Consider the following 144,179-nt stretch of genomic DNA (forward strand, 5'->3'; position numbering starts at 1 on the left):
TGATTTGGGCATTTCACATTTAAATACCGATACCATGTACTCATGAATCAGTCTTTGTGTGGTTGACTTGGAATTGGTTTCTTACTTCTATAGAAACTCACTGAAGAAGAAATGGCAACAATAGACAAAGTTTGTAAGGAGGAAGCAAATTCATTTGTTCTTTTTGATCCTGACATTGTAAGGGGTCTTCACCGTCGAGGATTGATCTACTTTGATGTCCCGGTGTATCCGGATGATCGTTTTAAAGGTAATCTATATACGTTCACATCTGTTATGTTGAGTGGTTTCCCCTTGTAAGGTTCTTAACTCAAAATGTTATGTGCAATCAAAAAGTGGATTCTTGGTATATCTTTGTCTTTCAACCCTTCACCAAGGTCACCAACTTAACGAAGCTCTGTATTTGTTGATGTGTGGGATGTTACATTGAAGTATGGCAGTATCTACACAGAAAAAGGGACTATAAAAAATTTCCATTTTTTTGCCCTTCCCATTTTTACCATCATCATTTTTCGAATGCTATGAGTTGAGGGTGGTATAATGCATATGAATATGGCCTCTAATAAGCGAATGGCGAAAAAATGGAAAATTTTAGTTAATTGATTGATAAATGATAATCATCATTCCATTTCTTTAAGCTAAACTCAACTACCTACTAAAAAGGGTTCTGGAATTGAAGCAACTCCTTACGTGACCTTAGATTTTTGTTATCTTGTTTACTCTTTACCCTTTCTGTAAGTTCTAGTTGGAATGGTTAATAATTATGCCAATTCAGTTTCCAGGCTGGAAGGGTTTGTTTCCAACAGAGAGCAGTCCTATGAAGATCCTATTGAAGAGTAAGTTTCATTTTTCAACTTTTTATTTTTATTCTTTTATTGAAGAATTAGTTCCTTAACATCAATGTAGAGTTGCTGATAAAATTAACTAAACTTTCCTCCCTTTTCCCTGTGACAGATTATGTCATGCTTGCAGAGAAATCCTAATATTTTGAAGTCCTTTCTTCAGGTTACTATATGCTGTTTTTGTCGTTTCAAGTGAGAATGCAACTGTTGCTGAACTGGCTGCAACATTACAGGCTGACCTTTCTCAGCTACAGGCTGCTGCATCTTTTGCTTGTCGCCTGGGTTGGGCTGTAAAACTAATTGATCCAGCTTCGGTTCTTCAAGATTCGAGCATTCCTGATCCTCCTAATATACTTCTTAGTGATGATGAAGATGGTTCTCATGGTAGTACAAGCTCAGCAAACATGCTCACGGATGGCAATGCTGTTCCACAAGATGGTTCAGGAGTGGAAAACCACAGGGCAGCCCAAGGCCTTGCTCATGTTGCTTTTGTTGTTGATGCTAATATAACATCCTATCTCATGATGGGTTCTGTTTCACCAGGTTTGCTTCTCTTCTGGAGGATTTTGTGATCATCAAAGTTATATGTTTCGTTACTTGACACAATCTGAACTAAATGTCTCACCTGGCCTGGTCCTTGATCATTGCAGTATGGGAATGACTTTTGGTAGAGACATATATATATATCAAAAGATATGACCTCAAATAAGTTGAGGGTGGCATATGGATTTTTTGAGTAGATAAAAAAATCCACAAAAGCCCATCCAAATTTATTTGTTCTCTCTTTCCTGATTATCTTTTTTAAATCAGTCCGGAGAATTTTTTTCGCAGCTTTCTTTATCTAGCCCATTTTTTCCCTTGGTAAATTATGATATCTTTAAAGTGTTAGAGATATACAAAGATGAAAAATTATTCCTAAGAACAAGTGAACATGAAAAAAAAAAAAATGTACAACTATTTCAGGGAGTACTGTTCCCATCTTCCTTTTATCTATTCTTCCACTTAAAAAATGGACTCCTTAAAATGAAAACTGACACTTACTTCCATTCATTTTCAATATTCAACAAATCGTAAACTTCGATAACAAAATAATGTTGCCTGACAATGGGTTCTCAGTTTTATTTTGTGATCACAAAGTAAGAAATTGTTGCTTTCCTATGAAATGCCCAGATAGAGGGACCTTATTGCTATTAACTTCAGCTTGCATATTAGTCTCATGCTGGTGTATGGCCTTCATTATGGGGTTCAATGAATGACCCAAGAATACTATTTGTTGTGAAGTGCTTCACTGAGGAAGATTGAGCTAAATTTTGAAGTGCATTTATAAGGATGATTCGATGTCAGTCATGGAAATCTTGATAATGTGGTCTTCTGTTGGGGAAAGTGAAATATAAGATGAATTCTGACTTGCATTTGTAATGGAGATTCATTGTTCGTCATAACAAGTGTAACAATGTTTGGAAAAATGCAACATAGATGTGCTGCTTAAGATTTTCTTTGTTCATGTTGAGAGGTGGACTCAAGTGATTCGAGATCAAAGCCACGAGGGTTCAAGGACAATTTTTGACCTTTTAAAGGTCGAAGGTGACTCACTGAATGCTATTAATTGAAAAGGAGGAGGTCGGAAATTTTGGCAGAGATTGTTATAATTAATCTGCTAGATGTTGAACCATTGTGTTATCTCATATGCTAAAGATGCGATGGCTTAGATCATTCTCTTGCTAAGAACGGCTTGAATAGAGGTTCATGTATGTGGAACTTTCTTCTTTGATCGCCTTATAGATCATTATATTATAGCACTCTCGCTACTTACCCAAAATAGGGGAAATCTTCTATGGTATTTAGTGATGGGTCTTGGGTGTTGGATATTTTCATGAAGAAAATTATGGGAAACAGGCATCGCATATTCAATTGCAGAATCAGAGAATGCTAATAGTCCAAGGAAGCATTTGATTTCCATGCCTAGGAAAGATAGATGTTCGGTTTAATTACTTTTAGCTTATTGATTTATACAATTGTTTGGAGGAGAGGTTTTCAATACAAAGTGCGAGTGATCTACATTTTTCAATCATGAATGAACTCAAAAAGGTGGTTCACTGGTATAACTCTAGAAAATTAATTTGCTGAGTTCCACATTATTTTCTCATCACTTTGATTGGCTGGAAAGACCCAGCAAATATATTTGTAATTGACGAAGTAGAACAAACAGAGGTTTCTTATGGTTATGATAACATTATCATTATTTCCTTGCCCCAATTATTTTTTTTGCTATTGGATTTAAGTAAATCATCATAATGATGCTAACTTGGCTCATTTATTACCCTTTTCAGGTTTGAAATCTCATGCTGTGACACTATACGAAGCAGGTAAACTGGGTGATGCTAGCATTGCAGAACTTTGCAAGGATCTTACTACATTAGAGGGAACAAAATTCGAGGGAGAACTGCAGGAATTTGCCAATCATGCATTCAGCCTTAGGTGTGTTTTAGAGTGTCTACAATCAGGTGGAGTTAGTGATGCAATTGTCGAAGAAGTTAGTGATAAAGTGGAACTGCAATCCTCAACCTCTGATGTGGCTATTTCTCTCGTAACTGATGTCAATATAACCGACGAATCCAGCAAAACTGTTACAAATGAATCTGGGCCAGATGGTGATGAGGATCATCTCAATTTGAGAAGCACTAATGATGCGTTAGATTCGACGACTTTATTGGAAGATAGTGGTGGCTTTAGGGAGGACTCCAAACTGAACCCCAATTACGAGAAAGATGAGAATTCTATGCCAACTGAGGATTTAAACGCAGCTAGAGGAATTTTGAAGAAAATTCGGAAATATCGTGTGGATATCCTTCGGTGTGAAAGCTTAGCTTCTCTTACACCGGCAACATTAGATAGGTTATTTCATCGTGACTATGATATTGTTGTATCTATGGTTCCTCTTCCTTCTTCATCAGTTTTACCCGGACCTACGGGCCCCATTCACTTTGGTCCACCCTCTTATTCATCTATGACACCATGGATGAAATTGGTACTCTATTCATCCATGGCTAGCGGACCTTTATCTGTTGTTCTTATGAAAGGACAATGTTTGAGATTGCTTCCTGCACCATTGGCAGGTTGTGAAAAAGCCCTAATATGGTCATGGGATGGGTCTACAATTGGAGGATTAGGAGGCAACTTTGATGGGAATTTGGTAAATGGAAATATACTTTTGCATTGTTTAAACTCCCTTCTCAAGTACTCTGCTGTGCTGGTACAGCCCCTAAGCAAGTATGATCTTGATAAATCTGGAAGGACGATTACGATGGACATTCCTTTGCCCTTGAAGAACTTTGACGGTTCAATTGCTCCTATAGGGAAGGAGATGGGACTATACACAGAGGAAAGTTCCGAGTTAAATTCTTTGTTGACTGATTTAACAAATAAGATAGATTTATGGACTGTAGGCTATGTTCGCCTGTTAAAGCTTTACAAAGAAAGAGAACAAGATCACTTTTCTCCTGATGATGAAAAGTATGAATGGGTTCCACTAAGCGTGGAATTTGGGATTCCACTTTTCAGTCCAAAATTATGTAGTGCTATTTGTAGAAGGGTTGTCTCGTCACGATTACTTCAATCAGATTCACTTAATGAACATCACGATGCGATGGAAGTTATAAGAAAACGGTTGCGTGATGTTTGTGCAGAGTACCAAGCAATGGGCCCTACTGCGAAACTTCTATATCAGAGAGAACAAGCAAAGGAACCATCTCGTCACCTTATAAACTATGCGAGTGGAAGGTGGAATCCACTTTTGGATCCGTCCTCTCCAATCTCTGGAGCCTCGAGTGAACATCAGAGATTAAAACTTGCTAATCGGCAACGCTGCCGTACTGAAGTTTTAAGTTTTGATGGTAGCATTCTCAGGTGAACCTTATTCTTTTCTATTAGATATTTATTTCTTTTGTTTTATTAATACTTCCTAGAATCAGAATATTCATTGCAGAGTTATCTTGAAAAGATGGAGTAGGTATCTAAAAAATCAATCCACAACTATTGAATATTAATATTGGTCATATTGAAATATTATCTATAAGATTAAGAGTATTTGCTTGACACCGTAGTAGCTAGAGTTCAAGAAATTTTCATGAGTGCTTACCTCCATTCCTTGCACCTACCTGTTTTTGAGTTTATTTGGAGAGCTGCTATTGGCACCCTAACTTTTACTTATTACACCTCAATTTCTTAAATTATTTATCACCCCCCAATTAAAGATTAAAATACACTCTTCAAACATTACAAAGGTTTGGCTCATAATATTATTATCTCACCATTACAAAACATTATAGGATTTTGTTAACGTGTGCCCTTAGGGCACATGTTAAAGTACAATATATACACTTTGAAAATTAGAATATGAGGGTGTTTTGGTTATATAAAAAAAATATTCAAGGTCATTTCGGTACAAAATCCAATTTCCAAAGTGTATTTATTGCACTTTAATCATGGTTTTTAAACTCGTCCGATACCAGGACGTATCGCCCAAGTTAACTCGGTATCAGAGCTGAATGAGACCAACTCACAAAGTCAGTTTTTGACCGAGATTTATGAGTCACAGTTCAATTTATTGATTTGTCTCACGAGACATCTCAAACGTATCGGAAAACTCATCCGAATCGACTCGGAATCGAAGCTGAACGAGATGAGACGAAATACCGAGTTTAAAAACCATGACTTTAATGTGTGTCCTTAGGGCACACGTTAAGAAGACCTAACATTATAACACTTGTTCTAACAGTATCAGTAGTTGTCTACAATTCTAATTAGTCTCATATAAAATCCTAAACCCAAAAAATAGAAATCTAACCTAAAAAATAAAATGATAGAATTTCTATAGGCATCCCAACTTCTACTAATTCTTGACCATTCACTTATTTTTAATTGGGGTGTAATAAGTAAAAATTGGGGTGCCAATAGCAGTTCTCTTTATTTTAGGAGTCCTTTTGTTAATGTCCCGTTTTTTTTTCTATCCCGTGAATAAAGATTAATGACTTTACTCCATGGGATTGTGGGCATAATTTGTTATTAGTTGTAACTAAACAAAATGCTACAATAAACAAGAGTAACTTGCATGCCCACTTTCTTTTTTGTTTGTATGCTTTTATTGCTGCAATGTAGGTTTGTGGTTGATTGAATAAATACAGAATCAACTCATCAAACCAATTTTCATATGAAATCATCGTCAAATTATGAGGTTTTTGAAATAATGGCTGCAGGTCATATGCTCTCACTCCTGTTTATGAGGCGGCCACAAGGACCATTGACGAATCACCTGCAGTGAATAATACAATAAAAGGTGAATCCGATGACGCTAACAGCAAGGAAGTAGTTCTTCCCGGCGTTAATCTACTTTTCGATGGGTCTCAATTGCTCCCATTCGACATTGGTGCTTGCTTGCAGGCTCGGCAACCAGTCTCATTAATAGCCGAAGCTTCATCCGCATCTGCATCTCTGCAGACAAGTAGGGCTTTATGATTCAATCTTATTTTTTTTGTGAGGGTAGTGTAGTGTTATATAAGCAACGATGTTCTCGCCTAAATGTCAAGTAACAATCATTGTTTGCTTATTTGTATCTTCTACTTCATCCATGAGGTTCGGTTGTTGTAAATGGGCAGGTACAAACAGTTACGTCAAAGATTAAGCTCTTTCTTCCAAGGTGGTCCGTCATAATGGAAGGCAAATGATTTGTTTTCTTCAATTTAATGACAATTTACCCTTTCAAGGGCATCTTTTAAATTTTTTATTCATGCTTGATTATTATAAGCCAAAATTGCTTCTATTTTTAAATGTGCAGGATACAGATACAATAATTCATGGGGCACTATTATATTATAGGTCTCATCTTGGTTCAGAACACTAAGGATTGTGTTACTCATGTTGAAACCTGAGTTCATTATAATAAATAGGCTTGTTTTTTATTTTTATTTTTTATGTTTCCACAATTTTAAAATATGATGTTTATTATATTTATGGGGTCCATCCAATCGAGTCTCTTGGGTGATTATTATGTACATTTAGAGAAGGCATGATGATAAGTTTTGCTTTTTCTCGACGAACAAAAAATATTTTGTTACTGGCACCAACTGGAGGGATCTCTCTTTTTAAACAATCTCACTTTTCTTTTCTTCATTTCTCAGTCCATTTACCTTTTCAATTCTCTTTTATCAAGTTGGTTTGAATTAAGAAGATGAACCCAACCAACTTTATGTCTCTTTGGTTTGATTTCTGATACCTATTCCTTGTGTTAACGAAGGTGGTGTTGGGGGGCGTTCAGCTTTGGTAAACTAGGTTTGTATATTACAAAAAGAAAAACTGTTGGTGAATAAATTTTGCTTTTGTGATTTAAATTATGCCCAGTCATGGTGATTCAATACAAACCCATTATTTTGCAAATAATTTTTGTTACTTTGAATTGCATTCTTAAATTTCACATTGTTGTTTTAGTAATACATGCATGTAGAGAAAAATCATTCATGTTTTGTTTCTATACTTTCTTTTTCAGTATGCAAGGCACTTATGCAGAGTCATGTGGTTTGAATCAGAATTTATGGGTTCCAATTTTTTTAATCATTTATACCTTCACCCAAGTTCTAGGGTTGGCAACATGAATCTTATTATCTTTCATCAATGGTTGTCATCATACATTTTCTTACTATTTCTATCTACGTCATTTTGACTTTTCTCGTCTTTTCAGAACCTTTTACTTATACTGAAATGCGCCTCATTGGTGCCATTAATTTTTGTTATATAAACCTATGTTGTCTTGATAAATTTTTTTGCTTAGTGGCACAAGATTATATGATATAGAAGACATTAAATTATTAATTACGACCAATATTTACAAACTTTGCATCTTCAAAAAGCGAACCGAAATCAAGATAATCCTTGATTTAAATGCCCCACAAGTACCAAGGACAACATTATCATATAATTGCCTCCCTTAACCAAACTATCTCAATTGACATTTTCCTAATTTATTCCCTAAAACGACTACCTATATAATTGGGTTTGGTTAAATGTTTTTGATTGGGCAACCTTATCACACTATATTTCACGATTATGTTGATACATCAAAAGAATATTTTCCATATTCTTTTACTGTGTTTATATCCAAAAGAGCAAGTGAGGGCTTCTCTCTGTCCTTTTTATCAAGCAATACATGTTTCTATAATATTTTAGCATATAAGGGGTACCCTTATTAGGTAATTATTTTTTTTAATCAAACAGGGTACTTTCTTTACTTTCATTTTACTTAAATTTACTTTACCCTTTGCATGGGTATTTACTTCAAAGTTGAAAAAAAAAAAAAATTAATACACGTAAAATAGCTATCCTATTTCGTAAACAAAATAAAAAATTACATTAGTATATAGGAGGACGCATGGTACAATATCCTATTTTGTACTTTCGCCTCTCTCTTCTTCATGAACCTTTCTTTTATTTGAATCTTTCCTTTAAGAATTATTCATCAAATAATATTCTGTCTTGATATATGATTGTTAAACCATAGCAAATCACTCCATCTAAGTTTCTCATTTTTAAGACAAAATAGTTTATTTACATAATTTGTGCATCATTTTGAGGATCAATTGCATATTTATTAATGAGGACGACCAACTTATTACAGCACTCTAAACATCTTAATCACAGCTAAACATGATCTTGATATTTCCCAATGGCCTCCCAATTGAAGAGTCTTTTTTTTTTTTTGCCAAAAAGATATTTTAAAAATTAAACATTACAAGACTCAGTAATTCAACTAAGGTTAATCCCTTACAATAAAACACACTTGTTTAATTGTATATATCTACATAAGGGTTTAGGCTCTTTCATCTAAAATATCCTTAATTTTAACCTACCATGTTTCTTCGTTTCTTTATTTCTAATAAGAGAAGATGGATTTGGGAGATAGGAAACCTATAGAAAGGCAAGCCGACTGAGCTAATTGAAAACAAAACTACACACGCCTTTCAACATGAACTACACAACAACCCTTTATAGAACTAAGTGACTTGGATCCATTTAAGCTAACATGAGGCCTTAATCCTTACAACATAGGAGCCTAAACCTTGGCTTAAATAGGTTTGTAGGACTTTGGTCTGGTGGGTACATGAACTTGCAATTAGGGCATGCAGGTGATGACATACATAGCATAACTAATATGTGACATCGCGTGCACACCGTCGCAACCATCTCTTGGTTGTCCGCTTCGATGGACAATATCGATGATGATCGATGCATCGACCCATTAAAATTCTCCATTTGTCGGTCAAAATTCTTAGACGGATTGCTTGAATTATACGACGAAGGGCTATCGAGGTCAAATTTTGTCCAATTGTCATCCACATGCGTCCCAAGTGATTTGCATGGTAGGTTGAGCTCCAAGTCTAAGCTAATAGGACTTGGACTTGATTTCTCTGTAGTTAGCCTTGGATCTTTGGAGGTTCTTCTTTGGGTCATGGTGTTGTAAAAGTGCACTTGGCCTGACTGCATTAAAAACAAATAAGACAAACATATATTTTTTTATAAGTAATATTCTTGTGAAGGTTTGATCACACAAACTCTTTTATTAGAAAATAAATACGAATTAAAATTTTCTTTTCTATTTAGACTGAGTGAGTGAGATATCACTTGGAAAGAGCTAGAAATCGAAAAAGAGAATTCAAGAAATGATAGTTTTCCGTACTTTTTAAAAAATAGTTATGTTAGTGACAAGGTTTTAACACACAACCTCTTTTATTAAAAGAGAAATAAGAATTAAAAGAATTTTTTCTATTTCAACCAAACCATCGATGAGATACCACTCTAGATGCGTTAGAAATTAAAAAATAAAAAAGAGATTTCAAGAAAGGATACTTTTCCATATTTTTTTAATTTATTTTTTTGAAAATATGTTCTTGACAAGGTTTTAACACACTACCTCCTTTATTAAAAGAGAACTACGAATTAAAAGAACTTTTTCTATTTCGGCCGAGCTATCAATGAGATATCACTCTGAAGAACTAGAAATTGAAAAAGAGATTTCAAGAACTGACTGTTTTCCGTACTTTTATTTGATAAGTTATATTCTTGATAAGGTTTCAACACAACTCCTTTTATTAAAAGTGAAATACGAACTAAATTAAATTTTTTTGGACGGAGCCATTAGTGAGATACCACTTGGAAGAGCTAGAAATGGAAAAAGAGATTTCAAGAAATGACAGTTTCTTGTACTTTTTTTTATTTATTATTGTTTTAAAAAATAATTTTTGTTTGACTTCGTTTTTGCTTGTACTAATTGAAGTATTTTAAAATGATTTTATATATAATATTTGCTATAATTTGAAATTAATTACCCGGATGTCGAGGCATCGTTGCCACTCCAAGGGTAGAGGCTTTTCGAGGTGGAATTCGATATCATAGAGTGACTTTGTTTTCTCGATTATCATCGATGGTTTCGATCGCTTCTTGAATATTTCCTCAGTTTCTCTTTCTTCCCAATTTCTTCTCTTTGATGAATTCTCCAACTCAAGGATCATCTTTCTTTGATTTGAAGTGTTGGGTGTTTGAAGAGAAACCATGGGTTCAATTAAAAGTACTCTCTCTCTCTCTCTCAAAATAGTGTTTGATGAGATGGTGAGTACATGGTGGTTATATAGGCTAAATTTGAACCATATTTGCAGGCAGAGGAAGGAGAGCTAGTGAGAATCTAATGGAGCAAATTTAAGATGGCATTAAAAGGGCCCACCTCTCCATGACGTGTTTCTTTAACTCAGCTCCTACTTCTGCTTCAGCTTTGGCTTCGGCTTCAAGCCGTTCTTGAAACCAAGTTGGCTTGTTAGTTGTTGCCACGTCAGATTTAGATATTTTCTAAGATATAAAAAAAAAAAAAAAACCAAAACTTGATGTTTAATATCTTATGAAACAGTGTAAGTGTCTTACTAAACTGTGTCCTAAGGGCACATGTTAAAGTGCAATAAATGCACTAGGGAAAAAGGTTTTTTTTTTTTTTTTGTTTGGGGGGTGGGGGGGTGTTCTGTTTATTTTGGATATAAAATTCAATTTCCTAGGTTCATTTAATGCATTTTAACGTGATTTTGACATATCTCTCCACCAATCTACCTTTCGGTGAATATTTGGGGAATACTCCCCCTAAGCTTTTAAATTGATGACATTGATGCACGCCACTTGGACCTTGGTCTTTCATTATAAGTTAACGAAAAATAACCTAAATGACTTCATCTTCAAATTATATCAACCTTTATGATAATTTTTTTTTAATATAATTAACTTCATTCTCAATACATCATTTGCAACCTCAATTTAATTCTTATTAAAAAACTCATAATTTTTCTATTGAAAATTCCATCATTTACTACTTTCCCCAAAATCTTGTTCGTGACACCTAAAAAATGAATTAGATGGAATCTTAAAGTTGAAGATGAGGTTAAATTTTTTTTTAGCAACTAGATTGAGGATGATTGGATTGTATAGGAAGAAAAATCAAGGGGTTTCGACTAGAAATTGAAGATAGGGGTTTTAAGTCATTTTTCATTAGCATAATAGAGAAGACTAAGGTCAAGAGAATCATGTCGTCAATTTTAAAAATATAACGGGTCTCTAAAATATTCAACAAAACGTTAAGGGGCATATCTATATCGCCCCATAATTTGTGTGCCAACTAAACTTATAGGTAGATCTTGTGGTGAGTGTTGAGATACCAATCCAAGAACAATAAAGCAAAAATTAAATCAAGATACAATAACACACAAAGAATACATTATGAAGAGTAATATATATCTCAAGAAAGTGAACTGAGGTCTTATATACAAGTAAACTTATGAAAATACCCTTAGAAAAATTGTGGAACGATGAACAAAACTCCTTACCGACTAGTACCATCAGGCTCTACAAATAGTAATAGTGAGCCTACGGACGAATTCAACGTGATTGATGATTTTAAATCATTAGATTTGATAATTTTTCAAGGTTAATTTCTAATCATAGATTCAATTATTTCAAATCTAACGACATGTCTTTCGTACACCCTATGTATAGTTTTCTTATGGGAAGAGCTCGCATCGAACTTGTTTTCTATAATAAATACCCTAATTTTATTTTATTTTCATTTTTAATAAAAGGGTAATTAGGTGTCATTGTGGCTTTAAGATCAAGTTTTTGGACTTAATTTCGCTTGAATCAATCAATTTAACTTTTCTGTGTGATGATTTGATATGTACTGGTTTTTTTTTTTTGGTCAGCGTAAAGGTGGGACGCTTCTCGTGCCATGCCAACTTAGCCAAATTGGCACCTTAATGACACCTACTAATATAAATTTATTTAAATTTAAAAAATAATAGAATTTTTATATTCAAATTTGAATTAACAATTTAGTATATATTATAATAAAAATATCATTTTTTTTTTCATACTTGGCTATGAATTTATTATTCTAGCTGAAGTCATTATGGATATCTTTTATGGATTGCCATTTCAAGTATCGTCCTTGTTGGACTTCTTAATTACATAAATAAAATACTTGTTAGACAAGCAGCCCAGCTCCACAAACTCAAGCCAAGCTAGCCTTTTGAAGAGGAGTAATTAATAAAGGATGTGATGTTAGAGAGAGAGAGAGAGAATTAAATAATTAATTAAATGTGGGAGTCGGTAAACAGTTGAAAAGGGTTGAATGCATACGGGTTCTTCAATTACTCCAACATCCACATTTTGGTCCCCAAATAACTAAAACTTTAAAAGCTCTCAACACCTAAATCCTAAGCTATTAAAACAATCACATCTCATGACCCATTAGTTAAATACAAATCTCTCTCTCTCTCTCTCTCTCATCTATAACAAAACCTCATGTTCAAAAACATATTCATCTTCTTTGACCACCAAGCCACACCTTCTCCATTACTAAGTACCTCAAACAATATTGTTTATAATCATGTCAAATATAATTTAAATACCTTTCATGAATTTAAATTATTATTGGACAATCCTACACTTCATTTACATGGGTTACATTAGATTGATGGTCGGTACAAAAAAATTATCATTCAATCAATTCATATTTATGATATCATCACTTATAGACTTTATCAACTAAATTAATTGGTATAGAAATTTGATTCTTGCCATAATTCAATTCTAGAATCCAATGTTTGATTTATGAAAGTGATTATTCCATAATTAAAATAATAATAATAATTAAAATTAAAAATGAGAAATAATTTATTTCTTATTATTATTATTTTTTTTTAATATCTCAACTGTGGAAAATAATATCATTAGGAGTTTTTTATTCTAGAATTTAAAATCAAACCATAAACATTGTCTCCAAACTAGATTTTGGATTCTGAAAACCAATTTTTATAATTTGATTTTGACAATCTAAATCCATAATCGGAAATTAAACAAATCAAATCAAAGGATTCCTCAGGGTTATACATCATTTTTCCCTAACCATAACTCAACTACCAAATAAATTTGTAAGGGACCATCCAATAAGATAAAGAGTGACAATTCTACCATCCCATGCTTACTACTTATAAAGAGTTGGGACACTTTTCTGTCAAGTTTTTCCAATGGAAGGGTAGTTTTGGAAGTTAGACCCTAAAAGTAAAAAAATGGAGTGAGGCAAGAAAAAAGAAAAAAAAAAAAAAAGAGGATTTAAAGAGGAGAAGGTCATTGAACTTAGGTTCAGCTCTACCTGCCTTCATTAACTCAAACCTGAATCCTATTAAATGCCGAATTCAAGGATGAACATTAACACTCCTCGCTTTCTACACCACCTTTCTTTGGTTTATGTTAAATGCTCCCAGCCTACCCTTTTGTTGGAAACCCATTTTTATTTAATTGAGTGTAAAATAGGAAAAAATTAATTAAATATTTAACATAGTTGAAGTTGGAAATAAAAAGAGATCATGGTCTTCTTCATTATGAAAAATTCTTAAATCCAAAAGTTAAAAGCAAGAGAATTATTTCTTATCAAAATAGAAGAGACCATTGTCACAAAATTCTCCATTTTTTTAAAAAAATGGAAAAAATTTGACGATAAGGGATTGTCCGATTAATTCATTGAATCAATTATCAATTTGAGGTATTAATTGGCAATTTTCCAAATTAATCGACATATTATTAAATCGAATGCTCTTTTATGATCGACTGAATCAACCCTAACCTCCGCCTTTCCCATCTCTCGAATCCTATGCTTGAATCCGTTACTTAAAAATCCTTTTATTTTTTTGTCTAAATCTTTCTTCAACGTCGAAATCCAAATCTAATGGCACCACCTCCAAAATCAATCTAACAAATACTCTTCCAATATCATTTCGACCCCGAATGATGCCGAATTGATTCGACAAGAAGACATTAAAACCCCCCACCATCCAAAACTACCCTGCATTTATAATTCGATCTTCTTCTCATAAAATTTGTTGTGCCTGTTGTAAAACAAATAGACATTACATTACAAGTACACAGTCAAAGAGTGAGTTAATGTGGAAATTTCTATAAGAAAAAGAGAAATAATAGAAGATTGGAGTGTGCCTTTCTCTTGTTTAAGCTTAAGAGGTGAAGTCGAAGTGTTGACATTCAAATGGGCTTCAGCAGCCCATTAATTGCATCCACCTCACTTTACAATGGCCAAATTTTTTTTTGAAAAATAAAATAAAATAGAGGATAGAACTGAATTAAAAGGATCCAACTTTAAAAAGTTCAATTATGACAAATTATAGTGTATTTCATGATTGTTCCTTGTCAAGACTTTATTATGTTAGATAGATTTCCGTTCATATTAATCTTTTAAATCTTTAAATTCTTTATTGCCTATGAACGACTTCCTTAATTAAAATTAAAAATCAGATATATACTTGTAGAGTCTATTTCAACAACTACATTTAAATCTATTTAATAACCATCTGAGATGGGTTCCACTCCTTTAAAATACAAACTTCTAAGATATTTAGGAATCCATATATTTATATTGGCAGAATGGACAATACACTTGGGAGAGATTAATTTCGTAAATCCATTCTGCCAATATAATGAATTTATGGGTTTCTCTCAATTTGATAGACTTTTCCCTGGGGGTAATTTCGTCTTTAACAAAAATTATAAATTCATAGCCAACTCATTTAAGGGTTTTATTGAGATCGAAAGATTATAACCTTGATGTTCGAACAAGGTAACCCTCACCTTATGACCATGGTTTTGAGGTTAAGTTAGGCCCATGGACGTTAATATGGTTTCAGAGCTGGGTTCGTCTGTTTTTGGATGTGTGAAACCCTTTCCCTGACTCTGCATGTGGTGTCCCACGTCACTTGTGGGAGTCCAATCAGTACAGTTTATAAGGAGAAGGCAACCCTCACCTTATGACTATGGTTTTGCGATTGAGTTAGGCCCATGAACCTTAATAGAAGGATCTCATCATTTGTTTGTGGACGTATACGATTTTGCTGAACCACTTAAATTACGTGTCATATGCTTCGCTCTTCTCTTCATTGATTTTTATTGTTGCTTCTCTAGCTCATTTTTCTACATTCTTTGTATCAATTTGAAAGAGGCCATCAACAAATGTGATGTTGTGCATAGTATGCGCCATGATCCACATTAGAATCGATACAACTAACGAACATCAAACCTTTTTAATAATTCTTTCTTCTTATATTCAATAAATGGAATCTTAATATACTTTTCTCATAATTTTATACAGTAACTTCTCATGCTAAAACCATGATTTGTTGAACCGAAATCTTTAACTTCTATACTTGATTTTTGATACAAATTGAAGGTCAAGAATCATCCATGAAAAATGCTTAAAATTTAATTGCTAAGACTTTTCATTTAAGCTGATTGTTTTTATATAAGTCTACTAAACAATATTGTCCACTAAGATTAAGATGGTGGGCCTAAGAATATTGAACATTTTCGCATTGAAGTATAAATATAGAAATTCTTCAATTAATGACGTGGTAGTTTTTTCACGCTTCATAGACGTTTTTTTATACGAGATGCTCACATCGAACTTGGTCTCACCCGCTGCAACATTGGCTCTGCAAACAAAGCAAAGAGAAATACATTACAAAGAAGCCTATAGATTTTGTGATAAATTTAGGGAATGCTAATGTCTAAGGCTTCATAGGGGCGTTAGCATCACCCACAACTTTGATCTTATGAAAGAATAATGTTGAAGTGTCCTCAGACTGGAATCTCATATCGCACTTCGTGACGTGAAAGTGGATGGGAGCCATGGATACTTTTCATCGATGAAAAGTATCCATGGTTCCCATCCACTTTCACGTTAAGAAGTGCGATATGAGGTTCCAGCTTGAAGTCACTCTAATATGTCTTTGAAATATATTTGTTTTTTAATTTTTTGGGTGCAAAAGTAAAGTTGTTTTGATAGTTGTACAATGACATTTTTGTAAAACTATTTATGGTACAATGATCCAAAACCATTACTTTCTACATTAAAAGGAAAAATATAAAGCATTTCAAAGGCATTTAGGAAAAGAAAAAAAAAATCTAAGTTGTGAAAGATACTAGCATCTTGGGGAAGATTTTGGCAATGAATATCTTTCCCATGTATATATATTATCAAATTTTTTGGTGTTGCCGCAACTAGGAAAACCTGTTTTTAATGAGATTCATGACACAGTAAGGGGAGGAACTGAACCCAAGCCTACTATATCATCATCCATTGAATTTACCATCTAAGCAAACCTAGCATTATTGGCGTTCACCTTCTTATTGACCTACACTTTGTTCCATAAACACAATTAAATTTTATGAAGTCCACCATGGTCCGTGCATACCAACAACAAAACCTTACCTTGAAGATTTTGGGTCAGCTAAATGAATCCTGTTCCTCCATTCCACTTTATTTAGAGCCCACATCTTTTATTATTGAAAGTGAAGGAGTTCGGGAACAAAAGATCATCTATTTGGCTAATTTCTTGATATTTACCTTGAGGAAATTTACGCCAATACCAATGCCGCTCCCAAACAGTATGCATAGACTCGAGAGGGATCCCTTTTGTCTCGGGCAAGAATAAAGCAACAAAGATAGTCATGATCATGATCCATCCGGCATAGAACAAGAACGCGGCATACTTGAAGTGGCATAGCATGGTCAAGAATGTCTGAGCTAGCACAAACGTCGTTGCAAAGTTGACGGCAATGCTTATACTTTGGCCAGTCGGCCGGATTTTCATGGGGAAAATTTCACTTGGTATTAGCCAGCTAAGCGGACCCCATGACCAACCAAATGCAGCTGCGAAGATACACATCAGTACTAGTACTAAAATTGCATAGCCCTGGGTCAATGGTTGGTCCCCGGAAACACCTAGCTTAGCTCCTAACACTGTGGCCACCGCCACCTTCATCAAAGATAATAATTAAAAAAAATCAATCAATCACCATATGAAGAAACAACCTGATACAAGTCATATTTTCTTGAACAAATCAAATTATTTATATTTATTTACTAAGTATGTACTTATATTTAAATGATTATTATTCTATTATAGGGTGGATTGGTAGATGCACAGTTGCAAAATCTTATTTTTTATATAAATTAAATACATTTAATAATTATTAAAAAATTAATTATTTTATATCAAATACACCAAATCCAGTTGTCCTAGGCCCATATTTTCATTAAGGTGGACGAGTAAATTTTGGATTAGGATCCGGCCCATTTATCCCCTATATCCATCAAAGCATTAAAATTAGGGCTGATCTGATGAATTAAGGTCCACATCAATGACTTGGATTTTGATAAGTATATAATTATAGAATATAATTATATACTTTATCGGTTCGATTTAAGATCAACTATGTTCTAACCATAATATATGAGAATAGGAAAATTCTTTTCATAAGAATCTAATTATATAATTTATCGGGCTCTATAACATTTTAAGAAGTAAACTCAAGCCTAATGTTCTAACTATAATGGACCAAGATCTATCCCCTTAGAATGGGTTGTCACAGACTAGGATGGGCTCGGGCTTAACTAGCCCAGCTCTTTATCAGTTCCTCCCTAGTGGGAGTTAGTTCGGACTGAGTCGTCTACTCGACCGAGTTTCAGCTCAAACACTGCAAGTTTGGGTGCATAGAGCCTTAACAAATGGAGCATAATTTGAAAACTCAACTCCAATGTCCATCAAGTAAAGTCAAGCTTGAATTGACTCAGATGAGTCAAATGAATGTATATTAGTTAATAAATATTTAAAAATAAATAATAAAATTTAATATTTATTCTAAGCAAAAATATTTAGGAAAACTATATTCTGATTATGTAAGTCCCTAGCCCTAATATAGCACCATTATCAAGTGTTAAATATAGCACCATTATCAAGTGTTTTAATCCAATTCACGGCATTTTCAAGCTTAATCGGTCAATTTAATGAGTTGACTTGATATTTAACAAGTTGACTAGATGAATTGGTTACATCCAACCATACTTCAAAATACCTCAAAATCCAATTGAGTCTACTCGCCTTAAAACTATGGTAAGAAGTTAGGGAGAACATTTTTGTATTAAGGGCTTTCCTAATATGAGTATTTTTGTAAAGGAAAATGCTAGAATGACACAAACGCAAACACAAAGGTGAAAAAAAATGATGTAGTGGCATGCACATAACCGTAGATGCCTTTTACTCGTATCTCACAGAAAAACATCTTTAGTAATATGCATGATACTATGAGTTTTTGTCACCCTTGTGTCTCTCTTTGTGTCACAGCACGACTCATTTGTAAACTGAGGAAGCCCTCAATTCAATGCACGCTAAGACTGTCAATAGATTGGATCAAACCCAAAATCTAGTTCGATAACTTCAAGTTTGGATTCCGATAAGGTTTATATATTTGTTGAGATATATAAAATTTACTAAATTGTTCCAATCCCATTGTTAATGAATTGAATCTCGATCTTAATATTGAGATCCATTAAAACCTGATCTGTTAAGTGTCCAATCCAATACTTATTGAATCAGCCTTGGATTCGATCCTTATTGAATCGGTACCAAATCAATCCATGTCCAATCCGGATTCGATCCATTGACAACTCCAACCAGTGATTGGTGGATCCGAATTCTGTGAAATCTTTAATTGACTTTTCTGTTTAGAAATATTTTTTTGTCATGAGTGATGCTAACCTGAAAGATGATCATTTGAGTTCCACCCTCCACGAACAGAACTCGCCGACCAAAACGATCAACTACAAACATAGATACAATGATTGAACCCAGATTAACTACACCCAGTATAACGGCTGAAATCAGAGCCGAGTCACTGCCCGAGCCGATCGATTGAAAGAGAACCGGCGCATAGAAAGCGATCACATTAATCCCAGTGAGCTGTTGAAAGAAAGGAATCGCTACCGACATGACTAAATGAGGACGATACTGTCTCTCAAATATGGTGCTAAAAGGCTCCTTGTTCACTTCATTTGCGGCTTCGCTCGACTTGACAAGCTCATTCAGCTCACCTTCAATGTCTGAGCCGGCTCCTCTGGCTCGAAGGAGAGATTCCCTAGCCTGCGCTAGCTTGCCACGCTGGACTAGGCTGCTTGGTGTATCTGAAACAAGGAGGGCGCCAAGTGTCATGAGAGCTGCGGGTACGGCTGCAAGTCCTAAGGATAGGCGCCAGCCCCAATTGCCAAGCCGAACTGTGCGGAAGTTTATGATATTGGCTGCAACTACGCCAATACCGATAAAAAACTGGAAGCCGGTGTTGAATGCGCCACGCCATTTTGCTGGCGCCATTTCGGATAAGTAGAGTGGTGTAGCCTTTAATGAAATACAGAAGGACTAAAATTAGTAAAATAAAATATAATAAAAAATTAATTTGTCGGAAAAACTAATTGTGAATTTGATCATGGTCACTTGGTGATTAAGATTGTGGTGTATTAGAGCTGTCTACGGAACGGGTCCGGATCGGATTGGGTCAAGAAGGAACCAATCATATAAGAATTAAACCTGGAACCAATTTGATAGAGAATGGATTGGAACCTTGTTGAATGGGGTTTTTTGGATCTCAATATTCCTATCCGAATTCGTTTTGATAACAATTGGGCTGGGTCAGGATTGAACAGTATGAGGAACCAGCCTCAACCCATACACAATCAATCCAAAAATACTATTCTTAAACCTATAATGTATCAGATCAGATCCAAAATCTGGCCATTCTGATCCAATAACTTCAGATCTAGATTGGGGATTTGGATTCTTTATTGGATTTGTTCCGGATCAACCATGTCACGGTCACATAAAATGCAAGAAAGCACGTAAATTTTATTATTTATTTTGTTCAAGTATGTGAAGTTTATTTATAATTTATATGCCAAATCGAATTTGATCCTATACAGACCCAATCCAAGTTTTATTGTATTCAAAACCCTATCCAATAAGGGTCAATACCATTTGTATTGGATCGGGTTCCAAGTCCAAACCAGAACCGATCCATTGGCAGCCTATCTTCTAGCAATCTAGCTAATGGAATCCATTTTCAAACCACCATTTAAGAATTGAGAGGTAATACTCACTTGGTTTGTGAAACCAACACCAAATCCAAGCAGGATCCGGCCCAAGATGAGCATAGCAACATTGATGGCCGCACCGTTCATGGTGGCACCAACAAAGAAGATGCAACCACCGAGCACCATAGTGGCCTTGCGGCCCATAGATCTCGTAATGCGGCTAGCCACGAGGGATGAGGCTAACCCAGCTAGGTACAATGAAGAAGTGAAGTATGTAAGTATCTGGCTATCGTACACACAATAGGTATTATGTGTCGAATCTTCCATCTTCCTTAGCACTGATGGGAAGAACTTCTTCAAAAATGGTTCCATTGTCGTCACACCTCCTATTATGCAGAACAATGATTAGTGAGTGAACGTAATCTTATCGGATGGCTAATATTGTCCCATTAGAATAAGCAATCAACTTCTTATATTTTGTTGATCCAATCAAATGACCTTGATGTGAGCGATAGTCCCACATCATGACCTTGGATTATACATAGACCTAGGGTAATCCTCACCTTAAAAGTCGATTTTGTTTGGATAAGTTAGGCCCATGGGACTTTATATGATATCAGAGTGTGCAACCACGGGGGATGGCGGGGAATAGAGAGAAATTTAAGACTCATATTTCTAATTATACAAATATATAATTTTTATTTATTAAATAATTAACTTTTTGTTTATCAATATCAAATAATTTACGTACTTTTTCCAAACATCATAATCCATTATGAGACCCAAAATTTATATACCAACCATTATCGAAATGACCCCCAAAAATGAGGTTTCATCGAGGCTTTCATCAAATGAAGGATGGGAGGATATTTCTAACTTCAAATGTCAATTGAGGTTAGAAAAGTTCAAAAACTTATTATGATAATAAAATATTATTTTATTATTATTATTATTTTTTTAAATTTATTTATTTGTTTTCAACACATAACATACTTTCAATAACAAAAGATGTAGTCCATATAATCTATTAGAAGAAATAGATTTGTTTAGTCAATCCCAAAACCTTGGGATAACACACTTTGATGATGATAATGATGATGATGTTTTCTTCACATCAAATTAAAATTATCACAACCAATGGATTGGATGTGAACCTTTTCTATCCAATTTTATTTTTGACTCGAGGAGTCCGAAAACTATATTGACCAGCTTGTCAAGAAAGCAATGACTTGATGACTATATAGTCTATGAATTGAAGCACATCGTTAATTTTAGAATCTGCAACATGTTTCCAAGGATTCTATCTGGATTATCTTCAAAACAACATGCAGCCGACGCATTCTCAAATTAAGCATGTAAAAAATTAAAACGTCTCAGTAAATCCAATGTCACCCCCAACACCAAACACGACTCATTAAAGAATTTTTATACTATGTTAAAATTTTTACTAACTAAATTATATTATAAAAGTAAAAAATTAGGCAATTATTGATAAGGTGGTTGAAAATATATGACACCAGATTAATATTGGATCAATCTTGGATCAACATTCATTCAAGTGAGGTAAGCTGTCATCTACAAAGGTAGGATTGTTACTTTTTGACTAATATATAAGGGTTGGAATCCATCGCCTATGACGAATGACTCATGAAAAGAAACACATGATCCCAACCCTTTAAATAAAAATTCCAATGATTGAGATTTATAGTATCTTGGTAACATAAATGTCAAAGATACTTATTTCGAAGATAAATCTTAATTATTGAATTTTGCTTTCAAAGATTTGGGATCATGTGTTTTTTTTTGATATTATCTTAGTAGTCAAAGGTATCTTGACCCAAAATATATAAAGGGACAAGGACTTGAGATTTAAGTGGGATAGTGGTTCCAAGAGTTCATAAGTAGGACAAAGGTGAGTAAGGTCTGAGGTGGAACTTACCTCTTAGACTACATTGCGTAAAGGCTCGACCAAAGCATTCGAAAGTGTGCAGGTGACTCTGTTTGCTCTTGTTATTATTATTATTATTATTTTTTGTTAGTATTCAAAATGATGTAGTAATTCGGGTAGTAGTATATTAAAATACACCAAGAAAACTGGATCTATAGAAGGTACTCTGAGAATGATTATCTGGGCCAAATGCATACCATGAAATTTTAAAAGTTTAATCCACAATTTTTTTATAGTTTCGATTCTATTACTTTGAGAATTAGAATTAGGATAAAAAAAAATCAAAATCGAGAAAATTTAACGATTCCAGTTCTTTCGACCCAGTGACACCGTCTCCATTTTGTGACATTTTGCACACTATTTTGGATCCACTAATCATATGATTATACTAGGTCAATTCTTTGATAGATTTATAGTCGAAATAATAATCAATCTGATTACCCATATTGAAAAATGTCTGAATGTGAAGATCACTAATAAAAAATGATGCATAATCTTATATAAGTGGATGGTCGACTTAGTGGGCCCATTTGAAATATTTTATTTTCCATCAAAATCAACTTTATTCGATGCTTTTGAATAGCCGACATTTACACTTTTCTATAGGCCTCCAACAATAATACAATTTATTGGTGGCTTGAGACATTAAAAGTAAGCCACGTTGCACAAAAATGAAGACTACCTAGGATTTTAATCCAATTTCAGTATCTGATATCCATTTAGTTCAGACTTCAGATTATAAAAACGATTCTCGTTATAATCATATTGCACAATATGCCAAAATTCAGAAATGCTTAATGCGTAATCCTTTCTTGCAATTTTAGAATCCATTTCTAATTATTTATTTATTTTTTACTAAAGTGACCTTTCTTCTATTTATGTGTATAATATTCCAAGTTACAATTATAGAAAATGACTAACAAAAGGAATTTGTTTTAATTTATTCTTTTGATTTCTTTTTTGTTTGAAATATTTTCGTTATACCTTGCCTTTAATTTTGAAAATCCCTATAAATCACTAACCGTTGATCTGTGTTATCGAATGATCATTCAATAATTAGATGTTCACTCATGTTTTTTGAAGAAAAAAAAAATTGCACACAAAAGTTAATTTAAGATTTTATAGAATTTTGGATCAACCAATCACATGAACCCAAGTGCTCAGAGGGCATCCCCAATTTACAAAACTACTCTTGTAAGATTTCGTGGGATTAGTCATCTGAGATTCAGCGAAATTCCTAATTTACATTTTTGTGAGCAAAAAAATCTCTCATTTTTTAAGAATCCAGTAGCTAAAAACTATTTTTATCTAACAATAATTCCCGACTTCAAAACACACACAACAACATTTTTCTAATATATAGTTCTCAATCTAGTTTAACATGTTTCTCAGCTTCTTTAAAGAATATTTGAATCTGAGAAGTCAACAAACAAGGCCTATCTATGTAACCAAACGAGATTTTTGTTTACTTTTTTAGACTGAAAATTAAAAAACAGATTCTTGAATCAGAATCTAATAATTTGACGAATAATTGTAGTTCGACTATCAGGCCAGGACAATTTGGTAAGCTGACCCATCCATCCTCAGTTCATAACTCCCATCCATAAGAACACTCCATCCATAATATATTGGACGGTCCAGATTAATTGGGCATGTACAAACCTTTTGCATTATTATTATTATTAGGATAATTTCCTCGAGATACGTGCTTTTATGAAAAATTTTACGGTGATGGATTACTAGATACACTTGTCTTCATATGAAACAGGGGGGGAGGGGGGAAGAAGAAAAACTCACCTGATATTCCAATGTCATACCCAAAGATCAGACCACCAGAAGCTGCAACGATGCAGGTTATGATAACTGACGCCGTCAACTTGCCGTTAAATCCGTTGACAACGTTACCGTCATCGACGAACCCTCCACCTGCCATACTCTCTCACTCTCTCTCTAACATAAAAAATGAGTAGTTACAGTACAGGTGCAAGGATCGAATGGTAGTTGTTCTGTTCATAAGGTGGTTGTGCCCTCCATTCTCTCGACTAAGAGAGACACACAATTTTTTTTCGGTTGGTGAATAATACTGACTTGCATTAAATAAGAATCGCAATAATATGGTGCTCCCCTTTGACAACGCCCCACCGCATAGCCATAGATCAAATGCCTTGGGATACACAAGAAAAAGACTTATGATTATGTGTATCTCGAGGCAAATGATTTATTATTTTATAACAGATGGCCTAAGGGCATTTATCAAAGGGGAACATCATATTATCACGACTCATTAAATAATTTCGGGTGAATTGGGGTTCGTTTGACCACACAAAAATAGAGCCCAATTACTTGGAACTGGTTTTATTTTCCTTAGGATAATTCTAAAATCATTTCCTATTTTTCTCTCTTGGTTTTTTTTCTTCTTCCAAATCAAATCATATTGATCTCAATGAAATTCTATTAAATAGAGAAACATTATTAACGTAGTTGCATAAATGACTAACTACCCTAACTCCATAGTCTGATCTTAATGAACAAATATGATTTGATGCATCTACGTATATTCACCTTAACATAATACATAAACTAATACTCTTTAACATTTTTCAAGTCAAATGGCACAAAAATCATCAATCGAGTTGATTTTAGAAGCATTGGTCCACCAATGCTTAATGATCCCAAAAGAGTGTGTTACTCATCATTTTTTAGATGGCCACATTAGGGATGAGAATGAGTTGGACGCGAACATGTCACATAAAACTCTTATAAAAAGCTTACATAAACACCATGTCGCTAGTAGATAATTAATTCCCAAGGAGTTGGCCTAGTGGCAAATCGAACTTTGATAAACTGCTTAAGAAGAGTAGGTCAAGAGTTCGAAACCCCACAGAGCAATGAATTCCATGGGACTACCTTACAGGGTCAAGTTGACCCTTGACTCAACCAGTTGCATGTAGGACTTTCCGAGGGAACAGTGCGTGTGACTAGTCTCACCTGAAGGGTGGGGTTACCCAAATTTAAAATTAAAATTTAACGGTAAATTTTTTTTTTATTTTGAAGTACATAAAATTTTGTCTTGTACAACCCCACGGTGTCGGATCATGTTTTTGGATGTCACAAAGTAAGCGACCTTAATAAGAGTTGAAATCTTTCTAAGTTAGTAAGACTAGTCGTTTTATATTCTTTCTATAAGGTACAACTTGAGTGACTTTTTATGCATAATGAGAGAGACTTTTTATGTCATTTTCTACTTTTTCCTTGTTCCACTCTTTTCTTATTCTTTTATCTTTTTAATGTCTTTTTAGAAAAATTTAGATGTTTTATGTTTATCTTTGTTTAATATCTTATATATATAATTATCTTCATTGAAATGTCATATATATAAAAAAAAAATGGCATGCACCAGAAATTGGTGGCCCAATTGGATCTGCCACAAGACAAGTACGGGTGGCAATCTTAATATGATACGAAGTTAGTGGGTTTAGGTTGAGCCAATTTGAGTTTGAGTCATAATCGTGTCAACCCGTCCAATTAATCTAATTATTAAATGAGTCATGTCCAGGTTAGGGACATCAACCTGTCTAACCTATTTTGACCTGTTTAATTATCGTGTCATTAACATGTATTAACCCACAAAAAACCTGACTTGTATATAACTCATTTAAGTTGTGAAACACAGGGAGTATCTCAAATATCCATAATTATCTAATGATTTTTAAAATTACTCATTTTATGCCATAATTTCGTAAGACTTTTTTTTTCATATATTTTCATAATAATTTTTTTTTCTTATTTTTTAAAATATATATAAAAGGTGTCTAAGATATTTATCAAATAATTAAGTATTAAGCTTTTAGTTTAGAAAACTCTCTCTAAAAGATTAATCCAATATTCAAAACCCCTAAATCCGATCCTTATTTTCTTGATCGCAATTCTCTCTCATCTTTGCAATTTAATTAAAAAGAAAAAAGAACACAGGTGACAAGTACCTCTCCCACTTTGGGCAACCTCATTCTTGGATACACATGGCTTCTTCTTCCCTCTTGGGTTAGTTTTAGTTTTACCACAAATATATGTTTTGACTTAAAGTCACAGTACCAATCCTCCTTGCAATCTAGTTGGTTGATAAGTTGCGTTGGCAACCCTCAGTCTCAAATCAATTAGGGTTTGAGGTTCGATGAGCAATTCAAAAACTTAAATTTACAACACTAATTATAGTGATGGAAATGGAACTTACTCTTTCTACTTAATATTAGAATTTTATTGATTTAGGACCTAGTGTCAATAAATTAAGTAACAACGTCCAAAAGTTTTTTATTTATGAAAAAAATGTAAGTTGGTTATTTAATGGTTTGATAGAATTATGTTATGTTAGTGACTCGCATCAAATTCATTTTCTTCCATTGAAGATTTTATTAATTCAGTTAGATTTGGACAAATTTTGTGAGAATTGTGAGAAGTTTGATAAAATTTTGGAGATTATACAAAATATTTTATTGGATTTCTTATCAAAACTTATCATCTTCAATCTCTCAATAAATCCCGTCCTCTCTTCTTGATGTTTGAATGTTTGAAAAATTAAAAATTTAGAGGTGAAAGAGAAAAATGTTATCATATTTCACAAGGATTGAGAAATCAGTTAACCCTTAATTCGGAGAATTTTATGATTTTTTTTTTTTTAAATTCAAAATTTTTTGTTATTAAGGTCTTTACAATGTCAGTCGAATTAAAAGAGGATTACTCCGTAAATTATATGGTGCATCTCAGGTGCACAATACAATGATGTATAGACAACCGTAGGCCTAGCCTGCCTTGATTGCCAAATGTGCCTATTAACATTACCCAAACTCAATCCACAGTGGGCCCGGCTGAAGCTACTCATTGACGTTAAAATCAATTGGTAGGGAATGCCATTGCGGAGAACCCACATTCCATTGATCCTGTGTATCGAAGGTTTTTTCTTCGAGTTGAATTTTTCTATAAATTCAGGATGCCCTTTGATACACATGGACCAATTGAAATATACAGTCTATGGGGTCTCCAAAATATGGGGAATACTGGTCTCCACTCACTAATGAGTGGTATGTGCATTTACACATGTTGGAATTGTCTATATAATCAAAACAATTTATTTTATTTTATAATTTCAAATAGATAGTCTAGTTTTATATGGTGTCTGTTACGTTCTCTTTATTATTATAATAAGAGAAGGTAGAGTAGAAGTGGTTGGACACCAAAAATACCTCCATCTTAACATTTAAACTTGATATAATCAAAGGTCATTTTGGTCAAAATATAAAAAATTGCAATCGTCTCTCAAGTCACGTTGGTTAGTATCTTAACATTTAAACTTAATATAATCAAAGTCATTTTGATCAAAATTTAGAAAATTGCAATCGTCTCTCAAGTCACATTGGTTAGTGAAATTACAAAAATATTCATGTAATCTTTAAAATCATCTTTTAATTTGTTTTAATTACAAATACACCCTTTTGATTTATGTGCATTTTTACCTCCTTTAATTTTTAAAATTATAAAAATACATTTTTATTATAACATCTTTAAAAATCCTTTAATTAATACTTTAAATTATAAATAAACCCTTCTGAATCATGTGCAAATTGCCCATGGGTCCTTTAATTTTCAAAATTACAAAATACCCTCTTGACGATATAAGCTTAAAAATCCTTTAATTAGTAATTTAAATTACAAATAAACCCTTCTGATTCATGTGTATTTGCACTTGCCACCTCGTAGTTAAATGTAATGCAAGAGCACTTTAAAAAGGAAATTAATATCAATTGATATTAAAAATAACCAGAATAAACTCCAAAAAAAAAAAAAAAAAGGTATCAAGTAACAGCTTGACATGACAATAAAAATGGGGGGAAAAAAAAAAGAATGAATCAACGACAAAGGGTAGAACTGCTTCATAATAACCAAACAAAAAAAAAAGGAAAATGCTGAAGTAACACTCAAATTGACATCGTTTGAGACATTGCTGACATGGATGTATCTATAAAACCATAGATGATTTTCATTGAGATACGAGTGAGAAACAGCTATGGTTCTGTGCACACCAATGTCCCAAACGATGTTAATTTCAATGTTACTCCAACACGACTCAAAAAAATATTAAAGCAGCATCAAGGATAATTTCAACCACCCGAAGCTGCAACCAACTGCAAGAAAATCGATCAGACCCGTTTCTTCAAATCCTCAGATCTGCGCGAATCGCAATCTTACTTCAAGATTTACTACTCTCATAATTCTCCTATATAAATATTTCCTAATAAAGTATTGGTTGAATCAAAATTTTGCAATTCTTTTAATCTTTCTACATGTGTCTCTAGCATGAACAGCCTCCTCCTTGCTGCTCTGCTTGGGATGAATTCACAGTGGGCTTCAAGTTCACGTCAACCATATCTTCTTGTTTCGCAGAGGAGAGCGTCTCCATTCCTGGTAAGGCAGCGGCGATCTTACGGAACAATGGCTGCATTGTTTATTCAAAATTGAAAACCAACAGTGAGAGTTATGTATAATGTGATTGAAACATAATGGAGAAATTTTGAATACTTGCATGACGACAGTTTATATTGGCTCTCACCAAGTTGACCTTTTTGGTCAAAAAACTTGACTTGGTCGGATTATTTTAGTAATCCATTCGCTTTTTTTTTTTGGACAATCAGGAACATTTGGATTGGGAGATCTCATAAATGAGACCTATATGTATGCCTCGTGATGACACTGCAAGGAAATACTCCTAATCCTTGAGCCCTGATGCAAGTATTCCACTGAAGTGGAACTTTGAAAGAGTACAGAACTACAGATGAGTTTTTTTATCCACCTTGATATTAAATCCTGCTTTAGCGCTGGTTTCTATGAACATAACACCATGATCGCGAGACATGGCATCTCCTTCCTCTACTGAAACTTGCCTGTTTGGTCAACAATAATATATGCTCGTGAATGAAAAATGAAATAAATAGAAATAATTTCCAACCTACAGTTAGACATGAAGTTGTGATCAGGTTAATAAATTATGTACTTTTTTTTTCTTTCTGATTGTGATAATTCCATCGATGTCAATAACTTCAAATTAAGACAATAGATCTAAAGAAAAGAGCATATTCTAATGGTTACATGGGGGAGAAGTTCAAAGAAGGAGAAATGCCAATTACACAAATGAGGAGATCGGTCCTTGTCAGTATTAGAGTATAATTATAAGATGTATTGAGATGCATGATTAGATTATGTAGTTAGATTGCATTGCATTAAGGTGTATTGAGGAAGGATTCTCTCTTATCCCGCCAATCCTTCACTCTGGCTTGTACCCCCGTGTAACGGAGTCCCCTTTCTTTGTTTAGCCTAATTAAAAAGGGATTCTTAATTTTCACATAGGCATGGGTGGTAGATTATCCTCAGGTGTTACCAATGGAAGATGGCGTCCAATGTGCACGTGCCAAGTGGACACCACCTAGGGGCTCTATAGACACCGTCTACAAACACAACTAGGCAAGGACTAAACTAACAGTGCTTGCTAATAAGAAATGAAAATTAAAAGAAGATAAGAGTAATAATACATAATTAAAAAAATGAATACCATTAACCTACCTTTTGTCAACAAGATCAGTTTTGTTGCCAACAAGGACAATGATGACATCACTTCCTCGTTCTGTGTGTACTTCTTCAATCCACTTGGAAGTGTTTAAGAATGAGTTTCGATCTGTATCATGTTAAATAAAGAGCGTCAACTTCAGTAAAAATATTTGCATGTTTTCGTTGAGATGAACCTACATGGATATTAGATGGTTTGTAAAATATTTAAATTGTATTTATGGGTGTCACAGATATGAGCTTGTAGGTTCCACACCAATCTTTACATATGATCTTTGTATTCCAGGTGCTCTTTCCTTTTACTCGCACAACATATTCAAACTTGATATAAAGGTCTGGAAAACTAAATTAAAGAACTTTGAAGAAACCCAAATCTTTGTAGTTGAACTACTACTCACTAGCTACATCATAGACAATCACTGCAACTGAAGAATCTCTAATGTAGCTCGGAATGAGACTTCTAAATCTCTCCTGTCCAGCCGTGTCCCTGTAAATTATAATTTCAAAGTTTAAATAAATATAATAGTAAACATGCCAACATAAAATGGACAAAATGATACAAATCATGTAAACTGAAAAGCATAAAGGGAGTAAAATAATATTGCCCTTATGTAATATGCAAAGATAATTATTAAGGTTCAGTAGCATTGCACAAGAATATTGAAGCAATGAATTTTCCCGAACCTGGCTCCTGCGGCAAGTAAGTGGAAATGTTGTTTATAGACAGTTGCTAAGGTTTTTAAGATTAGGACAGTGGATCTCCCTATACATGTAAACGTTTCACACACAATTATTTCCCGCTAATAAAAATCAAGATGAACTTTATCTATAAAAGTCGTCTCATCCTAATCAATATCATCACCTTCGAAGCCTTAACCCAAATATTTGGGGTTGGCTGAACAAATACGGTTCCTCCATTCAATTCTGTGGAGTCACGTCTGCTTATTGAAAGTATGTTAATATTCGCCTTACTATCTCAATGTATGTTGTTTGTGCCTATCTCTTGCTTATTTAGAACCTTCAACTTGTACGTTCCTTCTAATCGGGGATGTACTCAGCCTTCATTAAATATGCCCAATCCATCTCAATTGACTTCCTATTATGTATGCCTATATGCCTAGAGCGACTAAAATGTTTTATTGCAAGAAAACAAAAATAGAAATCCTATTTAAGAATCATTTAAATACAGGCAAAGTTGTGAAGAATCAAATATTCTGTATTTTATAACTTATAGTATATCATTACCTCCTTTCCTACAATGGACCCTAGTTGATATGTTCGGATTTGATAAAAATTCAGGATGGGAGAAGTTTGAGTGAAATTCGTTTTTTCATAAAAAAAAAATGGCAAAGTAATAATAAATAAATAACTTAAAGCTTTCAACCATTTTAGATTATAAAATATATTTGGGACAAGCCTTAGCACCAAAAAAAAAAATTGATATTTTATAATACGTCATAATCACATATATATATATATATATATATATGAGGGGAGTTCAATGGCCAACTTTTTGGCAAAACATTTTTCAAAACATGAGTTAGAGGTTTTGGAATGGGCTGATTTTTGGTGAGGACGATCTCTACGGTGAGGAGATCATCCTCACCAAAAATCAGCCCATTCCAAAGCTTCTAACCCATGTTTACAAGCTGAAAAATCGTGGACCGTCCATTGTAAACTGTTTTTTATGGGGTTAGAAGTTTTGGATTGGGCTGATTTTTGGTGAGGATGATCTCCTCACCGTAGAGATCATCCTCACCAAAAATCAGCCCATTCCAAAACCTCTAACCTATGTTTTGAAAAATGTTTTGCCAAAAAGTTTGCTAAAAAGTTTGCCCTTGAACGCTACCCTATATATATATATATATATATATATATATATATATATATATATATTATCATCGAAGGCTTTCAACCATTTTGGACTATAAAATATATTTGGGATAAGCCTTCGATGATGATAATTTTATTATTATTTTTTTTTTTGCTAAGCCCTTCGATGATAATTATGACGTATTATAAAATATCAATTTTGTCAGTAGTATGTAAATAATACACAAATTATTTGGCCAGCTGAACAAATCCTGTTCCTCCATGCCCTCCTAAGAAACTAAAGTGGAAACTGTACTAGAGAGGGAAAAGGTTGAAATAGAAGTATACTATTAACCATGAAAGAAAGATATCTCACCAAAGTTGTAAACGAATTGTTCGGTCTTCAAGATACATTGTCTTTGATAGAAAATCAATGCCAATCGTAGCCTGTAATTCATATAACAAACAAACCAAAAACAATTATTTGATATTCATATAAGCACATAACTTGAAGAAATAAAATATAGAATCAGGATCAAGTAAGATGTATGGTTCCTATTCTATAGGAACGATGTCTACATGGCAAGTGTCGGTAGGAGTTTAAAACACATTGGGCTCCTAACCAAACCATTTTCTACATTGCACGCAGTCCAATGTGTTTAATTTCCAATCAAAATGTGCCACGTAGACACCTTATGTTGTTATAGGAACGGGACTCCACTCTCGATCACGACTTTAATATATAGTTAATCTCTTTGATAAAGCTGTCAACAGGAGAATAAAGGGAACAACGGGATCAAAGAAGGAATGTGTGCTGAATATTGGTAAGGAAACTGCTGAAGTAACATTAAAATTGACATTGATTCTCACATTACTGATGTGGATGTATGAATGGAATCATAGATGCTTTTCATCAAGATACGCGTGAAAAGCATCTATGGTTATGTGTGAACCTCCACATCAGCAATGTTTTAATGTTACTCCAGCACGACTGTATTGGTAATATTGTAACAAAAATTATGTCTTTGTAGTTAGTTTTGCATATAATTCACTGTTTGACCAAAATCATCTACATGGAATGATTTTAACTATCTGATAAAAGGGTAGCGATCAAGGGCAAACTTTTTAGCAAACTTTTTGGCAAAACATTTTTCAAAACATAGGATAGAGGTTTTGGAATGGGCTGATTTTTGGTGAGGATGATCTCTACAGTGAGGAGATCATCCTCACCAAAAATCAGGCCATTCCAAAACTTCTAACCCCATCAAAAACAGTTTACAAAAAATGGACGGTCCACGATTTTTTAGCTTGTAAATATGGGTTAGAAGTTTTGAAATGGGCTGATTTTTGGTGAGGATGATCTCCTCACCGTAGAGATCATCCTCACCAAAAATCAGCCCATTCCAAAACCTCTAACTCATGTTTTGAAAAATGTTTTGCCAAAAAGTTGGCCATTGAACTCCCCCCCTGATAAAAATATATAATTCTACATACTTCTACACTTGTATTTCTAGCATGGTTTTAAATCTCGTCCGAGAGGTCTCGGTATCATCCACTAAGGAGACGAGTTGACAAGTTATCTCAAAGACATGATTTGTTCTAATTCTAAGGCATTTTTTAAAATCTCGTCCGAGACAAATCGGTCTCATTCACGGACGAGACGAGACGTCCAAACGAGTTTCAAAACCATGATTTCAATCCGTAAAAAATTCTACAATCGGTATGAATTAAAATCCATAAAAAAATTCCAGAGTACAAGAGGTTTGCATGCATTTGAACGAAATCAAATTAAATAACAGTGATCAAATTCAAACCAAAATCAACCAAAAAAATAAATCTAAAAACTAATGCCTAGGGAATTGTAAATTATTCAAAATTCAATCTCTTACCATCAAAATTCCAGAAGTAGAAGAGGTTTGCATGCATTTTAGTGAAATCAAATTAAATAACAATGATCAAATTCAAAACAGAATCAACCAAAAAAAAAAATATCTAAAAACTCAAATGCCTAGGGAATTGTCAATTATTCAAAATTCAACCTCTTGCAATCAAAATTCCAGAAGAACAAGAGGTTTACATGCATACGAGCTAAATCATATTAAATTACAACAATCTCATCAAATTCAAAGAAGAATCAACCAAAAAAATAAATCTAAAAACTCAACTGCCAAGGGAATTGTAAATTGTTCAAAATTCAATCTCTTACAATCAAGAATTGCATTCAAAGATCATAAATCCAATCAAATCTAACAGGAAAACCGAATCACCAAATCAAATGCAATTACATCAGATCTTCACAAAATTCAAATAAAAATTGGGAAAATCGAAAGACCTTACCTGATAAGTATTATCGAATTTGTCGTACATGAAACGAGTGATGATGCTGGTTTTCCCAACCGATTGATCGCCCAAGAAAACGAGCTTGTATTTGGCGAGAGGAGAGACAATCGCCATTGATCCTCTTCTTTTCTCTTCCCTTCTCTTCTCTCTAAAAAGTGAAAGAGAAGAATAGATCTGAATCTGGAACGAAAAGGAGACGTGAGAAATGATTTTTTTTTTATGTTAAGGACAGATTGGAGAAACGAGTAACCGCCAACATGAACAAGTCAATTTCTCGTACGTCATAACCGTCACAAATTTAATTTTCATTTGAAATATAAGTACCACTTCTTTATAAGAAATGACATACGTGTCCTAACGATTGCTTAAGAGATCGCTGTTTCGATGTACAGAGCACAATACCGAAACCGGTCCATGTCGAGTCAGTTAGGAATTTAGATTAGAAGAGACATGAGGTAAAAAAAATGAAGATTAATTGAGGTGACTTGTATTAAATAATTCTGGAGAATATTTTTCGAGCAAGCGACACGTGGCAGTCTCGAGGATTTTTAGTTGAAGAACTGAACTATTAGTAGTAATTGAAGAGATCCTATGATCAAAAAGTGAGAAAGAGGACGTTCAAGGTTCGAGATATGGTACTATGAAAGGTATTATCCAACACACAAGAGTTCAACAACGAAAAGTTCAGAGCAAATTTAAAAAGATCATACATTGTACACCGAATAGGGGAAGCTAGAGTTTATTACTTAAAAACTAGAACAGGAGATGTAATCACGATACCATGAAATGCTTACAATCTTAAAAAATATTATCAATAAAGATTCTTTTCCTCTTAAATCTATTGCAATCAATTATTTGTTAAAGTCTTGGATTATTCTAGGATCCAAATCCGATTTAAAATTTTAATCAATTTATCTATTATTTATCAAAGTCTTTAGCCCTTCATGGGAGCCGAATCTGATATGGGATTTCAATCGATTATTCTAATGATCTAAAACTAGGATTATTCTGAGATCTAAACCTGATCTAGGATTTCAGTCGGTTTATCTTATATGTAACTCCCTCTTTAAAAATACTCTACATTACTTGTGTTAGAAATTTTGACTTGGACGTCAGAATGATTTTGTAGCAGGCTCTCCCAGAGCACAGAAAAAAAAAAAAAAAAAAGAGTTTATCGGTGAGGGTCACGAGTTAGAGAAAATTTTTACATTTACAATAACCTTAGACATGACTTTTATTCTGATTTACTTTAATTGTTTTAACATTTTTATAGACAAATATTTTTACAAATAAATTTAAATAATGAGATTTTTTTTAAATAATAAATTTAATAGTGTGATTTTTCAGATGAGATGTCTTAATTTTGTTAAGAATAAGCTTTATAAGTTTGGATCTAATAAAATTAAAGTAAAAAAAAAATTATTAATTTATACATACAAACATTTTGATCACTTAGAGCGATTCCACTAGCCATCCCCTCTCTAACTGTTATTTTTGAAGGGTTAAATCGAAAATGTACCTCCAACACAGTAGAGAGTGAGATTTTCACTACCCATTTTGATTAGAAATTTGGATTCTCCCTCCCCCAACGGCTATTTTAGAGTTATTTAGAATTTCAAGGGTCTCCGAAGCACTAGTCATCACCATCCCAATTAAATAATATTAAAATATTTATAGATAATTATTTAAATAGCTCGGCCGGAGTGTGTGCCCTTGAATATCCAAAATGACTATTAATAATGGAATGACTAGTCATTTTGGATATTCCCCTTGGAATTGCTCTTAATGAGAATTACAGCAAATTAGAAGGCAATTTTAGTGATCTTAAAACATAAGTTAAATCATTCTAAACAATTCAATTTTATTTTATTAATATATTTTATACTTAAATCAGGAATTCTAACATAAAAAATCCACCAAGTATTAGTTAATCACAAACATGGGTCATTAAAAAGATAAATTTGTATACGAACGAAGACAGACCAAAAAAAAAAAAACGTAACTGATTACTTTAGGAGCTCCTACCATTTACTTTTTAATGGTTCTCTCCAGTGCCTTCTTGAGCATTTCCCCCAGGACCCATCTGACTTAATGGAAGACCTCAAGTCCCCCACTCGATCATCATCGCATGCTGAATCACAAAGGGACCTCATACATCTTTATAAATAAATAAATAAATAAAACAGAAGCTAATCCAGCTGACTTACAGCAGTAGTTTCCAACCAGTGTTCAGATCTGTTGCTACAGCCACTCATCAAAGTTTCCACCATCTGTAGCAGGGTCGGAAGGTGGTTCACATCTGCTGAACTTAAAAACAACGCTAATATAAAAAATACAATTACATTCATCTATTAAGGTGGGCGAAGAAGGATTCCATTTGAAGATGATAGATACATGCAAGAGCCAATATTTTCTTCTCAAAGTGAGAGAAATTGATAACTAAAACCATGTTACTTAACTTGAAATTTCATCCACAATCCTTAAATAACAGTCAAATGTACCGGAAAGTATAAAAATTACCCAAAAGGGCGGGAAAATTAAAAAAAAAAAAAAAAAATACTTGAGATTAGTTCAAGACTTTGGTACTCCTAGATAACGGCTGGTACTGAAACTGTCCTACCAAAAAACACGGACCAAGTCCCACAAAGCAGCTTAGTTTCAAAAAATATAGCCGCTAAGCCAGTCATCACCCAGACCCTACGCTTACCTACAACTCCCAACCAGATATTCATCTTCAGTATTCAGATATAACTCTAATTATCCATCACTTACATATGATACGATATATTTGTTACTCCATAAGACCTATACACCCAACTTGATATCTACAACAATTCAAACCCAATTCAAGTGGAGCTCTATTTTCTTCAGACTTCTCAATCCAACTACTGTTTGATCTTAGAAAGCTTCGTCTCAAACCCCAAGGTCAACATATTGTGAAACCCTAGTGCTTACCTCAAATATGAGGTTGCATACAACCTTGCCCCTATGTCTAGTGCCCCATCATCACCCCCAATTGCATGGAGTGCTACATGGATGGTGGAAAGAAGGCCCACCGTCAGAGGGAAAATAGGAGGATCCATTTCATTAATTTCTGAAATGCCAAGCTCGTCGTCAACAGTAGCTTCTGCTTCTTGGGTTGTTCCTACCTCTTGTGTATTGTTTTCTGAGAACACATTTTTCTTTGGTTTCAAGTCACATGTGTTAATGACCCATGCAACATCTTCAAGTGGCCGAGTTTTACCAGGACTACCTCTCCTCTGAGAATGCTTCTTTGTACATAAGTCGAGCACCAGCGTAGATGTTGTCTCAAGCCATTCTACAGCCAATCCTTCAACATCGTCATAGCAGATCCTTCGCTCAATCTAGAAGCAGTAGATACACATTCTTAAGGAACAAAAATTATATTCAAAATGTAAAATATAAAAAAGATGAAGTGGTAGGCAACTTCTTACTGAAAGCTTGTGAATGTAGATGGACATGAATTTTGGTCCGAGGCCCAAAACTCTAGCTTCGGCAATTAAAGTCTGTCAAACAACAAAAGAGAGTGAGAAATGAAGACTCAGACAAATCCAATGGAAACATATGTTGCTCAACCATTCTAGTAACTTCCTCAATTTTCACAGATATTTGGTTATATAACAACAAAGCCTTGTACCAAAGATTTGGGTTATAGTGGATTATACATAGCACACAAATCCAAATTCCAATCCTTACGTCAATTTATTTATAAAAGAATTCACTTATTATTCTGCTGATTGCCATTTGACCTGAGAGACTATGAACTCTATACACCATCTTAAACACTAAATTACTGAAATCTGAGCATATTTAAAGGGAGAAAAAAATAGCATTCACAGAGACTTAGGCAGATGAGAGTAGCATACTTACGTTTCCCAAACAGGCTACGATACACATGTTTAGTAACAGACCAAACATAAATATAGATATAAAGATTTTATTAGAAAAATGAGGTTGAGGGGACCTAGCCATTACAGTGACATGAAAAGACAGAAGAACAACCTTATCCACTATCCTTGCATTACAATTCCCACCTAGACTTAGTCTTCAAAATAGACATGTTTAAAATCCGTGAAGAGTTTACTCCAAAAGGAACAACAGGACTAAGATGCGAAACAATATAAATGTGAAAAAATTATTGACTCACTAATTTAAGATATTATCAATGTTAAATGACTAGTTCCAGATTAGTAAGTTTCAGAACAAGGTTTGGTGTTCACAAAGAGAGAACGATTTATTACTACATATCATTCAATCCAGACTTCATCTTTCAGGGGTGTATTACAATTCATGTGTGCCAATGGGCTATACGAACATTGAGACTATATTCCCCTATCAAATATCACAAACCTATCTAAGGTGTGAAGGTATTGGAATAGAATACTAAGGTGAAAGTGTCAGGATACCAATTGTTACAGATGAACGACTCCAAAAATCAGAAAATTGAATAATCTCCTTACATACTGTCTATAAACATCTAATATTGAAAATCCTGAAGTTGGTCGCACAGTCTGAAAAGGTCAACTAAATTTACTATGGGCACCGTAGACAGGAAAGCATGAGTAGATAAAGCATTCATTAAATCTCTTGGTAAGAGTTATATAGACGGGAAAGCATGAGTAGATAAGCATCCAGTGAGATGCCGTCAGAACAAAATGAAGAGTGCATGGCATAATAGCAGATGTATACCTCTTTCTTCTTCAGCATCGCCCACAAGTAAAGCTTTCTGCCGGCATCCTCAGCATGCCTGCTAGCCATCATCCTCTTATTACAATTAGCAGCAATTTCAGCGAGCATTTCTGTAGAGGGAAGTCTGTGGTTTAATGCAGCAGCGGATAGTGCTTCCCTAAATTCTTTGGACTCTACAATATCTTTGTCAAAATGAAGACTCGTGAAACATCTTCTTGTAATTGAATCCCCCTTGTTGGCTTCAAGCACCATTCTTTGTGTCTGCAGATATATATCTTCAGCTTCAATAGCTGCAGCCAATGTTCGATGCACTACAATATCAGGATACCTCCGGAGAGGTGAAGTAAAATGTGTATAGAGAGGGCTTGCCAATGCATAGTGAGCCCACTCATTTTCTCTCTCTTTATAATCTCCAATGCAGAAGTATGTAGCTGACTGCATTGACTTTGAAGCATATGAGAGGATGATATCAAACATGACAGGATCATTCTTGAGTTTTTCCCAAATCTTCCCCAACGAGAGGTGAAACTGGCCTGACGTAGAAGTGTCTATTTCTAAACCATGCTTTCGACAAAACGCTTCGAACTCTCTGAGCTTACGTGCATTGGGTTTTGGTTGCCTACGCAATAATGCACAATCAGGGAATGCCCTCGAAATGACTTCCGCTGCTGTCCTATTTGCCAAGAGCATGAACTCCTCAACAAGAAAGTCTGATTCCATTTGCTCGTTTAATGTACTGTCATATGGAATTCCACACTCGTCAAAGAAGAAAAAAAGCTTGCGATTGTCAAAACAAAGAGCACCATCTTTAAATCTGTTCTCTCTCAACCTTGTCGAAATTTCATTGAGGCATTTAACAGATTTTATGACATCTTGCCATTCAAACTGGCCATACAATTTGGGACACCCACTACCAAGACTTCCAACATCCATCAATCCAGCAATAATGTCCTGAGCGTGCTGGTACGAGAGCTTGCAACATGAACGGATCACAGTACGACCAATCCAACGATCCACGACATCCCCCACAAGGTTGAAATCAAAGATGATAGAGAAGGCAAGTCTATCTACCCCAGGAATAAGTGAACCCAAGTCTTCTGAAAGCATTGAAGGCAACATTGGTATTTTACGCTGCTGAAGATGGAAAGCAGTAGATCGATATTGGGCTTCTACGTCCAAGGCAGTGTCCGGTAAAACAAAATATGACGCATCAGCAATGTGGACCCCAACTCTGAAAATGCTATCAGAAACCCATTCAACTGATAGAGCATCATCAAGATCGATGGCTGTAGAAGGGTCAATAGTAATTGTGCAAAGACTTCTAAGATCTTTTCTTCTTTCCAATTCCTCTGCGGGCAGTTCCCACGGAACATCTGGAAGGCAGGAAAGTGATTTGGGAGAAAACTTGCTACTGCAAATCGCATTTTCAAATAAAATTGCAGCAATCTGTGAATTGATTTCTCCACCACGTCCGAAAATATGCATGACATGAGCTAATGGTAGAAGATTTTCTTCCCTCCAATCATCAATTCGTGCAGTGACTAAGTCCATCTCAACTGTTGCATCAACCTCCAATCTTTTCTTGATGCAATCTGGTAAGCTTGTCACGGAGACCCACATATTTGGAAATTTTGCATCATTGGGTGTCAATTGGATGAATTCACAATTAGAAAATGAGGAATTCTTGTTTTTCTTGGTCTCCCCCCTATGAGAAAGCCACTGTTTAACATCAAGAAAGCCAACAACAGCACCACGACGATGAGACCCTTCAATGATACCTACAACCCTTCCAGTTGGTCGCTTGAATGGGAATGAACTAATAATGGCACATATCTTCTTTATTGAACTTGAAACTTCATTATTCTCATGGACATAACCTACATTTGAAGAATCTGAGACAGATGGACGGTGTCCATTACACTTAGAGTCATGGACAAGCTTTTCCTTCCCTTTGCCTTCATCATCAATCACTTCAACAACTTTAGGGAGCATGTTAGAATCATCAATTGGAGCAGAATTGTAAATATGACCAGCTGACCCTTTCAACTTGGTCCACAATGCAACAGAATCCAATTTAATTGCTACAATGTCTCCTTCTACCTGCATTAGGCAGGGAGCAACCTCTGTTATCATATATAGAAGTTAAACCGCTTTTCTCACCAAAGATGGGAAGAAATTGCAATCAGGTAGAAAACAATAGAGCAAAACATGGTCAGACAAATCGCCTTGGTTCCAAGAAACAATCAGAGACAAGAGACTAAGTTTGGCTAAGAAATAACTTTGACACGGAATGCTTTTTATAGTGAGCCGGATAAAATAAAATAAAAAATTCAAAGACATATCCAGAATGTAGACATGAATTGACCAACTCATTGTTAATTACATCTCGTATCAGAAAATGTATCTTCAAGATGAGTTTGAAGCGAGATTAATGTCCAGCAGATTTTAGTGAAATATGACATTCCTTTGATCCCCATAAACAAGAAGATTCAGCGTTAAAGAAAATTCTGGCACATTTTTTTAAACATAATATGTTAAAAGCAATTACAGTGCATTTTCCAACTGTCAATAGTATTTATTTAAACAAGTATTCATGCACAAACTATTATTATCTAAGAAATAAAAATAACAAGAGAGTATCTTTGGATTTGAGGTATAAGTGATTAAAAGAATGCCTTCCCACATCATAGCTTGGTCTCCCAACGAGTGGAAAAGTCTATAAGGGATCCGGTTATTGAGAGATTGGAAAGGAGACTAGCATAATGAAAGAAAAGGCAATTGCTACTAACTCAAGATGTGTGTTAAAACTAGTTTCCTAATCCCTTGTTCCATTGCCAGCCACAAAGTTGTTCTCAATTAAAGCATCCCCAGTGGCCAAACAAGCCTAAGTTTGTGTCTCCTCCCCCGAACCCCTTTCCCTGTCCTCCATGTGTTTTTCTTGTGTGTGTGAATGTGCATGTGTTTGATCTTGCTTTCTCATTCATACTCATCAGCAATAGAGAATACAAGATTTCTTCTTAAATGAAATACCACTGATATCTGATTTTCCTTGTTCTTGCTACTGGATAATACTTGCCACTAACAACAACAAAGCAAATAGGCCAGCAGTAGCCGATCAAGATTCTCTAAACACTTCGTCACTTCCCAACTCAAAAGATATGAAAAAGAAATGGAGGTGGAGATGGAGATGAGGGAGGGAACTCCGTAATTTTCAAACTTAATCAATTAGCAAAAAATACTAGTGATAAAATAAATTAGCAAAAACAAAGACAACTTTTATGGGAATTTTTTTTAACTAATCAATAATTTTTGTAGAACGTTGTTTTTTCAGCAACACACGCATACATGGGAAGAAACAAATGAAGAGGCTGAACAGAATTTTCCATTGAGATTTAAAATGCAAAATTCATAAGGAACTCAAGGAAACAACAAGAAACTAAAGTGAAACCAACTGATAATGAACAAAGTCCAACGTATACATTGAGAGAAACATATCTAAACCTGGAGAAACCAATTGCAAGTGCAGGAAATAACAAAAACCAAAACATCAAACCAGCTGATAGTGAACAATTTTTTCTTATTGATAACTGATAGTGAGCAATTTATTAGCCTACTGGAAGATACAATCTGAAAACAAGAACACTACTCCTTACAGCTCTATTTTGCGCAGCAGCTCCATTGATTAGAACATCTGTGGGTACTCCATCTATTGTACAGTACGCCTGACATACAAAAGAGTACATCTAAGTTATATACCTTAGAAATACAATGCAACTCCAGTATTAAAATGAGAAAATGAGATTCCAGACCTCAAGCCGATTGTGAGCATTTACACGAAATGATGCTTTAAATACATCTCCTTTCTGCATAACGAGAAACAAATAAGCCTATCAAACTCCTTTTCGTGGATTCATCCAAAAACCTTCATGTATTGCAAGAAAAGCTAATCTACAGAAGAAAAGATAACCTTGAAAATCATCACACAACTAACCTCTATTGCCTTATTAACTGTCTCAGCTGACCAGTGACTAACAAAATAATTTCTCTGCATATCAACATAGAACTCATTTTCCGGCAATTTTGTTTCCAGCGATTTTGAAAAAAAATCCTTATTTTGAAATGGTCCACTTGTCTTCTCATGACAGATAGGCACAGGACAAGATTTCGAATGTGTTGTTCCCTCTAAAACAGATGGAAACTGATATTGATCGTGCATACTTCCCAACTCCACTACCTCATCGTTAATATGCATTGATGGTAAAGAACTGAAAGCAACATTCGATGCACTGGACAATCCTTGAGCATTCAATGCATGAATGTCAAACCCACAGTTCAGCGATGAAGATGAATCTGTAGGCATCATTACAGAATTCAAGGTGCTACCATTTCCCAAGCAATCAGATGCCTCGCCATATATTCCATTAACTGAATTACAACCCGTCCCTGCAAAAGAGAAAAAAATAAATAAATAAAACAAAGAATATAAAAAAGTCACACAATCAATTAATGATTCCCTTTTGTATTTTTTTGATAAGTAAAAGAATTTATTTAGAAAAGATGCAGCATAAAGAAAAGCAAACAAAGCGAAAAACAACAAAACAAACTGTCCACACCATAAGGATGGCCAATAGACTCAAATATACTACTAAATTTTAATGTTACATTAATCGATCAAAAAAACAAAATTTAATGTTACATTAAAGCCAGTCCCATCTAAAGAGGAAGGTCTTGAAAGAAAACCCCTCTGAATTCTTTAAAGACTTTGCACTAAAAAGAAGGGAAATCCCAAAATAGATACGATTATCTACTGAAGTGAGTGCCCATACCCTTCGAAGACACGCAGATTTCTCTCTTCTTTAATATTCCAACACACGGTAAAAGGAATTATGATCCACATAATCCTCTTCAAATCAGAGAATGAGAAACCTAGACGTTACTAACCCTCAAAACTGGTCTAGGCACATCATGCCATGAAAAATAAAACATGTATTTTTTAATTTTTCACATTCTTTCACCGAAAGAAATACTCTTTGATAATCCTATAGAGTTGAGAAAGAGTGAGGTATTTGAACCTAAATTGAAATGTGCCGTCATGTTGAATGTCATTAATGAAGTGTATGCAATAAAGCATGCACTAAGAGTACCTGTTGTTTGGACGGGAGACGAGAATTGTAACAAAAGAAAGAACAATGGCTTTCCGAAAAGCACAAACACTAATCCATGAATGCAGGAACATAGGTTGAAAGCGATACAAGGCATGTTTCGAAGGGGGAACATGACAAGATAGGAAAATGAAGGCTTGTTTCAATAATGATAATGAATTCTAACTTTTTTTGCTAGGGGAGTTATTTAGTAAAAGGCTCGGCCCGAAAGAGCCATTGAAGACTAAAGTCAGAACACAAATATAAATTGAGCAAAAATCCATAGTTTTATTTTTAGTTCTTTTTTTCTTCCAAATCTAGAAAAGGAAGAAAAAAGTAAAAGGAAGAATAATTAAGAAAGGACAGTTCTATACAATATCTCATAGGGATATGGTTTGGGTAAGCAAGGAAATTGTTTCTAGTGACAGTATTTCTATGGTGGTAAAGCTAAGATTGCTAATGTGACTTTCTTAAAAACTTGAGTTTTACCTAATAAGGATAAAGATTCATGAGATTAATATCAGGGGACTCTCAATTTAGTAAACCCACCATGATCACCAAAATCATTACATTTTCTAAAAAAGTATTGCGCTTACTTTTTTGGCTCAACTAATCCATAGAGAAGATCACTAGACTACATTAATAAAAGTTGATAAATAAAGTAGGTGCTGACTAGCTTAGTTGGTAAAGTCTTTGGGTGATGATGTCAAAGACCTGGGTTCAAATTCCACCAGTACCGAATTACTGAACTCATTAAAAACATGCCTACCAATCAAAAAAAGAGTTGATAAACAAAATACAATACAAGAACAAGAAATATAGTTCTACAGATGATAAAATAAGAAATTTTGCTTCATACACATTACATAATTAGATAGTGTTTCAAAAATCTTGCAAAGATAAATTATTTTTATCATAAACCATAAAAAAGTAGAGCTCCTAAATTTTCTTTTTATTTCGTTCATGTATACAAGTTAGCCTTTTTTATAGAATTTTTAAAGCACTTCTTAAAAAAAATTAGTGAAACTTCCAATGTTTTCACTATGTCAGACACAGACACTTGTAAGATACCGTTTCAGCCACACTGTTGATTTTGGACACCAACAATGCGCTTTAATCATTGTCACATAGGTTTTAAGTCTTATGCCTCACCCCGGGATGGGAAAAACCATATATGGTCCTCGTAATTCTGAAAATATTGAATAAAAAGGATTGTTGCACTTGTCCAATAATGAATTGATAAGTGCTAAAATCGATAATTAAGGCTAAGCCCTAGTGTTTGTTGAGATATTTCTCAGTTTAATATGCAAGGAATTTATTACACACAATCACTTATCTACAAGTTCGTTTATTCTGCCAAAACATCTCTGCTGCCTAACAGAATAAATGAAGTTGAAAAGAATTCTATCAAACAACTCTCTTTATTAATGAAAAAATTACTCTCAAGCAATACCCAAAACTCAAGGTTTTTCCTATTTCTTATAGTTCCAAAAATCAGTGACTACTGAGGCCACTTACTAATTTCTACAAACTTAGGCACTCCTCTTTTAGAATTTCACTAACTCCTAAACTTACTAAATCTAAATAATTGATAATTATGAATTTATGAAAATCCACCCCATTCATTAAAATGTAGCATCAATGGTTATTGTGCCAAATCAACCACATTAATGATCATCAATGACAAAACTGACGCCGGAGGTGAAGATCCCCAACGGGATGATGGAATTATCAATGGTGTTGATCATAACCTTGACTATCCCTGCCTATACGGCAACACAGGGTGCAAATAAGGTGTTCTAACCTACATAAAGAAGGACCACTTAGCTAAATGGTAAGACCTTGTGGAGGTTGTTCCCAAGGTCTTAGGTCTAAACCTCTTGAAACCCTTCTTTTGCATACCACTAACCCCACCAAGCAAAAAAAAAAAAAAAAGGTGTTCTAACCTACACTACCCTGAAACTTCAAGAAGGGAGTCGTACCCATGAAGGGCACTTCATTTTCAGAGAGTTGATGTTGTATCCATGACATAACCTAGTTGCATCTCTATCATACCCAAGAACCAAGGGCAATGACACTCAGTACATCCTAACACAATGTTTTTCTAGTTGAAGTTGTTCAATCTTCATTCAAGTGCTTTTGCACGACTTTTAGGGTTTTTGCAAGATGCTCGGTCCTTAAGAAATATTACACCCATTAAAACTTCTTATTAGGGTTAATAATTATTTTTTTTTAACTTGTTATTAGAGTTATTAATTATTTTGAAATAATGTGATTTGGAATAAAGAAATAAAATTCCAGTCCCCCACATCAATCTATGGGCTTATCAAGATACATGCCATCTCAATTATGTATCTCTTGATGATTTGATTAAATTATCATGTATACAGCTGCTTGTCACATGATGGTATATGTCTTATAATTTTATGAGTCGTGTTGGAGTAACATTGAAATTGACATCATTTCATACATTGGTGTGCACAGAACCATAGATGCCTCTCACTTGTATCTTGATGAAAAGCATCTACGGTTCAGTATACACATCCACGTCAGCAATGTTTGAAACAATGTCAATTTCAATGTTACTTCAACATTTTCCTAACTTTATACATGCTAGCCAGGGGTCACATGTGATGCTCAAGAAGTTGAATTGCCCTTGAACAAATGCCAAAGGATAAGTTAAAATAAATATATGACTTCATTTTCCCACATTGTTAACCAAAATAAATCAAGCCAAGGAGGATTATAATCAACTTCAATTAAAATAAATACACATATAATAGTTATATATAAATAGCTAGTAATGGATATCAATGGAAATATCCCGTGGAGATCTTTATAAAGGATCCATTTGTACAACAAACTAAACTATGGACTAAATTCATGATCTTTTGTAGAATCTCAAATTCTTTAAAAAAAGAGTCAAGATCCAATACGGTGTCCTGTTCCTATAAAATGGGAATTGTGTATGGCATGCTTTGATTGGAGTTTAAGTCACCTCGGACTCATAACTAAGCCGTTCATGCAGCCCAATGTGCCGCAGAGACACTGTTCCTATGTAAAGGAATGGACCACCATATGGGATCGTGACTTTAAAAATAATGCCATTTTGATCATGACTCTAAAAAGAAATACCTTTCTTTAAATTTAATAAGAGGGAAAATATAGGAAGCACTATCCAATTTCTTTCCAAGGCACACTCCTTTGACCTATGGCTAACATATTCAAGTTACAGAGTTGGCCAGCAACACAGGGTTCCAAGGAGAAAAAGATCAAAATGCCTCAATATAGAACAAGGGTCATTGATTTGTAACAAAGTATTGTAGAATTTTTTATGGAAAGAAATTGGCTCAAAGGTTAGCTCACAGATCAAGAGTAAACCTCATTACAATCGTAATTATTTTGTAAATTTAATTAGAGTCTAAAAACTGCATTATGAATTAGATGCTATTTATTTCTATGAAAAATAAAAATGATAGTTCTATCCATACTTGTTTGTCGACAAAAATGGGTTTAGGTAAAAAGTCATCCTTGTTCACACACCCTTGCAATTGATACTATATATACCTGTCAGCTGCTTAAATAAATATCCATGATAATTAAAATAGTGGTAGTATTTCTTAAAAGGCAATACTTTTAACATATCAAAACAATAAATTTAGTTTAATGTGTCTTCTAAATTTGTCCACATATATTGACAATACCAATAGCATATATCACCTACCGATAAAAAAATGTTATTGTTTGTCATCCAAATTTTTAGCATCCCTGGTAAGTCCTTTGAACTTCAGAGAAGTTTAATTTCTCATGAGGTAAAAACACAGATTAATTTTTTTTTCCAAAGAAGCAATGAAATATTTCTAATAACCGGATAAAATGAAAGGATGAAAACAACCCAAAGCACATATAGTTTCCAAGCTCAAATCTCAGCCAAGGGCAAGAAGCATAAAGAGCCATCACAATCATGATTCAAAATGTCAGAATCAGAAACTGAGACCGATAATAAACGCTGCCCTGTTTTGGAATGTATCAAAATGTTTAGGCTGAGACAGTATAGGTTTTTCTCTTGATCGAAACATTACGCATTTCTTTCTAATATACATCGGTCAAAAAAAATTAAAAATAATGGGCAATGCACATTCATCGTGATCAGACTCGAATAGATTTCTAACCTATATATCATGAAAATGTAAAATAAATAAATAAAGATGAGAAAAATTATCTACTTTCATTGAGAATTTTACTATCAATCGATTTACAACAGAATTGCTAGTAATCCACATGGATAGATTTCCATCACTTTTTTAGCTTAAAATGTGAAAATTATAAATGATCTCAACTCAGAGAAAAATACAAATCCGTTCGAGTCAAGACGAACTCGGCCAGATCGCCACCACATTTGTACGATCTTTATAGGACCTAGATTTGTCTAGACGACTAAATCGAGTGGAGGCAACTCCACTGATGGATCGAATCTACCCTAATTAATTGAAGATTTACAGTAGATTGAAGCAAGATTCAATTTTACCTGAAACAGAAGAATTGTTCTTAGAGCGTCGATTCGATCGACGCTTCTTCTTCTTCTCTTTATCTCCTTCTTCGATCCTATCGACTATAAGCTGCTCCGTCATCTCTCTCATAACTTAACCAAATTCAAGATCCAAAACAAAGCAGAAACCAAGAATTCGTGCAAAAAATAAACACAATTTAACAAAACTAACAAAATCAAGAACAAAATAAAAGGGGCAAAAAACCCTAAAGATCAGAAACAAATCCAAGATTGGATTTTTTTTTTTTTTTTTTACGGCTCTATCTCGCTAGTAAAAATCACGGAAGAGCCGAAGAAGAGGCGCGAAGAAGACGTGATGATTGGTCGGTGAAAGACAACACCGACTATTTATCTACTCTCTCTCTCTCTCTCTCTAACTTCTGTTTCCCACTGAACCCCACCCTCTGTTCTTTTTCTTCTTTATACAACGAGACGGGGAGGACACCAAAGCTCGTGAGTCGTGACACGTTTTCTCCATTTCTAAGGAAAATGCTACCATGCCACATGGCTCATCGAGTGTACAATGACCCTACAACCAAAAAAAGTGACACTTGGCAGGTTTTATTTTTATTTTTATTTTTTTTTAAGATCCATTTATCTATCAATGTTTTAACCAACTTGATTTACTTTGAAATAAAACTAAACCCTATTGACAAAAGTTTCTCTACATACAACAAAGTAAATTTGAAGGTCAGAGGCCAACTAATGTTAAACGCAAACTAGAATGAGTTATTATCATTGAGTTAATCTCTTGGAATTACTTCTTTTTTTTTAATATTGTGGGTGTCCCTACCCTTCGGATGGGACTACTCCCACGGTCACAAACACACCGCTACCTTAGAAAGTCCTATGTGCAACAGGTTGATCCAAGGGTCAACGTGACCCTGGATTGGCCCAAAGAAATCTTCTGGGATTACATTAACGTATACTACATATTAAAAAATTGTTGTCTAGGAGCTTTATAATGAATACAATCAAAACCGAATGTAGGAGTCGTAAGTTTTTATTCAAAATCAAAAGGAGGAATTACCAATTAAAATTGAAGGTCTAAAAATATCTAAAAGCGATCAATATCATTATTTTGAGTTTATTACATGTAAGGATGATAATTTTGAGGAAGATGTTGGTATAAAATTAATCCAAAATTGAATAGCATGTCTTGAGTTTTCAGACCCTTGTTAAGGCATGGACAAGCAGTGGCACTATGTCGTTTGATGTTGTTAGGGAACTATACCAAACTGTGCCATCTAACTTGAAGTCTAGTCTCTTTAAGAGCTTTGAATGTAGACTCCATGGAGTAAGTACCTTTAGGACTAGCTGTCCAGATGACTCTATCTAACTTTGAGTAGTCGAGATCCATACCTTTTGAACGATGAGTAGTAAAAATTATTATATCAATAAACTAAGTATAAGGATGTTAGGATAGATGTGTAAAAATGATAAAGTTATAGATGTACACATTTGAGAAGTGTAGGAATAATTATTTTAGGTAAAAAGATTAACTCACCCCCATACTCAAATCTCGATAAAGGTTTTTCTCATGTTTTCTACAAAAAATCTCAAATCTGGGAGGGTTTTCTAGATAAAAATCCTCTAACTATCTAGTTAGTAAGAAATCAAGTAGGCCTGAGTTAGAGAATAAGTCAAAAAAGTCATTTACATGTGTGATCATTTTCTTAGTTATAAACCCAGAGAGTATATCTTCCTTTTGCAACTTTCTTAATGAAAATATTGCTCGTCTTCCCTTATCTGCAATATCCTTTTCAAATTAAGAACATTTTATTCTTAATTTTTTCCATTCCATGTTGATTCAGGACTCTTCATAATCTTAATCTCTTACTAATTTGATCTAAAAACATCATTGTAATTAGAATCCTATAGATCTTAGGAAATCATTTGTTAGGAATTAGATGGATTCTTCCACTGTTCTCTTGACCTTTCCTTAACGAAAGAATCACTCGGTTGTGCTTAATTGAGCATTCTGTTTTAATTACATGTTAATATGGTTGAGTCATCTTTTGGACTTAGAAAAGTTGACACATGGAAGTCCTAACTTAAACCACTAGTCAGTTGAGTGGTTTGATGACATAAATAGTGCAACATGTGTCTATCTTGATTTTGTTTTCTTATGCAATAGTGGCCATGTGACAATATCATATCGGCCCACATCAACAATTGAAATTATACATTTACAATTTTAAAAAATTAAAAACTGAAATAAAGTCGATCCAAAATGGTATAGAAGAAATATTTAAATTAAAAGATCTTTAAAAAAAAATGAAAGAAATAATCAAAGTACATAAATGAAACTAGTAAATAGAAATGTAAACCTACTTTACTAAAAAAAGATTTTACTTTCTACAAAGTAAAGGATAAGAATAATATTCGTTAAGCAAACTCCAAATCTTTTGAATAAGATTTTGTTATTGCTATTATTGATGACAATGTTTGCAATAGCATGCATCCAGAAGTGAAACTACATAAAGCTCAGTGGAGATTGTGGCCCCACAAAAGTTTTTTTTTAAATCATTTATATATATATAGGAAATGCTAATGTCCAAGACCTCGTGAAGACGTTAACATTTTCCAACACTTTCCCTTTCCTTAAATACCCCTACACATTTTATTTTTTAGAGAAAAACAATGGCACCTTGATTTTTTATATAATAAATGCATTTATTATGCCTTTAATAAATACATTTATTATGCTAACATTAATTGTCAAAGTATTAATTGCAAATAAAGTATTTAAATCTATCGACTTAAATGACCTAAACATTTATTATGTAAACAAGTATTTACTATATAAAAGACAAATATGCTCTTATTTTTTTTCACTAAAAGTCAAAATTAGTTGGGGTATTTTTGAAAAGTGAAAGTGTTGGAGAATGCTAACGTCCCCATGAGTATGACTGACAACGGATTGGTTCAATACTGAATCATTACTGAACCACCACCAATCCAAAATCTTTGGTATGTGATTTAAATATTATATGATCCAACCTGATCAATGAAACATTGATCCAAATCCGATTATATAGAATTAACTCGATCCAAACCCAATCTAATTCGATCCATAAAGGAGAAGAAGATAAGCCATTTTGGGAAAAAATACATGTGATCAAATGAGGTTAAGAGGGGAGAACCATGGAAGAGAGGAAGATAAACCATTTTGGGGAGAAATACCAATGGTCACATGAGGTTAAAATGGGGAGAAAGAAGAGGAGAACAAAGAAAAGAAAAGAGATTTCTCATTTTTTTTTCTTTTTCTAGGAATTGAGAGATTGGGGGTTGAGATTTGGTTAAGTGGATTTAGTGGGGGTTTTTGATTTGCAGAAGAGGAGCTCATCTCTATTTTTGAGGTTGAATAAAATAAATCATATTTGAAGAAAAAGATGATGGAGCAACTAAAAATTCTCCATGAGATAAAAAGAAATCTAGGGTTTATGTTGAGAGGAAAGAGAGACCGCAATTGAGCCGAAAATTCATCAAATATATATATTTCAATATAAATCCAATCCAAACATCCAAAATCTTGATCAAAATCCTAACTTTTTGGATCAGGCCGGATATTTGATAAAATTTGATTCATTGCCAACTCTACTCATTAGGTCTCGGGTGTTAGCATTCTCCAACATTTTTACTTTCCAAAGATACCCTTACTAAATTTGTATTTTAGTGAAAAAGTATGGACATCTTGGTTTTTTATATAATAAATGCTTATTTACATAATAAATGTTAACGACATTTAAGATTTGAGATTTAAATATTTTATTTATAATTAATGCTTGGACAATTAATGTTAACATAATAAATACATTTATTAAAGGCATAGTAAATGCATTTATTATGTAAAAGACCAATATGCCCTTATGTTTTCGCTAAAAACAAAATGGACAAGGGTATTTTTGAAAAGTGAAAGTGTTGGAAAATGCTAACGTCCTTACGAGGTCTTGGACATTAGCATTCTCCAACGCTTTCACTTTCCAAAAATACTTCTACCTATTTTATTTTTTAGTGAAAAAAGTAAGGACGTCTTGATATTTTACATAATACATACATTTATTCTGCCTTTAATAAATACATTTATTTGGTTACCATTAATTTTTAAAGCATTAATTACAAACAAAGTATTTAAATCTAAAGACTTAAATACTATTAACATTTATTATATAAAAAAATCAATACACCTTTGTTTTTTTCATTAAAAGATAAAATTAGAAGGGATATTATTGGAATGTGAAAATATTAGAAAATGCTAACATCCCAATAAGGTCTTGAACATTAGGGCCTATTTGAGGAGGAGAAACGTCTCATCCAACTAAGTGACTCATTTTATTGCTTTCCTCCTACCCCTTCAACTTTATTGTCCTTATTCTTCTCCTCTGTCACCCCCTTCCCTTTTTTCAATAATGTCTCTCTAATTTTATAATATTTCTTCTTTTACTTCTTCTACCCGAAAGATTTTTTAATAATACCCTTTTAATTAACCCTAGTATAATCCAATTCTTCATAAAATTTCATTTAAAACTCTTGGCAAGCAAATGAGGGCTTGTGAAATATGAATTGCTAGTAAAGCTGGCCTTACTAACTTAATAAGATTTCAAATCTTACTAAGGGGATTACCGGGCAATTCGAAAAATCATAACCTTCTAGATTTCATGGAAAAACTAAAATCTAAAAGAAAAAAATTCTGAAAAAGGAAAATCATTTTTTATCTTGATCCAAGGTACTAAAAATGGACAGTAACCAAACTCCCAAATTTAAAATTAAAGTCAATGGTGAAAAGTAAGTTGTAGTGGAACTCAACTTCTATTTCTATCTCCTCAAATTCACTATGACATGTGTCAAGAATCTTAGTATCCCGAACCCATCAAAGAAAGGCTATAAGCTCATATTTTGGCATAATCATATAAATCAAATTCCATATAGACTAGACATATGACCTTCACTTTGAACGGGAAAATGATCTATTGAATAAATAGAAATCCAACTCTGGAGAGAGTACAACATAAAGTCCTTAAAAATTTATCCTCTACGTCCTTGTAGCATTCAGATCATGTTTTTAGATGCCACAAGATGATTTGATTAGGAAACTTTCCTTACCAGGGAAAGTGTTTTTCAAATCTAAAAACTAAACCTACTAAAATAAAAGTACAAAAAGCCTCAACTCTCATTGTTTCACATCATTTTTAAAACAATTTTGAAAAAGCCATTGACTATTGAAGAAAATGAAGATGTTTTTTTTTTTTTTTTTTTTTTTCCATTGATTCATCAAAATTCATAACTTTCGGTTTAGGTGGGAGGATACTTCCCATTTGTTCAAAGAAAAAACACCAACTTTGTTGATAAAATCATTTTTGGGTCTCCATCAAATTAAATGAAGTTGATATTGATAAGCTTCCTTATGATCATTTAAATGGATTGATATTGCATAATCTTGTAATGAATACATAATACGAATTCCATTATTAATAAGCTTTCTAATTTCATCTTTATTTAATAGTTCGCCCCTACAAGTGAAAATCTTTTGTCTAGCCTACATGCATCCAATTGTTAGAAATCTCAAACAAGTAGGTTTTCATTTTCATTTTCATTTTTTTTTTTCAAGTATGTCTCTAGAATTAGTTCTGATCAGTGGAAGATACTACATATCACAAAATAGTAGTTGGACTTTACAACTCATAATTTTAATCCATCCTACTCTTAGAGATCCAAAAGGAATCGTGATAATCTGACTACCCCACGTGGCACACTCAATCGACTCTCTCGACGTGACAAGTTTGGGAATCGTCTCGAGATACAAAACTGCACTTCCCCATAAAATATGTATCCCAAGGCTTGCATATCTACGGTTCTCGAACTTGGCATGCTAGGAGAGTTGATCGAGTGTGCCAAGGGGGATAGTCAGATTATCACGACTCAAAAAAAAAAAAAAAACAGGCTGATGAATTGACCCACTAAAATTTAAAATGTAGAGTTATAAAAAGTTAAAGGGTTGCGATATTACCATACCATTATGTTAAGAATAAAAATAAATGATTTTATTGTAAATCACCTATTAGGCTCATAAGATAAAATGCAATAAGAAAAATACTGAACTTGACTTCCTTAGACATTATGCTGACGTGGCAGTGTGCAGATTTGTTCTCCTTATATTCTGAGTAAAAAAAATGAATTGTGATAATCTGACTACCTTAACTTGCAAGTTTGAAAATCATAGATCTATGCTCCTCGAGATACACAACTGCACTTTCTCTTAAAAAAGTGTATCTCGAGGGAACTATGTATCTCAAGAAATAGAGATCTATGGTTCGTGAGCTTATCAAATCAAGTAGTCGATTAAGTATGCCATGTGGTATAGTCAAATTATCATGACTAAAAAAAAAAAAATCTATGGTTCCCAAGACATTGCCACATCAGTACACTGGTGAGTGTAGGACGAGTGATAAGATAAGAGAGCTGTTATTTCCACATTAATTTTTACTAATGCCCCACCAACGGTGTGCTACTCGAGGGTGATTTATATAAGAATTGGTGTGGCATTAGTAAAAGTTGGCGTGGCAATAGTAACTCTCTAAAATAATGGTGTGATAATATCATTAAAAATGAGCTGGGAAAATGACAACAATCGTTTATCTTCCAGTAGTTAATTATGCTAAATTGCGCGGGGAGAGAAATGTCAAAAGCGATGTGTACGGTTAACTTTACGCTGCTGTATGCCACAGTGATGATGATCTTTTTGGAATCTTTGCCTCAATTTTCCAAAAGAGGATGGTAGATCAACGGTCATTATCGCACGTTCACGATTCGATTAGTTGTATGCTTGGAAAAACCGTTTGGGTGGGTGGGACCCACCAAAAGTGGGCCCAGCTAGATGCCTAGATCTACATGTCAACTTTTATTTGTAGAGACCTTCTATTGCCACACCAGCTTTTCCTAAAAACACCCCAAGATTCATGCTAACTCTGTGATGATATTATAAGAATTAGGAAAAGTTGGTGCCGCAATAGAATTCATGTTTCTTTTGTTCTATTTTAAATTATTGAAATTAATTATAAAATTATTATTTTTTAATTTAAAATTTTATTTTCTTAAATTATTTATGAAGTTGAATCTCAAAAGAGTCCCCTAAGGATTTTACCCTTACTAAGGATCCTTATTACTCACTTCTTGGCATTTAAAAACATGATCCAATGCTTCAAAGTTGTAGAGGATGAAATTATATGAATTTTGAAAAAAAAAAAAAACAAAGAAGATCATTTTTTAACGTTTGAGAGTTACATGAAAATTTGATAATCGTCCATTTTCAAAACCATGAATCTAATTCAAAAGAAATTGTTTTTTTTTTTAATCCAAGTTTTTCAATGAAACTTAGATGTTTGTGGTGTTTGATTTTTAATGTAGTAATCCATTTGAGCAACATGACCTTCAGTAAGGCTTAAAATCTTATTATGTTAGTAAGAAAAGGGCTTCACATCTCAAAATCTTCATTGGCTGACCTTGTATTTGTAGATGAGTTGCTCAAAATAGAAAAGGAACTTGATTGTTGGATTATGATTTTAAAATATTAGATCTATGATTATTAAATGTTGATCTTGTGTCTAAAATTATGGGAATTAGATTATGAAAACTGAATTTTTGAATCTTGAATTTTGTCTATTTACATTATGTATGAAACCAATGATGTTCATTTTGCCTTGAAGCAATTATGATAGTAACATTTCACTTTCGGCAAACTTAACTTTAGGATATGATAAAATAGGGGTTGCAAATTGATAAATCTATCAAATTTGCACTAACAAGTAGTACAAAAAGTTACTTATATTCTTCACAGTAATGAGAAGTGCAAATCATACTACATGGATCCGATAACTTTGTTGAGTAGTACTATATATATATATTAACACAATTAAAGTGATTGAATAGATTCTATTTGGGGGACAATTTTGGGAGACAAAATTTATCCTATATGGCTTAAAATTCCGGATTGGGTTGATTTTTTTGTGAGGATAATCTCTATGGCGAGGAGACCATCCTCACTAAAAATCAGTCCAATCTGAAACTTCTAACCCTATCAAAAGTGGTTTATAATTGTGCATCGTCGATTTTTTACTATTAATTTGTAAATCATGTTTGATGGGATTAGAAGTTTCAGATTTGAACTGATTTTTTACTCATACAAAAATCCAAATTTTCTCTCTCTAATGTTATCCCTATAACGCTACCATTCTATATAAGCTTTAAAAAAAAATGTGATGTGGTATTAAATTTTAAGGAGTAAGGAAAAAAGGCAATTGAAACCAAAGGGAGTTTTGAAACGTTTGAAACGTCATTTTCGATCGAAACTTTTGACTCCAAATTTAAGGTTCCTGGCTTCAAGCTTTTTTAATAGAAAAGAGGTAAAAACGATATTAAAAAAAAAATATATGACATTTACGAAAACTACTCTTATATTAAAATGAAATCACACATTTGCTCTCAAATATGTGAGTTCATATAAATAACACACTTTCAATTATTAAAAAATAAAGTTTATTTCAAGAGTATAAAGTTCAGTGGATGAATCACCTTGGATATTGGATGAATTAATGTGATCCACCATTCACATTGACTATTTCGTTTTGTTGCTAATGAGATCCAATGAGTATTTAAACCACGATCTAAAATCCTAAAAAACCTTTGAATTGGCCATCTCGACAATGTTTGACAACATAGTAACTAGGGATATTTATGAAAGAGTGATCAACTTTTAACGAATGACTCATTGTTCATTTAATTACCAAAACATGAACGGTAAAAAATTCAAAGGTTTGAAAGTGGCTATTTCACAAGTTTCACGTTTTGGTTATAAAAATGAATAATGAGTCAGAATTGTAAATTCATCAAATTCAGCTCAAGAAATGGTAATTCACCCTATTAATTATACCCTGCTGTGTATTGTACTTTAGCCCCGTTGATCTTCTGATTAAATTCTAATTTTTTTCTTTAAAAAAAGTTGATACAGAAACCACCAAAGAAATATGAATCTCTTTTTTTGGCATGTGGAGTATATTCAGACTGAAACTTGGCACGTGGGAAGATGATCATGTGACCTTGCTTATCATAGAACCATAGATCACTTGCCTCAGGATACGCGGAATCATAAATCTTTTTCTTGTGTATCCCAAGGTAAATGATCTATGGTTCTATGATGGGGGGCGTCAGATTATCACAACTCAATAATTTTTAGAGTCGTGTTGGAGTGGCCTCAACGGGGGACACCTTGACGTGGTGGTGTGTGCATGTTCGAAGATGTGTTTTAATCGTATCTTAGAGAAAACACATCTACGGGCATGTGCACTCCACCACGTCAAGATATCCCCCCGTGTGTTGCCCACTGAGGTCACTCTAACATTAATCTAATTTTTATTAATAATTTGTTTTGCATTTAATGAAATCGAGAAGATTAAAGATAAGATACTTTGCTTGATACATCAAAATAAGTTAGGTTCTCATAAACATTTGAAGATATGTTTTTAAACAAGACTTGACCAGTTATAATGCTTTTATATTCAACAATCTTCACAAGTGCTTCACAATTACACGTTTGGCACCCTCAAAGACTTTTTTTCTACATTTCGCATTAAAGCAGAGTAACCCTTTTTTCCTTCATTTGGACGCTTTAGACTTTCTATGTTGCATTTCACAATGGGACCTGGCCACATGTACCAAGCGTGTGAAGGCAACTTGTGATTGGGTGTCTGTCGATGTCAACATCGCCATGTCTGGTAGATCAGCACTGCTCTTCAATGATATTAATAAAAATGTCAAAAAGGTTAAAATTCATACAAAGAAAAAACCCTACATTTTCTCGGGAATGATCATTAATGTAAGGATGTATCACGAATGTTTTCAGACATTAAGGCGTGAGACGGGCATTTGATTGACTAATGCCTTAAGAAATAATCTACTAGACATAAGGTGAAGGCGGCTTAGTGGTTAGTAGGTGAAGGCGGCTTCAACAGGTCATGATATAAACATTCCATAAGCCTTACTAACGCAATTAAGTTGACATCTTCATAAAACGTTATCCTTTTATAAAAATAAAGAAGAAAAAAATGAATACACAAGATTTAAGTGGTTCGGCAAATTTCTTACATCCATGGAGGAGAGGGAGAAAAAAAAATCCACTATTAACGATAAATAAAATAGACTCTTTGTCCTCTACTGCAAGGAATCTCACAGAGCAAAATTCCTTTGGGCCGCGCCCACTTCACTATGAAAAAAGGTCTCTTTTGATACTCTCTTACATCTTGTGAATTCCAAGTCCAATAAAAATACTATACATCTAACAACAATATTTAAATGAATATGTAAGTAAATAATATTAAAAATGAAAATTACATTAAAAGAAAGTCAAGTTCACACGAAGAGAAATGCCAAATTGTCGTGAATGATAATTAACGCGAATGATGTTTCCTACTAGAATTTTCAGACGTTGAGGTGTGAGATAAGGTATCATAGTTAGGCAAATAGGGTTATGGTTTTAACAGAGGTGAAGGCAGGTTCAATGGGTTTTGAACCTATGTCATGGTATTAACATTCCATAAGCCTTACCAACTCAGATAAGTTGGTATCTTTATACTACATGCATGAAATGTTTTAAATAAATATATGAACAAATAATATCAAAAATAAAAATTAAGGAAACCATTGCATAATTCACATTTCAAATTTTAATCTTATACTTTAATCATCATCATTGTAGTCTTTCCCAAAATTTTATGATCAACTAAACAAATCATGTTGCATTCAATTCTTTGAATAGTCAAATATTTTGTTACTAATTTGAAAAAATTATATATTTCTTCCTTGCATCTCAGGGCATTTTAAAAGAAAGCGTACACCCTCACATGCCTTAAAAGACATTGTGTAAAACAAGAAGAGATTTGCCATTGGCATCCCAACTTTTATTTATTTTCTTTAAGTAAAAATTGGGGTATCAATAGAAACTCTCTTTTTGGAAGATTTTTATTTTGAATAATGATTTTCTAATACCCCACTTTGACATACGCCCCCATCATAGAATCGAAGATCATTTACATTGGGATACACAGGACCATAAAACTTTTTATTGTGTATCCCAACGCAAATGACATACAGTTATGTGGTGTATACTGGTGGGGGGGGGGGGGGGGCACAATATCACAGCTCTTTTATTTTTTTAGATTTAATTAGGATTCTATATGAGCCTAATCATAATTGTAAACAACCACTGAAAGTGATTGAATTGAGAATTACAACGTTGAGATTATAGTTTGAGTCAAAACCTTTTTGTAATGTTTGAAGAGTGTGTTTTAATCTTTAATTTGGGTGTCATAATAATTTTTAAAAAATGGGATGTAATAAGTAAAAGCTAGTATGTCATCAAAGAGCCAAAGACTAAATACAGTCCAGGGGTAGTAACCAGTTCGAAGTATTAGGGTTATCTCATAAATTCCCTAAAATCAAGGAGTGTATCCAAATTTGATAAAAAGAGAATTAAAAGGATCAGAAAGGGAGAGACTAGTCAGAGCTCTGCTTCTAAGCTCCAATGGAGTCTACACTCTCAGCAACAAGTCTCTCCACCTCATTCAAAACCCTAACTTCCTCTCCCAAACCATTAATTTCTCCTCTCCGTCAAACCCTTCAAAAGCGATTCTCATTCGGTAGAATTACGTACGTCAACAATGGAGATTTTCACAACTCAAATGAGTACTTTTCGATTTCTTCTAGGGCAAAATTTCTTCAGAGTTTGCACTCAAGGGATCCGATTTGGTCTCCATTGTCACGTGTTTCGAACCCCGCTGATTCATTTGTTTGTGGCGTTGGTGGTGATAATGGATCCAACAGTGGAGAATCAAAATTGGAATCAATTTCGGGAGAATCCGAAGAGATTTTGGCTTTGTCTCCTGACGTTGTAATCCTTGATGTCGAAGTAAGCCTACTTACCTTCAATTCTTCATTTCTTGAAATTTAAGGTCTGCTTGGAACACTTCGCTTAAAATGCCTTTTTCGGGAAAAAGCAAAAGAACAAAGTGTTCTTTAGTGGTCTCACCACTAGGATCAATAAAAACGATTTTTTTTTTTGGTCGGAAAGTGATTTTTGATGAAATAAATACTTTTTCCAAGAAAGTGGTCAACCAAGCAACATTTTCTTTTGATTTTGGTTTTTTAATTTCAATTTGATTTTGCAGGGAATGATGTGTGAAGGATGTACATCGAGTGTAAAACGAATACTTGAAAGTCAAGTAAGTGTTTTACTAATTTCTTCAATCGCTTTTATAACATGGCAGTTTGTGATTTTAATTTTAATTTTTTTATAAATAAGGATTGAAACTATTTTTTTTTTTTTTTTTGTACAGTTTTAGGAATGATATTTCTTGGCACTTTTCAGTTAAAAATAGGGAAAACTGTTTTAATAGGTGAAGAATGTTACTGTATTAGTCTCGGACAAATGTCCCGAATATACAAAACAAAAAAGAGAAATAATGCATGCACCTTTGCGAACTGATTGTAAAGCGGCAATGTTCAAAGATATCTTAAGAGTGTTGAGCAAAAATTAATACAAGATATTCTTATTTTGTTAAAAAACAGGGTTGCTAAGTAACATCACCATACAATTTTACTTACCAAAAATTAATACAAGGTGGGGTGCAACATGAGGACTTCTCTCATGACCATGGTTTCAAAACTCATCCGAGTCGATGGACGCACAGAACTAGATTTAATACCTCATGTTCATTTTTTTAAAATTTTGGACGAGACGTCTCAAACTCGTCTGAGATGACTTGGTATCAAGCATAGACGAGAAGCGAAACTGAGTTTTAAAACCATGCTCATCATGACAATGTTTTAACTCACAACCTCATTTATTTAAGGAAGATCTTCAACCGATTTTTTTTGTTTTGAAAAGGTTTAAATTGACAACCAACTCTACTAAAAGAGGATCATGAGCCATCTTTCCAAAGATGGTTCTTGTGTAAAGAATCAATTATATGAGCCATACCTATGGATATAAGATTTTGAAGAAATGTTTTAGTCATTTATTATTATTTTCTTCTAAATCCTCAATTTGCATTGATGGAAATACTCTATTTTTCTGTTAATCAACTCGACCATATCAAAAACAAAAATGTATGAACAGCCGCAGGTATCTGCAGCTAATGTTGATCTTGCTGCGAAAACTGCAATTGTTTGGCCTGTACCAGACACCAAAGTTACACAAAACTGGCAACAACAATTAGGAAATACACTTGCAAAGCATTTGACTAATTGTGGGTTCAAGTCCAATCTTCGAGGTATGTATTTGGTGAACTATGATCATTTTATTGCCTCATCTAATGCAATTGTTTCTCGGCTTTTAGCTAGTAATGCGAAGGGACTTTATTGACCCCTCAAGCTGTTATAAGCATGAGTGAGAACTCTTCTTTTGTTCTAAACTACTATCAATTGTCACAATGAGATTCAATGACCAAGAACTTGATCCAAGTGTATGATTGTGTCCTGTTTTCACATCCCTACTGTAGTTTCTGTTGACTTGTAAAGCCCATTGATTTTTCTTTTGAGACAAAATCATTCTTTCTATTTGAAGTGCAAAGTTTGATCATATTTGTGACATTAGATTAAAAAATAAGACTAATTTTATTTGTATCTGGTTAATAAAATAGTAGAATTGTCATGTATTAAGGCTTTAATGAAGCTTGTTGGTGTAATTGGCAGGTCAAGAAGCAATTGAAGGAGGCACTACATAGGGATGGATAGAAAAGAGTTGTTTTAGGAGCCTCTGCTACTTCTCTACTGCGTTTTCCATTTCATGGTTTACTTTAAATGAGCTAATTTGGTTGGAGAGAGCCACGGTGCTTTTAATTGGAAGCCCATTCTTTATAAACAAAATTTGAGAGATTATTGTTTCGTGTCATTTTGACCCTTGTGGACTTCCCTTCTTCTAGGAGCTTGTTTAATGCCTACGGTTGCTGATTGTGATTTTTGGCTTTTGTTGACATTGAATCTGTTTTTTTTTTTTTTTCATTTCAAGTGTTTGTTCGAGTATCTTTTCGAACTTCAAATTAATTTTGGCATCTTTTCAAGTTGTTGTGAGCACTGCTTTCTTCATGAGGATCCCGAAACAATATCGAAACAATTCACATCAGCCCTAGTCAAGAAAGATAATCAATGGCCGACTCAGCCCATTAAATAGAATGAAGTACATATGATTAACCATTCACATCCATCCAGAAAGTCTTCAAAATGGATGCACTTAATTTCTCGAACAATTTCTATAAAAGAATTTAAAATCCAAAATACTAATGATGGTATCTTAGGTCGATTGCTCCTTCTCATCAAACACTATAGATTTTCTCATTCCAAAGATCCCAACAAAACAGTAAAAGATAGTTAGAGCAACTACAACACAATCGGGCCCAAGCTAAGCACCCCTCCTAACTGTTGCTTTGCAAAGCCAGAGCCTCTGAGAAGTAGCTCCCACACTCACACTGTATTAGAAGAGGCATTTTGAAATATTTTGGAGAGTGAAAGAAAGAGGAAGAGGCAAAAGAAGAGGGATTGTCTCTCTCTATCTGTTGGCAGTAAAAAAGCATGGCAGTTGAGAGTCAATTACTGTAGATGAATTTGTGGAGAGCTATTTTGGCCAGTACCATTGGAGTGCAAACCTCTTGAATAGGCAAAATGCCTCTCCATGGTAGTGTGGGGTTGCTTTAAGGGCTACAAAATCCTCTTTTTCTTAAAACGGTCACCCTTGGGCAATTCTCAAAAACTAAAAGACCAATATACGAAAGCATCAAGACTGTTCAAATAAATACATGAAATGAGACTATACAAAATATGCAATATCATCATTAGATCAAAACTACAAACTTAGCCAAGTTGGTAAGGGGCATATAGTGTTGATCTCAAGACCTAGGTTCAAACCTTGTTGAACCACCTTAACCATTGACCACTAACCTCTTGCTTGACTAGAAAAAAAAATGTCATTATAGATTAAGATGTGATTAACTGACTCCAGACAATTCGCACATATCAGATAAATTAACTGAATTTAAACCCCATGACATAAAATTTGCAAAAGCCGATGGAAAGAAAATCTCAAGAATACGGATTTTTGGTGGAGATGGTGGTGTTGCAGCATTAAAATCTGTAAACATGTAGCCTATATACAGTCAGACTTCAATGGCATTTAATCTGCACTTGCATCAATTACAAACACAAAGAATCACATTCATTCACTTCATCTTTAACATGTAATTACAGGAGTCCATCGTATATACCTTCCAAGTAAAACAAAAATATAAAACCCTAAAACGCAACAGAAGTACAAAAGATCATACTTAATAAAGTTTCAATGGTTGGTGTGTGCAAACGGCAGCACTAGTCAAGTCAAAACATCACAAGCAACTCTTGTTCCGTAAAATTTTTCAAGTAACCTGCACTTTTGTATTAACATTCAATTTGTGTTAGCTTTTCGCCCTCAGATTAAAGATACTCCCAGTGAATCCATGGCCCTTCTGAATCTAACTGCCTTTTGTCAGCTTTTGATATTCAAAGGAAATGAGAAATAAAAAAGAATAGAATTGCTTACTTTGGCTGTAAAATCGAACCTCTCAGACCATGTAAGTCATGCCCACTTGCATCAGATTCGTGTGAGGCACACTCAGATTTGCAATGCCCCTCCTGCAGTTCTTTCTCAGAAATGCATAGAAGTAGTTTATGACCAGTTTTTTGATGAACCAAGAGTCCTTCCTTGCCCTGATATCTCCATGACCAAGAAGATAAACAACACCGGATTCTTTGGCCTTTCGAATAAAGAAGAGCTCACTCTCAAGGCTCTGCTCTGCATCAGAGTTTACCTGAACTTCAGGAAGTACTGGTCTCACGTCTTCCGAAGTGCTTGCTTCAGAGACAGGCTTGTGACCACAGTTAAAATCGGCCAAGAGTGGGACCCCAAGTGAATAAACGCTTCCATTGGGAGCGATGAGAACCCTAGAAAAAGATTCCTCATTTTCAGACTCTGTATCCTCCTCATCACCGTCACTCTCAAGCGAACGCTCCTGGGCTTCCCGACGGATGAATTTCTCAAGGCTTTCAATCAATAGCTGCTCAAATGTCTGGTGATTCTCTTTCCGTACATCTTTGTAGCCATACCTGTTGATGAGAATAGAGGGTGCAAACAATCTAAAAATCGTGTAAGATAATCTAAATATCGTGTAAGATACTATTCGTGCAATGAGGTTGAGTTCATATCAAGATATCCATAAATGAAGTCCATCAATTTCAATGAAGTAGACCTTCATATAACATCCACCAAGCATACACGAGGCAGTCCACCAATTGGAAAGCCCATAATCATGAGTCAATAGCCCAGGTATTGCAGATAGGTGGTGAGGTTGACGAGGAAATGGAGGAGAATATACTCATCTAACATATTTTCTGAAGATTTAAATAACATTACGGGATGATGCATCCCCATGTGTTATTTCCATTCTAATGGTAACGGCCCCATCACAGAAAAATATTTGGAAAAACATATTTCAAAATGAAGTTTGAATTTAATATCTAGAATTTGAACTTAAATAGTGGACACAATTTTCATAATGAACAGTAAACCAAGACCATTTTTAAAGTTTGAAAATAGTTTTTGCACAAAACAAAATGCTTAGACGACACCATTCCATAATGTCATAATCTTTTTTTTTTTTTTTTAATACCGTTCCATACTGCTATTTTAAACCATGGGGTTCTCTTAAAAATAAATTCAGTTATTCTCCGAGTTTATGCAAATCCAATAGAGGGTCTTCAGACTTGCAAGGTTTCTGAGTAGAGTACCTAGCAATGCAGCGGAATATGTGATAGCTCTTTGTGCAGACCCGTCGAAAAAGAAACCTCTCACTCTGAGGCACCACAGGAACTGGAACATACTTTATACACACAAATATAACCATAGAATGGATTGCGGGAAGCGTAGTCAGAAAATGGCCAAAAATTGCTGGTACTCCCTTCACCAACTCATTATAAAGCAAGCCAATGCCGGGAGCTCTGACTGTCCCAAGGTTGCAACCCAATTCCCGCATCACGTCCATTGAAAGCTTTTGCTTGACTTCAGTTTCATACTTCAGTTTGCTCCCATAATTCCAGACATACATAATAAAAAACAGAACTAGAGCAAAAACCAATATGATCCAACTTCCATCTCCAACACTCCACAAAACTGAAGAAAAGAAAATTAATTCCAACCCTAAGAAAAAAACCAGAAAACTGAGTACAATGATGATGTGTATCTGCCATATAAGAAGCATAACAACAGTTACTAAGATTGTTGTCATCATCATTACTCCAAGCTCGGCAATACCTGTAAAAAAGATGTGATATCAGAACAGAAAATAATAGAATACAATTACTAATCCTCATCTCAAAAGGTTATGGCCATATTTTTCAGTGTGATGAAAAAAAACTTAGGGTTTGTTTGATTACGCCCGGAAAAAGGGTCGGATTTCCATTTTCCATTGTTTGATTTTTTTTTTCCTTGGAAATGGATTTCCACCCTCTCCCTCCTTTTCATTGTTTCTTTTCTTCCCTAAAATGCAATCAAACAGTGTATTTCAGTTTTCCACTTTCCATGGTAATTTTCCCATGGATTTTGAAATTTCTGGACTTCCATTTTTCAGGCAACCAAACAGACCCTTGAGGTATGTGAAGGTGTGGAATTTTAGGCTAGCTATGTCAGTAGCTTCATCAAGCATTCTTAAAGCTGATGATTGGTAATATTCGGTTTCCTGAACCAAGAGGCCCTATGGGTGTGTAATGTTCATATTGTGGACCTAAAGGCTCGAAAGAGGGTTTGTGGAGATCAAGGTATTAAATTTTGATTTCAGTGTCCGTTCCAGTCAGGAAATATTTCTGTGGAAATTAATGCAGTTTTCATGGAAATAATGGAAATGATGTACATAACTACATATAGAGGAATGTTTCATGATAAAACAGACATTGAAACATACTCATAAGTCATGAAAAAACAATCAACAGCCCTATGAAGTATGGAAATGAAGATCAACAATGTTCAACTGCACATGTGCAAGTATTTGAGAGCCCGAGAGTGAAAAACAACAATATTCTACATGGAAATTTGAATAGTGATGTAATATTAACCACACCTAAATATGTAAAATACTTCCTCAAGGAACAAGTTATTAAGTATTCACACATTATTACATTTCTTTTAAATACATCTGAATAAATTACTAATATATCCAACTAATTAGAACATAGACAATTGTATGTACATTCTTATATGTGTACTGATATGCTTAGAATACAAAAAAATATGATGGTATAGATAACTAACTAATTCTAGTTCATTTATGCTATACTAATTATTGAATATCATGTATAATCTTTTATTATGAATATTATTATCATGCGTAATTTATAAGTCCCTTCCATTAGCAATTTATAAATTTCATAAATATTTTTCAGCAAAGAATATTTCAATTGAAATTTATTGTTGATCGAAATATTTAAAATGAAAACTTACATTTTTATACTAAATTTTGATTATTTGGGTCAAAATTCATTATTCACCTGATTTCCACAATTATATACAAAAACAAATTGTCTGTTAAATTTTGTGTTAGATCTTGTGAAAATAGAAATATTTCAGTATATGTAGCGAAAATATGTCGAATTTTAACATTATGGTGCATATTAGTCAATGTCTGAGAAGGAATTTAAGATTTATTCCAAATGGCGGTTTTATTTCTTTCTGTCTTCTTCTCTTTGGCAGAATGTAGTGATGGTCTTTGATATAACTATGAAATGGTATAAAAAGAAACTTTCTTTTTTCCTCCATATGTATAGGGATTGTTTCATTGCTTGTTCACTAGGCAAGTATGGGTGTAATTCTTCCAGTAGTTTGGGATGTGTGGGACAACTCCTAAGAGAGACTTTGAACTCTTTGAGTAGTGGCACAGTAAGGCTCGAAATTTTTTATAGAAGCTGCTATATATATATAAATAGATAGATAGATAGAGAGACAATAAAATATTTTAAAAATATATATATCATACAGTTAACTAAAATATGCCCCAATATCTGAAAGATTTGGGGGGGCAATCATGTTTTACACTTGGACCAGTATCCTACCCTGGTAACATGAACATCGCAGACACAATACAAAAAGGTAAATGATAATAATTGATGCAATTCAAATTAAAAAGCAGAGACTGAGAACTAAAGGTAATTTAATGTTACCATATGCATTTCCGATCTCATTTATGTTTGCAAAGGTGCAGACAAATGCCACACAAAATACCAGCAGAAACCAGTTTATGACTGGGATGTATATCTGACCCATGAATTTCCGAGATGTATGAATGATTTTAAGGCGAGGGAAACAACCGAGTGCTGTTGACTGTTTTATGCATGAAAATGTGGCGGTTGTCATTGTTCGACTGGCAATCAATGCAGCAATATTAGCAATGATTAAGACAGGCCAGAAAACACCATCTGTAGACAGCAAGTATACAATGTAAGTTTTTTTATTTATAACTAGGGATATAAAGGTGATTCTAAAAAACTACAGGGCATAAAATGTCATTTAACCAGCAATTCTACCACTATGACCACGAGTAAGTAGGTTTTGGGGATTACATAACATTTCGCATTTGAAAGTTGTGAGAACTTCATTGAATAATTGGAATTAAAAAGGGAGACATTCAAGCTTACTTGGGACTGAAGAGAAGAAAACTTGCTCATATTTGTCTTGGTTTTTCATAAGGTATGCTGCTTGACCAAGGTATCCCAAAAGAAGGCAAGGCAGAACCAGAAACATAAAGGTAAGCTACAAACAAACAATAACAACGCAATCAGCACATGCAACTGATTTGTGCATTTATTACAATAAATACTAGCTGGCACAACTCTGTATTTAGAACATATTATTTGTGAAACAAAAGACCTGCCAATCCAGTAAATATTTATTTGGTGATGCTTTACCTGAATTGATCTCACCGAAAAGTAGCAAAGGTCGGCATACATTGCCTCCGAACCTGCAACATAATTGATTATTAGTAATCGTAAATGAGACGATGCCATCTTCTGCAACTAGTAACACATTTTGGATTTTTTTTTCCGCTTATCATGCATCCTCACCCTTTGGGTGAGACTAATCCCACAGTCACACGCACCACTCCCTCAGAAATTCCTACTTGCAACTGGTTGAGTCAAGGGTCTACCGGACCCTAAAGGGTGGCCACAAGGAATCCATTCCTTTGTGGGGTTTCGAACACTTGACCTATCCTTCCTGAGGAGCTTATCAAGGCTCGGCTTGCCACTAGGCCAACCCCTTGGGGTTAACACATTTTGGATATGATAACATATACTTCATTTTTTCCCTAAGGATCTGTTCTTTATAGAAGCCAACTCTAGCTCAAGAAACCCAGAGCCTAAAAAGCCACATCTAACATAAACTTGTTCATTACAGAAGCACATAAACCAAATATTGATGTTCGTTTGACAACTTTTTATTCCTGGATTCTGATAAAATGACCAGAACACCTTTAATGTTGATAATGCACCTAGAATGCACAAAAAATGAGCAGAATACCTTAATAAATATATAATTACACTAAATATATATAAATTTAATAAGTTTATATTAAAAAATTATAAAAATAATTATTTTCAATTTAAATAAATTTATAAATTTTATAATTCTATCGAAATTTCAACATCTCCTCTTAAAAATGAACATATGATAAAGAAAATACCTGCATAATACACAATCCAACATCCACATAAAAATGAAGGGTGTTTTGGTAATAAAATAGTGATGATGAATTATTTTTTATCTTGGTAGTAAAGATGAAGGGTATTTTGGTAATTCCATTTTATTTTTTAAGGTTAAATTTGGTTGAAAATTTAATTAAAGATGAAGAGTATTTTGGTAAAGATGAAGGATATTTTAGTAATTCCCTTTCGTTTTTTAAGGTGAAGTTTAGTTGAAAATTTGATAAAAGATGAAGGGTATTTTGATAATTGGTAAAAATGAAGAGTATATTGGAAGATGAAGGGTATTTTGGTAATTTCTTTTTGTTTTTTAAGGTCAAGTTTGGTTGAAAATTTGATTAAAGATGAAGGGTGGTATTTTGGTAATTCCCTTTTGTTTTTTATGGTTAAATTTGGTTGAAAATTTTATTAAAGATAAAGGGTATTTTGGTAAAAAATGAAAGGTATTTTAATAATCTCATTTCATTTTTCAAGGTTAAATTTGGTTGGAAATGTAATTAAAGATGAAGAGTATTTTGATAACTACACTTCAGCCATTTTATGTTTTTGGCTTCCCGCAAAAGCCATTTGAAGAAGTCCCTCTTGGGCGACTTCTTTTAGGAGCCACTTTTGGGCTTCAATTGAAATCCGCGGGAGTCAAAAAAACTCAAACGAACATCATTTATCTGGTTTTTTTGGCTTAAAAGCAAAAAAAATTGGCTTTTGAAGCCCAAAAGAACAAGGCTTTACATATTATTGGAAAAGGTACACTAGTTCTCGAATTAGTGTACTTCACAAATCCAAGAATGGGTTACTACCACGAGAACTTATGCCCTAGAACTGCTTATTCTCATTAAGATTTGAAAGGAACACTTGCTTCAAGATGTTGCAAATCTGCCCTAAGTCCATTGACCATGTAATAGAAGTGTAGGGAAAGGTTGGAACTTGGAAGTGAGGACGACACAAAGTAATACATGTTTATGGAGTCCCTGATTGACGGGACTAGATTATTGAACTTACAGAAACTTCGCGACTTGAGTATGGATGCAGGATGCTATCCATCCAAAATGGACTCTTTGTCAAGAAAAAAAGGAGAGCATTTGGAGTCTAAAAAGCCAAGAGAAAAGCAGAAAGATCACATCTGATTGTCAGATTGTCAAGAGTACTTCTATATCAAGTACCTAAAAAAGAGGTATGTCAATTCCCAAAATCCAGAACTTCAAGAGTGGCATGGTTACCTGTTGCACACAGAAGACAACCACCAAGGGACAACCAAGCCTGGGTAGAGTTCCTCTTGAAGAAGTAATAGATATGTAAAGGATTAAATGCCCTCAACACACTTCTGTCATATTTTATGAGGTTGTAGATCCCAATGCCCCCAAGTGAACAAAACCATATGAATAAAGCAGGACCTACTGCAAGTCCTACTTTGCTTGTCCCAAACTTCTGGACGCTGAACAAGATAACAAGAAAAGCAACTGAAATCATCACCACTTGATCTGCAAAAAAATTTGAAGGACACCAGAAATTAGCATGCCTTCTGTCTTGTCAAATATAATAGTGAAAAAAATGGTACGGAACGTAAGTAGCACAAATATATGGAGAAGGAAAGGGGACAAAAATTAGGATCCTTAAAGACCACAACCCATTTAACAGAAAAACAGATATGAGTTGGTGTCTGACACAGACACGTAGATCAAACACACTGAACTCCACAAACTGGTACACCAACACAATCATCCACCTCAAAATGGAGTAATAATGATAAAGAGCAAAAAAATATTAATTATTTTAAAGCTAAAAGAAAAAGAAGATCTACTTTGAGGTGAGGTACTCCCGGCTGACAGGACAGACTATAATTCCTGCAAAAGCAGGGTTTCTTACAAGGCAACCGAGGTAGGACCAAAGGGGTTCATGTTGGAGCACCTCATTCACTCTCGATGTAGCAAGTTTGCCCAATTTCCTTCCACCATGTACAAAAAGAGGTAGTTTCCTTTCATTCTTTCTCAAATTAATAAATAAAAGAATGAAATGGTTATCGTTCATACGGGAAAAGTGCTATACACAATAGAAGTGGGTGCGAGGTGGACCAGGATGCAGTTCATGTAGTCGATCAGAATGGTCATTTATTTGATTGACAGGTCCAGAATTCATAGATCAGCATCCTATGTATCAAGAAACCCCGTGAAGTTGGACAACCTAAGGTTTTGATGGTGAGAGTACGGTTTAATTGGGTTCGATTTAAAGGGTCTAGGGTGCTGAAAATTGAGGCACTTAAGAGAAGAAAATCAGGAATCAGGGTTAGAATTTTGGGTGGGAAGAATTTTAATATTATGGGAGCCTGTTGGATAGAAGTTATGGGATTGATTTTGGAGGCTGCAAAGGGTTGTTTGAATTTGAATCTTTAGGGATTTAGGGACTGGGCTTGGCATGGAAATAAAGGTGATAGATGTAAAGTGGAGCCTGACCTACTTGCACGAAGTTTCATGACCAGAGAAAAGTCGCCAGAGCACAGTAAATTCTTCATTTGATTCTTACATATATTTAAAAAGAGACATCCATGTCCCTACAATTCACTAAAAGAAAGAAATAGAAACTCATAAAAACCTAGAAACTGTGAAAATTCTGGACACTTAAACAAAATATAGAAAACACAAGTAAGAAATCTCTAAAATAGTAAACTAGCATAATTGGGACCCACATTTGAGTTTTGCAACCAACTGTTAGAGTTGTAAATATGCCCCCACCAAATGCCGACCAACTTAAAACCAACCCAAAACCCCTAATTGTTTGAACTTTGAACTACATGGAGGCCCATTAATCATCATCATGGACTGTACAAAAAGCATAGAAAGCTCAAGTGTGAACAGCACAAAAATCACATAAATACAGGCTCTTAATGGACACCAATTGTTTTGTTAGCAAGTACTTGTAGGATTCCTGTATTTCTGGTAGCAAGTACCAGAGGAAGTAGAATTTGATCAATCAATCATTCCAGGCAAGTGGAGCCTCGCTCCTAGTATCATTTTCCCCCTGGAAACCTAGTCTCCACTCAGAATGGGTATTGGACAAGAGACAGACCCGGCATAAGCTTCCCAAACATATCCGAAACAGGGGCTTGGAAGTTTTCAGGTACTCAAATGAAAGGAACAACAGTGTTCGATCACTATGAACATAAAAAAAGATAAAACATTTGAATGCATGCCCTTAGGAGCTCTTCAACAAGCAAAAGTAGTTTAGATCTCATCTAGATTGGGGTGATCATGTAGTTGTGTAGTTGTTTAAGTTGAGCAGGGTAACTTTGGACTGAAATTTAAGCATGTTGGACCTTATAGCGAACTGAAATTAGACTGGGCCATAGGCCCCAAAGAACTCCAGATGTTACAAAGATTTTGGTCTAATTAGAAGGTCCACAAAAGCCCAGCAAAATCAAAATTTCAATTTAGGGTTATGTGCACAGCTTCTGCATCAACCCCATATTAAACAGGTAGTCTGAAATGACGGAACAGACTACCTCTTTCCATTATATCCAATTTTTGGATTTAACAATGATAAAAATTTCTTCGAAAATATGAAAATCCCAATGAGGGTTTATTCATACATAGTATTGTACAACTATAAAAATCCCCAATTTCCTCTTCCTTTACCTGACTTCTAATAAAGCCTGGATTGGTTAAACAAGTTTTCTTCTCAACACTCTTAAACATATAAAGAATGGTTATATTGTTGGATACATAAAAACATCATGCAACAATTATTGAATTTTCAACAATTAAGACGCAGAGGATTGAAAACAAATAACGGCAGATGGAAACAGATAAATAAGCAATATCTTTAGAGTGATAGACTTAGTCAACAGGATATGGCGGCACCTTGCTTTACTCCAGCTATTCCAACCTTTAAACCGCTAACAGCCGACATGACTGCATTCAAAAATAAATAAATATGAAATCCAACTCTTGGGGTACTTACATAAACCCATTACTTCACAAAAATGATGTAAATAAACATAAACAGAATTAGTTTTAGAAATAATCCTCCATCCCTTCCAAAAAAGAGGAGGGGAAAAACAAAGTGTAAAGGAGAACAGATATCAAAACCTGACATTGCTGGGGTAACAACTCCATCAGCTATCACCATAGAAGTACCAACAAGCAGTAACATCAGAAGAACTTTTTTCAGTGTCAGCGAAGTCTCAAGGCGCTCTTTTATTTTTAAAGACCTCTCAAGTTCTGGGGATGGCACCTTCAGCCTGAAACTAGATATTCGGGCATCAGATGGAAGTTGGTTCGGGAGAAGACTGACTTTTGCATGCCTACAGATCAATGAGTATAAAGCAACTGTACCACCTGCAATAGTTACGTAAGAAACCATAACGAACTTCACTTAGATCCACTATACCAAAAAAAATAGATAAACTGTGGAAGTTGACATCAAAACGCTTTTGCTCTACAATCTCCAGCATACCTTCCCCATCGTCATTGGCCCAAAGAACAACGAACACATATTTAATCAGTGGTATCAAGATTAAAGTATATAAAACCAGTGACAATGCTCCAAGAACATCTTCTTCCCCATTAATAGGTGACTTGCTGAACATCACACTAAAAGTATATAAAGGACTTGTTCCAACATCACCAAAGACAACCCCAAGAGTTTGACAAGCAAGTATGATATTCCAGCCCATGGTGAAGTCCTGCAATTAAATGTAAGCAATTCAGACAGCACAATTTCAATTGCATTTCTGGCTTAGGTACTAGACGATAGAACAAACAAAATCTTAAGTTCGGCTGGTTCCTTTGTCACTAGCATCGCAAATGCTTCTCATGGAAAGACAGAAAATGGAACAATGGCATCCATTGAAGTAGTAATCCAAATTATTATTTATTAGTTATTTTTTATAAGTACTAATGTTAATAGGAAAGAAAAGAGGAAATCCAACTCATAGTTCAAGTCTCCAATCAAGGAAAAAAAATCCAAACTGTAAGCGTCAATAATAAAAATATGTTGAGTATCAAGAAGTCTCAGATTTTTGAAGCAGTCTTGGGTCTTCCGGTAAACCTTGGGAAAAGTTGCCTTATCGGAATGCAAAGGGGGAGAGCAAGTTTTTAGACAGTGTGCACATTGAATGGGTTGAAAGTCCAAAGACTTCAGATTTAGTGTCTAGGTCTCCCATGGGAATCTCATGCAATTGCCAAAGGGATTTCGAAACTAAGATATTGAAAGGGTAGACAAGCAGTTGACAAGTTACAAGAAAGGATATCTCATTTGAGGGAACATCACTTTGATCATTTTTTTTTTTTTTAATAAGTATCACTTTGATCATTATTGAGAGTACTTTAGCTAGCATTCTAGTAAATTTAATCTCACTATTTAAAAGTCTCCTTTGACTGCTAAGAAGTTTGAGAAGGTTTAAAGAGACTTTTTAAAGAAAGAAAGGGAAGGGGGTAAATAAAATTTGGTAGAGGGCGCTATCTAAGTGGGTTCTCTTTGTATGGGTAGAAGCTTGGACGGGTATTATGAAGGTTCATGAAAACTTTTGTGAAGGCATGGGACTTCAAGTGGGAAATGGAGAGAAAGTGATATTCCAAGAGGACAAGTGGAATGGGCATATCTTGTTTATATAGGTTGGATCCTATCAAGGATTTGTGGGGTCATGGAATATCATTTATTGTCCAAAAAATATAATGAGATTTTGGGGTAACTGACTTTTAGAGGACATTTATAAGATAGGGAGATTGAGGAAAGTGCCTCTATTATCCCAGCTTGATATAACTACATAAACCCCTCTAGAAAAAAATAGGGTCCTAAAGGTATGTTCCTGGTGCACTCCCTGGATGAGTTTTTGGATGGTTGGAATAGGAAAAGCTTTCCAATGGTGTATATATGGGAAAAGTTGTTTTCTTCTGGTTGAACACTTTTATTTGGATAAAGTGTTAACAGTTGATCACCAAGATATATGACTCCAAAACTCATTTCTAAGACAAAGATAGAAGGGTTGATAGCTTATTCTCACACTGTAGAAACTTTGGAGATTTGGGAAGCCAAAGATAGAAGTGTTAACGTCTTTGACACTGCTTCAGTAGATTCACATGGATGGAAAGGGACAATTCTGTGGAAGATTCTCCATTTTCTCTTTGAACAGGTATTTAGAAAATATGAAATAATCAGGTTTTGTAAGATTGATCAAAGACTTTGGGGAACTTTGTTGATCACACGGTCGTATGTTGACAGATTGTCACAGCATTAGCACTCGATTCTTCACAAATTCTACTTGATGGATCACCATTCTAATTGTATTATTGTTGAGAAAGAGCTCAATTTTCGTCAAGGTTGTTGTTACGTTCCAATTGGAGTACCCCACGCTGTGTTTGGCTTTGAAGGAGTTTAGAGATGCTAAGCTTGAATATCAATTTTTTAGTAGGAACATGATTTCACTAGGAGACTGAGCCAATTGTACCATATTGAAATTTTCTGTTTCGTATTGCAATTTGCAATAAATTGGGAATGATTTTCACTTCGTATTCCTTCTTCTATTGTTAATAGAATCTCCATTATCGATAAAATTGAGTTAAAATATATCAAGTCAGCTAATAAATATACAGCAAAATTAGGAAAAAAAAAATCTTAAATGTGATCAAGAGCATTTATGATACTAAAACAGTATCAGCGAGGCTCAATCCATCACGAGGTTCACATTCATCCATTAGCTTGATTTGCCCATAATTTTACTAATAAGGTGTCAATTAGCATGGATTTGAAAGAATTTCAATCAATTCAAGAGATAATAAGCACCTTAACATCTGCAAATTCAAATTAACTACATTAACATCTAAGTTTCATAGATCGTCGAACAAAAACCATATCGAATAAAATTAATCAAGAGTGCAAATTAGAGTTAGTTTCGAACAAACCTCGTAATCGTTTCTCTGAGCTCCAGGAACCTCGAGCGCTTCAACATCGAAGGAATCGATCCGTGGACCAGTCCTGATCAGCCTCTGCTCTCTACTCTCTTCTTCCTCGGAATCTAAACTCATCGCAGGAGGCAAATCTTCGTCATCTTCGACATCTGAATCGTCTTCGTTCTGAAAAACCCATCTGGATTCCGAATCCATCGCAACAAATCCTCCATTCTCCCTCTCTAAACCTTCTTCCGCCATTGATTCAAGATCACAATCTCAAATCATAAAAAGGAAAGGAAAAAAAAAAAAACTAAAATGAAATAAGAAACCCTAGATGTTTAATCGATAGATATACGAATCTCGTTTGGATCGAAACCCTAAAAAGCTAACTATAGAGTGTGAGAATCTGTTTTTCTATTATTATAAAAACAGGATTAACAAGGGACAAAGGAAAGACAATTAGAAAAAATTCCCCAAAACTTTGTGCGTTTGATACAAAAAGTAGTTTTATTTATTTATTATTCCATTATAAAAGTAAAAAAAGAGAAAGAAAAACTGATACAGAAAGAACTATAATTTTTTCTACAAATGGGAGGGAAAGATTCTAAGACGCGCACTGGTGAGTGATGCGCACCATCTCAAACGAAGCACACGCACGTCAGATAATGGGACCCACTTTTGGTTTCAGCAAATGTCCGTGTGAGATCCTACGAAATTAATGGAAATGCTTGATCTTGTGCAAGATATGTTTGTTTTTCGTTTACGTGGTGTTTTATTAACTTACAACCAGATGTATGAGATCATTAACCTCGACAACAGTTGCAAGGATTGAGCTGGAACGGTCCGGATTTGAGCAGTTGGACAGTTATTTGAGTACTAGGAACACTAGAGAGCAACTTAACGCCACAAGGCACGATACATGAGCGCTATTTTCATAATGAAAAAAGGGATTTTTTTATGAGGCAACTTTGAACATTTATTAGGCTTATCCACGATTGTTCTAATTCATACCCTTTCAATTTTAGTTCTAAACAGATTTGAAATTCATATGATTGATTTTTTCTATACAGATACCAATTTTCTTATGTTAAAAACATTGGAAAAAAGGAAAAGAAAATTTACTTAAAGGACCTACAAAAGGATTTTTTTTTATAAATAATCTCACAGTTTTGCACGATAACTTAATAGGACATTTAGTAAATTTTTCTTTGTTATTGGCGAACTCACTGCTTTTCTATTTACTGTTAAGTTCACCGTCTTTTATTACGGTTGAACTCGACACTTTTTTATTTAGTGTCAAGTTCACAATTTTTACTGTTGAATTCACTATTGTTTAAATTTTCATTTTATAATGTTTTGTATGAAATGTTTTGGATTTTTAGCTTGTTGAAACAAAACAACATCCTAATAAAAAATATCAAAGTTTCGATTATTTTTCTATGTTTTTTCTTTATCTAAAAGAGTTATTCTAAGGAAAAAAAAAAAGAGAGGAGGGTATACAGATCTACAAGAGTGATCTGATAGAGAAAACCAAAGAGAGAGAGAGAGAGAGACGTCCTTGAGTGGTTGATCATCAGGTTTGTGCCAGATTGATATCAAATCGTTTCTTTTCTCTTGTCTTCTTCTTCGTCCCCTCGTTTTCTATTTTGTTATATTCAAAACGAAGGAGCTTTTAACATGATGCCCCTTGAGTTTGGTCTAATCTAAAAGACTAGGTCATTTAGACCAACCCCACATGTTTAGATAAATATTAGATACACCCCAATGTTTTTTTATTTATGAAATACCCCTTAAGCATAGTCTATTGTGAAAGGAATTCTTTATTGTTATTAAGATTTCTATTGTTTCAAAAGTGTTAGGAATATTTCGTAATATTTCAATATCATTTCGATTTTCTAAAAAAATTGAAACGTTGACACGAAACAAGTTTTTTAACCATGGAACTCACCACTATGTACTCTCGAGTTCACTACTTTTTATTTACTGTCGAACTCAATGCTTTTTAATTATTGTCGAGTTTACCACATGTAAAATTCACCCATTTTCAATTTTTGAGTTTTTAACTAAAATACATGAAAAAATCAACTAAAAGCTTCAGATAACGACTTAAATGATTTCAACCCAAAAGAACAATTCTTGATTGATTCTCATCAAAAAACTAAGAAAAATGTAAAAGATCTAATTTTTTACATATATATTCAAAATGTCTAAAAAAATCACTGAAAATGACTTCTTCTTTCTTAAATCATTTCTGATGGAATGGAGTCTCCGAAACTCGATTGAAATGTCAAAAATCCAATTTTTGGATGAAAACAATAAGTTTGAGCGATTAGGACATTCAATCGTGAGAAATGTGGGAGATAAGATCCAATGACCATTTAAAAAGAAAAAGTACACTAAATGTCTTGCCAAGTTGCTGTCGAAAACTTAGAGACTATTTAAAAAGAAACTTAGAGACTATTTAGAAAGAAGCCTTTCCACGAGACTACGAGAGTTCTTTAAGTAATTTTCCCAAAAAGATCATATGTCATCGGTTCCACCCCAATCATAAAAATTTACTTATTTTTCAAAGATTATATTACCACACCAACATGTGTGTTGATTTTTATTTTTTTTAATAAAGTTGGGTATGCCAATGGTTGGGTGCCATTGGTTTGGTTCCAAGGCACATATCACTATCATTTTTTTTAGGCATCCCATCACAAAATCAGAAATCCTTTGTTTCGAGATATACAAGAAAAAGATTTAATGTAACTACCATGTCGAGGAACGTAAGGGGGGGCATCTGAAGGTAAAAAAAAAAGCGTCAAATTATTATTGTAATATTTTTTTTCCAATTTAGTTTCATTCCCCTCTCTCTCTGTCTCTCTCTCTCGTCTAGACAACACGAAACCAACAACCAACACCTTTTGTCCTACATGGGTTAGGAGTTTGGAATGACCTGATTTTTTTATTTTTTTATTATTATAATATATATATATATATAGGGTCGGGTTCCGTAGACCCTGTTACGACTCACATAGCGACATATCATTTTGTCTTATATGGGTAAAAATGTTTGAAATGGGCTGATTTTTTGTGAGGATGATCTATATGGTGAGGAGATCATCTTTGTCAAAAATCAGCTCATTATGAAACTTCTAGCCCCATGTTTACAAGTTGAAAAATTTTAAACGGTCTAATTTTTGTAAATCAATTTTAATGGGATTAGAAGTTTTGGAATTTGATGATTTTTTTGCCAGGATGATCCTCTCATCACAGAGATCATCCTCACAAAAAATCAGCCCATTCCATACATTTTTACCCATATAAGACAAAATAATGTGTCGCAATATGAGTCGTAATAGGGGTCGTAATAACGCTGTTCATACATATATATATATATATATATATTATATATATATATATATATATGGGTCCCGTTCGCCACCCTTAGTTTTACCACACACTTTAACAAACGCGTTTTGTCTTACATGGGTTAGAAGTTTCGGAATGAGCTGATTTTTGGTGAGGATGATCTCTATGGTGAGGAGATCATCCTCACCAAAAATCAGCTCATTCCAAAACTTCTAACCCCATCAAAATTGATTTACAAAAAATGGACGGTCCACGATTTTTCAACGTGTAAACATGGGGCTAAACATTTCGGAATGGGCTGATTTTTGGGGAGGATGATCTTCTAATCATAGAGATCATCCTCACCAAAAATCAGCTCATTCCAAAACTTCTAACCCATGTAGGACAAAAAACGTTTGTTAAAGTGTGTGGTAAAACTTAGGGTGCTGAACATTTCCCTATATATATATATATATATATATTCCTCCAGTCGGCCGTGAATGAATCGAAGCCGCCACTTGGCCCGGGGCCGGCTCCGATCCGGATAAATAATGATTGGAATAGATGGCTCAGTGGCTTAGCTGGGCTTCGGAAGGAATGAAGCGAGAAGGGAGGAAGGGTCAATGTAATATGAGGCTGGACTTATGGTTTCTCCAACCGCCGGTAGGGACCTTTCTGATCCCGGGTCCCGACATCTTAACTTTATGGCCTGGGATTGATTCGTTCATTGGGTCCCGTTATTTGGCCAATATTTTGGCAAACACTTTTTCAAAACATGGGTTAGAGGTCTTGGAATGGGCTGATTTTTGGTGATGATGATCTCCTCACCGTAGAGATCATCCTCACAAAAAATCAGCTCATTCCAAGACCTCTAACCCATGTTTTGAAAAATGTGTTTGCCAAATAACGCTACCCTATATATATATATATACGGTCAGGTTCAAACGACAACCATTTCAACACACATATAGACAATGTGTTTTGTCTTATATGGGCAAAAATGTTTGGAATGGGCTGATTTTTTGTGAGGATGATCTCTATGGTGAGGAGATCATCCTTGCCAAAAATCAGCTCATTATGAAACTTCTAGACCGTCCAATTTTTGTAAATCAATTTTGATGGGGTTACAAGTTTTGGAATGGGATGATTTTTTGCCAGGATGATCCCCTCATCATAGAGATTATCCTCACAAAAAATCAGCCCATTCCAAACATTTTTGCCCATATAAGACAAACACGTTGTCTATATGTGGTCGCAGGAACCCGACCTATATATATATATATATATATATATATATATATATATATATATATATATGTATGTATGTATGAACAGCGTTATTACGACCCCTATTACGACTCATATTGCGACACATCATTTTGTCTTATATGGGCAAAAATGTTTGGAATGGACTGATTTTTTGTGAGGATGATCTCTGTGATGAGAGGATCATCCTGGCAAAAAAATCATCCAATTCCAAAACTTCTAACCCCATCAAAATTGATTTACAAAAATTGGACCGTCTAAAATTTTTCAACAAAAATTGGACGGTTTAGAAATTTCATAATGAGCTGATTTTTGGCAAAGATGATCTCCTCACCATAGAGATCATCCTTGCCAAAAATCAGCTCATTATTAAACTCCTAGTCCCATGTTTACAAGTTGAAAAATTTTATACCGTCCAATTTTTGTAAATCAATTTTGATGGGATTAGAAGTTTTGGATTGGGATGATTTTTTGTCAGGATGATCCCCTCATCACAGAGATCATCCTCACAAAAAATCAGTCCATTCTAAATATGTTTGCCCATATAAGACAAACGGTGTGTCGCAATGTGAGTCGTAATGGCGTCGTAGGAATCCCATCCATATATATATATATATATATATGGGTCCCGTTCAGCAACAAACATTTTTCAAAACATGGGTTAGAGGTTTTGGAATGGGCTGATTTTTGGTGAGGATGATCTCTACGGTGAGGAGATCATCCTCACCAAAAATCAGCCCATTCCAAAACTTCTAGCCCCAGTTTACAAGTTGAAAAATCGTGGACCGCTCATTTTTTGTAAACCATTTTTTATAATGATGATCTCCTCACCAAAAAACAGCCCATTCCAAAACCTCTAACCCATGTTTTGAAAAATGTTTTGCCAAAATGTTTGTTGCTAAACATTTCCCTATATATATAGGGACAGTTCAACAACCCTAACGTTTGCCAAGTTTGGTGCCAAACATTTTTCAAAATATGGGTTAGAAGCTTTGAAATGAGCTGATTTTTTGTAAGGATGATCTCTGTGATGAGGAGATCATCCTTGTAAAAAATCATCCCATTCCAAAACTTCTAACCCCATCAAAATTGATTTACAAAAATTGGACAGTCTAAAATTTTTTAACCTGTAAACATGGGGCTAGAAGTTTCATAATGAGCTGATTTTTGACAAGGATGATCTCCTCACCATAGAGATCATCCTCACAAAAAAGCAGCCCATTCCAAACATTTTTGCCCATATAAGACAAAACGTGTTGTCTCAATGTGTGTCTACAAAACCCGACCCATATATATATATATATATATATAGGATGGTGTTATTACGACCCTCATTACGACTCACCGTTTGTCTTATATGGGCAAAAATGTTTGGAATGAGCTGATTTTTTGTGAGGATGATCTCTGTGTTGAGGGGATCATCCTGACAAAAAATCATCTCATTCCAAAACTTCTAATCCCATCAAAATTGATTTACAAAAATTAGACGATCTGTAATTTTTCAACAAAATCGGACGATCTAGAAGTTTTGGAATGGGATGATTTTTTGTCAGGATGATCTTCTCACCATAGAGATCATCCTCACAAAAAATAGCCAATTCCAAACATTTTTGCCCATATAAGACAAAACGGTGTGTTGCAAAGGGGGTCGTAATGAGGGTCTACGGAACCCGACCCTATATACCGTTTTGTCTTATATGGGCAAAAATGTTGGGAATTGGCTTTTTTTTTTGTGAGGATGATCTCTATGGTGAGGAGATCATCCTGACAAAAAATCATCCCATTCCAAAACTTCTAGACCGTCCGATTTTTGTTGAAAAATTACAGACCGTCCAATTTTTGTAAATCAATTTTGATGGGGTTAGAAGTTTTGGAATGAGATGATTTTTTGCCAGGATGATCCCCTCATCACAGAGATCATCCTCACAAAAAATCAGCCCATTCCAAACATTTTTGCCCATATAAGACAAACGGTGAGTCATAATGAGGGTCGTATATATATATATATATATTTGTGTGAAGATGGTCTATATAGTGATGAGATTGTCCTCACAAAAAATCAAACTAATCTAAAACTTCTAACCCCATCAAAAGTGATTTAGAAATGTGGACTAACGATTTTTTATCATTAATTTTTAAATCACATTTGACGGCATTAGAAGTTTCAGTTTGGACTATTTATTTTAAGTAATGAATAATGACCATGCTATTTTGGTATATATCATACTAGTATTATCTCTTTCTCTTGAATGGTATACTTCTTTCTTCTCTGTTTTGCTTAACTTTTAACTTTTCGAATACTACCGGATGCCCTCCTTGAACAAGTACCTAACTCAATCTGAGGCATAAGTGTGTACCGTGTGAAGAATCTTATAACCGAAGCACCAGTTCGCTCATCAACACTTGTTTCAAGTCCATGAAGGCAGCTAGAAAAACTTTCTGACCAATGCCAAGGTTGGAATAAATCGGTCAAGGCAGCAGCACAGTGTGAGTGACTAGAGATAAATCTCCGATAAAAAAAACAGTTCGAGGACGACTAACATTTCATATAGCCAGGTCCTACCCTTTAGAGACGACCCAATTTCACTAGCACCATTTTGTTTACAATAATAATCATAGGTGTTGATAACTAAGGTGGCAACTCCCATCTAAGACAATCGTTCGCAAATGTGGTCAAATGCAGATGTTGTAGCCAAATTTCTTTGATGAGCCACCAAAAATTCATTTTCTTTTGTCGTGTTCATAAATAACATAGTTCACACCAAAATTCAAATTAAATAAGGGGGATACATGTATTCTCTTCCCATATGGCAGATATGAACAATTAGGGTACCTTTTTCTTAACCCTGTAAGGGTATTTCTGGTAGATGGAAATGCTGCTCATCACCAGTGGCAGTGCCAAGAGAGCATACAAAGAAGGTGGTTTTCCATCGAAAATAAATTGCAGTAAAGCCGTTACCAACAGTGCTGAAACAATGACAAACCCCTGCACGTATGTGAGAGAAATCCGTGATTATGAGATGTTACTTCGTGATCGTATTTTTAGATGAAATTAAATTTTAGAAAAAAACAGAAGGATCCCGTCTAGTTCTAAATATTCTAGTCTATCAGATTCCTTCTTTTTCTTTGATTGATATCTGTAATGTTTTAGTCCACGAGAATGTGCTGGACTGGATTGAAGGATAATCTGATTGGACGATTATTGGGCAGGAGGTGGGACCCGGATTCATCAGGTCTTTGCAACCTCAAATTATAATAATGAAGTCTCACTTACCTTTCGGACGCCACCAGCATGGGCTGTAACAAGTCCGACAAGGATGCCACCGACAGCATTGGAAAGGACTGGTATCTGAGACAAAACATAACCCTTTTTTTTTTCAAATCAAAGAGACATAAAGCTATGCAATAAGTCAATAACATAAAGTAAAGCACTTAAAAGATAACTTTGACCTATTGGCAAGTGCAAAATGATTAACAGAATGACAAACCCGAGAATGTTTTGGTTAGGGAAAAGTTAACTCGTACTACCGTCTAATACTATCAAAAGAAATTCACTCCAGTATTAGTTCTAGATTTAAACACACACCAGTAGATTGTTGGCTAACCAATCATACACAAGTACGGCTTAACAGTTATCATGAAGCTAAAAGAAGGAAAACGAAGAAATCAAGTGCAATTATTTAGCTCAAAGTGCAAAAAAATGTGGAGATTGTTTGGGTTGAAAACGAGGGTGGCTGGACCAAATGCCCTAAATGAAAGATTACATGGACAACCTAACAACAGCAAAAATTGGTACTATACAGAAGGCATGTATGCAGGGTTTTGGATCCACCTAGGAGATCTAGATGTTCAAAGCGAACCTTGTCAGATGATTGCAAGCATCAGAACTATATCTTTCTCAAAAAATAGATAAGAAACTACAGAGAATAAGGCTGCTATGATCCAACAGTTTTAAGTTGTGTGGATATGCTACGTTGGACACATCAACAGTTGATCATAGCCCTGCAGATTCAGTGTGCCAAAGGTGTCCTCATTGGCAAAAAAGTGGCACTCTAATTTCCTTCTATTGAAAAAGGGTTTTGTTAACATGTGCCCTAAGGGCATACGTTAAGGTGCATTAAATACACCTTGGAAATTAATTTCCTCCAAAAACTGCCCTCAATTTTTAGGAAATTAATTTCCAAGGTGCATTTAATGCACCTTAACGTGTGCTGGACACATGTTAAAGTGCATTAAATTCTCCTTGGGAATAAGCATTTGGGGGAATTTTTGGTAAAAAAAATAGGGCAGTTTTGGTACCATTTTTCAAGATTTAATTAATGCACTTTAACATGTGCCCTTATGGTGCATGTTAACAAAACCCTAATAATAGATAACAACCAATGATGTGGACCATTACCAGAGTAAACACAGTCCACCCATAAAAGAATCCTTGCCGTTTGATAGTTTCTCCATCAGGAGATTTGTAGGTACTTGCTAACAAGCACAAGCTTCCAACAATTGACATTTCTACAGTCATCAAGTATGAAGTGTGTTTCTTCACCTGCAACAACAACAGGAAAACATAAGTAAAAATGGAATAAATCTAGCAAGGAAAGTGGAATAACCATTGGAGTGAGTAATAAAAAGGAGTCTAACTTACCTGAGAAGCCCATTGGCAGAGAGCGGAAGCCAAGCCTGAGAGAACAGAAGCAACCAAAATGGGAATAATACCCTGAAACAAAATTTGATCACGGTTACTGCCACTAGAGCCTCTGCCAGAGCCTTCTCCAATGCTTAAAAGAACAGCGGCGATAATCAATAAGACAAGGGCCCCGATTTGCTGAACTGATTGCTTCTGTCTGCAGATTGAACACAGAAATAATATAGGCTAAAGGTTGTCAGAGAACACGTACTTATCCGAATATATGGAACCTAACCGAAATGAGTCAGTCGGGAAATATATGTGCTTAGCTAAATACTATCTTTCTCTCCTTTATCCATTTTGGCATGGTAATCGGTAGGAAAGACACAAGAAGTTGTAACATCAGAAAGTCTTATATGATCTGTTAAAGTCTTTGAGTAAATGCACTTATATGGAATTGATGTCCATCATAATCCTCAATGGACTCTGTCCCTCCACTAAACATGTGGTCTAAAGTCTCGTAGATATATTCAAAGAGATTGATTTGGAGCCTAACCCCGTTTGCAATTACTTTTGGTATTTGGAAGGAGGGAATGTACAAAAATTTTAAGGAAAAGAGAAAAACAGCCAAGAGATTTTCTAATCGATTCTTAGGCTTCATTGGTGTAAAATCTTTAAAGAGTTCAAAGGTTTTTTCTTTGAGGACTTTCTAGTGTTTCCGGCTTGGTCATCTCGACCTCCCCTTTTCATCTTTAACAAAATCTTCTTTATTTATCCCAAAAAAAAAAAAAAGTTTTAGCTATATCCTATCTTTCAATCTGACTTTTGGGCTATGCTTCAAAGATGAGGTGGCCTCTGAACATATGATCACAAATATGAGCAGATTTAGACTATTATGTGGGCGCATCCCATGAACAACAAATTTAAGACTCCTGGTTTATAGCATAACTACTTATTAGAAGGACAATAAGAGGCTACACCATTTTACTATATGGTATAAGACTCGGATCATGCTTTATATTTATAACTGAAAAAGATGCTTCATTTCCATCAAAGCAGCTATGGTTGTGAGCACATACCGCAAGATAAAATATGTAAACAAAGCTGTGAAGAATAGCTTTGTCTGGTTGAGCATTGAGAATGTAAGAGAATCGAGATTCTTGTAAGAAATCTGCAACAAGCTATTCTGCAATGCATAAATAGCTGCTGGAAGGACTGATGCAGTCAATGAACCAACCAAAGTCCACTCTCTGCATAATTTCTTTAAACTGCCTTCTTTTGCCAGGAGAAATAGTGCACAGATAACCTATGGAACATAAGTTAGTAAAAAATATGCCTCTTGTCCATTTGAATATAGATTAAGTCATAAATTGAGAATGAAGAATCTATGGTTTATGAATCACCTTTGCTACCTCGCAGGCTAGAACAGATGAGGTCACAATAACTTCTCGTCTGTGGCAAGAATGAATCAAGACATTGTGTTAATGGGTATCATTCTTTAGGGTCATGTATCAGTGTATTTTTTATAAATAAACCGATGGCCAAGGTGACCACCACAAGTACTAAGAGAACAATAAGTAAGACCTCTGGGTTACATACTGAGTCCCATCTAAACAAGAATTCTTCAAAGAAGAAACTCTTAAACTCCTCAAACAGCTTACATAAAATATATATATATATATATATAATCCTCCAAATAGTGATAGTTAGTTCATGAACTAATGGAGATATAACTACTAAAGTTGCATTCATAAGTACTTGTGATTGCACTGAGAAATGGAAATAATTTTCTTATTTTTTTTGTTAAATAAACTAAAATTTAGTTATACGAAGCAAGAGCAGGGAAGGGAAAGTGACATCTTCTGAAGTACAAAAGTTGGAGCAGATTGAAAGCATTCATGATTATCCATTATAAACTTTATGATTCAAAATAATATATTTACATATAAGATGAAGAGAATTAACATTTTTTTTTCTTATTCTGCTCTCATGTACTTAGATTTTAACTAGAATGAAACGAACAATATAAGTTAGGCAGCTTTTTAAATGTAGAATGGATAAACCCCTGAGAAAGGTCTTGAAGATGAAGAAGGTGCTAAAGTGAGATATGACAAAATTTAGTAGGAAGGAATTTGACCTTCCATCGTAAATAAATAAAACAACAGATCGCTATCTATCAGTTCTCAACTTCATGACACTTCATAACAAGCAATGAGTTAAACCTGAAATCCCATCACTACAAACAAATATCTAGAAAATAAAAAACACAAACAACAACAATAATAATAATAACAATATCGGGTCTAGACCCCATAGTTTAGTTGGTTGACATATTGCAATGCAACTTTCAGGTTGTGGGCTCCTATCCAGCTTATCCATTGAAAGATAATAAAAAAAAAACAATAACAATAATGGTTGGTAATTGCCGAATCCAAAAGAGGGAATTGTAGAATACCAACTTAATTTGATGAGCCTTGATAAAGATTCAACTAAGTGCCATCCCCAGATTTAAAGTTCCTAAACCATCAGCTTGGTTTTCATAGTATTTACATCAATTAAGATATTGGAATAATTTGAGTGAAGTTTCAAACCTGTCATAATGTTTCAGGGTTTATGAATGGATGTGTAAGCTGTCATCATCATATGCGTACGCTTTGGTCCCTTATTATCATGCTTTCCATGTAGATTCTATTGCCTTAGCCTACAATAGGCTAGGCGAGGTTCTATTCATAACGTGGATACCATCTCTTCTTGCACCATGGCTATAGCTCAAAAGCTAGAATAAAATTTTGGTCACAAGATCTAGAGTCTCGACCCATACACCACTCCATCCTTTAAACCTAGCACAAAACTACTAAACCAAAAAGTTTTAGGAGATCTCACAGTAAGATTAGTGAAACACTTGAACCTCTCTAGTATTTGCATATTGATCCAGACTTAATATAAGATAGAGAGTGCTCCCCATGGACCCCATGTTTAGTTGATCCAAATCAAGTGCATAACAATCTTTATGTTTTTTAATGAGAAAAGGGTGAGTATTGTTGACCAAAATTCAGATTAAAAAATGTTTTTAAATTACAAAAATGTCTTTAAATGCCCTAACATTTAGGGTTTTTTGAAAACTGAATTTTTATTTTTCCTAAAAAGAATGTCGGGTTGATGCAAGATAGTGAGGGGAGAAAAGAAAATAACTGGGTTTAGGGAAATCTGATTGGGGATGATTTTGGAACTGGGTTAAGGATTTGTGCGACAATAGAAAAAGGGTTTCCAAAATCCCAATTGGCTGTAAAACACAATTTTCCAATTACAACATTTTGAAATTATGATTAGGGGAAAGTTTAGGGTATTTGGATTAGATTTGGAAAAGAAATTAATGAAATAAGGGTTCAAAAATCAAGAATCAAGAATCAAGAAAGGGATTTCAAGAATAAAAAACTCTAAAAAATCAAAAACAAGGAACTAAAAGAAAATCAAGAAAAAAAAAAATAGAGAAAAAAAATAAAGATTAGAAGAAAAGAATGTTATATTGAACTCACTCCAAAATGGCCTCACAACTTATTGTTGGGAAGATCAAGCTCAAGCTCAAGCTTTCTTTTTATTCATCATTGTTCATTAATAAATAAATAAAAACCTAATACAATCTATATAAAGAAAATAAATCAAAAATCCTAATCAAACTAAAATACCAAATAAATAAACCTAATTTCGTAACTTTCTCTCTCTTAATTTTCAAATCCTAATAAACTTAAATAAAAGACAGTAAAATTAGTAAACTGCTCCTAAATATTATACTAAGACTATGGGCCAATAAAACATCAAAATAAGCCCAAAAAACATAAAACATAAATCTAAATAAAAACTAAAATCTACTCTTCAAGATTTGATGTCCCCATCATGGGTATAGTTTATAATTTTTATAAACTCTTTCATTTCTACTAAATTCTTCCCTCCTTAGATCCTCTCAGACAAGGCTCCCTATTTTTTAGCAAAAGGTAGTGAATGTTATTTCGGGTAAACAAAAATTCCAGTCACAACTCCAAGAGACTCTACTTTTTAATTCATCATAATATTTAAAATGTTAAGGAGATTGATAAAAGATTAAAGTACAGAGAAAAGTAGAAAAAAAAATAAACAAGCTGAAAGATGTAGGGATGTTGCTTTAAAGCGGAGCCTATGTTGTAGGTTAGAGCATCTCAACAGCCTCCCTATGCACCTTTTTTCACCAAAATAAGGAGTTGTTACGTAGAAAACGATTTTCAACAACCTCCTCATATCACTCCTTATTTTAAGGACTTTCTAACCCACTCCTCACAATTCAGAAGTCATCCAACCTCCCTAAACTGACACATAAGATCCACTTTAGAGCAACTATTTCAATTTTTTGAAAAAGTTATTACTTTTTCCAATACTTTAAACATTTTGCAACATCTTTATTTTTAAAAACTATAATGAATCAAAAAGTAAAGAGTCTCTAGGAGGTGGGACTCAAACTTTTGTTACCCCAAAACAACATTCACTATATTTTACTAAAAATAATGGAAAAATATAATGACCCTGGTTGGGGATACTCTTAAGTAGGTTGGCTAATGCAGAAAGTGGATCAAGGAGTTCCCAAAATAAGGAGTGATCTAGGGAGATGTTGTTGGAGGTGTTTTTTACCCAATAGTTCCATGTTTTGGTGAAAAAATGTGTATAAAGAACCTATCGGAAAAACATCCAAAGACTCACCTCACCTATTTTTTATTTCTCATAAATTCATTCCCACCTTAAAATTGTCCAAAGCCAACTCACCACATCATCTTTTTTATCTCCTTAAGGAATAGATCCAAAACCATAACCCTACTAATTCCTTTTCTTATATTTTTGTTCAATTTACTTCGTGGATTTTAGTTGAAGCAATTTATCTTCTTCAAGTAAAGATCAAAAACCCCAATGTACCTATTATTTTTTTCTTTAACTTTTCATTCGATTTTCTTCGTAAATTTGAGTTGCAACCCTACCTATTATTTTTTTCCCCTTAAGAGCTAGTAAGCAAAAGAGAAAACCGACTATTGTTAACCAAAATTCACATTAAATGATCATATTAAATTATGAAACTGCACTTATAAATCAATACATGTAAGGATCTATAAGACATTTTCTCCTAAAGAGAATGGTGGGTATTATTTACATAAATTTATTTTTTTTAAACTCTTCAATTTCTCATAAACTCTCTTCCTTCTTAAAATCGTCCAAGTTGACTCATCTTCCCTCTTTTATTTTTTTCATCCTCCCTCTTTTATCTACTTAAGGTATAGATCTAAAAACTTAACCCTACTTATCCTTTTTTTTTCTATATTTTTAATTCAATTTGCTTTGTGGATTTGAGTTGAAGTATTTCATCTTCTTGAAGTAAAGATCCAAAAAACCTAACCCTGCCTATTCCTTTTTTTCCTCTTTGTTTTGGGTTCAATTCGCTCTGGTAAAAGTATAGGACTCTTTATGAGAAATAAAGAATTTAGAAAAACTAATTAAACATAAACAATACTCACACTTCTCTTTAGGAGAAAGCAAGGAAAAGTCTTACATGTTAAGGCATTTAAGGGAACTTTTAGCTGGACGGCGATTCATAGCAGAATTCAGACTATGGATTTTCTCATGCGTAGAGGTTTCTGTGGAGCAAGCTGCTACCCCATGTGTTTTAACGATGCAGAATCAGTGGATCACTTGAATTTGCATTGCCGAGTTGCATCCGACGTGTGGTGTCATTTTCTTAATCTGTTTGGGGTCTCCAGCTGCTTCCCAAGGTCAGTGAGAATTGTATTTGAGGCATGGATGTATATGGGGTGCTCTTTCTGAAGCACAAAAAGAATTCTATGGAGTGTTACCCATATTGCAATCTGTTGGGGCATTTGGTTGGAGCGAAATAGGAGAACATTCAAGAACAAATCTTTGGATATCTGGTCGATTGTGATTTCAATTTTAGGGTTGTTGTTCTTGTGATCTACAGTGTATCCTGAGTTTAGAGGGGTAAGGTTTGAGGATTTCATCTTTAGGTGGGAAAGGGTGTGCTGTATTGATAGAAATTAATCTCTTGTAACTGCTTGTGCGTATGGTTGACCATCTCAACAGACTAAGCTTCCATTTTATATTTATAAATGAATTTACTCATCAAAAAAATAAAAATTAAGGGAACTGCTATAACTTAAAAAGATTGGTAGTCACCCTTCTTTGTGAAAAATCATCTAATTCTTCTCTCATTGGGAAGTGGCAATGATAGTACTACCAACTGTAGAAAGCTCATTCATACCGCCACTCCTATTTTTGATGTTGTATTTCAACTTAAAAATGGCCTAACCCAAGGCTAGTAATGTTGAAGGGGTTAAAATCTGACTATCCCACCAAAAATCTCCCCCATTTCCTGCCAAAATTTTCTCTTAATTGCTCTTCCTATGTGTATGAGGAAAGTATTGTTTTCCCCTATTCCCTTGTTTGGGTCAATTGTCATCATCATGACCCGACCATATTGCTAAAGAAAGTCTTGGAGGCATTACACAGAACAACTGTTCGGATTTGCCAACCTGAGCATCCCCATTATATATAGCATGTTTTTCTTTGGAAGCATTAGATACAAGTAGCATGTGAGTGAAAGTTCAAATGAAAAATATAGGGAAAGATATAATACGTAAGATTAGGATTTTGGATCTCTACCGCAAAGAGCTAAATTGCTTCAACTTAAATTTACGAGGTAAATAGAAAGAAAATATGGGGGAAAAAAGAATATGAAGGATTAGGATTTCAGATAGATGCCTTAATGAGATAAAAGAAGGGACATTTACTTAGAGTTCATTCTTTTGTATTAAAAGAATAAAACTATTTAGCAAAAGTGATAAAGTTAGAAAAGTTAATGTAAACTGTTAGGAGAACTAAATAACTACTATTCTCTTTAAAGAAAGTAATGAAACTCCTTTTAAAAAATCATATATGTTACGGAATTTAGGGACACTTCTGTAAATTAAAACGATTATTTAATGTGAATTTTGGTCAACAATACTCCCCTTTTCTATGGAAAATTTCTTTGTTCTTCTCTCACTTGGAAGTGACAATGATAGTACCACCAAGTGTAGAAACCACATTTATGCTACCACTCCTGCAATTCTGCTATTGAAGTCGTATTTCCTCTTTAAAATGGCTTTGGCCAAAGGCCAGTATGTTGAGGGGATCAAACTATGACTTACACACAAAAAATTTCTCCAATTCCCAAACAAAATGTTCTCTTCACTACTTTTCCTATGAGTAGTGGGGCAAGTATTGTTTCCTTTGAGAAACTCTTGGCTGGGTCAAAGTCATTTATCCAATTGCACACTCTATCCATTGAAACCAAGGGGGCATTTAGTCATCTGGAACATCAGTGTATTTCAAAAATCATTTGGTTATAAAAATCCCAACTTGGGAACAAACTTCAACTGTTTCATGGATGTGATCGACCTCCTGAACAAAAGACAAAATTGAACATTCCTTCTATATCGAGCACCATAGAATACATATAATCCCAATATCCTTCTAGTAAGCCCAAGAAACCAACGGTAAGCGCCCTACCCAAGAAAAAAATGCAGCAAATCCATTTTTCTCAAATTATCAATCGATTAATGTGATTATTCTTCATGATAGAAGGAGATCCGAAAACAATCAAGATAAAACGTGGATAAGCTCGAAGTCAAACTCATACAACTTCTGAGTGAACTTATAATTGGTGCAAACCGACTCACCAATTTTGCTAATATCTTAAACTACAATTTGGTAATCAGTAAATGTTCATAAATCCTTCTATCAGAATTCAGAAACCAAACCAAAGATTTCTACTCCAATTGAAAAACATCATCAATCTATCAAATCTAAGTCCAATAAAACTACAATTAGACTGCATTGAGACTACAAAATAGGAAAATTAAAGTGCTCGAGAAGTAAAAAAAATATCTTACAGGGCGGAATTGTGGAGAGAGAGAATTACCTGATGAAACGTTTCGAAAGCAATGGTTGTGAGCCGTATTGCAGTGTGAGAAGTACCAGATAGAGCCATATCCTTCTGTTTGATCTTTCAGAGCTCGAAGGCGGACCTTTACGTTTGATAGTCGACATTAATGGCGACAAATAAAATGTTAGGGTTTCTCCTTTCCCTCTGTTGCAGAGAACATCACTGAATGAAAATAAAAAACGTGGTTTTGACGTTTTGCAGGGAAGGACTAACGGGCTTTAAAGAAAGGAAACGGCGAGACTGTTACAGACCCAGAGCATTAGGTCCGTATCAGAAATTGGTCCATCACTCAAAATCTCTCCTGTCCTGGGCCTTTTTAATTATCTCCCGTTTAATTCTTGAAAAATTCACGAAGATTTTCACTTTTTCGAGGGTAATTATAAAAGAACCCTTACGAATTAATAAGGGCAATCCAATCATAATCGAAATTATTTTGTCTTATATGAATTGAAAATTTTGAAATGAACTGATTTTTTATGAAAATGATCTCTAATATGAGAAGATCATCCTCACCAAATATCAATACATTTTGAAACCCTTAACCGCATTGACGATTTACAATTCTTAAATTTATTTTGATGGGGTTAGAAATTTTTGAATAAACTGATTTTTTTGTAAAGATGGTCTCCTCGTCATAAAGATCATCCTCGACAAAAATATATTTATTCCGAAACTTTTAAATCATATAAGACAAAACAATTTAGTTATGATATGAGTTGTCCTTATTAATTCGGAGGTGCTTTTATTTAAATCAATCAATTCCGAAACTTTGAACATCATCAAAACTGGTTTACAAAAAGAAAAAATGACAATTTCAAAACTTTTAACCCATGTAAGACAAAACAATTCGGCCATGATATGGATTGCCCATATTATTTTGTGGAGTGCTTTTATAATTTTCCTTTTTTTCAAAGAAAGTACTACTCTCAGGGTTATTGAACTATTCTAAATAATTTATGTATTTTAAGTTAAAAAGAAATAAAATGTAGTTTTTACGAATTTTTATAAAATTTGATTGAAAAAAATGCTACTTTAACTTGGTGTATGTTGCAAAGTGTAAACTTGAAACTATGACGTGTAACACAAATCAACTTTGAAAGGGCCATGCTTCAAAATTTTGGAGGAATCCACCGTTTTAAGTGACAAATATCTATTTTATCTTTAAAAAAGGAAAAATTACTTAAAGGACTCTTGTGGAAGGGTTTCTTTCTAAATAGTCCATAAGTTTTGCGCAATAGTTTGATATGACATTTAGGTCATGTTCGTTTGAGCTTCAGGAGCCAACTTTTTTTGTTTTTAAACAAAAAAAGTCAAATAAATAATGTTTATTTGGATTTTTTTTTTGTTCCCATAGATTTCAATTGAAACTCAAAAGTAGTTCCAAAAAGAAATTGTCCAATAGTGACTTCTTCAAATGACTTTTGTGGGAAGTCAAAAAGGTAAAACGACTTAAGTGTAGTTACCAAAACACTCTTAATCTTTAATCAAATTTTCAATCAAACCTAATCTTAAAAAATGAAATGAGATTACTAAAATACTCATCATATTTACCAAACTACCCTTCATCTTTAATCAAATTTTCAAGCAAACTTAATCTTAAAAAATAAAAAACGATAACTAAAATACCCTTCATCTTCTAAAATATCATTCGTTTTTATCAAAATACCCTTCATCTTTAATCAAATTTTAAACCAAACTTAACCTTAAAAAATAAAAGGAGATTACCAAAATACCCTTCATCTTTACCAAAATACCTTTCATATTTAATAACATCTTCAACTAAACCTAATCTTAAAAAATAAAAAAGGATTATCAAAATACCCTTTACCTTTACCAAAATACCATTCGTCTTCCAAAAAGAGATTACTACCAAAATACCTTTCATCTTTACCACTAGGGCCAAAAGTAATTAATCATCACTATTTTATTATCAAAATATCCTTCATCTTGATGTGAATGTTGGATTGTGTATTCTGTAGATATTTTATTTATTACATGTTCATTTTTAAGGGAAGATACTATCAAAATTTTGATAGAATTATAAAATTTATAAATTTATTTAAATTTAAAATAATTATTTTTATAATTTATATATATATATAATGTAATTATATATTTATTAAGGTATTCTGTTCATTTTTTGTGCATTCTGGGTGCATTATTAATATTAAAGGTATTCTGATCATTTTACCAGAATGTAGGATTAAAAAACTGTCAAACGAACATTAATTTATAACTTATGTGCTTGTGTAACGAACAAACTTATGTTGGATGTGACTTTTTAGGCTCTGGGCTTTTGTTTCTGTTGGAACTAGAGCTGACTTCTGTAAATAATAGACCCATAGTAATTTTTTTCTTTCTTAATGGTCCCTCCTTACCATCGAGTTCACAATTTTTACTATCGTTTTTTTCTTTATTGTCGAGTTCACAATTTGTGTCGTCAAAATAATCACTGTTTATTGTCGAGTTCCCCATTTTTTATTTCTCGTTGAACTCAACAATAATAAAATCCACCCATTTTCAACTTTTGAGTTTTCGACTAAAATCTATGGAAAGATCAACTAAAACTTGAGATAACGACTAGTTTAAATGATTTCAACCCAAAACAACCATTCTTGATTGACTTTCATCCAAAAACTACGAAAAAAAAAAGTAAAAAATCTTAGTTTTTACATACATCTTCAAAATGACTTCTTTTTTCTTAAATCATTTCCGATGGAATTGAGTCTCCAAAACGCGATTGTGATGTTAAAAATAAAAAAATTTGGATGAAAAAGATGAGCTTAAATGATTAGGACATCCAATCGTGAGATATGTGGGAGATGAGGTCCAGGGATTGTTTAAAAAGAGAAAAGTTTACAAAATGGACTATTAAGAACCGTCCAAAACTTATGGGCTATTAACAAATAAGTCTCTCCGCTAGGGTTCTTTAAGTAATTTTCCTCAAAAAAATAGTGGCATGTCTCTCTACAATTATTTGAGATTACAATTTAATTTTTCAAATTGATGATTTGTCCCTTGACTTTGGTCTTCTTTTATAACCCAATGGAACAATAATCTCAATGCTCTCATTGTCACCACCATCACCACTATATCATTACATTCACTATCACCATTAACATCACTGTTATATTATCGAATTTTTGAAATGAGAGGGATTGCACACGTGTGAAGCATATGTTGCATATTTCCCATTCATCAAATTTTAGACGATATTTTTGCGATCCAAAATATAATAGAACCCGAAGTTTCCACGTATCAAATTTTTGCCATATTCTTAATTGCTAACAAGGGTCTTGGGTTGTCCATGGATCGGGTAGTGATCAAATGGTTTCAAAACTGGTACATCTATATGATAATAAATTTATTAGACCCAAACTGATTAGATTTGTAATTTTCATATCCAAACCTCATTTGATATATAACGTGTAAATTTTTTTGAATAGTATAAAATTTTATTTAAAAATAATAATAGAACTGAGATAGTTCCTATACAATAAAACAAGGAAAACGAAAGAAGAAAACCGTAAGGTAACACACACAAAATAACAACCCATGCACGAACTAAATATGTACCGAAGTTTATTTGTGTCAGACATCCTCCTTGGGATCAAGGGGTAAGAGAGAAAAAATAATAAAGTTGGAGGGTATTATTGTTAAAGGGGAAAGACAATATATAAAATTGAAAAGTATTCTTGGAAAAATGAGAAGAAAAGCGACAATAAAATTGAAAATTATTCTCAAGACGTGTGCAAGATTTAATCTGAAACCTTTTTTGTTGAGAAAAGCGACAATATATTGATTGCTCTGATTCACTAAAAAGTCAAATTTTTTAAATGGATTGGGGAAAATATTTAGCTATCTCGAGACAGATAAAGAACATGATCTACAAGTGATCCTCGTGTAACTAAGTGGAAACATGATTTGATAGTAAATGCCCCTTCACCTTTTCAACCATGCACCATATACAAGAGAGAATATTTAAGTTTTAGAAAGTAACATTGTCACACACGTGGGTTGCGTTCCCTTTAAGTTATCTCTACTACGTTTTGCCAACTTAGGTATATTTGATTACACATGAAAAATGATGAAAATTTCATTTTCCATAGAAAATCATAAATTTCACGTGTTTGATTAAAAATTAATTTTCATGGAAACTAAATTTCTACCACTCGTCAAAAGTCCACCCAATCCTGAATTTCATTTTTCCACCCTCCCCATTTTTCATCAAACATACCCTTAGGCACTTCACATGGAATCGGAGGTGTGCAAATGTTATGGTGAGAAAGTATTTTTACTGGAAAGAAACGAGGTTTGATCTTTTAATAAAAATAGCTTGGGATTTTAGATTATGTATGAATGATATTAATGTCCCTTAGAGAGAGGTGAGATTGCCATGATTAAGGAAGGTATTTTTCTTATTTTTTTGTAAAAGAACGAGGGACAAATAAGGAATTCAAATGAAGAAAAACACTTACTACGAACATGGAAAAGACAAAAAGAGTTGTTTCCACATCAATTCATCTTTGGCTTCTCATTTAGAAGCGCTTTCCATTTCCATGGATTCTCTTGTCAAAACGTGATTAAATCTTATAATCTGAAAATTAGTTATTTTATATTTGTATTGAATTTTTCTAATTCAAATAAATACAAAACCTACTAAAAAAAACTCTAAAAATCAGTTAAATTTTAGACCTAAAAAATAATTAATTTAGATTTGTATTGAATTTTTTATTTATTATCAAATAAATATAGAAACCAGTTAAAATTAAAAAAATTCAGATTTTATTTATTAAATTAATTATTTTTATTTTTAGGAATCTTTAAAAAAATGTAAAAAAATTCTGAAATCTTTAACTTAAAAAAATCTCCAACGATTTAACTATTACTAAAAATCAATTAAATCTTAGAAAATCTGAAAATTAATTTTTTTGTTAATTTATATTAATTTTTTTTTACTATTGAGTAAAGATAGAAACCTACTGAAACTAAATTTATAGATTTTATTAATAATAAAATCTTAAAATTTACTAAATTATTCTTATATTTTAGATTTTTTTTTAAGTAACTAAATAAAAAAGCTCCAACGATAGATTTTTTTTTTTTTTCTTATGTCCCCTCCGACATACGATCCCTGACGTGGCATGTGCTAGTACTATAGATCTTTTCCTGAGGATGCACAACTGCACATATTTATGTGGATGTATGGTTGTGTATCATGGAGAAAAGCTATGGTTCTAGACCATGCCAAGTCAGGAAGAGTATGGGGGCGTATGTTAGAGGTTTTTTTTTTTTTTTTTCAAGGATCTTATGTTGCTTAAAAATATTTAATTTACTAAAGAGTCGTGATAATTTGACTACCCCACATGACAGACTCAATCGACTAGCTGACCTAACAAGTTCAAGAATCGTATACATGGTTCCCTCGAGATACATTTTTTTTGGGGAGGTGCAGTCGTGTATCATGAGGACCGTAGATCTACAGTTCCCGAACTTGTCATGTCAGGGTAGTCGATTGAGTTTGCCACGCGGGGTAATCAGATTATCACGATTCTTTATTAAATCTTTTGTTTTTTATTTATTCCTTATGTATTGTTTTTTGGAGTTATCTTTTAATGTATATTTTATCATTATATATGTAATTAGTTAAATTAATAGAAATCGATCTGACCAAGCAAAATTTTAGTTTGATCCAATTTCTAAAACATTGCTCTAAATGAACTTTTGAGCACAAAAAAAAAAAAAAAAAAGGAGAATGGGCTTGGAAATACTTTTCCAAAAGTCTATTAGATGGTGGAGTTTGCGTTAATTTTGGTGGAGTGGCTCCTAGTGAAACAATCGAAACTGTCATTTCTAATTGATGAATTTAAGATTTTTAGTTTATATTTTTTTATTATTATAGAATTTACAAGTAGGCCTTAAAGAGAGCCAAACATTTTTTTCAATATATAGGTTAGAAGTTTAAGAATGAACTGATTTTTTATGAGGATGATCTCTATGAAGTAGAGATCATCCTCACCAAAAATTAGCCCATTCCGAAACTTCTAACCCCATCAAAAGTATTTACAAAAATTGGATGGTTCACGATTCTTCAACTTGTAAATTAGGATTAGAAGTTTCGGAATTAGCTAATTTTTTGTGAGGATGATCTATTCTCATCATAGAGATCATACTCACAAAAAATCAATCAAACTCTGAAACTTTTAACCCATGTTTTGAAAAATGTTTGGCTCTTTTTATGACCTCCGAACACTCCCCTATATAGGGGTTTCAGAATAGGCTAATTTTTTTTAGGATAATCTCTATGGTGAAGAGATCATCCTCAGTAAAAATCAGTTCATTCCTAAACTTTTAACTGTAGTTTACAAGTTGAAGAATTATGGACTGTCTAATTTTTGTAAACCACTTTTGATGGGGTTAAGAGTCATAGAGATCATCATCACAAAAAATCAATCCATTCCGAAAATTCTAAACCATACATTGAAAAATGTTTTGCACATTGTTTGACTCTCTTTATATTAATATGGTTTGAGCAGCTTTTGGTGTGTAGGTCAACCAAAGAGAGTCCAGCATTCCAACATTTAGTGGCTTATATTTAAAATCCGAACTATTTGATTTTGTAAGTATATTTAGGTTTTTCCAAGGGTGTTTTACAAAAATGATCATATATTTTTTATAAACTTAATTCCATCAGTCAATTTTTTATTTTTTAAAATTGAAGATAAAAGGGAAAATTATTCTACATACCATATTTCTTTAGAAAATTTTCCAAAGCATCTCTTGACAAATGGTGTGAAAACCTATCTTTTCTTTAGAACATCATGTTAACAAGATGTGTTATTCAGTGAAATGTATATAATATCAATTTTCAAGTTTGGAAGAAAAAAAAAACATCTCCTCTAAACTTACATGACACTTGACCCCTTAATGTTTTGGTGCATATTTGAGAGCCCCTATCTTTCAAAACCGATGACATGCTTCTTGTCCTCGACCTTCTCTTATATAACAATGAAAAATGGCTCAAAAGCCTTGATTTTTACTTTCAAAACCAGTCATTTTCAGTCTCTTAGACAACGATGTTCATGATGACGAGGCTGGTGATGAAGATATAATGATAGTGACATCGTCACCAACTTCATGAAATTGGCTTTTGATGTAAGCTTCTAAAATAGAAGTAAAATCACAAACTGCTTTAGCTGTTTTTGGCCTTGGGGAAATACTTTTTTCGACTTTTGGTGAAACAAATTTGTTAGAAAATTTGAGTGTGGAATGAAATAACTTTGTAAATCTCTGGTTTTCGTTCATCTTTAGCTTCGTTCCTTAGTTTCTTTTGTTTAATTGATTATATTTTAATGTTTTGAGGAGTTAATTTGTAGGCTTTAATCTTATTTTGAGTTTTGTTTGTATGTTTGCTTTTCTAGAATTTGTTAGGTTGTTCGAACTCGAATGGATAAAAAGCAAATTGAAATGATCTCAAGGGTCAATAGGTGAAGATATCATATGTTTTAAGAGAACGATGTTCATTTTTGGATTTCTTGGACCTTTTTAAAATTGGCTTTTGAAATCATCCCATATTGCTTGTGAAATTTATGTGATTCATATAGAAGAAAATTCATATCTATATGACCGTTTAAGATCCATTCTTATTGTTTTAGATGCAAATCTAATAGACACGAGAGAGCATTGCTTATTTGTGTCATATATCATGATGTCCATTACAAGACAATCATGCTAGGGGTAAACAAATTGACTGATATTTGAATAATCTGTTTAGGGCTAGAGAAATACTTTCAACTTTATTCCATTTTTCTCTCCTCCCTTTTTAAGAGTATCTGGTAGATTTTATGGCCTTTTTACTCTTACCTCCATTCCAATAATACCGTCAATTTTATTCTTTTCTCAATTTTTCAATAACACTCCTCTAACTTTATTTCATTTATCCTTTTTTTTTTTTATAATACCCTTGTGATTTTATTATCTGTCCTCTTTTACCTCTTTAACTGTACCCCAAAAAAAATGACCATGCATGGACAAACTCTAGTAATTCAAAAAGTTTCAAAAGTTTTATAACCACAACAAGGATAGTATTGAAAAGGAAAATTTTATCGTGTGTTTTCCTATTACATTGTCTTTTTCCTTTACAACTTTCTATGTAATTGTTGGTTCTTTAATTTTAACTGTCTATTATCAATTATTAACATTCATTTCTTTTGTTGAACAAGTCCATAATGATGAGTTTTAGTTTACTCAACGTAAAGGGATTTTTCATTATATTTAATGAGTTTTTACTTTTTATCCATTGTACAAAATATCTTTGATGGAGAGTAATTTATGATCAAGGTTGCTAGGTTGTATATACGAGTGGATCTTGCCATGTCATAAAAGAGGCATGGTGCCCTCATTTTGAAAGTCGCCTTCTCCTACCCCTCTGCCCTCTATTCGTCTTATAAATGAAGTTGTGGTCCTTTTTATTACCCTGGATAATTCGGTCACTATCATTACCCCAAAATGTTTCCACCTCCATCGAAATTTTAGAAATTTTGAGGACCCACTCTTGCAACACGCACACATCAAGTTCTCTGGATGAACCCCTATCAACAATTCCTAATGCTTATACTCATAGATCCTACATGATACTCCATATCTCATCTCATTGTAAAAAGTCATTTTCTTACTAATGTTGTTTAATCTCTATTGTTCATTACAAAGGACTTTTGATATTTCAAGTAAGGGTTGGGTTTGTGTGACAAAATTTGAGACAAAGATCCACACAAATCACGATGGCCGTTGGATTAGTACAGATCTAAACAATTCTTTACTTCAAAATTTGCTTAAAAGCTATAAAAATAATAATAAACTCGTGAAGTAGGGAATGACTTGGACTTACTAGGGGAGCAAAAATAGAAACTTACCAATTATAGACCCTCGCTATATCTTTACTAATATAATGAGAGAAGACCAAATTGGTGTTTGTTGTCACCATAACTTGGAAAGATGCTCTCACCTATTATATTTAAACTTAGTATTATTTTTGTCAATTTTTTTTATTTATAATGTCACGATCCATTAATCATGTTAGTTATTATTATTTTTTTTTCAAATTACAAAAAATATCCTATTACTATATTATCTTCAAAACTTCTATTAATTAATATCTTAAATTATAATTGGGACTTATGATACATTAGATAATTCATCCAAAAAATATGTCATTAGCATGCTTTGAATATTGAATAAAGATTTGTTACATTACTCTTTTAAATTATTTTCCTAGTAAAAATAAAATAAAATAGAGAGCTATTATTGGCACTTGAACTTTTACTTATTATAACTCATGTTCTTAAATTATTTACCACACCCCAATTAAAGATTAACACACTATCTTCAATCATTACAAAGGTTTGGCTCAAATTATAATTTCAACATAAGGGCATGTCCAATGGCATCTCAAATATTGGATGTGTCTCTCATAAATGCTTTTTGATGCAAGTGCCATTTGGACTCTCAAAAATGAAATATAAAATGTCTTCTATGTTGGAAGAGGTGTATTTTGAATAGTATTTTTAAAAAACTAATTTACATAAAAAAAATTATTTTATTGAATTTCCATAAAAAACATACCAATGTCATTTTTTATAGATAAACTTTGGAGAAGCATGAGTCGAATATGACATTTTTTTTTACTTTATTGTTTTAAAAAACAAAATTGAAAAGATAAACATAACATGACCATTAGAGATGCTCTCATATTTGATATATGCCTATGCTTCCTTTAAAAAAAAAGTCATTAGTATGCTTTGGATATTAATTTGATAAAATAAATAATCTAAAATATATATTTTTATGGAGAGATCTCATTTAGTAAAAAAACATAATTTAAAATACACTTTTTCTAACACAAAAGATACTTTTTTCATTTCAAAAAATAGAATTTAAAGAGATATAACATTGTAATTGGAGTTGATCTAAGGAAACATTATAGTATTTGTTCAAACAATTTTAGTAGTTGTTAACGATTATGATTAGGCTCAAATAAAATCCTAAACCCTAAATAATATTAAATCTAGCAAAAAAAAAAATAAATAAATAAATTGAGAGAACTTCTATTGGAACCCCAACTTTTACATATTCTCAAACATTCAATTATTTTCTTTATTCTTAATTGGAGTGTGATAAGTAATAGTTGGCGTGCCAACAGCAGCTAAAAAAAAAAAAAAAAGAGTATGAAACGTCCACTGATGAGCAGCCTTTCCTAAAAGTAGTTGGAATTTGGAAATAACCTTGCAACCGTTAGTGTGAGGTGGACCCACATAGCTGGACCAGATTTTTATAACTAGGACACTGGACTCGGCTACGTGGAGTCCAAGTCGAATAAATTTAAGATGGTTTAGACATACCCCTGTGTTTACAAACCCAATGACATGCCTCCCTTGACCACAGTCTACATTGAAAGACTAAAATGAAATTATCTAATGTCCTCATCTTCAACTCTAGTCAAAAGTCCCTTTTATCATCCCCCTCCCCCATTCCCTTCTCCAAACCACTAATTCTGAACTCTTGAATCTCTAGAGAAAATTATTTATAACCTAAGCAAACTTGATCTCTAAATCCATTTTCTTCAACTATTAATCTTTCTACCAAAAAATCCATTCTAATCTATTTCCCTAAAAGCCTACATATATATTTTTTTTTTCCGGAGACACTTAAAAATCCTATATAATTCTTGTTGTTTGACTGTTGGAGGAGATGGCCTATTCAATTTGAAGAGGGAAGGTAAAATATAGAAAATTGAAGATAATTTGTTTTAATAAGAAAATGGATTTTTAACTAGAGGATGGGCTTTTAAGTCATTTGATATTAGATTTAGAGGTAAATGGGTATGTCATCTCTAATAATCACCAAAACACAAGGAGGTATATATAAATCATCCTATTTTTTAAAAATATTTATAAATAATATTTTGTATTTAAAATTAAAAAATAATATTAAAATTTACAAGTTAAAAAATATAAATTATAACCCAACAATTTTATCAAATTGAGTCACGATCCAGAACGGTGTCACACTCCTATAGCTAGTTACGATGTGTACATGGCATGTTTTGTTAGAGGTTAAACATGGAGATTATAAAAAAGACTTGGTCAGGAGTCTAGTGTGTTTTAAACTCCAACCAAAACAAGCAGTGGTGGACTTAGAGTGAGGCGGGAGGGGGAGGGGGGGGGGGGTGATGATGTACTATTGAATTGAAATAAATTTTAACAGCGAATAAAGAAATCTATCATTATTGCCCCCACAACTATTTTTTTCCACTCTTAGTTGCCCCCGGCAACTATTTTTTTCACTCTTAAACGTCCCTACAATTTTTTTCTACTCTTGGTAGCCCCCACATGAGAAAAATCCTCATTCCGCCCTTGAAAACAAGACATAGTTTTGGATCTCGACTCGTCAAATTTCTATTGAACTTACTGCATTTCTTAGTTTACTTGCATAAAATTTTATTTGGGAGAAAGATGGAGGATCTTTGTCTAGAGGTTGAAGATGAGGTCCTTTAGGTTATTTAACATTAACCAATATGAGAAGACCCAGGTCAAGAGGGTTATGTCATCAGTTGAAAAACATATGGGGGATTGTCTAATTTTCACTAAAACTTGGAGGGGTATTAGTCTAAATCACCCTTAAAAAAAGTTTTGGATAAAGTTGCCACTTTACAGTCCTACGTGGACTCTCATCCCTTGTGGGTATTATTGTCATTATATACAAAGAGACGTATTTTTTCTGTTTTATTATTTTATTTTATCATTAATATATATATTTTTTGATTAGCTTCGATGGTCTGTTAAGCTTTGGCCACCTAAAACCATAAACCCTAGTTTTTTTTGTTTCTTTTGCTCCTGAGTTCAAGAACAAAATATGTCGCATTTAAGGAGATTTGGTCCTCCAGATATCAGAGATACATACTCTCTCCTCGTTAGCAACATGGCTTTCCGTAAGAAGCTAATACTTTTTTTTCCTCGATTTTTAATTTTTTTTTTCTGAAATTTTTGATCAAATTTTAAACTTGTTTCATCAGGAACTACTGCGGATGATCTTTTCCCTCTATTCTCTAAGTACGGAAAAGTCATCGATATTTTCTTCCCAAAAGATCGAAGGTTTTGATTACGCTTTGAATTATTTTTCGATTTTTGATCCGTAAAAGGTTATAGTTCTTGTGATTTTGTGTTTTTCTCTGTTATTGATGTTTCTTTCATGTGTTTTAGGAGTGGAGGCCCACGAGGGTATGGTTTTGTTCGGTATAAGTCTAAGGAGGAGGCACAGAGGGCTGTAAAAAATCTCTCTGGCAAGTTCCATGTTTCACGTGTTTTGATTCCATTGCTCTTTATTTAGTCTTTTGTGGATTTATATTTGTTTTCTTTTCTAATTATTATTTATTTATTTATTTTTTCTCAGGAAGAATTGTTAATGGTAGAGAAATTGCAGTGAAGTTTGCGAAATATGGGCCAAAGAACGAACCAATGTAAGTCATAGAGTGAAAATTTTTATGTTAGTGTTATTTGGCTTGATGAGTTAGCTGTTTCATTGCTTTGTTTGCCAGCTTGAACCATGTGTAGAAATCTGAGTTTATTGAGAATTCTTGGATGAATATTACACGAACCTTGATAGGATATTTATTGGGATTACATCAACCAAGATAAGAAAACTAGACTAACATAAATATTTTAATTTACCTAATTGATGCAAACTAAATCTTCAAGATATGTGATGAGACACACCATAGCATTGATATTGTGTATCTCATGCCCATTATTATAATGCATACACCTTATCTCTATTACCCTTCTACAATTGTATGGTCCTTTAGATAAATACTATGCAATTGATTACATAAAATATTAGCCTTTGATCTCATGAAGAAGTTCTAGATGGATTGCCGCAAGGTCCAATCATGCTTGATCCCTGTCTGTCTGTGAAGTCCATCACTGTCGCATCTTGCTCATTTTTGAGTCTGTTGGAGCCAGTGGCCCACTGGATCAGGTTTGTTTTGATCTCCCCCAAAGCGTAGAAATATGGATTGTACGATTTAAATATAAGAATTCTCATTGTAGAGATTTGAGATAAAATAAAAATTGAGATTGTCAAGCATTAATTTGTGAAGTAGGGAGATTTGTAGAAACATAAAGAAAGGTGAGATTTTTATTGGAAAAAAAATTAAATACTAATAAAGGGAACAAAATGATTTAGGTTCGGCGCACCAATATCGATGTGCTCAATGGAGCTTGAGCTCTGATACCATGTAGAAATTCTAAATTTTATTGATAATTCTTGGATGAATATTACGTGAATCCTGATAGGATATTTATAGGGATTACATCAACCAAGATAAAGAAACTAGACTAACATAAATATTCTAATTTACCGACTTGATACAAATCTAATATCTTTAAGATATGCGATGAGATACACCATAACATTGATATTGTGTATCTCATGCACATTATTATAATGCATACACCTTATCTCTATTAATGATTATATGTTGTTTATAGTTTAAATTATGATACGAACTTGACCAATACACCAAAAATACCTAGGTGTTAATGGTGCCATGATTATATGTTGTTAATTGTTTACATTATGAATTTATGATACAAACCCAATTAATTCACCAAAAACACCTATGTGTTAATGGTGCCGAAATTTAGGGTCATATCCCTTTGAGGTTGTTTCATACCACCATGTTCTGCAACCGATGTCTGTGGTGGCCCATTGTGGCGGTCTCCATTAATGCCCACGATGCGCACTTTGTGGCGGCTTTCACATTGATACCCTTCTTTTTGAGTCTCTAGGTAATCTTTTCCCCAATTTGCTCCTCTCGAGGTTTGAGCCCAAGACGTGATGCTGGCTCTGATACCAAATGATGATACGAACCCAACCAATACAACAAAAATACCTAGGTGTGGGGTGGGGGGATTAGATCCAAAGCTCATTTGGTTTGACACATTGCGAGGCAACTTTGAGGTCGTGGGGTCAAGTCTAGTTTGCGCATTAAAAAAAAACCTAGGTGTTAATGGTGCAGAAAGTTAAGCTTATATTTCTTTGGGGCAGCCGTAACACATTATTAGTTTTAGTATTGTTTTTACCCAAAATAGTTTTTATGCTGCTCATGGTTATATGTTGCTAATTTGTGCAAAATCCCAGATTTTGTTTGTTTGTTTTGTTTTTTTTATTTTTATTTTTACTGTTATGAAAATTTCAATGAATTTCCAAAACAGTGGAAGAAAATAATTTTAATGATTTTTTTTTACAACAATTTCAATGGAAACTTATGCTGGAAATATTATCTTTCACAACTTATGCCTTAAAGATTTTAAATGGGTAATCCCTGTAGTTAAGCTGATGGTCCGGATCATAGCCACATCTTTGGTGTGGAGTACAGTTTGATTTTCTAAACACTGCTCCAGTCAATGTTGACTCCTAGGTTGAGGAGAAAGAACCACACCAATCAGACCACTTCTAATTCCAGTCGGACAATTGGTATTCTCTGTCATATATATATTTGAGTCGTGACAATATGTCGCCCCCTGTCTGACACACACACCCAACCGCATTCATTTGCTTCGGGATACACAAGAAAAGATTAAGGTTATGTGTATCCCGAGGCAACTGATCTATGGTTCTGTGATGGGGTGTAGAGGGGGCGTGTGTCAGAGGGGGGGCGTTAGAAAATCATTACACCATATATTTTGTTCTACACTCAATTCCATCAAGGTTAAATTAGTTCGAAAAAATTTAATGCCTAGATTTCTAGTCTAATTGGGATTATATTTTTTTATAGTTGAAATGATTATATGTTTTGAATTTATGTTCTTTCCATTTTTAGTTTAAGGTCAGTAGACGATTTTCCAAAAACTAGGCGAAAGTCAAGAAGCCGAAGCCCTCGGCCAAGGTAAGGATTTTTTGCTTGAAACATATCTTTTTTTTTGCTTTCTGCACTTCATTCTAGAAATTGTTCTCAGCAAATTAGACATCACAGTAAGCCTTAAGAGGCTCGATCTTTCCTTTTTCCTGAACATGGGACACTGCATAGATGACTGTTATTTGGTTGTAGTTTGGGCCTTTTTAGGTGTGATCATGAGAACTAAACTTAGTTGGGCACTTGACATCCCAGTAGGTGCATGACCCATTACAATTAGGAGTGCAACTTGGTCCGGTTCAAACCGAGAACTGAACCAAACCAATGTCTTTGGGCTGATTTGGTTTGGTTTGTAACAAGTTGCGGTTCGGTTCTAGGTTAAGAAAATGGAGAACGTATCGATTTGGTTCAGTTCTCAGTTCAAGGCTTGTATAGAATTGAACCCTTATATAATAAATAAATATATATTAATTTATTATCAATTATTTTAGGAGTTACGACATATATTAATGGATTTTTTTATAGATAAATTAATGATTTTTTATGAATAAATTAATGATTTATAATATGAAATTTTATGTTTTTTATTTATTTTTCTCATTAAAAATGTTGTTTCCAACTAGGTTTATAGGATATTGGCAACCAGGGGCGGAGCCAGGATTTTCTTGTAATGGGGGCAAATTATCATTAGCTGTATGGTTGAAGAACTTGAATGGAGGGAGGTGAGGGTGTGGGGGCAAAAATTGGAGGGAGATGAGGGGTGTGGGGGCAAATGGGGAGAGAGGTGAGGGAGTGGGGACAAATGGGGCATGTAATTAGTTGAAAATATGCGGGTGTCTCAAAGTTCTGTGGGGGCTATTGCCCCCACCAGCTCCTTACTAGCTCCGTCCCTGTTGGCAACCTACAGAACCGAACCAAACCAAACTGAACTTAGTTTGGTTTGGTTCTATTAGCATTTCAATTCGGCTCTGGTTCTTATTTAGTGAAACTGACCTATGTCAGTTTGGTTCTGATTTAACCACAAACCAAACCAAGTTGCACCCCTAAATACGATGCCATTTTGTAATGCAATTTGCACTGAATGATGACATTGAACAATGTACTGTGATGATTATCGGGATGAGGATAATAGAAATCGCAGTAGAAGCAGAAGTAGATGTGATAGCGGCATGTATAGTGGGCAGAAAATAAATAATTGCCCTCAAAGCAAGAGCCCTAATGTGAGTCCTGATTACCACCAAGATTGTGCTCAAGGCAGCAATGATGATGAGCAATGTAGGAGTCAGAGTAAATCATTTGACAGGTAAGGAAATGTGTGATCTTGGGCTCTATTATCTCATTTTATTCGTGTTTGCATCTTATTTTGTTCGTCTTTCTGCATTTTGTGTTCCCTACCAGGCATAGCCTTAGTCCTGAAAGGAGCCCAACACCAAGCCCATCCACACCTGTTGACCGGGGTGACGGTCTTGATGAATTCAGTGGTGATGAGCCATCCCTGGATAGAAGTGATTCCTTTGGAATTGGAATTGCCGATTCTCGAAACCCATCCCCAGTTAGGGATGATAGTCTTGATGAATGCAGTCATGATGAGCGATCCCCCACTAGAGGTGATTCCCTACAAACTGGAATCGTTGCTTCTCGATCCCCATCCCCGTTTAATTTGGATTTAAATGTAAGTGCCTTCTCTGAACCCTTCTCATTGTGATTATAAACAAGAGCCACACCAACTTTTACTAATGCCACCCCATTTCATATATAAATCACCAAAGAATTAGCACACATCTTGGGGTGGTGTTAGTAAAAATTTGGTGTGGCAGTAGAAGCTCTCTTATAAACATCAACCTAATAATTGAAATGGTGCTTAGCTGAACGGAGCTTGGGAAGCAGCAACAGATGATGATGGTGATGTTGCTAGGAACGAAGGTGATGAGATTTCATCTCACATTCATCAGGATTCCCTTGACATGGTGATGGAGGATCAGGAGCAACTTCAGCCTCACTCGCTTGTGCTGAGTTTAGCACCAACAATTGTTCATCGTGAACGGGAGATACAGAGTGTTTCTACATCACCTTTGCGTGCTCCCTTGCCTGATATAGACATAGAGTCAGTTGCACGAGGAATGTTGAAGAAAGCCGGGAAAGAATTCCTTCATCTTGAGATGGAGGAGATGTTCAAAGGTGGCTTTTCTATGATGCGAAAATGGCAATCTTGCTACATGTCGGAGATCACCTCCTCTCTTAGGGATATGTTCGGTGTTGATCCTACTCGTTTTGTTATTGAGTTGGAGTTGTTTTTGGTCTGAGTGGACAATTACCTCTCTCTAAGAGAAAAAGCACTCTCAGCTTTATCGGCCGAAGATAAGGATCGACATATGGCGATGGTGATGTGTCAAGCAAAGTTGCACCAACAAGCATTTGAGTCTCTCCAGTCACAGAAGAGTGACGTTGAGAAACAGAAAGTTGATTTACTGAAGAAGCAAGACGAGTTAAGAGCTGAGATGAGTCAGCTTGAGGAGGCTTATTCTGAGATTGTTTCTGAAGAAGAGCTGATTAATGCCGAGTTTGTTAAGACGAGTGAGGCCTTGGCTATCGATGAAGCTTTGCGCACCAAGCTCGAGAATACACCCGTAATTGAAAGAGCGCAAGTAGTGGCCTTGGATGAGTTGAAAGAAACCTTGGAGAGAGATGTTTGGACCTTGGCCTCGATGTATTGAGGCGATTTTTCTCCCTCATTTTTTTGTTTTTTTGGTGTTGGAAATGAATCATCAGTACACACTTAACTGAAATCTTAACAATTAGTTTTTTTGTACGGTATGTCAACTTTTTTGGTAGTTATGGCTGAACTTGAAGCAACTTTGTGGCATAATTGGAGGAAATGGTATACTTTTAAGTGTATTTGCCTTTGATAACATATTACCATATTGTACTTACTCTCTTCAAACTTCTGTACACATCCATAAACTCAACTTCTCGTTTTCATTTCTACTTGTGTGGCCTCTTATAATTATAACTGTAAAAAAGTTATATAATTTGGGAAAGAGTTGCAGGAGTAACGTTGAAATTGACATTGTTTCACAAATTGTTCATAGAGCCATAGATGCTTCTCACTCGCATCTTGATGAAAAACATCTATTGGTTTCTACACACAACCACGGAAGTAATGTGTGAAATGATGTCAATTTCAATGTTACTTCAGCATGACTCATAATTTTATTTGTAAAAAATATAATTTTAAATTTAGATAATATTTTTTGAAGAATTAAATTGCTTAGAAAAAAAAATAAAAAATAAAAAAATTCAAGATTTAAATTTTATTTGAAAATACTAAAACTCAACATGATTGAAATTTGATAAAAAAAAAATCAGTAGTGGCTGTTACTGTAGTTCAGTAAAAGATTTTTAAGGGCGTTACATATTTTCAAAATTTATTTAGAGAGCTGCTATTGACACCCTAATTTTTATTTATTGCACCCCAATTTCTTAAATCACACCCGCAATTAAAGATTAAAACGCATTATACAAAAATTATAAAGATTTGGCTCAAAAGCATTAAAACACTTGTTCAAATAATTTCATTAGTTGTTTACAATTAGAATTAGGCTCCAATAAAATCATAAACTAAAAGTACTTATCCTTTATAAAAAAAAAAAAAAAGAGAGAGAGAGAGAGAGACAGAGGGAGTTGTTATTGGCACCCAAACTCTTATTTATTCTCAACAACAAAATCATTCCCTTATATTTTTATTCGTAATTGGGGTGTAATAAGTAAAAGTTGGGGTGCCAATAGCAGCTCTCTTTATGAAGGTTGAATATGAGTTGATAATGATAAAGTTGGATAAGAACAGAGTTTACCCAGCTTTAAGAGTGAATTTGTAAATAAAACTTAAGATAAGGACTTCCCAATAAAAGATTATTTGTATATTCTCCAGAATCCACAGCTTAGAAAGGTCCAGAACTTCCTCGTTCCTACCTTACCTCGAACCCTAACCCTACTTATCTCCTTTGCTCCTACAATCACTCGAAAAAATGTCGCATTTTGGGAGATCTGGTCCTCCAGACATCAGAGACACCTACTCTCTCCTCGTTCTCAACATCACTTTCCGTAAATTTTCTCATCTTTTTCTCGATTCTTCAATCTTTCGATTTCAATTTCCCTTTCTTAATTTTTAACGATTTTTTTGGGACCAAATTTACGACTATTTTCATCAGGAACTACTGCAGATGATCTCTTTCCACTATTCGATAAGTACGGAAAGGTCGTTGATGTCTTCATCCCAAGAGATCGAAGGTTTTGATTACGCAATAATTAATTGTTTTTCGATTCTTCATAGGGTCTGGTTTTAGTGAATTTCTCTGTTAATGATGTGTATTTCATGAATTAGGACCGGAGACTCACGGGGGTTTGCGTTTGTTCGGTATAAGTACGCGGATGAGGCGCAGAAGGCGGTGGAAAAGCTCGATGGTAAGTTTGACTCTTGATTCCATTACTTTTGATTCGAAGAGTTCGAATTATTATTCGTTCGTGGATTTATTTATTTATTTATTTTTTCCAGGAAGAAATGTTGATGGTAGGGAGATTATGGTTCAATTTGCAAAATATGGTCCGAATGCAGAACCAATGTAAGTTGAAAGGCCGAATTTATTTTTATTAGCGTTATTCGGCTTGATGGGTTGGCTTTTCTCTACCTAGATAACTGTTTTATTACCCAAACCATGATAGATAAAAGTGCTGTAATATTGTATCCAAGTTTTGAAATATCTTTTCGATTAATGAAAACACTGATACGGTATCAGCCAATACATTCAATACATTTTGATGCATACCCGATACCTTTTTGAAACATTCAATGTTTCGTATCGATCCCAGCCGCTACTGATACGTGAGCAATACATTCTGATATTTTAAACCATGATTGTATCACAGTATTAGTATGGATATTAACCAATGAACCTCAAAAGTTTGAATTTTTTTTGTTAGTGTTATTTGGCTTGATGGGTTGGCTTTTTTTTTTTTCCTTTCCCTAGATGACTATTTTATTACCCTGATCATGATATAAGTGCTATAATGTTGTATCACTGTAATAGTATGGTGTTTTGCCTGTTTTTGCCTAAACCAATGTGAGTGCGTGCACCTTGATTTGATCAGCTAATATGGCGAGTTTTTCCTGAAATATGGGTGAACTTCAACCTGGAATTTCAGTAAGAACTGCTCTCAACCACCAAAGCTTGTTTGACCCAGGGTGGTTAAACCATTCAATCATTTTACTTATGGTGAAACCTTTTAAAATTTCTACTTTTATGGAAATAGTTTTTGAGACCATAGTAATTTCTTCTTAAGGATAATTTTGGAGGAAATATTTTGAAGGTTCCATACAGGGAATTGTGTTATGTTCTAAATACAATTGTCTTTCATGTCAAATAGAAATCAATTGGGTATGTTGATGCAGGACGAATCTACGCTTCAATATTTGATGTCCCCATCATATATCCTGGTCGAACCAGTGGACCAGTTCATAGCCTTTCTTTGCTTTGGTGACGAGATTTCCTTAACACCTTGCTTTGATAAATATATTTTTATTAAAGAAAAGAAGGTCAAGGAGACCTACCTAAAGACAGGAGAACAAATATCAATTGGACCCTCAACACAGAAGGTCCCACTTTAAAACAAGACCTTAAAAAATATGCGTTTGAATTCATTATGAAGTTTACTCTGTTTTATTTTTTACTTGGTTCTTTATAAAATTGTTATTTGTTAGCAATAATAACAGATTTCTGAAAATTTTATTACAATTAAGGAAAATATGTACTTATGTCTAACTTTTGTTTCTGAGTATATTTCTGGGCTCCAATCACTTAACTGAATTATGCTCTTTCCATTTTCAGTAGGAAAGGAAGGATAATAGAAAAGTTTCCAAAAACAAGAGGCAGGTCAAGAAGCCGAAGTCCCCGGCCAAGGTAAAGATTTTTTGTGAAACATTTTTCTTTTTTCTGCACTTCGTTCTAGAAATTGGTTTCTGGCATCTGGACATTGGAATGACCCTTAGAGACCTTATAAATTCTTATCCTGGACATGGGACACTGTGTATTTATTTTTATTTGGCTCTAACCTGAGAGGTGAACACCTGAACTAACTTATGTGGGCAGATGACACTGCAGTTGTCATATGGACAAGGTGAATGACCCATTGTAGCATGTGCATCAAGTTGGAATATTTGTGTGTTTTTTTTACATCACTTTCCATTAGTATTTATTGTGTAATTGTATTTAGGTGTTTTTTTTTTTTTCGGGTAAGTTTCCTTAACTCCTTTAGAGTTAAGTTTTAGAGATTTGATGTAGGACACAAATCAAACCAACTGCCAAGGGTTCCAATGAAATTTTTTTAATTATTTAAATTTCCACTAGATAGATTCATTCCACCACAAGAAGAAGTACTAGTTTATTCCATATAACAAATAGCGTAGATTGCATAAGTAGAATAAGGCTCTCTCAAAGAATCCTTGACGTTCTTGATTTGGGTTTCAATGTCATTACCAATTTACCAGATATGAAATTATATTAAAAAATCATTATCTTAGAAAAGGATCAATAGCAACACCAACGCTCACCTACAAATTGCATGTATCAAATTTTTTTTCATTACCAATATTTATCATTTATTTATTTATTTTTAATGCAGTATGTCATAAGACGGGTGTAATCATGTTCACTAGTCTTTCACTGAAGAATATTATGATCATATGATATATATTACTAACACTCTTCAAATATAAATTGGCAATAGGGGTGACTCACGCGTCCATGGGAATAGTCAAACTAAGTCTGGATACCCATGTATAAGAAAAAATGGCAGTCTACTTGATCCCTGAAAAATGTAGTGTAATCTTATTTAAGATTTCGAATCATTCACAAATTACATTGTTCAATTTCTACTTTTTTAGAGATAACATACACTTGTAATCAAGAGCTTTATGTTGAGAACTCTCGAATATAATACAAGTTTCCATTTCGTTGCAACATCCAAAAACATCTGTTTACTAGTTAACCTGGTTTGAGTCGATGCACCGAAGAATTCTTGATGTCTAGTGTAGAGGTTTTGTAAACTAAAATTTTCTTTACAATGGAGTCATTTCTTGAGCTCTGTTGCCATAGAAGCATTACCCGTCAAATAACTCTTGCAACTAATCTTTTCTCATTATAGACTTTCATTACATTAATTCGAATTGTGTTTCTTGAACAAAACTTAAGCATGGGGTTGATATATTACACAAACACTTAAAAACGGTGATGTTTATTCATATTGAATAGATAATCATTTTAGCTATCATTTGAGTTCTTTAAGCATCATCCTTTCATTACTATTTTAGAAGGTTTATTAGCATAATTTATGGTAGAAAAAGGTTGCTGATCAACATCTTTGTAGACAAATATTGTTTACCACTTTACCTTATTGTTCTTGGTTGATGAAAATTTGTTTGTGGTCGATGACTTGATGTCTTATCGAGTCTAGGTCTCTTGGAACTAACCAGTAAATATATGTTAATTACTTAACAAGGAGTCTAGTGAGTAGTGAATATACTGGAACTTTGGATATTCTGATATTTGAATAACAATTGAACCATTGACCTGAGTTCAATTCCCACTATCACTGAATTACCGATCTCATTAAAAACATGTTTATCGACCCCCCATTATTATTTCAATCCGACTTATCGGATAAGTCGGATTTTATTGGACGTCTGATAAGTGAAATCAAATTCATATATAGATTCAGAATATCCGTTGGATTTTGTAACGAATTCACTGGATATCTTTTTGGATTCGAATTCAGATATTTCTGTATTTGATTCAAATAATATTCTTTTGCGGGGCTACACTTGGTGCTAATGTTGCTCAAGTAGGCACTAGGACAAAAGCTGCCAAGGCACTAAGGCGCTAGGAATTTAAGAGTTCATCTGGGATGGACATACAAAATTAACACTATGTGTTCTTACACATTAAAAAAAAAAAATTATATTAGAAAACCTGCAGCTCGTAGTGTCAATAATATTATAATCGTACCCCCCTATCCTAGCTTCCCCCTCCGCCCCCCCCCCCCCCCCCCACACACACACACACACACACACACAAAAAACAGAAGAATTATTGTTTATATTCCAATTTTTTCATAAAAAGATGGTGTAAATAGAGGCACTGGGCACATAAGAAACTTTTGGTTCTAGGTTATCTATTCTTTTCTACATGTTGACATTTTCTTATATTTAGAACTTGTGGCTAGACTGAGTGGTTGCTCTAACCTGACATTCTCAACAACACACTGCTTGCTGTGGAGCATGCAGACTGACTGATGATTAACATTTTCAGGTACCGAGATGATTACCGGGACAGGAATTACAGAAGTCGTAGTAGAAGTAAAGGTAGACATGATCGTGACAGGTATCGTGGAAGGGAAAGAGATTATTACCATCGAAGCAGGAGCCCCAGTGTGAGTCCTGATTACCGCAAAGGCCGTGGTCATCGCAGGTATGACGATGAGAGACGGAAGAGCCGGAGCCGATCATTCGACAGGTATTGAAATATGCTGATCTTGTGCTCTTTAAAAAAATTTCTTAGTGTTTGCACCTTACATTGTTTATCCTTTGGATTTATGTTTCAGTGCCTCCCCCGCTCGTCATAGTGCTAGTCCCTGGAGGAGCCCATCCCCGAGCAGGACCCCTCCTTCCAGGGGTAATAGTCCTGATAAACGCAGCCGCGATAAGAGATCCTCAACTCCCAGAAGTGTTTCCCCGCCAATTGGAACTGCTGTTTCTCGAAGCCCGTCTCCTCATAATTCAGATTCTGATGCAAGCCCCTTCTCTGGACTAGTTTGATTTTCATTGTGACATTGAACTGGTTATTTCTGATCTTGCTCCATTTTTTTTTTCTTCCGCAGGAATGATGATTGGCGCATGCCATGTAAAGGATAAATCTTTTTTTTTTTTGGCCTGTTCTCATCAAAGTTCTTAATGCTAGTTATGGTGGCGGTGGACCTCTTTTGAAGGTTAAGGTTACTATTTCGTTGTTGAACTTAATGCATCCTTGCACTTAGTTGGGATGCTGGTTGTTTCTGTACTCTTCATAGTTTGTGGGGTAGGGAAAGTAGTATGTAGGCTGGTCTAAGATCTTATTGCGTTCTATAGACTTTATTGTGCGTACAATTTGTACTTTTTCTGTGGGTTGCTACTTAAAAAAAAAATAACAAATTACTTGTGCATACTTTTAAGTATTTGGTTAATTATAATTCTGACATATGATGAAACCAAATACTGGGATTTTATAGTTATGTTCGGGAAAGAATGAATGTAGCTGGTTGACGAGATGATGGTGTGGCAGCTGATGAGGTTGATTGAACTTCCTAGATTGATGATGTTCGTTTTGATGCTGGTAGCAAACAGAAGTATGTTGGTGGGTTTCCACTACTCAAAATGTTAAACTAATTTGCTCTGATGTTCCTATGATTGGTAAGGTTCGTAATTCACGTATATATTCTCTCAATTGTCCTGTATCCCTTTGAAATTTGATACTTCCCTTGGCCATTGTTTCTGTTGCCTTTCGGCATTTTTAAAATTTTGGACCGAGGAATTGTAGCTGTGATGGCCAAAAGGTGGTCAGAGTGGTATGTCTTGTAGCTGAGGCTGCTGTGGGGCTAGACTTGATGTATGACCATGCTGATACTAAGATGAAACCTAGTGTGCTGAGTAGGCTCTATTCTATCATACCAAGAGGTTTGGACAGGGTAATTGATGCATGGTTTCTTATTTTGTTAGGATTTTTTAGTTAGACCTAACCTCTTTTTATGTCTAGCTGTTAGAGGATTGACATTGCATTCCTTTACAAAGATGATAGGCACATGTAGCAGATATCCACATGGTCAGCTGTTGCTGTCCTTAGTTGCTGAGGTTGAGTCAGAATTTGATTCTATTGAGTTTGCTCCAGCTGTTGCTGTCCTTAGTTGCTGAGGTTGGTTGAATTTGATTCTATTGAGTTTGCTCCTGATGATTTGATGCAAATTTTGGTTGCTGGGTTTTGGTCTTCTCCAATGGATCTGCTTCTGTTGGTATGCCTTATATTTGCTGCAAAAAGCTTTAGGTTTTTTTTTTATTAAATGTTTTACTTTCTTATATTGCTCATACTATTGGGTTTGGTAAAGTGGATTGCTAAAGTGCATTGTATTACACTTAACTATTGTTGCCTTGCTGTAATCGATAACGTTTGAATTGAAAGACTAGTTATTATCGCATCTATCTTTACTTATATTGAATCATTTTTGTCACTAACAATGGTGGTTAAGAGTATTTGATTTTCTTTTAACATGGTAGCTGCTTTTAATGCTTCAATTTGATTGCTTGGAATGTGGATTTTTCTTGTTTTGCATTAGGTTCTGTTTGTTTGCCTTCATGTGTTTTCTTTCTAAGCTTTATTTGCTCCTTATATGGGGCCTGGTTGGTCATCATTCTAGTTTCATTAGAAATCCTAGTATCATTAGAAATCCTAGGATTGGTTAAATTTTGAACTTGATAACCCTACTGACAAATTGAATAACATGACATTCTCGCAACCAGTGAAGGTCATGAGCGATTAAGTCCTTGATCTCCAGCTGAGCCAAGCCTTTTCATACGTGGAGGAAAACTCTTAGTTAACGATGTTTCGTGTGAGAAAAAACAATTTGGCTGGTAAAATTGAAGATTAATGGCATGGTTGAGGATGGTAAAAATAACCAGTATCGGTTAAAGTCAAAAACTGTTTGGGAGAAAGGTGATTGTTTTGTTTTTGGTGTTTGTTGTACAGTATATGAATAAGTAAAATTTATGTTTGTTTCTATATGTAAACCTTTATATGAAAGAAAGATGGTTATCATCCGTAGAGTGGGTTTCCCCTATTCCCAACTCCTCTCCGAAGAACAACCTCTCTCAAAATCTACTCGCTATAAGCCTCATTTCCCTATTGGAAAACTTTGTTCTTTAAGCCCTCTTTAACCCGCATCTCTCTTCAGTTAAATATTTGTTAGGTACAACTTAATATCCTTAATACCTCTCTATGGGATTTTTCATTAATTTTCCTTATAAAGAAAAGAAAGTAAAACATGTTTGTAAGATTGCCTTATTTCCTACAACAATTTGAGCACTGAACCTTCTGATTCAACATGTATAGATATTGGTTGAGTCATGAAGTTACAAGATGTGTAGATATTGCCCAAGTTGTGATGCTATTATATTCGCTACTATATTTATTATTAATTGAATTGATGGTATTGAAAAGCGTTGAGTAGAGAAAAGTGAGGGAGGACATACGAATTTATGTGAAAAGAGAGACCACAATCTCATAGATTGGGGCTCGGTTATGATAATTTTTTTGAGCGTTTCTATTGCCACACCAACTTTTGCTCACACCACCTCAAGATGTGTGCTTGTTCTAGATACGCTTGAATGGGGGTCGTATTTGCAAAAGTGTGTGGCAATAATATCTTAAAATAATAATAATAAAAAAAAAAAAAAAAAAAAAAAAATCTCAGTATTGAATCTTTTGACGAGGCGGTTTATTTATTTTAAAGATTTCTGAAGCAGAAAGAAGAATCCTTACAATCCCTTTTTATATGCCTTTTAGGTTCGTAGACGAGGCTGGCTAGTTAAAATAAGAGGACTATTTATCCCCTACTTAAATGTTTAGAGGGGGTGTTATATTATCAGACTCTAATGGTAAGATGAGATTCAAAACGAAAGATGCCATTAAAAGATTTTTTTCTTTCAATTACTTAAAATCTCTTAATAGAGTTGGGAGGGGAGAAACAAAATACAAATTTTCTATGGGATATATATTTGGTCAGAGCCTATCAAGTTTAAAACACACGGTCAAAGAGGGCAAGTCCGTGTTGCAAGTTTAATATGATCTTGTATGGTATAATCCTCAAATTATTGCAGCTAATACATTTCAAGAACTTTATTCAATGTAATTCAAAATCAACATCCTTAAGAGTTTGGATCATACCTTGTGCCATTAGGGTTTTGAGAATAATTTATGGTATTTACATACCCCTCTACATTTTGGTGAATATGTGAGTTTTTCAAACTGGTTAAAATGCCCTTTGACCTTGGTACTCTATAAAAGGGTGCTGAAAATTGATCTAAAGGCCCTTATCTTCAACATGTGCTGCAATTAGGGCGGACCTACATGGAACTATAGCCCCTAGTGAAGTTTGATAGATTTGGAGGTCCAATTCAAAATCAATTGGCAATGAGTAGAGAGGCCCAAGAGTTTATAAGAGAGGCAAGGCAATTTGTGTCTAATGTGGGACTAAACTCAAACACCTCCCTGCACGTGTGGGTTTGGCTGGGTTAAAACACATAGAGATATGAAATAGGTGACATAAAAGAAAGAAAGACCCGTTTTGATATCATGATAGATTTGGAGATACAGCTCAAAACTAATTGACAATGAGTGGAGAGACCTAGGAGTCGATAAGGAGAGAGACAAGGCACTTTGTGTCCTATGTGGACTAAACAAAGTTTGAATAAAATCAGAGACTAGCCGGCCTCACTGTTGCACATTTATTACAAAAACTCCCTTGGAATTGTTTACCCAGCAAACATTGGAATGAGCTCCTACATAATTTTAAAATATAGAATACTTCCAGGATTTGTATAAATCAAATAGAGACCGACTAGCCTTACTTACTAAGGATGCCACCCTTCCTAAGGGTCCTTGAGCTCACCTTGTGCGATCCAAAACCACAATGCTACAATATTGTGGAGGACAAACTTCTATGAATTTTGAAAAAAAAAAGTTATTTTTCACTGTTAAATTTTAATTTTAAATATGGAAGCTTGGTGGAAGTTTGTAGTTCCTTTTGAAAATCTTTGATCAAGCTAAAAAATACTTCAACAAAAAATTATTTTTCACTGTTGAATTTAAATTTAAATTTGGGAGCTCGATGGAAGTTCTATAGCCATCAATTTTGAAAACCTTGGATCAAGTTAAAAAAATTTGTCCATCAATTTTTGTTTGGATGTGAATTTTCCCTAGAAGTCTAGATTGTTGTGATGTAGGATTTCAATTGTGGTAATCCATTTGGGCAAAACGACACTTAGTAAGGCTTAAAATCTTACTAATTTAGTAAGGCAAGTGTTTTTCAACCAAATACCTATCATATACAGTCTCCTCGTAACATTTGATATCTCTTAAAATGATGAATCAAACACTAAAAAATAATTACTATCTTTTTATATATATATATATTAAATTTAAGGTTTTTTTACCATATGAGCCTAATAATGATTTTGGAAGAGATAATTGATGTTGAGAGGAGCGAGATGTAATAAGTATTTGATTTTAAAAATGAGGGCATTTATAGCCCTATGTGAAAAATGGGTACAATGCTAAGATCCATCAAATTTGTTTGGATTTAGTTAAATTCGACGGACCTTGATATTAAATTTACATTTTTTTCACGTGTGGTAAGTATTTAATCTTTTAAAATAATGTAGATCCCCCTTCAAATTTTGTTAGGTAACAAATTTATTCAATAAGATTTCCTTGATAAATCTCTCAAAAAGAAAAAAAAAAAATTAATTGAAATTCCACTCTATACATAGAGGTGATTTTTTACACCTCAATATAGATCAAAACCATTGTTATAAATCTACAACATAAATTTATCCAATGTTAATTTCAAAATAAGTCTATAGAGGTAGATATTGTGGCCACCACAAACCTTAAATATTAGAAAACTATAGAGGCGGAGATATAAAATTAATATTAATAAACTGATAATGGAGTATAGAAATTAATATTAAATACCTATGTTTTAGGCAGTTTACCTCAATATTAAGTGGTCTTTGAATTACTTATATTTTAAGGTTCAACTAATTACAAATCCATTATTTAGCAACTAACAGTGGTGACTCCTACATTGGCATAGAAAGAATCAAAGATTATCGATCAATCATAATTTGCATTTAGCCCCCACTGGTAAAAAATCTTGGGTCCGCCCCCCCCCCCAACTTGTTACCATCGATCATTGTGACCACATGGACTCCCACATTGACCAAATAACACCTCAGCCTTCTAAATTTTTTGTTGCAGATTATATTTTATAAAAATATAAATATGAAAGAATTTTTTTTTTCTAATTGACTAAAGACTTTAAAAAATGAACGGTCACTGAACTCCGAAATTAAAATTAAAATACAACGATAGACAATTACCCTTTTTTATTTAGTATATATTTTTTTAAAAGTTTTTAAAATTTTGTGTTCCTCACCCATGTAATATTTTACTAAATTTTTGGCCTTAAATGGAGTTACAGTCATGGACAGGAGCGGAGCCAGGTTTTTGTTGTCGTGGGGGCAAATTACAAATAGAAAATTTTTCTGATTTTCTATGGGGGCAAAGCAGTAGAATTTTGTGGGGGGCAAATTACAAATAGAAAATTTTTCAAAACTTCTGTGGGGGCAAAGCAGTAGAATGTTAAATTTTTTTAAAAAATTATTAGTACCTCTCTATTGATTTTAGAAATTCTTGTGGGGGCAATTGCCCCCACTGTAAATCCGCCCCTGGTCATGGAACAAGATTCTATCTACTTGAACCTTCAAATCTCAAGAACAAGATAGGATTTTTAAAATAGAGGATGAGGAGATTTTGGATAAAAATTAAAGGATTTTTTAAAAGAATTGAGACTCATTTGAAAACGATGGATTGAAGCTAAGTTTCAAGTTTAAAAATAATTTACCATAAATGTTAAAGAGCTTGAACATGATTAAGTGATTTTGGAAAAGGACTTAGATGGCCATTTCGATCCTTCTTGGAAATATATGGAGCAAGTTAAAGAGATTCATATTACTTCAACAATCATCTCATGCAACTTTAATTTCTATTGGAGAGAAACGAATAGAATGGTCGGCGGATTTTCTTGCAAGTCTAGGCACTTTACTTATGAGCATAATATTTGTATTTTTGAGGAAAATTCTTCCATTCCTCGATAGCTTGCCAGAATTATTTAGGAGGATTTAACTTGTAACTACTCTTGTGAGTAATTGATTCAATAATAAGGGAGGACATGGGTGGGCCGGGCTTCCAAAATTCAGGCACAGATCTGTTCATCCATATAAGTTGGGCTGGGCTACAGATTTACATGCCAAATTTACATAATTTACAATAAAGGGTAAATTACCATTTCGTGAGTTGAATTCGATGAAATTACAATTCTGACTGGCTGTTCATTTTAATTTCCAAAACGTGAAATCGCAGGTTCTTCAAGTGATGAGATCACAGGTTTAAAGTAACAAACTCGCTGGCTTATATAATGACGGTCTTGCTAAAAGTAGCGAAAACTGTGAGATTGTCACTTTAAATCTGTAAAATTGTCACTTTTAAAACTTCGGATATGGTTACCGTACATATTTTGGTAATTAAAATGAACAGTGAGCTGGAATTATAATTTCATCAAAAGTTGATCACGTCTTTGTAAATATCTCTAAAATAAATATATTTAATATTTAAGAATTTTTCTAGCCAAAAGTGACATTTGGGGCTGAGCATCAAATGCATGTTTATCTAAGAGAAGTCTCACTACAGTTCTTCTCAGTCACAGAGTTGTTCAAAGAGAAGTCACCATCTAGTTAGATGGATTGGATGAGGGAGGATTGGCTGAAATTCAGCCAACTAGATGGAGGAATTATGGAACCAATCATAAATATCTTCGTGCCCAAATATCATTCCGTTTGAGTTGTGCTGAAGTGACCTCATTTCACTCCTATCTCGATGAAAAGCATCTATGTTCGTACACATCTCCACTTCAACAAAATGCGAAATGAGGAGAATCTTTGAGGTCACTTCAGTATTATTCCGTTCGAAAATGCTATAATTTGCACAACAAATGACTTCTTTTTTGGTGCATTTTTTGGTTTGCTATTGTTGAGGATTCTCTGCCTTAATCAAAGGCAAATCAAAGGCCTTCCATATGTGCATTCATTGACCCCTAATCTTAGGAGTTGATTTCTGCTGCTTCTTTCTATTTATTTTGTAATGTCCATTTATATATACAGTATGTAATAGAATAAATATGAGAAGCTTTCACCACTCCAAGTGTGGTGGTTTTCTAAACACTCTTATGGTATCAGAGCATTGATCCTCAATGGCCTCTAATTCTTCTCCCACCCTCCTTCCCTTCAACACCATGATTCACATGGTTACAATCAAACTTTCATCCTCTAACTATCTCTTATGGAAGAGTCAACTTCTTCCACTTCTTGAGAGTCAAGATCTGCTGGGTCATGTGGACGGTACCCTTGTGCCTCCACCTCCATTTGATCCTCCTACCTCTCAGACACCAAATCCCCAACACCTGGAATGGAAAGCAACTGATCAGCGCCTTCTCAGTCTTCTTCTCTCCTCTTTCACAGAAGAAGCCATGGCTGAAGCCGTCAGCCTCTCCACATCCCGTGAGGTCTGGACTGCCCTGGAAAACACTTTCAGCCACCGCTCTAAAGCCCGCGAAATTCGTCTCAAAGATGACCTTCAGTTAATGAAGCGTGGCACCCGCCCAGTCACTGCCTATGCTCGTGCCTTCAAGGCTCTATGTGATCAACTTCACGCCATTGGTCGCCCCGTTGATGGAATCGACAAAGTTCACTAGTTTCTTCGTGGTCTAGGGCCGGATTTCTCCAGTTTCTCTACTGCCCAAATGGCACAAACGCCTCTCCCCTGTTTCCCAGATCTGGTATCCAAAGCTGAGAGTTTTAAACTCTTTCAAAACTCTCTAGAAACTCCGGCCCCATCAGCTGCAGCATTCACCGCTAACCGGACCTCTTCCCATCGCGGGGGTGGCCTATCTCGCCATGGTCGTGGCCGCACAAATGGCTCCCGCAGCGATACCTTCACTCACAAACAAGGGCGTACCCAATCCACTCACGGTCGCCGTCCACCACGATGCCAGATTTGCCGCTTGGAAGGACACTATGCTGATCGGTGCCGGCAACGATATGATCGTCATCAGCATGAACCATCTGTACAACTTGCTGAAGCCTTCAATGCTTCATGCTCCCTATCTGAAAATGAAACCTCAGATTGGTTCTTGGACACAGGGGCTTCGGCCCACATGACTCCAGCCCACTCCACTTTGGATCAGTCCAAAAACTAGACGGGTAAGGATTGTGTAATTGTAGGGAATGGTGCATCCCTCCCTATTACCCACACCGGTAAAATTTCACCTTCCCCAGATCTTCATTTATTAGATGTCTTGGTTGTCCCTCACCTCACTAAAAATCTTTTGTTCATTAGTAAATTAACTCATGATTTTCCTTTATCTGTTACATTTACTAATAATTTTTTCACCATTCAGAATTGCCAAACGGGAAGGGTGGTGGCAACCGGTAAACGCGATGGAGGCCTATATGTGCTAGAGCGCGGAAATTCCGCTTTTATTTCTGTCCTTAAAAATAAATCTCTTCATGCCTCCTATGATTTATGGCATGCTCGCCTAGGACATGTAAATCATTCTGTTATCTCTTTCTTAAATAAAAAAGGACAGCTTTATCTTACCTCTTTATTGCCATCTCCTAAATTATGTGATACATGCCAACTTGCAAAGAATCATCGTCTACCTTATTCACGTAATGAACATAGGTCGTCTAATGTGTTAGATCTTATCCATTGTGATATCTGGGGCCCTTCACCCGTAAAATCCAATTTAGGATTTGCTTACTATGTTTTATTCATTGATGATTATTCTCGTTTCACTTGGCTTTATCCATTGAAATTAAAATCTGATTTCTATGCTACCTTTATTCAATTTCAAAAATTTGTGGAAAATCAACATTCTTCTCGTATTAAAATTTTTCAAAGTGATGGTGGTACAGAATTTACTAGCAACTGTTTTAAAACCCATCTTCATGCCTCTGGCATTCATCATCAACTTTCTTGTCCATATACTCCTGCCCAAAACGGTCGCACTGAAAGGAAACACCGTCATGTGACTGAGACTGGCTTTGCCTTGCTTTTCCATTCTCATACTTCTCCTCGCTTCTGGGTTGACGCCTTTAGCACTGCAGCTTACATCATCAACTGATTGCCCACCCCACTTCTTGGAGGTAAGTCCCCTTTTGAGCTTCTATATGGTTCCTCTCCAAATTATGAAAATTTTCATCCATTTGGTTGTCGTGTTTATCCTTGTCTACGTGATTATATGCCTAACAAATTTTCCCCACGTAGCATTCCTTTCATTTTTTTGGGGTACAGCTCCTCTTACAAAGGGTTCCGTTGTCTTGACCCCACCACTTCTAGGATATATCTCACCCGACATGCTCAGTTTGATGAGACTTACTTTCCCTTCCTAAATACATCCCAGGCTCATCCCATATCCTCCCTTCAATTTTCAAATTTTTTGGAACCTAGTCTAACCCCTACAGAAATACTCCCATCTTCCCCTACGTCCCATTCTCGACAAATTGCACAATCCGGATCTAACCCGTGTGGTATTTGTACTGATCAAATGAATGAGTCTTTGCAGACAAATGATTCTCTTGCAGGTTCATCCTCGTCGCATTTGGATCCCAACTCGGATTCTCTCGAGCTTCCCATAGCGCCGCTTATCAGTACTCCTGTTGCGACAACTCCGATGGTTTCTCATCCTATGCTTACACGAGCCAAAGCTGGTATTTTCAAACCACGTCACCCGGTGAATCTTGCACTCTTGGGATCCTCTGATCTTCTCTCTGCTCTCCTTACATCCACTGAGCCTAAAGGATTCAAATCTGCTGCTAAAAATCCTACTTGGCTTGCTGCCATGGATGAAGAAGTTCGAGCCTTGCAAAATAATCGTACCTGGATTTTGGTCCCTCGACCTGCTAATACCAACATTGTAGGTTCCAAATGGGTATTTAGGACAAAATACTTGCCCGATGGAACTATTGAGCGTCTAAAAGCCCGCCTTGTTGCCAAGGGCTATACGCAAGTACCTGATCTCGATTACACTGAAACTTTTAGTCCTGTTATCAAGGCTACCACTGTCCGTGTTGTACTCTCTCTTGCTGTGACCAACAAATGGCCTCTCCGCCAACTTGATGTCAAGAATGCGTTTCTCAATGGTCATCTTACTGAGCAAGTTTATATGGAACAACCTCCTGGGTATATTGATCCTCGTTTCCCTAATTATGTTTGTCAGTTGAAGAAAGCTCTTTATGAACTCAAACAGGCCCCACGTGCTTGGTTTCAACGATTTAGCCCTTTTCTCATTCAACTTGGTTTTTATTGCAGTCGTGCCGACACATCACTCTTTGTCTTTCATAGGCAGTCTGCCATTATTTATTTGCTTATTTATGTTGATGACATCATTATTACAAGCAACAACTCGTCTCTTCTCGACAGCTTTACCCATAAGCTTAATTCTGAGTTCGCTACTAAGGACTTGGGTTCTCTCAGTTACTTCCTTGGTTTAGAAGCTACATCAACCACTGATGGTCTTTTTATCAGTCAGCTAAAATATGCACGGGACATTCTCACGCGAGCTCAGTTACTTGACAGCAAGCCTGTTCACACCCCCATGGTTGTCTCTCAGTACCTATCTTCTGATGGTCCTTTGTTCTCAGATCCCACTCTTTACCGATCTCTTGTGGGTGCTTTCCAGTATTTGACTATCACGCGTCCTGATATTGCTTACGCTGTCAACTCTGTCAGCCAATTTTTGCACTCTCCGACTGAAGACCATTTCCTTGTTGTCAAGCGCATTCTTCGCTATGTTAAGGGCACACTGCATTTTGGCCTCACTTTTCATCCATCTGCTACTCCTGGTGCTTTGGTTGCTTACTCTGATGCTGACTGGGCAGGATGTCCTGACACTCGTCGCTCTACCTCTGGTTATTCTATTTACCTTGGCGACAACTTAGTTTCCTGGAGTGCCAAAAAGCAACCAACTGTTTCTCGTTCTAGTTGCGAGTCTGAATATCGTGCCCTAGCTTTCACTGCCGCTGAACTTCTTTGGCTCACGCATCTCCTTCGTGACCTCAGGATTTCTCTTCCACAACAGCCTCTTCTCTTATGTGACAACAAAAGTGCCATTTTTTTAAGCTTTAACCCCGTGTCTCATAAGCGAGCCAAACATGTTGAGTTAGATTATCACTTTCTTCGTGAACTTGTTGTCGCTGGCAAACTCCGTATCCAGTATGTGCCCTCTCACTTACAGGTTGCCGATATCTTCACCAAAAGTGTGCCTAGGCCTCTATTTCAATTTTTTCGATCCAAGTTCCACGTCTATTCAAATCCGACGCTCAACTTGCGGGGGGGTGTCGAGGATTCTCTGCCTTAATCAAAAGCAAATCAAAGGCCTTCCATATGTGCATTCATTGACCCCTAATCTTAGGAGCTGATTTCTGCTGCTTCTTTCTATTTATTTTGTAATGTCCATTTATATATACAGTCTGTAACAGAATAAATATGAGAAGCTTTCACCACTCCAAGTGTGGTGGTTTTCTAAACACTCTTAGCTATGTTACTTGAAACACGAAGATCCTACATACACACTTGTTCAACAAACAAAAATCAATTGTTTTCATATTTATCCAAAAAAATTACTCCAGTAAAATAAGAAATTTGGGGTACTTTTTGTCATAGCAGAAGAAAAAGGATTAATTGTTCCTTTCTAAGAGCATCCCTTATTGCCGAGTTCCTTCAACACGTTTCTCTAAAAAAAACTCTAACATACTTTATTTGTTGACAATGTGGGTTGAGTATATTAGGTGAGATGCACTTACGCACATGGATTATATGTTTTTATTTATTTTTTTAATTTAATTAGATGAATTTTGAAGAAAACATAAGAAAATGGAAATTTTTATTATTACAATGAGAGAAGGTGGAGAAGAAGTGGTTTGACACCACAATTTGAAGGGTCAAAAAATGCCTCCACTATTACATTAAAAACTTGATACCATCAAGGTTATTTTTATAAAAAATCAATAAAATTACTTCAAATCACAATCCCATGTCCCTATGATGACATTAGTTCGTTTCTAAAGTTACAAAAATATCTATTTCTTTATGTTATATTCAAAACCTTTCATTAATATTTTAAATTACAAAAAAAAAAAAAAAAACCATTTTGTAAGACATTTGCAAATGCCACCAACTACTTTTTAAAAGAGTCGTGTTGAAGTGACCTTAGGCTGGAACCTCATATTGCACTTCTTGACGTGAAAATGTCTGGGAATCATGAATGCTTGATGAAAAGCATCTATGATTCCCAGATACTTTCACGTCAAGAAGTGTAATATGAGGTTCAAGCCTAAGGTCACTTCAACATTATTCTTCTCATAATTTTAGAAACTAATGTGATTATATGGATGTGGGATTGTAATTTGAAGTAATTTTATTAGTTTTTGACCAAAATAATTATGAGAATATTAAGTTTTTGATGTAAACGTGGGTGTGGGTGTGGGGAGTTTAGCCCTAAAGTTCCATCCACATCTCTACATTAGCAAAGTGTGAATTGAGGTCACTCAACAAAATCAATTATTTTTTAAAATTTGTTTTCACATGAAAGACTAGTCTTACTTAGTAAGATTTCAAATCTTACTGAGGGTCCTTTGCTCATCAAGGATTATTACATTGGCAAATCCAATACCACAATCTTTTAGATTTTATAAAAAAAAATTAGATTAATATATATATTTTTTAAGTTGTTAGAATTTTGTCCTCCACGAGTCTCTCGCATAACATCATGAAAATGTAGTCATGTGGTGAGGGAGGAAGTTAAGGAATATGTTTTTCTTATGATTGAGGGTAACTAACTGTACCAATTTCAGAAAATTAAATAAACTTTCTTCGCTTCCACTTGAAATCTGTATTGCATGCACTGTCGGTCAGAACTTTAGATGCCTTGGTGTGGCAATCATTGTGGAGAGAGAGAGAGAGAGAGAGAGAGAGAGAGAGAGAGAGAGAGAATTACTAAATGAACCGGATATCTTTCTAAATAATCCCAACTGTTGGGTGGTAATTTGATACTCCAATTAGTATATTTTTTCTTTCCTAATGCCCTCTTACCCATTGAATCAACTATTGGAATCATTAAGATCAACAATTCAAATTGTTGAAATCGATCTTTGATCCAATCATTGCCTTCGAACTTTTATAAATCATCGATATTAGTGTTTGAAAACATAAATCATTTAGTCAAGTAGTCAAGATTGACAATTTAAATGGTAAACTTCCATTATTTGAGTTTGAAGTTATATAGAAATGAGGGGCATTAAGAATTTTGTTTTTACATACTAGGTTGCAAAAATACCATCCAAAAGTCCAGGTGCATTTAGAAAAAAGTTCTTGCGGCAAGGTCCATTAAGTAATTTTTTTCTAAAGGAAAGGAATTACAACAAAGAAAATTGGGAAACCTAGACTTCAATACTAATTTCAACTGGACCATCAAAGCATCCAACTAGTTTAAGTATCATTGAGGGCATTATGAGATTAATGTTATTAAATAATTAAGGGTCACGATCAATGGACATATGGAAATGGAACTCATATGTTTACTCACAATCCTAATTATGTACACGTGACATTATAAAAAAAGTTCTTAAGAATATAACAAGAATCTCCAACATAAATTCTAGTAGTTGGATTTAATATTTACACGGTTGGGATTAGGTGTGAACATATGATCTCACTTTCACGAGTTTATGGATCCCAAAACTCATTAAATAATGTTGGGAGCGTTAGGTTAGTTGGAATCATTAGATTTCTCTTTTAAAGTTTCAGTATATTTGATGAAGAATTAGTTAATGCTGTCCCAATCATTTTCCTTTGGAATGGAAGTGTTCCCAAATGCTTTCTAGAACATGTTATCGCATTTGGTTTCTTGTAAAAGTGGTCCAAACTTGGGCTTTGAATTGGATCTATAAGTGTGTCTTTATCAAATTTTTGATGAAGACATAAAAAAATTGACATGTCATCTTTTTTTTTTTTGGTCTGGTCTATTGAACTTATGCATTCATTGACTATATTTTCGAGACCACAATCTTTAATCCCGTCTTGTCGCACACCTTCATCTACTATTATACAAACACACATTTAAACTAATGAGATATCTTTTCATATACCCTAAACACACACCTATATCGACAAAGGACCACTCGACCCCACATATTTATAATCGTCACAGTGGTATTCTTTTCTATTTTTAGGTGTAACATGATGGTATCATTGATACTTATTTAGAACGTAAATAACTCCCTTCCGCAAAGGTTGGGGTCAAGATTTTCTCATGGATGAGCAAACTATTAATAAGATTGAAGAGTTTAAAGATGACAGGTTTTGGAAATAGAATTCAAGGGTTTTAAAAAAAAAAAAAATAAAAGAGATTAAAGACAAGTGTATATAGGTCATTTCTCATTAATTTATTAATAAAGACCTACATCAAAGAGTAATGTCATCATTTTAAAAATATAAGGTGTTTCAAATATTCACCAAAACAGCTACATGTTGACTTGACTAGCAATGATCTGATTTTTATTTGGTATTTGATCCAAAAAATAGGCTTCAGATATGAAATTTGGATTTTCGATCAAATTCAAATCAAAATTTGAAAATTCAGTAAAATTCCAGATCAATCTGCAAGTATGCTTCTCTCTCTCTCTCTTCGCATATTCCATTACACGACCTCTACCCCCCGCCCTTTTGAATATTTTTTTTTCACTGAGATCTATTTAGATTGAATGAACAACAACCCGCTTTTATTATCTTTCTTTTTCTTCTTTATTTCAAAGACCAACAATAATTTCTTTGTGTTAGTGCAAACTTCTCCTCCTCTTCCCCCATTTTCTCTCTCAAATCCCAAGTATTTTTTCCCAACCTAATTTGAAGGCTTTGGGTTGAATGAAACCTTAATCAAATCAGATCCGGTTCAAAGACTCATTGATCTGATCATATCAAATTTGGATTATAGGAAAAATATTTCAGATTGGTAATAATTTGATACTGATCCGATATTGAACTGATTTATCCCCAACCCAATTTGAAGGTTTTGGGTTGAATGAAACCTTAATTGGATCAGATTTGGTTCATGGTTTTGTCCAATGGACTAGTCCCAGGGCACGTGCCATGCCCTCACGTCACGCACACCAAGTCAGGGTTTGTCCTTGCAGATGGTCCCTAAGGAGTTAATGCTCATAAATGAGTATTGAACTCATGACCTACGGGCATTAATCGTTTATCAATCCGACATTGCCATGGAAAAAAAGTGATTTTACACTGATATCCTACAATACTTTGTACACCATTGTTTGTGAAGAGAATCATCAATTTTCCTCGATTACATAATACTCATATCTTGAGAAAAAACATCTATGGTTCTGTGCACAACACCACATCGACAATATAGTGTTGTAGGAAGTAATCCCTCTCCATTGGATTATACATAGCATTTCAATGGAGAGAGTTTCTTCAAAATTTTGAAGCAGCTTGCCTGCTTCAAAGTTTTTTCCAATTAGGTAATGGGAAAAATAAAAATATTCTCGAAAGTCGAAAATTAATTTTGTAAGGGGGTTGGTGCAGGCTCATTGACATACTTTGCCAAATTCATTCAATTATGATTTCGATTCATTTAAAACAGGGCCACTGGCAACATAGGCTATGGTGTATGGGTCAGTGAACTATAATCAATTAAAGCCAACTGATAAATGGGTCCTGTTAACATGTGCCCTAAGGGAACACGTTGAGAGGAATTAAGTACACCTTCAAATTTTTTATGCTAATATTGGAATGTGACATTATTTCACTCGTTGCTAACGTGGAAATGTGCACATAACCGTAAATACTTTTCACCCGTATCTGGAGGATGAAAAGCATCTTTGGTTACATGCACACACCCATCAGCAATGTGCAAAATGATGTGAATTCTAATGTCACTCGAGCATTTTCCTGTGTTTTTTTTTTTTTTTTCCATTTTAAAAATGAATCTTATCCCATGATTCTGACTCACAACCCTTTTGTCCAAGATGATTTTATTACATGTATACATCAAAAATATATATTGATAAATAATGCAAACCGTGTTAAGTGGTTTATCTTCTCCGAGATGAGATGACTCATCCAAGACAGACAGCTCGGTCTCGTCCATAACGACATCCAACTGAGATCTGAAACCATGATCTTAATACTATGATTGTTTAAGTACCTGGTTCACCCATTCATTACTTAACTATAAGTTGGAAGGTTGGTTAACATTAAATCAAGTTGTCGAGAGATAAGAAAGTGTAGTTTTTTTCTATAAAATAAATCTTCTTCACCTCCCATTCTCATTATCCCCCCTCTAAAAAAAATGGAGCTGCAGACCATTCTATGGTCCTTAGACTTAGAGTATCACCTGAAGAGGTGGCTTCAATTTTTCCTTGCATTCATTTGCTTCCTCACCATACAATGGTACCTAAAGAACAAGAATAAAGTCTTGGTTCACTGGCCCATCTTGGAAGAAATCCCATCTGTCCTACAAAATGCTCATCGAATTCACGAGTGGTCTGTTGAGCTTGCCAACGAGGTTGGTAGAACGATAGTTGTAAAAGGACCGATTTTCGGTCGTTTACATGTAGTGTACACATGTGATCCATGCAACGTGGATAATATTGTCAAGACCAATTTCTCCAATTTTCCCAAAGGAGCCTCCTACATGGAGACATTTGATGTATTAGGCAAAGGGATCTTCACTGTGGACTTTGAAGAATGGCATGCACAGAGGAAGATGGCAAACTTAACCTTTCAATCGAAAGAATTTCGAAGTTTCATAGCTAGCACGAGCCAAATTGTGGTTAAAGACTCACTCCTTCCTTTATTATCACATGTTGCAAAACAATCTTCTATTATAGATATGGAAGATGTATGCTTAAGATACGCTTTCGATAGCATTTTCACTGTTATATTCGGGAAAAATCCTAATTGTCTTTCGATAGGTCTCCCCGATAATGAACTAGCTCGAGCGATCGATGGTGCAACGGAAGGTCTGTTCTATAGGCATGTAATGCCTAAAGCTTGGTGGAAGTTTTGTTGTTGGTTGAAGATCGGTAAAGAGAAGAAATTGAATGAGGCATGGAAGACTATAGATCGTCAATTGGCTCCTCACATTTCATCGAAGAGAGAAGACTTGCTTAGAGGAGTAAAAGAAACAGATGTGATAGCAACTTACATGATTGCCCAAGAAGAAAACAAGAATGATTTGATACCCAAGAATGATGGATTCCTAAGGGATACTGGGTTGAGCTTCCTATTCGCCGGTCGAGATTCAACGGGTACGTCTCTTGCTTGGTTCTTTTGGTTGGTTGCCAAGACACCGCGTGTGGAGGCAAAGATCTTAGAAGAATTGAAGCTTGTTTACTCGAAGAATACCGAAGATGAAGTTGGTATCGAAGAAAAAAGGCCTTATGTGTTTAACTCAAAAGATTTAAAAGGATTGGTGTATTTACAAGCGGCATTATGTGAAGCTTTAAGGCTATACCCGGCACTTCCTATCAATCACAAAGGTGTCGATAAGGATGATGTACTTCCCGATGGAACCATCGTGAAGCCAGGAATGAAGATTCTAATCTCAATGTATGCAATGGGAAGGATGGAATGGTTATGGGGGAAAGATTGCTTGGAATTCAAGCCAGAGAGGTGGATGGATGAGAATGGGAAGCTAAGCCCAATACCATTGTCCAAGTTCTACACTTTCAATGCTGGGCCAAGAAATTGCTTAGGTAGGGATATGGCTTTTACTCAGATGAAGCTAGTGACTGCCGCTGTGCTCTTCAATTTCCATGTTGAATTGGTGGAAGGTCACATTGTTAAGCCAAAACCATCAGCTGTGCTTCATATGGAGAATGGATTAAAGGTTAGAATTAAAGAAAGGGTTGCTTGATGCCTTGCTAGTTGAAGTTAATTATTATTAAATAGGTTTGTGTTTGATAATTTTATGTTACTGTTTATCTTATATAATTAAAGAGATTTGTGTTTGATAATTTTATGTTATTGTTAATCTTATAGGTGGGAATTGGAATAAATGGTGTGCCAATATTATATTTTACAGGACTTAATTATATGATCCATGATAGACTTCAACGAAAAATTAAGATTCCCAGTATCTCATGAGATAAGGTGTAGATAATAATTATTAGAGTTGTGATAATCTCACTACCCCATGTGGCAAACTCAATTGACTACCTGACATGACAAGTTTGGAAATCGAAGATCTGTGATTCCTGATATACACGGTTACCTCGGGATCTTTTTTTTATATGGGGAAGTGTAATTGTGTATACTGAAGAGCACAGATCTACGATTCCAAACTTGTCATGAGTTTGCCATGTGGGATAGTAAGATTATCACGATTCTAATCATTAATAAGGTTCCAGGTAGAACTAGTATTTAAAAATCAAATAGAGGGAGAGAAGAGGAATGCAATACAACCCAAACAAGTAACATACGTTAATGTGCAATAAAAAGTCTCTATCAAGAGGAAATACTACTTCAAAAACTGTTCTGTTACCTTTTATCACATATCCTTGCTGGATTCTCTGCTTCCCTATAACTAACAATTATAAAAAAAAGAAGTTTAATATTAAAGAGAATAGGACGAGAACAAAAGAAAGGAAATAATGTGATCCATTGAGTAGAGCCATATCTTCTCTCCTAAAGAGGAACAATAACTTTCTCCATTAGTCGCAGAAACGGGCCAGTGTTTGAATCTTACGTAGTGACCTTTTCTTGATTTTATCATCAACTAAAAAGGTAGAGATAGTTTCATCATGGGTCCCACTATCCATCTACACATCATGATCGTTGATCACGCCATCAATTATGCCCTCTCAAACTAAAAACCATCTAATTTTACTGTATGTAACATGATTTAATTTTGTGGCCTGGCACCTGTTGCAATACCCCGACCTTCACAAAATACAACCAACTATGAGTCATTCTTACCGAATTCATTGATAATAAATTGGTAATAAGTTGCCAATATACTGTAAAGAGGTTATCGTATTGACCCATGTGGTACTTTCGAAATGAATCGTGAAAATTTGCCACTCTTTTTTCATATGCTCCCTTCACAATCACAAAATCATAAATATCTGTGTATGTGTATCCCGAAGCAATGGATCTATGGTTCGGTGAAGGGAGTGTACGAAAAAGGAGCGTTGGAGTATCACGATTCTTTTGATAATTTAAGTGGGGTACGCTCCGTGAATGGCAGGGCAACAATGTCTGAGTCTTGTGATAATTGTTATTTTATTAATTTATTTAAAAAAAAAACCTTGTTATATCACGTAATGATATTGTTACATAATTTCAAGATAATTTTTTTGGTGGGTAGTTAGTTTGTAATATCATTTTGAATTTCGTGTTAAAGACTACCGTTGCTTCAATGGAACTTAGGCAATTTATGAAGGGCTGAGATGTGATCAGTATAGATGCATTACTCAAGTGGTGGTTTCTACTGATCTATGCATGCGGTCAGGGGCAGAGCCACTAAAGAGTTCCCCCCCCCCCCCGCGCCGCAAAAATACCCTTTATTTTCAACTAATTACATGTCTTATTTGTCCCCACTCCTCTTCATCTCCCTCTTCAATTGTTTAAAAATGAAATTGCCTCTTGACCTCATAAATTAATTAGAAATGGCCCAAACATCATTTTCTTCAACTTCTAAGAAAAAACCTCTGAATTTCTCTCCAAAACTATTCATCTTCAAGCTCTTCAAGTGTACCATTAACTATAGTTTGCCCCCACTACATGGCTCCATCCCTATATGCAGTTCAGTACATTAATGAGAAGATTAAAGCCTCTCGGAATCATGTTTCTTATTGAGACACATTGTAGATGTAAGAAAGATGTTCACAAGCTCTAAATTAAAGTTTTCATAGAGAGAAACTAATCAAACAATCGATTTTTTGGCTAAGCTTGGTGTGACTTCTGAATGGTTGGGTATTGTTTTAGATCAAGTTAATATTCCTCAAGAACTTAGAACAATTCTCCTAAAGGATATAACTTGTAAGTTCCTGACACAAAAATTAGAAAATAAGATAGAACAGTATCTTGAAGCATACCTCAGAAATAAATAAACAGAGAAGTCAAAAATACAGCTTGTAATAGTTATCTAGTTATAATTACAAAAACAAAAAAAAAAGGTCTTTTTAAAGAAATTGAAATATTTTCCACTTCCTACATGTTCTCCGCTAATATCTAACCAACAGAACAAATAACAAATTAGTTCCTAAGGGCCTGTGTAGATTGACTTTTCTAAGTACTTTTGACTTTTGTGGGGAGTTAGAAGCACTTTAAAGGTGTTTGGATAAATAACTCCTGAGAAGAACTACTTTACTATGGGGTCATTTTAGTGCTTTTTCACGGAGTACCGATGGTGCTACTTCTCTAAACTATTCTTGCGTGGAGCCACAAAACATTGTCAAAATGATGGGATTGGGACAAGTGTGCCCCTCATAAATTTTAAAAATTACAAACCTACTCTCAAAAAGGTAATTGGAATAATATTATATTACTATCCATTGATATGGTGGTAGTCTTTTGGTGTAACATTTGGGACAAGTATATCCCTCATAAATTTTGAAAATTACAAGCTTACCCTCAAAAATGTAATTGCAGTAATATTATATTACTATCCATTGATGTGGTGGTAGCTTTTTGGTGTAGCATTTGGGACAAGTATGCCCCTCATAAATTTTGAAAATTACAAGCATATCCTAAAAAAATGCAATTAAATAATATTTTATTATTATCCATTGATGTGGTGGTAGCCTTTTAGTGTAGCATTTGAATTTGAATTTCTAGTTCCCCCAATTACTCACTCAATGATTTATCTATGAGCATTCCAACAATGGTTGAAATTTTCTTATTGATATGAACAATTACACACAAATTTACTATTCATTGATGTGGTGAAAGTTTCTTCATATTTTTAGTGGTTCTATATATTTGCTCACAATATCTTCTATTTGTTTATAATTTTTAGGTATTTATATTAGTTTTTATGGATAAAAATAATAACTTTTATTTCTTTTGAAGAATAATTTATTGAGTTATAATGTTAAAAATAGTAACTGATACTTATAAGGGCATTTTGATCATTTTAACAGAATCCAAAATAGTTTTCAAACACAAAACTCTATCAAAAATACTTCTAACAGTACTTTTTAGAACCTGCATCCAAACACACAACAATTATCCACCTACTCCAGACAATACTTCAAAAAGTACTTGTGAAAGTACTTATATTCTAAGTACGTCTGGCTCCTGTATCCACACGGGCCCTAAGATTTCTCACATTTCATAACTAACTAGCATAGAGAAAATGTGTTGTGACCAAGTCAAACACCATCCAACAACATGTATGCACATGCAAGGTACCCATAAGATGCACTAATTGTTGATAGTTCCCACGTTTGTAGCCTTGGAATATATTTTAACAAAGAGTCCGGATCTTATGCACCCAAGTGAAGAATTGAAACCCTCCTCTCACACTTCAATACATGTCATGTAAGCCACAATCCAAAGAATTACGAGGGATGTATTGAGGTGTGAGAGGAGGATTTCTATCCTCCACCCTGGGTGCATACCATATGGACTCTTTAATAAAAAAAGATGGGACCCTCAATAGCCCTTGTTTTATGAAAAAATAAAATCTTTTTTATGTTTTTTTTAGAATTTCATCTTCTTTAAAGAAAATCCCTCCCTCTCTTTCTCTCTCTTCTTTGGTTTGAGTAAGAAGACATGGGTGTATGGATTAGAAAAAACGAACAAATTATCCCACCGATGACATCTACTAATTATTTGATTGGTTTGTAAAAAAGTAAATGGAACCAACTTGTAGAATCAAATTACCAACTTGATCCCTTGAGTTAGGTCAGGAGCTCGACATAATTCTTGAGGTATATAAATAACATTTTTGTAGAGAACAAAAATTAAATATTAGAAAATAATTTTTAAATATTTGTGTATCTAAAATATTATATGTTTAAATATTTTTTATGTATATTTAATTTATATTTTTTACAAGTTTTTGATTTGACTCACGTAATGAAACATTCTAAGTAACTGCTCTAACCTCGAGGGATTGTGTCAATGGCAATTTCAAACTGATAAGTGGTTAATGACCGTAGGTCATGAGTTTGATTACAAATATGAGCATTTATTCTTAAGGGGCCACTTGCGAGGGTGCACCCTCACTTACCTGGTGCGTGTAATGTGCGGGCGGTTTACGTGCCTCAAAACTAGTCCTTGAACAAGACTATAGTTAATGAAGTTGGCAAAGCTCAGATACCAAAAAAAAAAAAAAAAAAAAATGCAACTGCTCTTAACAAAGTAAAATAGATGTTAAATTGAATGTTTAACTATCAGAACTGGTGTTTTAGCGCAAGGATTCAGAAATGATTTTATGACATAACGAATAAAGACAAGAGTCATAACTCTTAATGTACTATACCACAAATAATAACACTTCAAGACAAGACCACGACCAAATAAATTTATAGGAGAGTCATAAGTTGGATTAATTATGAGAGATTTGGACCACAGCAGGATTTGTAGGTATCTTTTACAGAGTTGGATTTCTTCGTAAGGTAAAGTACATGACATTTAACTTAAAGAACTTCTATTACCACACCAACTTTTACTTTAAAAGCACTCCAAGATGTGTGTTAATTCTTTGGTGATTTCATATGAATTGGGGTACTCTTAGCAAAAGTTGGTGAGGGTAATAGAAGCTCTCTTAACTTATGTTGTTTGTTAAATGAGAAAAACGAAATATAAAAATGTGAGTGGATGATATCACGACAGTGCTATTTGTTATAATTTTTAGAGGGTACGTGCCTTTTTTTGCATGTATGTCGTACATTTCATAGTTTTAAGACTTGTCGGGTTGATAACTTTGGATTTCAAGGTGATTCCGTGCAATGTGAAATAATAAAAGAATAAGAAAATTTGGAATTCATCATAAAAGAACTCTTAAAGATTTTTTTAAATTAAATTGAAGATGATCTCTGCATTGCATTACATCACTTTTTGTAAAAGTAAAATTATAATCCTAGTAAAACAAGGAAAACTAGCAAAAATAAAAAAATTATTAAAAATAGTAAAAATGACCTAAGCATGGAAATAAATACTACTTAAACTTAGAAGTAAGGGAAAATCGACGATGTTTGATTTTGACTTCTATACCTAAAATTATTAACAAAACAAAAATTACAAAAAAAAAAAAAAAAAAAAAAAAAAAAACCTAAAAAGCAGGGTAAACAAATGAATTAGGCATAAGAACAAAAAATAAATTGCAAACCAATTGATCTTGACGTTTCTATTCAAGAACGAGTCTCTTGGATGATTCTGAATCTGTCTTCCCTTCGGATCTGTGGGCTTTAGTGTAAGTTTGGATTTTTGGTGATCCAAACATTCCACGAATTCTTCGATAACTTGTCTTACATCATTCCATCTCCAAACTTGACAGAACCAACTCACCAAGTCAACTTGAAAATATTATTATTGCTAGGTTAGAAACTTGACTTGAGTTTTAGAGTCATTTTGACTCGGTGGAAAACTTCTTTTTTCTGTTGGAAGGTTATGAAAAACTTTGATACGACTTGTATTTGCTTAAATCGAGATCGAAATTCTGTTTTGTTGACACCCTTATTTGAATTCCAATATTCTATTAGAATAATCAATTATTGGATCAAATTTCGAATTTGATACGATCCATTGACTGTCTTAAAACCACAAGTAAGAAATATAGGATGATGCTCTCCATGATCATTCTGTGTCACCATAGATTCTGGACTATCTGAGAATGGCCAAGTTGATGGCCACGAGGAGTGGTTGGGAAAGAGTCCCCTCTATATAGATGATGCTAAGGAAAGGTTGAAACAAAATGCCATTTTTATTGGGCTATTATTTTGCATAGATACCTTCGTTTAACGAATCGTCAATGTCTTAAACTTGTAAGAGCATCTCCAACTCTTCTTCAAAATTATCTTTATAATTTGATGATAACATTTTGTTAATTTTTACTTTGACTATCAAATTTAAAAAATCACAATAATGAAACCCTTTAAAATTCGGAAAAAATGGGAATGATACAAAGGTGACAAAAATGATGTAATGGTGTGCACATAACCTTAGATGCTTTTTACTAGTATCTCACGGAAAAGCATCTACAATAATGTACATGAGAACACGAGTTTTTGTCACCCTTATCGCTTTTTTTTTTGTCACTCCACCAGCACAACTCTTAAAATAGAGAACCATGTAATTTTTGGAGAAAGGAAATCATGTCTTTTTTGTCATTTAGCGTTGATGTGACATTTTAAAGGGTGATTAGCAAGTCAATAAATTTGAAGAGTTTAAAAGTGAAAATCACTATTAAATGTTATTCCGTACGTGGAGAGCAAGACCTTGGATGTTTTGCATTTCGGAGATCTCTTTTGAATTTCAATTGGAAAATCCGACGTACTTGGAGAGAATGCAATGCTACCTGATGCTTTAGCAAACTATGGAGTCTGTTGTAATTAATTCTACTGTTATTTTTCTAATCTTGCTAACCTTCCTCCATTAGCCAAGCAAGCTTTCTTGGGGGACAAGATGGGACTCCCGAATATTCAGATTGTAAATTGTGAGCTCTGTCTATGCAATTTTCTCTTTTAATTCAACAAATTTTACTTAGCCAAAAAATAAAAATAAAGGGTCAATGGATCATACAATATCAAAATTTGATCCAACAATTGTTGATTCTAATAGAATATTTGAATTCTGATAAGGATGTTCAAAATAAGAACTATTTAGTAATCATCACCAGCTGCATTGAAGATATCTATCACCATCACATATATTCATTTGTAACTAAGTGAGAAGAAAAACATTGGGCTAATGCACAATTACTTAAGTAATACATGGATATATATTACACCACAATTCATTAGTAAATCCAGGTAACAAATTAACTTCTACCTCAGATTGACACTTATTTGATTTACACCATATATAGTATTGCACTTTCTAATTACAATCTAAATTACTGCTTTTTCTACTAGGGAAATGCTGGAATGACACTGGGTATTTATTGTGATTCTCACAAGTCTGACGTGGGATGTGCACATAAGCATAGATGTGTTTTCTCGTGATACGAGTAAAATAATCAATGGTCATGTACGCATCTCCATATGAGAATTGTGAGAATCACAGTAAATCCTGTGTCACCCCAGCACGATTGTTTCTAGTAGGATACAAAAGCATATAATAGCATGCATATACAACTAGTGTAGCATGGTAGATGCATACGTACCATTCTCAAACCAAACAAATATATATTGAGGATCTATATATATATATATATATATATATCTTCCTCTAATAATTAATAAGCCCTCTCTTTTATCTTAACCATCAGTCCATTCTTCATATGCAGGACCGCCGATGGTATTGGATAGACATCGTGGCCCTCCACCAACTCAACATGGAAGTTGAAGAGCACGGTGGTAGCCACCAACTTCATTTGAGTAAAAGCCATGTCCTTACCTATGCAAATTCTTGGCCCAACATTAAAGGTGAAGAAATTAGACATGAGTTCATGCCTTATCTTCTTATTCTCGTCGATCCATCTCTCTGGCTTGAATTCCAAGCAATCTTTTCCCCATGTCCTTTCCATTCTCCCCATTGCATACATTGAGAAAATGATCTTCATTCCTGGCTTCACGACGGTGCCATCGGGAAGTACATCTTCTACTTTTACTTCTTTTCGATTGAATGGTAGTGGTGGGAATAGCCTCAAAGTTTCATACAAGGCCGCTTGTAGATACATCAACCCTTTTATGTCTTCTAACTTAAACAAAAATGGCCTTTTCGCACTCATACCATCTTCACCTTTTGTCTTCTTCGTGTACACAACAGTGAGTTCTTCTAAGATCCTTGCCTGCACACGTGGGGTCTTCACAATTAACCAGAAGAACCAAGCAAGAGACGTACCCGTTGAATCTCGACCCGCGAAAAGGAAGCTAAACCCCGTGTCTTTAAGGAACTTTTCACCTTTGGGTAGCAAATCATTCGTCAAAATTTCTTCTGAAGTCATGTATGCTGTTATTAGATCAGTTTCTTTCACTCCTTTGAGCAAATTTTCTCTCTTTGAGGATATGAATTCTGACATACATCCATCTATAGTTTTCTTCGCCTTTTCCAATTTCTTCTCCGTCCCAATCATCAACCAATGGCATAATTTCCACCATACTTTAGGAACTATATTCCTGTAAAATATGGCTTCTGTTGCATCGTCGATCGCTTTCGCTAGTTCATTATCAGGAAGACTTATAGAAAGATAATTAGAGTTCCTCCCAAATATAACAGTAAAAATACTGTCGAAAGTGAACCTCAAGAACACATCTTCCAAATCAACAACAGATGAATTTCTAGCGACATGAGCCAACACTGGAATGAGTGAATCCTCCACCACATTTTGGCTCACCTTAGCTATGTAGCTTCGAAACTCCTTTGACGCAAACGTAGTGTTTGCTAGTCTCCTCTGTGCATGCCAATGATCAAAGTCGACGGAGAAGATTGCATTGCCCATTATTTCGAATGTCTCTAAGAACTCTGGCCCTTTGGGGAAATTGTTGAAGTTGGTTTTCACGATATACTCAACGTTGCGGGGATCAGTTGTGAAGACTATCTCTAACCGCCCGAAAATAGGTCCTCTAGCCACTATCGTCGTGCCAACAGAATTCGCTAGCTCGACAGTCCAATCATGGATGCGGTGCGCGTTTTGGACGATTGATGGGATGACATCAAATATGGGCCAGCGGACCAAGACCTGATTCTTGTGTTTTAGGTACCATTTGG

General features: G+C 34.4%; 10 protein-coding genes and 2 pseudogenes across 13 annotated transcripts in view; 6 read left to right on the forward strand and 6 right to left on the reverse strand.

The window, feature by feature from the left end:
- The window catches only part of LOC147403990 (FAM91 carboxy-terminus protein), a 14,265-nt gene extending 7,646 nt beyond the window's left edge, over positions 1 to 6,619 (forward strand). For all 4 annotated transcript variants that reach the window (XM_086439796.1, XM_086439797.1, XM_086439798.1 and 1 more), the window contains 5 exons: positions 94 to 247; positions 773 to 833; positions 1,003 to 1,382; positions 3,170 to 4,745; positions 6,095 to 6,619. In XM_086439796.1, the coding sequence (XP_086295922.1) occupies positions 94 to 247; positions 773 to 833; positions 1,003 to 1,382; positions 3,170 to 4,745; positions 6,095 to 6,353 (2,430 nt within the window). In that variant the 3' untranslated portion in view covers positions 6,354 to 6,619. The remainder of the gene's footprint in view (positions 1 to 93; positions 248 to 772; positions 834 to 1,002; positions 1,383 to 3,169; positions 4,746 to 6,094) is intronic.
- A 9,043-nt stretch (positions 6,620 to 15,662) lies between these two features.
- Positions 15,663 to 24,309, reverse strand: LOC147403991 (Major facilitator superfamily protein). Its single transcript, XM_086439799.1, has 5 exons — positions 24,089 to 24,309; positions 20,410 to 20,729; positions 19,022 to 19,654; positions 16,828 to 17,239; positions 15,663 to 15,913 (listed from the first exon to the last, which is right to left on the reverse strand). The coding sequence occupies exons 1-5, from the start codon at positions 24,222 to 24,224 to the stop codon at positions 15,876 to 15,878; spliced, it is 1,539 nt and encodes a 512-aa protein (XP_086295925.1). The 5' UTR covers positions 24,225 to 24,309; the 3' UTR covers positions 15,663 to 15,875.
- A 3,827-nt stretch (positions 24,310 to 28,136) lies between these two features.
- LOC147403992 (ras-related protein RABH1e) lies at positions 28,137 to 34,348 on the reverse strand. Its single transcript, XM_086439801.1, has 6 exons — positions 34,052 to 34,348; positions 32,091 to 32,161; positions 30,301 to 30,389; positions 29,900 to 30,011; positions 29,133 to 29,223; positions 28,137 to 28,778 (listed from the first exon to the last, which is right to left on the reverse strand). The coding sequence occupies exons 1-6, from the start codon at positions 34,166 to 34,168 to the stop codon at positions 28,635 to 28,637; spliced, it is 624 nt and encodes a 207-aa protein (XP_086295927.1). The 5' UTR covers positions 34,169 to 34,348; the 3' UTR covers positions 28,137 to 28,634.
- A 2,138-nt stretch (positions 34,349 to 36,486) lies between these two features.
- Positions 36,487 to 48,853, reverse strand: LOC147403993 (Ribonuclease II/R family protein). The gene is made up of 7 exons (XM_086439800.1): positions 48,434 to 48,853; positions 42,756 to 43,207; positions 42,574 to 42,627; positions 42,418 to 42,486; positions 38,765 to 40,864; positions 37,510 to 37,581; positions 36,487 to 37,419 (listed from the first exon to the last, which is right to left on the reverse strand). Exons 1-7 carry the CDS (start codon positions 48,543 to 48,545, stop codon positions 37,006 to 37,008), a joined length of 3,273 nt encoding a protein of 1,090 aa, XP_086295926.1. The 5' UTR covers positions 48,546 to 48,853; the 3' UTR covers positions 36,487 to 37,005.
- An 11,124-nt stretch (positions 48,854 to 59,977) lies between these two features.
- LOC147403994 (uncharacterized) lies at positions 59,978 to 62,499 on the forward strand. Its single transcript, XM_086439803.1, has 4 exons — positions 59,978 to 60,413; positions 60,673 to 60,726; positions 61,623 to 61,776; positions 62,198 to 62,499. Exons 1-4 carry the CDS (start codon positions 60,030 to 60,032, stop codon positions 62,227 to 62,229), a joined length of 624 nt encoding a protein of 207 aa, XP_086295929.1. The 5' UTR covers positions 59,978 to 60,029; the 3' UTR covers positions 62,230 to 62,499.
- A 1,150-nt stretch (positions 62,500 to 63,649) lies between these two features.
- On the reverse strand, positions 63,650 to 76,618 carry KUP7 (K+ uptake permease 7). The gene is made up of 10 exons (XM_086439802.1): positions 76,168 to 76,618; positions 73,721 to 73,949; positions 73,354 to 73,602; positions 73,126 to 73,176; positions 70,492 to 70,752; positions 68,483 to 68,535; positions 68,213 to 68,327; positions 67,739 to 67,993; positions 65,318 to 65,840; positions 63,650 to 64,636 (listed from the first exon to the last, which is right to left on the reverse strand). The coding sequence occupies exons 1-10, from the start codon at positions 76,411 to 76,413 to the stop codon at positions 64,096 to 64,098; spliced, it is 2,523 nt and encodes an 840-aa protein (XP_086295928.1). The 5' UTR covers positions 76,414 to 76,618; the 3' UTR covers positions 63,650 to 64,095.
- A 6,811-nt stretch (positions 76,619 to 83,429) lies between these two features.
- On the reverse strand, positions 83,430 to 93,666 carry LOC147403996 (Nucleotide-sugar transporter family protein). The gene is made up of 7 exons (XM_086439805.1): positions 93,372 to 93,666; positions 86,785 to 86,833; positions 86,461 to 86,687; positions 85,400 to 85,598; positions 85,157 to 85,300; positions 84,032 to 84,106; positions 83,430 to 83,743 (listed from the first exon to the last, which is right to left on the reverse strand). The coding sequence occupies exons 1-7, from the start codon at positions 93,497 to 93,499 to the stop codon at positions 83,582 to 83,584; spliced, it is 984 nt and encodes a 327-aa protein (XP_086295931.1). The 5' UTR covers positions 93,500 to 93,666; the 3' UTR covers positions 83,430 to 83,581.
- An 11,558-nt stretch (positions 93,667 to 105,224) lies between these two features.
- LOC147403997 (serine/arginine-rich splicing factor SC35-like) lies at positions 105,225 to 105,794 on the forward strand. Its single transcript, XM_086439807.1, has 3 exons — positions 105,225 to 105,381; positions 105,466 to 105,544; positions 105,653 to 105,794. Exons 1-3 carry the CDS (start codon positions 105,306 to 105,308, stop codon positions 105,777 to 105,779), a joined length of 282 nt encoding a protein of 93 aa, XP_086295933.1. The 5' UTR covers positions 105,225 to 105,305; the 3' UTR covers positions 105,780 to 105,794.
- A 48-nt stretch (positions 105,795 to 105,842) lies between these two features.
- On the forward strand, positions 105,843 to 111,217 carry LOC147403998 (uncharacterized). Its single transcript, XM_086439806.1, has 5 exons — positions 105,843 to 105,909; positions 108,274 to 108,339; positions 109,439 to 109,609; positions 109,705 to 109,978; positions 110,172 to 111,217. The coding sequence occupies exons 3-5, from the start codon at positions 109,476 to 109,478 to the stop codon at positions 110,607 to 110,609; spliced, it is 846 nt and encodes a 281-aa protein (XP_086295932.1). The 5' UTR covers positions 105,843 to 105,909; positions 108,274 to 108,339; positions 109,439 to 109,475; the 3' UTR covers positions 110,610 to 111,217.
- Positions 111,218 to 112,235: 1,018 nt separating this feature from the next.
- Positions 112,236 to 118,581, forward strand: LOC147403999 (serine/arginine-rich splicing factor SC35-like). Its single transcript, XM_086439808.1, has 8 exons — positions 112,236 to 112,407; positions 112,515 to 112,593; positions 112,688 to 112,767; positions 112,859 to 112,925; positions 114,189 to 114,260; positions 116,667 to 116,870; positions 116,959 to 117,145; positions 117,235 to 118,581. Exons 1-8 carry the CDS (start codon positions 112,332 to 112,334, stop codon positions 117,238 to 117,240), a joined length of 771 nt encoding a protein of 256 aa, XP_086295934.1. The 5' UTR covers positions 112,236 to 112,331; the 3' UTR covers positions 117,241 to 118,581.
- A 14,904-nt stretch (positions 118,582 to 133,485) lies between these two features.
- LOC147404000 (alkane hydroxylase MAH1 pseudogene) lies at positions 133,486 to 135,371 on the forward strand (annotated as a pseudogene).
- A 7,333-nt stretch (positions 135,372 to 142,704) lies between these two features.
- LOC147404001 (alkane hydroxylase MAH1 pseudogene) overlaps positions 142,705 to 144,179 on the reverse strand; it is a 1,530-nt pseudogene continuing 55 nt past the window's right edge.

The sequence above is a fragment of the Akebia trifoliata genome, chromosome 4, assembly GCF_017979445.1.
Source record: "Akebia trifoliata isolate Shusen 1 chromosome 4, ASM1797944v1, whole genome shotgun sequence".
NCBI classification, from domain to species: Eukaryota; Viridiplantae; Streptophyta; class Magnoliopsida; order Ranunculales; family Lardizabalaceae; genus Akebia; species Akebia trifoliata.

Bases quoted from the DNA above. Each gene is read 5' to 3' on its own strand.
- LOC147403991 (XM_086439799.1), bottom strand. From the start codon at position 24,224: ATGGCAGGTGGAGGGTTCGTCGATGACGGTAACGTTGTCAACGGATTT. The intron at 20,730-24,088 runs GTGAGTTTTTCT...TCTGCATAATAG, and splicing joins GTATGACATTGGAATATCAG to GAGGTGTGACGACAATGGAA. The intron at 19,655-20,409 runs GTGAGTATTACC...ATTTCATTAAAG, and splicing joins GTGTTGGTTTCACAAACCAA to GCTACACCACTCTACTTATC.
- LOC147403992 (XM_086439801.1), bottom strand. From the start codon at position 34,168: ATGGCGATTGTCTCTCCTCTCGCCAAATACAAGCTCGTTTTCTTGGGC. The intron at 30,390-32,090 runs GTGAGATATCTT...TATAATTTACAG, and splicing joins ACAATTCGTTTACAACTTTG to GGACACGGCTGGACAGGAGA. The intron at 29,224-29,899 runs GTAGGTTAATGG...TTGACCAAACAG, and splicing joins ACTGATCTTGTTGACAAAAG to GCAAGTTTCAGTAGAGGAAG.
- LOC147403993 (XM_086439800.1), bottom strand. From the start codon at position 48,545: ATGAGAGAGATGACGGAGCAGCTTATAGTCGATAGGATCGAAGAAGGA. The intron at 43,208-48,433 runs GTAAAATTGAAT...TCTCTTTTGCAG, and splicing joins GAACAATTCTTCTGTTTCAG to GGACGGGTTGTAATTCAGTT. The intron at 37,582-38,764 runs GTATACATCTGC...GTTGTTTGACAG, and splicing joins CGATGCTGAAGAAGAAAGAG to ACTTTAATTGCCGAAGCTAG.
- LOC147403994 (XM_086439803.1), top strand. From the start codon at position 60,030: ATGGAGTCTACACTCTCAGCAACAAGTCTCTCCACCTCATTCAAAACC. The intron at 60,727-61,622 runs GTAAGTGTTTTA...ATGTATGAACAG, and splicing joins AACGAATACTTGAAAGTCAA to CCGCAGGTATCTGCAGCTAA. The intron at 61,777-62,197 runs GTATGTATTTGG...TGTAATTGGCAG, and splicing joins GTTCAAGTCCAATCTTCGAG to GTCAAGAAGCAATTGAAGGA.
- KUP7 (XM_086439802.1), bottom strand. From the start codon at position 76,413: ATGGCGGAAGAAGGTTTAGAGAGGGAGAATGGAGGATTTGTTGCGATG. The intron at 73,603-73,720 runs GTATGCTGGAGA...TAACTATTGCAG, and splicing joins GGCCAATGACGATGGGGAAG to GTGGTACAGTTGCTTTATAC. The intron at 67,994-68,212 runs GTAAGCTTGAAT...TGCTGTCTACAG, and splicing joins TTTCTTCTCTTCAGTCCCAA to ATGGTGTTTTCTGGCCTGTC.
- LOC147403996 (XM_086439805.1), bottom strand. From the start codon at position 93,499: ATGTCGACTATCAAACGTAAAGGTCCGCCTTCGAGCTCTGAAAGATCA. The intron at 85,599-86,460 runs GTATGTGCTCAC...TTCAATCTGCAG, and splicing joins TTTACATATTTTATCTTGCG to ACAGAAGCAATCAGTTCAGC. The intron at 83,744-84,031 runs GTAAGTGAGACT...ACATACGTGCAG, and splicing joins ATGCTGGTGGCGTCCGAAAG to GGGTTTGTCATTGTTTCAGC.
- LOC147403997 (XM_086439807.1), top strand. From the start codon at position 105,306: ATGTCGCATTTAAGGAGATTTGGTCCTCCAGATATCAGAGATACATAC. The intron at 105,382-105,465 runs GTAAGAAGCTAA...TTGTTTCATCAG, and splicing joins CGTTAGCAACATGGCTTTCC to GAACTACTGCGGATGATCTT. The intron at 105,545-105,652 runs GTTTTGATTACG...CATGTGTTTTAG, and splicing joins TTCTTCCCAAAAGATCGAAG to GAGTGGAGGCCCACGAGGGT.
- LOC147403998 (XM_086439806.1), top strand. From the start codon at position 109,476: ATGTATAGTGGGCAGAAAATAAATAATTGCCCTCAAAGCAAGAGCCCT. The intron at 109,610-109,704 runs GTAAGGAAATGT...GTTCCCTACCAG, and splicing joins CAGAGTAAATCATTTGACAG to GCATAGCCTTAGTCCTGAAA. The intron at 109,979-110,171 runs GTAAGTGCCTTC...AATGGTGCTTAG, and splicing joins CGTTTAATTTGGATTTAAAT to CTGAACGGAGCTTGGGAAGC.
- LOC147403999 (XM_086439808.1), top strand. From the start codon at position 112,332: ATGTCGCATTTTGGGAGATCTGGTCCTCCAGACATCAGAGACACCTAC. The intron at 112,768-112,858 runs GTAAGTTTGACT...TATTTTTTCCAG, and splicing joins GGCGGTGGAAAAGCTCGATG to GAAGAAATGTTGATGGTAGG. The intron at 116,871-116,958 runs GTATTGAAATAT...TTTATGTTTCAG, and splicing joins CGGAGCCGATCATTCGACAG to TGCCTCCCCCGCTCGTCATA.